Genomic DNA, 122,116 nt, shown 5'->3' on the forward strand with positions numbered 1-122,116 from the left:
ATATATGGAGTAATAGGGGGAGATATAGGGGAGGATATATGGAGTAATAGGAGGAGATATAGGGAGGATATATGGAGTAATAAGAGGAGATATAGGGAGGATATATGGAGTAATAGGAGGAGATATAGGGAGGATATATGGAGTAATAGGAGATATAGGGAGGATATATGGAGTAATAGGAGGAGTTATAGGGGAGGATATATGGAGTAATAGGAGGAGATATAGGGAGGATATATGGAGTAATAGGGAGAGATATAGGGAGGATATATGGAGTAATAGGAGGAGATATAGGGAGGCTATATGGAGTAATAGGAGGAGATATAGGGAGGATATATGGAGTAATAAGAGGAGATATAGGGAGGATATATGAAGTAATAGGGGGAGATATAGGGAGGATATATGGAGTAATAGGGAGAGATATAGGGAGGATATATGGAGTAATAAGAGGAGATATAGGGAGGATATATGGAGTAATAGGGGGAGATATAGGGATGATATATGGAGTAATAGGGGGAGATATAGGGAGGATATATGGAGTAATAGGGAGAGATATAGGGAGGATATATGGAGTAATAAGAGGAGATATAGGGAGGATATATGGAGTAATAGGGGGAGATATAGGGATGATATATGGAGTAATAGGGGGAGATATAGGGAGGATATATGGAGTAATAGGGAGAGATATAGGGAGGATATATGGAGTAATAGGAGGAGATATAGGGAGGATATATGGAGTAATAGGAGGAGATATAGGGAGGATATATGGAGTAATAAGAGGAGATATAGGGAGGATATATGGAGTAATAGGGAGAGATATAGGGAGGATATATGGAGTAATAGGGAGAGATATAGGGAGGATATATGGAGTAATAAGAGGAGATATAGGGAGGCTATATGGAGTAATAGGAGGAGATATAGGGAGGCTATATGGAGTAATAGGAGGAGATATAGGGAGGATATATGGAGTAATAGGAGGAGTTATAGGGGAGGATATATGGAGTAATAGGAGGAGATATAGGGAGGATATATGGAGTAATAGGGAGAGATATAGGGAGGATATATGGAGTAATAGGAGGAGATATAGGGAGGATATATGGAGTAATAGGAGGAGATATAGGGAGGATATATGGAGTAATAAGAGGAGATATAGGGAGGATATATGGAGTAATAGGGGGAGATATAGGGAGGATATATGGAGTAATAGGAGGAGATATAGGGAGGATATATGGAGTAATAAGAGGAGATATAGGGAGGATATATGAAGTAATAGGGGGAGATATAGGGAGGATATATGGAGTAATAGGGGGAGATATAGGGGAGGATATATGGAGTAATAAGAGGAGATATAGGGAGGATATATGGAGTAATAAGAGGAGATATAGGGAGGATATATGGAGTAATAGGAGGAGATATAGGGAGGATATATGGAGTAATAGGAGATATAGGGAGGATATATGGAGTAATAGGAGGAGTTATAGGGGAGGATATATGGAGTAATAGGAGGAGATATAGGGAGGATATATGGAGTAATAGGGAGAGATATAGGGAGGATATATGGAGTAATAGGAGGAGATATAGGGAGGCTATATGGAGTAATAGGAGGAGATATAGGGAGGATATATGGAGTAATAAGAGGAGATATAGGGAGGATATATGAAGTAATAGGGGGAGATATAGGGAGGATATATGGAGTAATAGGGAGAGATATAGGGAGGATATATGGAGTAATAAGAGGAGATATAGGGAGGATATATGGAGTAATAGGGGGAGATATAGGGATGATATATGGAGTAATAGGGGGAGATATAGGGAGGATATATGGAGTAATAGGGAGAGATATAGGGAGGATATATGGAGTAATAAGAGGAGATATAGGGAGGATATATGGAGTAATAGGGGGAGATATAGGGATGATATATGGAGTAATAGGGGGAGATATAGGGAGGATATATGGAGTAATAGGGAGAGATATAGGGAGGATATATGGAGTAATAGGAGGAGATATAGGGAGGATATATGGAGTAATAGGAGGAGATATAGGGAGGATATATGGAGTAATAAGAGGAGATATAGGGAGGATATATGGAGTAATAGGGAGAGATATAGGGAGGATATATGGAGTAATAGGGAGAGATATAGGGAGGATATATGGAGTAATAAGAGGAGATATAGGGAGGATATATGGAGTAATAGGAGGAGATATAGGGAGGCTATATGGAGTAATAGGAGGAGATATAGGGAGGATATATGGAGTAATAGGAGGAGTTATAGGGGAGGATATATGGAGTAATAGGAGGAGATATAGGGAGGATATATGGAGTAATAGGGAGAGATATAGGGAGGATATATGGAGTAATAGGAGGAGATATAGGGAGGATATATGGAGTAATAGGAGGAGATATAGGGAGGATATATGGAGTAATAAGAGGAGATATAGGGAGGATATATGGAGTAATAGGGGGAGATATAGGGAGGATATATGGAGTAATAGGAGGAGTTATAGGGGAGGATATATGGAGTAATAGGAGGAGATATAGGGAGGATATATGGAGTAATAGGGAGAGATATAGGGAGGATATATGGAGTAATAGGAGGAGATATAGGGAGGATATATGGAGTAATAGGAGGAGATATAGGGAGGATATATGGAGTAATAAGAGGAGATATAGGGAGGATATATGGAGTAATAGGGGGAGATATAGGGAGGATATATGGAGTAATAGGGAGAGATATAGGGAGGATATATGGAGTAATAAGAGGAGATATAGGGAGGATATATGGAGTAATAGGGGGAGATATAGGGAGGATATATGGAGTAATAGGGGGAGATATAGGGAGGATATATGGAGTAATAGGGGGAGATATAGGGATGATATATGGAGTAATAAGAGGAGATATAGGGAGGATATATGGAGTAATAGGGGGAGATATAGGGAGGATATATGGAGTAATAGGGAGAGATATAGGGAGGATATATGGAGTAATAGGGGGAGATATAGGGAGGATATATGGAGTAATAAGAGGAGATATAGGGAGGATATATGGAGTAATAGGGGGAGATATAGGGAGGATATATGGAGTAATAGGGAGAGATATAGGGAGGATATATGGAGTAATAGGGGGAGATATAGGGAGGATATATGGAGTAATAGGGAGAGATATAGGGAGGATATATGGAGTAATAAGAGGAGATATAGGGAGGATATATGGAGTAATAGGGGGAGATATAGGGATGATATATGGAGTAATAGGGGGAGATATAGGGAGGATGTATGGAGTAATAGGGGGAGATATAGGGAGGATATATGGAGTAATAGGGGGAGATATATTATGGGAATAGTTTATATGGAGCACGTGGACATGGTAGAAATATAGTTATAGGGTTACAGAATAGCTGTTTGTCCCTTATTTCTCTGTAATGACGGTTCCCCGTTGTCACCATGATCTGTGATTGACAGTGACTGGTTATAGGGGATGTAATATTTGGGGGGATGCGCCTGCTGTAGTCCCAGCCTCCAGGAGACCCTCTATGACTATAGGCCTGATGCGCACATCCTAATGTGGAGCAGCCGGGGTTATTTGTGGCAATGAGGGGCGTTGCAGGGACAGGATCTATGGAAGAACAGGGCTTATATGTATGGCTGTTTGTGATCCCCCTTTTCTGGTCTCCCGCCTTCTTCCCACAACCTCATTACATGCACCAGCCGCCCCTCCCTGCCCCCATCATTTATCATACAGTCTGCCCTTAATGTCCTGCTTTTCTTAGAAAAACACATTCAAGGCTGCGGGGCGGGGAATGGGGTATTTAAGGACACAGTCAACATATGGTGACAGCAAACCTTTTACATTGCTGCTAATCCCTCCCAAACTAGGGACAGACAGAGCATTACTCCCTGCAAACACCTACAGAGCATTGCTTCCATCATGTATTAACCCTTTGCGACAGACGGTTCTGCAAATGCTTCTTCCTGAGTGATTACATTCAGGGGGTAGATCACTGATCATCGAACAGAAAATTAGGTAATTTTTTTTTTTCAAACAATGGCGCCACTTACCACAGTTTAACTCATTTCAAGTAAATGGAGATAATAGGGTGAGGCTGCAACACCTGACACGGCCTACGTTCAAGAGTGGCACTGTTTCTTGAAGAAAGAAAAAAAGTAGTCCTTTTTCATTCTTATATAAAAACCCCATCAATCATCTGCAGAATCGCTCTGCATTGACCCTATTGGAAGACAAAAACTACGAGGTCTTACAGTATCGCTCATTAAGAGGACCTGTCACTAGGACAAATGCGGTCAGCTTTCACTTTTATTTTATTCCTGCTGTTTCCGCTGTATTTTATTTTGTTAAAATCTGCCATACGGTTCCAGAGATTTAGGCCTTTTGATTTAGTAATTTTCACAGTCTTTACCAAGGGGGTGTGGCTCACAGCATCCTCAGGGGTGTGTCTTTAGGCTGCTCGGCATTATTACCCTGTGAGCCACACTCCCTTGGTCATAAAAGATCATAAAAAGTAGAGTCTGTGATCTATTAGTATACCCAAGTCTTTTTCACATGTGCTGTTGCTTAGCCCTATTCCTCCCATTCTATATATGCTTTTTTCATTTTTATTGCCCAGATGTAGTACTTTGCATTTCTCCCTGTTAAAAAACATTCTGTTAGTTGCTGCCCACTTCTCCAGTTTATTTATATCTTTTTGAATCCTCTCTCTCTCCTCTCTAGTATTAGCTATCCCTCCTAGCTTTGTGTCATCAGCAAATTTAATCAGTTTACCCTCAATTCCTTCATCTAAATCGTTGATAAAGATGTTGAACAATACAGGGCCCAGGACAGAGCCCTGTGGTACCCCACTTGAGACATTCTTCCAACTGTGTAGAACCATGTGTTCCATTTCCCTACAGCACTCCGGCAGGAAGAATTAAGTATTACATTAAATTCAGTGGGTCCTCCCAAGAAGGAGATGCTCTTTGTAAGCTGCTCTTTACTGTGGCTAATAGATGAAGTCTGGATCATTGGGCAATAGGGTAATACTAGGTCCACTGTCTAACCTATCCTCAAGTATGACAAATGTGAATTGTGTCCTCCTCATCCTCCAAGATCATTCCAAGGCTCTGTATTGCCAACTGTTTAGCAATAAGGTTCGGATATGGCATTAAAGAAGGCACCACTTGGATATGACACAATATTATTATACAATGATTATACTGCTACTTTTAGGGTCTTTGCACAAGAGCGATAAGTTGGGAATTTTCAGCCGCAGAACTGCACATATTACAGTACGCAGAGCATTGCTCCTTCTTAGACTGGCAGATCATCGCTCCATGCTCCTGTGTGGATAGTTTTTTAATGTAATTAGTACTTACAGAAACATAACAAAAAAGTTTTTGCACTACTTTTGGCTGCGAGTTTGAGCTTATTTACAAAGCAGCCGTGTCCCAGATGTGGGTGAACATACAGGGCTGGCGTAGTATTTGGCAGATGTGTTATGTGATGTTTCCATGTGGCCTCTTGGATAGAAGCGTTCTGTCAATAATAATGTTATTCCTCCCTCCCCGTCTCTCTTCTACAATATATTACATCAACAGTACATAGTAAGTTGTAGAGACTAATTATGTGAGCATTGATAGATGAGAATAACATCTGGATAGCTCAGTCGGTAGAGCATCAGACTTTTAATCTGAGGGTCCAGGGTTCAAGTCCCTGCTCGGGCGTAAGCTTTTAATAAAGAGGAAAACAATAAACCCAAGATTTAAAGGATGTAACGAAACAGAGAAACAAATGATGGCAACTATTCAGGAGATTTCTGTTAGTTCGGACAGAACAGGGCAACAAGTGATCACTGGTAATGTTATGTACCATGCATATGGTGTGACGGTACTCAGTCGATATTTGGCACTATTATGAGGTTCTGTTATTGTGATATTCAGAAGATGCATATTTTTGGAGAACAGGAGAAGTGCCAGAAGACTGGAGAAGAGCAAATGTTGTTCCTATCTTCAAAAAGGGGAAGAAGGTGGACCCAGGCAACTATAGGCCGGTGAGTCTGACTTCTATACCAGGAAAGATCTTTGAACAAATTATTAAACAACATGTATGTCAATACCTGGATAAGAATGAAGTGATTAAACAGAGTCAGCATGGGTTTGTAACTAATAAGTCATGTCAGACTAACTTAATTTCCTTCTATGACGGTATCACTGATTGGGTGGATCAAGGAAATGCTGTAGATATAGTATATCTTGACTTCAGCAAAGCATTTGACAAAGTCTCTCATACAATCCTTATTGAAAAAATGACTAAGTATGGAATGGACAAGGCAACTGTTAGGTGGATTCATAACTGGCTTAGTGATCGGACCCAAAGAGTGGTCGTAAATGGCTGCACATCCAGTTGGAAGAATGTCTCAAGTGGGGTACCACAGGGCTCTGTCCTGGGCCCTGTATTGTTCAACATCTTTATCCACGATTTAGATGAAGGAATTGAGGGTAAACTGATTAAATTTGCTGATGACACAAAGCTAGGAGGGATAGCTAATACTAGAGAAGAGAGAGAGAGGATTCAAAAAGATTTAAATAAACTGGAGAAGTGGGCAGCAACTAACAGAATGGTTTTTAACAGGGAGAAATGCAAAGTACTACATCTGGGCAATAAAAATGAAAAAAGCATATATAGAATGGGAGGAATAGGGCTAAGTGACAGCACATGTGAAAAAGACTTGGGTATACTAATAGATCACAGACTGAATATGAGTCAACAGTGTGATGCAGCAGCAAAAAAGGCAAATGCAATTCTAGGATGTATTAACAGAAGCATACAGTCTAGATCACGTGAAGTCATTATTTCCCTCTACTCCTCTTTGGTCAGACCTCATCTGGAATATTGTGTCCAGTTTTGGGCACCACATTTTAAAAAAGACATCAACAAACTGGAGCAAGTTCAGAAAAGAGCGACCAGAATGGTGACCGGTCTGCAAACCCTGTCTTATGAGGAAAGGTTGCAGGATTTGGGAATGTTTAGTTTGCAAAAGAGAAGACTGAGAGGAGACTTAATAGCTGTCTACAAATATCTAAAGGGATGTCACATTGTAGAAGGATCAACTTTATTCTCATTTGCACAAGGAAAGACTAGAAGCAATGGGATGAAACTGAATGGGAAGAGACACAGATTAGATATTAGAAAAAACTTTTTGACAGTTAGAGTGATCAATGAGTGGAACAGGCTGCCACGAGAAGTGGTGAGTTCTCTTTCAATGGAAGTCTTCAAACAGAGGCTGGACAGACATCTGACTGGGATGATTTAGCGAATCCTGCTTTGAGCAGGGGGTTGGACCAGATGGCCCAGGAGGTCCCTTCCAACTCTACGATTCTATGATTCTATGATTCTAACAGTCAGAAGCTGATGGCATACCAGATGGTCGGTTAATGGTCAACTGGATGGTCGGCTGATGGTCAACTGGATGGTCGGCTGATGGTCAAACTGGATGGTCGGCTGATGGTCAAACTGGATGGTCGGCTGATGGTCAAACTGGATGGTCGGCTGATGGTCAACCGGATGGTCGGCTGATGGTCAACCGAATGGTCGGCTGATGGTCATTACTTGATGTAATATTATAGAGTTGTGCATCCGGACAACAGATACATGCCCTACAGCCTGTCTACTCTGCTATAAAACCTGTCATACACCTGATAAAGCTGTTGGCGAAACATTTTCTTTAGCAGTTATTTATCCTGACTCTGCATTCACAAGAACACTTGGCCTGAAAGAGCAATATACCTTTATGAATTCCAATATATCTGGTATGGATAACCAATGTGTCACTTCTCTTTGGCTGCAATCTGGGAACAATGTGTGATAATGCCGTACAAAAAAGTCACTATTTTTGGTGTTGTTCTGCCAGGAAGTTTAACTTTACGCTAGCATAGAGCCATCTGATGAAGTGAGTCCCAGGATAGATCAGTATCAGGAAATAAGCTGGTCATAAAATACTGATTTACCATCACGCTGACATTTCTAGATTTATAACGGTTTTGTAGATACGTGATCACTACATGACCAGGGAAGATCTTAAAAACCATAAGGAATATCTTGGGATCTCCAATACACGGCGGAATACATGGCAGTTGACGGTTGGGGGGGGATGATGGCACATTTCCTGGAAGCCTTCATGACAATGTTCCCCTCATATTGGGAATGTATTTATTCTCAGTGGATTTGGAACTTTTTCCAGCAAAGTTGTACTTTTCTGCGGACAAGTCCAGAACACTGTGACCCAAACTTTACCAGTGGGACGAAGCAAGATAGTACCCTGCCTGTCCAGAGAGGCCACAAGTTATTGTAATCTCTGAAGGCAGTGCCATGGCTTGTAAATTTGTATTCCACCCAAAATAAAGATGAGCTTGTTATTAGCAGGTCAATCCAGCTTTGTACTGCGCCATTCTAGTCCTGAGTGCTCTCTCTGTCCATCTCTGACCACTGAAAGTGAAGCTACAGAGACAACCCAGCGTGGCCGAGATACTCTCTTTCCAAAGTTCCCATTGAAAAGAACAGAAGTTACAGAAACCGCTGAGCAGAGCTGTTCTGGGTTGTTTCTGTAGCTGCACTGATCAGAGCATAGATGGGGTTAATACAGTCTCAGCCATGAAAGACCGATATGGGAATAACCATTTAAACAGGAACCTCTAAGGCTACTTTCATACTAGCGTCGGGCCGACGTACCGACGCACGTTGTGAAAGATTTGCACAACGGGGGCAGCGGATGCAGTTTTTCAACGCATCCGCTGCCCCATTGTAATGTCCAGGGAGGAGGGGGTGGAGTTTCGGCGGCGCATGCGCGGTGGAAAATGGCGGACACGACGCACAAAAAAAGTTACATGTAACGTTTTTGTGTGCGTCGCGGACGCCAAAACACGACGCATCCGTCGCATGATGGATGCGACGTGTGGCCATACGTTGCAATGCGTCGCTAATGCAAATCTATGGAGAGTAAACGCATCCTGCGAGCAACTTTGCAGGATGCGTTTTTTCTCCAAAACGGCGCATTGCGACGTACGTCACACGACGCTAGTGTGAAAGTAGCCTAACAAGGAAATTACAAGAGATACAGAGCAGTCACAGCAGACACAATACATAGGGGAACAGCAGACACAATACATAGGGGCACAGGGGGCACAATACATAGGGGAACAGCAGGCAAATACATAGGGGCACAGGGGGCACAATACATAGGGGCACAGGGGGCACAATACATAGTGGCACAGGGGGCACAATACATAGTGGCACAGGGGGCACAATACATAGGGGAACAGCAGGCACAACACATAGGGGGACAGGGGGCACAATACATAGGGGAACAGCAGGCACAACACATACGGGGACAGGGGGCACAATACATAGGGGCACAGGGGGGCACAATACATAGGGGCACAGGGGGCACAATACATAGGGGAACAGCAGGCACAACACATAGGGGGACAGGGGGCACAATACATAGGGGCACGGGGGGGCACAATACATAGGGGCACAGGGGGCACAATACATAGGGGAACAGCAGGCAAATACATAGGGGCACAGGGGGCACGATACATAGGGGAACAGCAGGCACAATACATAGTGGCACAGGGGGCACAATACATAGGGGAACAGCAGGCACAATACATAGTGGCACAGGGGGCACAATACATAGGGGAACAGCAGGCACAACACATAGGGGGACAGGGGGCACAATACATAGGGGAACAGCAGGCAAATACATAGGGGCACAGGGGGCACAATACATAGGGGAACAGCAGGCACAATACATAGTGGCACAGGGGGCACAATACATAGGGGAACAGCAGGCACAACACATAGGGGGACAGGGGGCACAATACATAGGGGAACAGCAGGCACAACACATACGGGGACAGGGGGCACAATACATAGGGGCACAGGGGGGCACAATACATAGGGGCACAGGGGGCACAATACATAGGGGAACAGCAGGCACAACACATAGGGGGACAGGGGGCACAATACATAGGGGCACGGGGGGCACAATACATAGGGGCACAGGGGGCACAATACATAGGGGAACAGCAGGCAAATACATAGGGGCACAGGGGGCACGATACATAGGGGAACAGCAGGCACAATACATAGTGGCACAGGGGGCACAATACATAGGGGAACAGCAGGCACAATACATAGTGGCACAGGGGGCACAATACATAGGGGAACAGCAGGCACAACACATAGGGGGACAGGGGGCACAATACATAGGGGAACAGCAGGCACAACACATAGGGGGACAGGGGGCACAATACATAGGGGCACAGGGGGGCACAATACATAGGGGCACAATACATAGGGGCACAGGGGGGCACAATACATAGGGGCACAGGGAGCACAATACATAGGGGAACAGCAGGCAAATACATAGGGGCACAGGGGGCACGATACATAGGGGAACAGCAGGCACAATACATAGTGGCACAGGGGGCACAATACATAGGGGAACAGCAGGCACAACACATAGGGGGACAGGGGGCACAATACATAGGGAAACAGCAGGCAAAATACACGGGAGCACAGCAGGCACACTACATAGGGGCACAGGGGGCACAATACATAGGAGAACAGCAGGCACAATATATGGGGGTACAGCAGGTACACGATACACTGGGGCATAGAGGGCACAATACACGGTGGCACAGCAGGCATAGTACACTGGGGAACAGCAGGCACAATATTTAGGGGTACAGCAGGTACAACACACTGGGGCACAGAGGGCACAATACACGTGGGCACAGCAGGCATAATACACGAGGGCACAGCAGGCACAATACACGGGAGCACAGTAGACAATATATGGGGCAAAGTACAAGGGGGCACAGACAGCAAGTACAATACATGGGGACACAGCAGGCACAATACATGGGGGCCCAGACAGCAAGTACAATACATGGGGACACAGCAGGAACAATACATGGGGGCACAGATAGCAAGTACAATAAATGGGGACACAGCAGACACAATACACAGGGCACAGTACATGGGGCAAAACAGTAAGGACAATACATGGGGGTACAATACGCACAATCTCTGGGGGTAAAATAAGCAAACACATGGCGGTTCAGTAAGCACAATGCATGTGGGCAAAGTAGGTCAAATCTTTGAGGGGCACGATAGGCACAATACATAAGGACACAGCCAGTACAGGGCAAAGGGGCTGCCAAATCTGACTGTATGTAGCCCCTTATTGACGAGCCACAATACATTAGATAAACTTTATTCATTGTAAGATGCAAAGTTATATTTACAATGCACAACACTCCATGAACCATAAAAGTGTTCACCTTTCATTCAGAGCGCGGCTATGATGCCACAGTATTAATCATATGCAGGGAAAGTCGCAGACACATAAGTCATTCTCTCAATATACCTGCCATAAATTATCACTTCCAGTGTGACACAGACAATGCCGCTTGTGACACATCACTCCTTGTGAAAGTGTGTCACCGTCACCAACGATCGCCTGTACCGGAGCACCCTGTGTAGTCAGGAGGATGAAATGGAGAACATTAATAAATCACATTTAACATTTGGTGTCACTCCTGGGCCTGGGTCCCTACAATAACACTGCCTGTCACTGTGGTCTGGCAGCTCAGTGGCATGAATACAACACTTCATTGTGCCAGAGACCAAGAGAGCATTACATAAAGTCCATACAAATCCCCCAAAAATGGGTCACAGACCCACAGCCCCAGCCTTAAGATCAGACTGCTCCAGTTACAGAAGTGATTCACCTAATACAAGTGATGACATAACATCCCAAAATCTTACCTCTGTGCACTAATACTACAGACTGTCTGGTCGGATAGTGCATGACCCCAGATTAGAAAACAGATTTTACAATAATCTGGGCTTTGAAAAGCAGCTGGTGAGTCTGGAGGTGATGTCTGGGATTAAGCAGCAGCAAATGAAGCATTTTCATGCATGCAAACATCTACAGTATCTATCATCTATTATCTATCCATCTATTATCCATATATCTATCTATCTTCTCAACATCTAATTTTGGAGTGCTGCCCCATTTTTGGGGGATTTGAATACTAGTATTGGTGATAAACTTGGAGGCTTTGTATCCATAATTGAATGAAAAACGCAGACTATTTCCCCATTTCTATCCACAGTGGGTATAAAAACTCTGCACACCTCTAATGTTGCCCATAGTCTGTACAAGGTTAAATAAGTGTTCACACCCTCTTACAACTCGGGATGTGGTTGTTAAATAGTGGTCAGTGCTCGGCTGCCATCATTTACAGTATTCTGATTATGGGTCGCCCTCCCAGGGCTGTGGGGTACTCGGTACCGGGCCGGTATCTCAGAGGGAGGTGTCACAGCAGCGGTGACCCGGTCCGTGGCCCTGGGCACCCAAGAAAAAGGGAGTTGAGAGATGGGAATAAAGTTTGTGAGTGGATGATTCGTGACGCCACCTGTGGTGTTCGGCAAGGAAGGTGATAAGCCGACGCTGCAAACAGATCCTCTGGGACAGATGATATGGTGCAGCAATGATGTTGTAGCCCTCCACAGGCAGGGCTGTAGTCCCAGGGCAGTGAGGATAGGTGTTTAGGAAGAGGGTGCAGTGTCTGGCACAGAGATGTAGCAGTACTGAAGATGTTGCAGGAAGGAGGCAAGGACACAACAGGGTGCAGTTTCATTACCTTTACTTTGCTTGGTAAATGCAGTCCAGGGTCAAGATTACAGATGGCACAGGAGCACGTTGGGCCGCAATTGGCCGGTGGAAGGCAGGTAACTATTTCTTCAAGTGCCTCAGAGTCTTCTCCTGCATCTGGCAGATTGGGCATTCTGGACAGCGCATCAGCATTGGCATTCTTGTGCCCCGCTCGGTACTTGATAGTAAATTCATAGTTAGACAGCTGGGCCATCCATCGCTGCTCCAGTGCAGCTAGCTTGGCAGTTTCCAAGTGAGTCAACGGGTTGTTGTCTGTGAAGATGGTAAACTTGGCTGAAGCTAGGTAATGCTTGAATCGTATGGCGAGGAACTCCAGCTTGAAGGAACTGTAGTTGTCAGGGTTCCTTTCAGTGGGACGAAGCTTCTTGCTGGCGTAGGAGATCACTCTTTCCTTGCCATTCTGTACCTGTGACAGTACTGCTCCAAGTCCCACGTTGCTGGCATCAGTATACAACACAAAGAGTTGGTCATAATCTGGGTAGGCCAGAACTTCATCTCCTGTGAGAGCCATCTTCAGTCGAGTGAAGGACCTCTCCAGCTCCTCATTCCATTCGAATGTAGGACTCTGCTTTCTGGCCTTCTTGGGCTGACCCACCAGAAGATTTTGCATAGGAGTGGCTATCTAAGTGAAGCCTTTGATGAACCTTCGGTAGTAGCCTACCAACCCGAGGAATTGACGTACTTTATGGAGGTTGCTGGGCTTCTGCCAGTCCCGGATGACTGTGACTTTGTCAGGATCCGGTGCCACACCTTCTGCACTCACTACATGACCGAGGTACTGAACCTTGGGCTTCAGGAGGTGGCATTTGGAAGGCTTCACCTTTAGGCCAAAGTTGGACAATGCTTCAAACACCTCAGCCAGGTGCTCCAGATGGTCTTCATAAGTCATGGAGAAAACAATGACATCATCAAGGTACAACAGGACTGTCTCGAAGTTCTTGTGCCCAAGACAGCATTCCATTAGCCGTTGGAATGTCCCTGGAAAGGTGCAGAGCCCGAATGGCATGTAGTTGAACTCACAGAGACCCATTGGGGTGGTAAACGCTGCTTTCTCCTTGTCTGCCTCTGCCACAGGAACCTGCCAATACCCACTAGTGAGATCTAAGGTGGAAAAATAGTTAGCAGTTTTAAGTGCAGCTAATGACTCTTCAATTCTGGGTAATGGGTAGGCATCCTTGTTAAGAATGGGTCGCCGAGGAGGAAATAAAAAACAACACAAGCTAAGTCTCAGAAAACCAAAGAGGTTGGTAACTATGCAGACTGCAGACCCCTGATCCTAACACGCAACTAGCAGCAGTCGTGGACCGTTCCTACGGTGGTCCTAGACGCCTCGTCACAACCGGAGAGCTAAATAAGCCTAAAGCAGGAAAAGAGGAAAACTAACTGCCCCAGAGCAGACCCCAAAGGAAAGACAGCCCCCCGCACGTATTGACGTTGAAACAAGATGAAAACACAAACAAAGGCAGGAAAATAGGCTGAGCAAATGATGGGGCCAAACTAACTAGAAAGGACAGGAAAGGAAAGCCACTGTCTGCAATCTGCCAAAAACCCTACCAAAAATAATGTCCAACACAACTGATAGGAAAATTAACCCTGAAGTCACTAGACTTCTCCCACTATATTAGCACTCTGAAATATTCTGAGACAGAGCAAAAAGAGGCCAATCTAATAAGGGGCAAAAAAAGACAAATTGGCAAATACAGATAAATAAGAGTGGAAATTCAGCACAGCCCAGCCAGGCTGGCTGACCACACAAAAAACTGAATTGACCAACAAGAGCAAGTGTGAACATTAGCAAAAACAAACTTAACTTGAGAAGACTGGAACAGAGCTGAGTCCAAGACCTGAGAAGCAGACTGAATCACCAGCACCAGGATAGGGCGTCGGCTGTCTTATATCCAGTCTGATACTCCAGAGATCCAATCGTTATCTTCCTCACCAGGTGGCAGATCACTACCAATTAAACCAACCTCACTACCTCCTGTCACCACCAGAGGGAGAACGGAAGGAGAACTCTCAACTGGTGGAGCAGAAAATGAGCTCATAACACATCCTTATGTGTAATGCTGTTAATTTTTCTGTAGTCAACACACATTCTCATGGTACCATCTTTCTTTTTCACAAAGACTATTGGAGCTGCCCAGGGGCTACAACTGTCTCTGAGCACCCCAGCCTCCATCATTTCCCGCAACATACTTTTGGCACATTGATATTGTGTTGGGGGTATAGGCCGGTACCTTTCTTTAATGGGTGGATGATCTCCAGTGGGGATATGGTGTTGAACCCCTTTTGCCTTCCCAAAGTCTAGAGGGTGTTTACTGAATACCCGCTCATATTCCTGAGTCACTATGTAAACCCCACTCTTTTGGTATGAAGGGGTAGAGTCAGTTCCCACCTGCAGTTGCTGGCACCACTCCTCCAGCTGCTTTACAGAGCCATTGTCCTCCACCTGGTGGGATGAGACCAAGGGCTCTGCTGCCTGCATTGCATTATTACTGACAGTAAACAGCTTAGCAACGGTGGCATACCGAGGTATTGTGGCCTCCTCACCCCACAATTCAAGAGGCGTACAGGTACCCTCCCTTTACGGACATCAACTACCCCTCTGCCTGTCAGGACAGTGGGCCTGCTATCAGAGTATACTGGCTCTACCAATGCCTGGTAATCTTTTCCTCTGAGGCCTATGGCTGCCCGACACCAAATCAACATTTCACATCTGGGGGGTATTGCAATGGGGAAAGAATCACTCACTCTGACGCTGCCAATTTCTCCGCCAGACAGTTCTACCTGCTGTCTTTGCATCAGGGCTCTGATCTCCTTCTGCAGGACTCGTTGTTCACTGGAACCAGCAGTCTCAGCCACCTGTTGCAACAAGACAACCTCAGAAAGACAATTTTCAATTACATTTGTACCAAGAGTCATCATGGGATTACATTCACGTCGATCAATATCCACAACTATCAGACCTTGAGATTTTAACTCTACCCGACCCACTTTAACAGTAATTTCTTTACATCCCACTTGTGGTAAAGACTGACCATTACTGGCAACTACTGTGAGTTCATCACTTGGGCCGCAAGTAAGTTCAGAATCAGCCCAATACCGCTTGTAAAGGATATAGGGCATTGTTGTGACCTGGGAGCCAGTGTCCAGCAAAGCGTTCATGGGGATACCGTCAATCACTACTGGGAGGACTGGTCTCCCTCCAACATACTTGGCTCGCCAGTTCTTTGGGCCTTGTGGTCCTACTCCTGGGGGTTGGCCCTCTGCCCCAGGGGTTGCTCGTTTAAATGACAGAATCTTGCTATGTGGCCTGCCTTGTGGCAGTGACGACAGATGGGACGTCTGTCCTGGTCATAGCGACCGTTGTTCCTTCCTCAGAGTGGCGGGATCCTCTTCTTCTTTAGCCACAGGACATCCTCTGGACTGGAGGCGAGCTGGATCTTCTCCTTGGAGGATACCTGCAGGGACTGCACGGTTTTAGCAGGTGCAGCCATACCCTTGGTCAACTCCTGGACCTGAAGACACAGTTGTGCAGATGGATCTTTGTCCTGAGTCTGTGCATCAGCCTCCACAGGGATGGAAGGGAAAGATGTTGCTTCCTGGTGGTATGTAATCGCTGGGAGCCTAGGGGACGCTGGGCGGCTGACATTTGGTTCGTGCAGCACCCGAATAGCCCGGTATTTGAAGTCTGCGAAGTCCAGATCAGGGTTCTGTAGGGCTATGATGTGCAGCTGTGTTCTGTGGGTGCTGGATAAGAGTCCTTCAATAAACTGTTCCTTTAACAGTCCGTCTCCATCTTTCACACTGTCTGGGTCAATCTGCTTGACGGCTCGCAGCGCCTCTTGCAGGTTAAGAGCATAGTCCCGTATACTGTCTTGCACTTTCTGCTTACACCCAAAGAATCTCATCTTGATTTCAGCGGCAGTGCGGGTGTCAAAGGTGCTTCTCAGCTTGGCCAGGATCTTTATAACAGTCTCTTTATCAGTGTCCTGCCAGGCTTTTACTTCTCTCTGTGCTGCACCTGTTAGCTGTCCAATCAGGATGTTCACCTTCTGGCTTTCAGACAGAGGCTACACTTCAAACAAACTGCACAGTCTCTCTTTGAAGTCACTCAGGGTATGTGACTCCCCTGAATACTGCGGTAGCCATGCTGCTCCCGGTATGTAAGGCATAGACAGCGGCATTATGGGGTCCGCTATGGTGGGTGGTAGTGGAGCCGCAGCCGTGTTGGGCCCTGCATCTTGCGGAGCTGAGGGGTTGGCGGGGGCATCCGCCGTTGCATCGGCGCGTGCTTCCGACATTCTCTTCCCCCCTAGTTAACGTTAGCCAGGCCCCGGGGTTGAGCAGGCTTACCGGCTGCAGCTTTGCAGGCTGGATGATCGGGGCTGCAGGCCTCTTCTCCTCCCACCTCTCGCGCGCTGGCCTCTTCCTGCGTGGCACTTCACTTCTTCGCGCTCTTCGACTGGCTCCACCCACGAGGCCCGCCTCTTTGGGTTCCCGCACACGCCAAACAGCGGGATAATGGTGGCACTTTCACAAAGTCTATACCACACAACACAGTCTCTGGCACACAGGACCCGGGGACACCGGGCTCCGTAAATCCTGTTCCTGACGCCAAAATGGGTCGCTCTCCCAGGACTGTGGGGTACTCGGTACCGGGCCGCTCTCTCAGAGGGAGGTGTCACAGCAGCGGTGACCCGGTCCGTGGCCCTGGGCGCCCATGTAAAAGGGAGTTGAGAGATGGGAATAAAGTTTGTGAGTGGATGATTCGTGACGCCACCTGTGGTGTTCGGCAAGGAAGGTGTTAAGCCGACGCTGCAAACAGATCCTCTGGGACAGATGATGTGGTGCAGCAATGATGTTGTAGCCCTCCACAGGCAGGGCTGTAGTCCCAGGGCAGTGAGGATAGGTGTTTAGGAAGAAGGTGCAGTGTCTGGCACAGAGATGTAGCAGTGCTGAAGATGTTGCAGGAAGGAGGCAAGGACACAACAGGGTGCAGTTTCTTTAACTTTACTTTGCTTGGTAAATGCAGTCCAGGGTCAATATTACGGATGGCACAGGAGATGATTAGCCTGGAAGCAACTCAGGAATCTCTGTGCAGATGGGTTGTGTAGTCTCCTTCCTAGCGCTTACTTGAGGGACATGCAGTACTGTGTTACACTGAAGCTCCTCCTTCTTGTTTCCTTTTAGATCTACCTCATATGACAGACAGCTGTAGCCTTCTCTCTCTTCTTTTGGCTCACCCGTTGCTGCTGTGCCTCCGAGTCTTAGGTGGGAATAGAGCATTTACAGCTTCCTATTCCTCTGGTTTCTGTTGCAGTATCCATACAACCGTGGAGACCAGGCTCCAGATCATGCGCTCCAGCTGGGAACGAGCTCTCAACCCCACTCAGTCTCCCAGCTTCTCTCTCCACGTCTACACACTTCGGCCCCCTCACACTAACTAACTTCTCCTCCTGGCCCCCAGAGAGAACTCCTCCCCCAATTCTGGTTCAGAGCTCCCTCTGCTGGCCCGGAGTGGGAACTGTGTTGCATGTTATGGTTAACTGCTAGAGAGACCCTTCATTGCTTCCAAGCCTGACATCACCCTCCCTGGAAGAAGGCAATGCCACTGTGGGGACCATACTCCTGGGGGCGCCACAATTACCCCATATAAAGTTTCCCTGTTCTACAAGTATTTTTCTAATATTTAATTAGTTGCATTTAACTATAATAGCCACAGTCCATAAACAGCTGACAACACAGCAAAGGGATCTCATTGTTAAATATATCTATTATAATACTGCCCGCTATGCACAAGAATATATTGTGGTAGATCTGCTCACTTGGCGAGACACAGAAGTAGAAATGGAACACTGTCTCTTCAAGAACATGCTTGGTTTATAGCATGTAGCATAAAGCGAGCTGGATAAAAACTAAGCACAGCCCTCTGGACATCACAAAAACAAAACACAGTCCTTCTCCAAGCAGGGATCAACCCGCTCAGGGTCAATGTCCACGGTTCAGGTCCTTTAACACAGACACAAACAATTCCCTGGAGTGCTTCCCCTACAGACACTGACCCCTGCTGCCTGTGGAGGCCAGCTATTTAGGCCCCAGACCACACCCTGGGGTGGAGATAAGGTGGACATCCTCCCCTATGGATGTCCACATAAAAACCAGTACATTATAGTAATGACTTAACCCCTCACAACATTTAGTGTGCTGGAAGGAAAATACTCTGGGTTTTAAATCACTGACATTAGGCATAGTGAAACATATCTCCCCTCCAGTACTTTACCAGTGATTTTTCTCATATCCCCCTCCTCTGCCCAAAGCCAGGGGCTTTGGCACCTTCACTCGCTAAGCAAGGGACTCTCGATCTGTGTTCCCATGCAACTTTTCTGGCCTGTGCTCCACATGAAAAGTAAAGTCCTAGAGCATCAGAAACCACCTAGTTACCAGGGCAAGTCTTCACCTTCTTTTTCCTCATTCTTATGGCTTTATCTTGCCCCTTCCAACGACGTAGCTCAAGTACTGTGCCTCTTCTTTTCTGAGAGCCCACTTCTTTGGGTTTATGATAAACCCTATCTTCCTCAGTGCATCCAGTACCGCCTGGACCTTCTGCAGGTAACTTCTCAAATCCGGGCAGAAAATCACGATGTTGTCCAAGTAAGTAGCGGCATACTTCTTGCGAGGGACTAGGACCCGGTACATAGCCCTCTGGAAGGTATCTGGGGCTTCTTGTAGTCTGAACGGCATCTGGGTATACTGGAAGCAGCTTGTAGACAGGAGAATTTGCCAGTATTCTTTTGTTAGATCCAGGGTGGTGATATATCTGGCTGTCCCTAGCCTCTCAATAAGCTCATTAACCAGGGCATCGGATATGCGTCGTACTTGGACACTTCACTGAGCTTCTTGTAATCGTTACCAAAGCGCCACTCTCCATCCGTCTTCGGCTCAAGGACAATAGGGCTGGACAAGCCGCTCTTTGACTCCCCGATGACGCCCAGGCTCAACGTTCTCTTCACCTCTTTAGAGATCACTTCGCGGCGGGCTTCAGGAATCCGATACGACCTTTGGTTCACCCTCACATGCGGTTCAGTCAGGACTTCGTGCTCCACCACCTGCGTCCATCCTTGTAACTCTGAAAACAGGTCTCGGTACCACTGAAGCAGCTCATGGCACTATAGTTTCTGGGACGGTGTCTCTGCCACTGTGACATCCTCGACCCTCTGCTTCAGTATGTGCCCCCAGGCACGTTGCTCCTACCGGATCCCTGTCTCGCAACGGTTTCATCAGGCTAAGGTGATACACCTGGTATGGTCGTCTTCTCCCTGGTTGGTGGACCTTGTATTTGACATCACTCAACATTTCGACCATCTCGTATGGCCCTTGCCACTTGGCCAAGAACTTAATTTCAATGGTGGGGATCAACACCAACACCCAGTGTCCAGTAGTAAACTGTCTCAGTCTTGCTGACCGACTGTAGGCACTTGCCTGGGCCTCTTGTGCTTGGAGGAGGCTTTCCCTCACAATCAGCATCACACTTGCTCTATCCTGTCCTGCATCTGAGCCACATGCTCGATAACGCTTTGGTAGGGTATTACCTCCACTTCCCAGGTCTCCTTTGCAATGTCCGGAAGACCTCAAGCGTGACGTCCATACAAGGGCTTGAACGGCGGGAACCCTGTAGAAGCCTGTGGGACTTCTCTAATGGAGACCAGTAGGAAAGGAAGCAAGCAATCCCAATCTCGACCTTCCTTCTCCACAACCTTCTTCAACATAGATTTCAGGGTCTTGTTGAACCTCTCCACCAGGCCGTCTGTCTGCAGATGGCACACTGACGTTTTAAGTTGAGTAATATGGAGGGCCTTACACAGCTGACTAATTACTTTGGACATGAACATTGTCCTTTGGTCTGTCAGGATGTCCTTTGACAGGCCTTCTGGGAGAAAATAGGAACTAGCTCTCGTGCTATCCTCCTGGCGGAGGAGTTTCTCAGTGGTACTGACTCTGGGTACCACGTAGCATAGTCCATTACCACCAAGATGTATTGATGACCCCTGGTGGACTTAACTAAGGGCCCGACCAGGTCCATAGCAATCCGGTCAAATGGAACTTCAATTATGGGTAACAGAACTAGGGTACTGCAGAAGTGGGATACAGGAGCAGATAGCCGACAGGTAGCGCAGGATCAGCAGAAATTAACAATGTTCGTGACACCCAGGCCAGTAAAACCTCTGAAGGACTCGCTCTTGGGTTTTATCTACATCTAGATGCCCCACCAAGACATGAGCATAGGCCAGATCTAGTATCCAAGGGTCCTGGGCCTAACAGCTGCTCTAATACTTCCCCTCACTGTTTAGTGACCCAATATAGCAACTCCTCATTGACTGCAAAGTAAGGGAACCTGGTGTCGGGCCCGGCTCTTGGGCAACCCCATTTATCACAGCTACATGTTCAAGTACATTTTTTAATGTTAGATCCTGCATTTGGCAGGCCCAAAATTGCCCCCTGAAATCCCCAGTTCAGGAATTTTCGCCTCAGTGGTCACCATCTTGTCCTCGTCAGCAACCAGGACACAAGGGGAACTCATCCACCTTCGACTGTGATGGGGTTTCCTCACAGTTGAGCGAACTCCTGTCTGCGTCCCTTGGTATCCCCGCCTTTCCCCACAAGTACCAGAAAAGACTGAAGTCCTGCCCGATTATCATGGGATGTAGCAGACCTTTGATCGACTCTCTGGTGGCAGGATAGTCTTGGCGTTCCCATGGATACAGGATGCCCACGTGTTTCCCTGGGATCAACTGGGGGAGTGTGACTGTTATCAGGGTCACCAGTTCACCACGCTACCTGAGTCTAAGAGTCCTGACATCAGCACCCCATATGCAGGTGGGGTATGCATAGTAGGAGCAGCGCCTCCCTAGGCTGCAGTCCATCTCTTTGGAGGACATGGGGCAACTGGCGGCTATATGTCCAGGACCGCGACATCTCCAGCAAAGCAAGTCTTTACTCGTGGGCTTTGACAATTGCTCAGCGACCCCTTGGGATCTAGGACTCCCCCCAATGGTGGTTCTACTACCCCTCTTCTGAGGCTCAGGTTCTTGCACCACCCCTTAAGGCCCCGTCTCACTAAGCAATCTCGGTAGCGAGATCGCTGCTGAGTCACAACTTTTGTGACGTAACAGTGATCTCACCAGCGAGATTGCTGTGTGTGACAGCGATCGGCGAGCGGCCCCCCTGCCGGTATCGCTGATCGCTGCAAAAAATCTCTGGACATTTCTTTGGTCGCTGGTCTCCCGCTGGCCAGCACGCATCGCTGTGTGTGACAGCGGGAGACTAGCGATCAGGTGTAAAAAATAATAAAAAAAATAAAAAATATAGTTATTCTCACCTTCCGACGTCCCGTTCAGCCATCCTGCCTCTCTCCACGCTCCGGTCCCAGTGATCCTTTGCACGAATGACCGCGAGACTTTGTTATCCCGCGAGACCGTGACATCTCGCGGTCATTCGTGCAAAGGATCACTGGGACCGGAGCGTGGAGAGAGGCCGGAAGACTGCGCGGGACATCGGATGGTGAGAATAACTATATTTTTTATTTTGATTCTATTTTTTACAGGATGGCCAGCGATGCCGGGCGCTCGGCATCGCTGTGCTGATCGCTGGTGAAGCTGTCTGTGTGACAGCTCACCAGCGATCACATAGCGACTTACTAGCGATCCTGACACCTTGATATCGGTGTCGGGATCGCTGGTAAGTCGCTTAGTGAGACGGGGCCTTTAGCTTTCTTCGGGACCTCTCGACCACCTGATACCGTTCCACTAGGCCCACCAGTTTGTCCGCATTCTGGGGATCTCCCTGTAAAACCTAGGTCTGAACCTGTCTAGGAAGGGAGTGCACGAATCTGTACATGACAATGCGCTCGACCATCTGTGCTGGAGTGGAGGATTCCAGCTGCAACCATTTTTGCACAAGATGCAGTAGATCAAACATTTGGGATCGTGGCGGTTTGTCCCCATACTATGCCCAGTGGTGAACCTTTTGTGCTCCGACTGTCACTCCTGCATGTGCCAAAATTTCAGTATTTAATTTGGCATATAACTGCACATCTTGTAATGCCAAATCATAATAGGCCTTCTAGGCCTCACCAGTTACAGGGCCAGCACCTCTGCCTCTGCTCTGGCGGTAGCGTCTCACGCTCCGCCACCCGCTCGAACACAGTCAAAACTGCCTCTACATCATCACCCAGGGTTATTTTTTGCACGGCTCGTCTCATCACCTTCCGGACGTATGTGTTGTCACATGGACATTGGGGAGGGGATGCCGCCATACAGCTCTGGCAAAAATTAAGAGACCACTGCAAAATTTTCAGTTTGTCTGATTACTTTCTTTATAGATATATTTTTGAGTAAAATGTAAATTGCTCTTTTATTCTATAAACTACTGACAATGTCTTTGAATTTCCAAGCAATACATTTTGTATTTATTTTCAGAACATGAGAAATGGTCGAAATAACAAAAAAATGCAGAGTGCTCGCAGACCTCAAATAATGCAAAGAAAACAAGTTCATAATTATTTAGAAACAACAATACTGTTTTAACTCAGGAAGAGTTCAGAGCTTTCATGTGTCTTGACACTCTTGCCACCAGTCTGTCACACTGCTTTTGGGTGACCTTATGCCACTCCTGGTTCAAAAATTTAAGCAGCTCTTTGATGGCTTGTGACTATCCATCTTGCTCTTGATTACATTCCAAAGGTTTTCAATGGGGTTCAGGTCTAGAGATTGGGCTGGCAATGATAGGGATTTGATGAGTTGGTCCTTCATCCACACATTGATTGACCTAGCTGTGTGGCATGGCACATTGTCCTGCTGGAAAAACCTGTCCTCAGAGTTGGGGAACATTGCCTGAGCAGAAGGAATCAACTGTTTTTCCAGGATAACCTTGTATGCAGCTTGACTCGTACGTCCTTTGCAAAGATTAACCTGCCCAATTCCAGCCTTGCTGAAGTGTAATAACCTGCAGGAATGCGGGATGCAGTCACGCACGTGGAGGCAGAGCAAGGGTTAAACAGGTTTATTTACAGGGGGATGTGCTCCACGCAGGGAGTGAGGGATTGTAGGGTGACGGCAAGGAATGGGGCAGAACTGGAAAGTTGGCAGGGTAGGTGAGGGACGAACGAGAGTTCAGTAATAAAGAGGTTAAACTTATCGGACTGCAGCCTTTTGTCATTTTGGAGTACAGGTGTAGGATAGGTGAGAGAGTAACCAACAGGGGGGTGACCCGCTTCTTGCCGCCGACAGACACGAGACTGAGACAGAGGTTGTATTCAACAGGTCCGTTTTTATTGGCCGCCTTTCTGATGACCACCGCAGTTCACCACAGGGATTTCACACTTCTCTTGTACACAGACTCGGGTACCTTCACTTCTTTATTATTATCGTCTTGGCGTCCTTCGTGGCTTTTCTCACTGCGGCTGCCCTAGGCCCATCCACCACAGCGCTTTACCAATCTAAGTACGCCGTCCATTTGGTACCCCCAGACAGTCTTCGTCTGCGGCTGTCCTCTGGGCCACCCCCCGTGACCGCCTCAACTGTCAGTCCTCTCTGGAGCCTTTCTACCGGCTCTATCTCCGCAGCAGAACCTCCTTTCTAGTGTGCTCCCCTCGCTGACTGGACCTTCCAGAACCTTCCCTCAGCCTTATACTCCCAGTCCTGGTAGCTCCGCCCACTATCACCTGACAGTTTCTTTGACCAATGGCAGTTATACAGTCCCACTCTTACACTCTCCACTGCCCTCTAATGGTCAAACTATAGTACGGCACCCTTTCTCTTTATCTCAGCGCTTTCATACCTACACTGCGCTACCCCTCTGCCTCTCACTACAGGCAGATCTGTCCGTCAGTTCAACTTCCCTACACTGGGTTCCAACAAAGGCACCGGCAACAGCGGTCTCTAACAGGCGGGAGTCCAACGGTGGCACCGACAACAGCGGCACATGCAGTCTCTAAAGTCTCTGTCCACGATAAAGAAACAGCCTCCGGGGAAAACAGGATGCTGGGCGGTGAGCGGGGGTCCTGCTCTCATCACTCTTAGTCACAAGTCCACACTCAGAAAACGTCAACGCAGGGACTCCTTGGTCAGTCAGCTACTACTCTCAGGGGCTCAGGTCTGTCACTGCGCATGCCGGGCCTGCACACACTAGCGACTCTCTCAGGCTTGTCAAGGGAGTCTCCTCTGCTCACGGAGGCTGGCGGGTACAGGTTTACACAGAGGGCGCTCACCGCGTACTGTCTCAGTCCACAGCAGGAGGTCTCTTTTGTGTATACGGTCACTCTTGGGCAGAGCTGCTGTGGTATTCACTGTCTCCTAGTGTACGGCACCTGGCTTAGCTCCGCACGCTCCGTTCTGCTGGCACGGCTAATTCCCCCCAGCACCACAGCTCCTATTCCGGGCAGCAGCAGCACGGCCTGTCACAGAGCCAGCACTCTCTGAAGGGGGAAGCAGAGCACGCTCTCCTCTGCGCGCTGCACTTATTTGGCGCCAACTCCTGCTGCAGCGCATGCTTTTCCTTCTTATACCCCTGTGTCAGTGTGCACTCTCTGGGCTGTCCCCGCCCCCTTCTGTCAGCAGGAAACTCAGTCTCTTCTCTCCTTCCCTCCTGCAGCAGGGGAAGGTCCGCCTCCCTCAGGCTTCCCCCGAGAAACAGAGGATGCAGCCCCTTCAGTTCTGGACCAGGCATGCAGGTACTCACGATCCGGTCCACCTCCTTAAATTAGCATCCCCAGATCATCACCGATCCTCCACCAAATATCACAGTGGGTGCAAGACACTGTGGCTTGTACGCCTCTCCAGGTCTCCGTTTAACCATTAGAAGACCAGGTGTTGGGCATAGCTGAAAATTATACTCATCGGAGATTACCTTACTACAGTCCTCTATAGTCCAATCCTTATGGTCTTTGGCAAACTTCAGCCTGGCTCTCCTTTGCTTCTCATTGATGAAAGGCTTTTTTCTAGCTTGACATGACTTGAGCCCTGCCTTTAGGAGCCTGTTACGAACTGTTCTTGCCGTGCACTTCACCCCAGCTGCCATTTGCCATTCCTTTTGTAGGTCACTTGATGTCATCCTGTGGTTGCGGAGTGACATTCGATTAAGATGATGGTCATCCGGGTCAGTGGAGAGTCGTATTCGCCCTCTGACGGTCTGTAGCTTTGTTGTCCCCAATGCCTGCTGCTTGACCTTGTAGTAATGGACTGCCATCTTAGAAATGTTATGGATGGAGGCAACATGACGCTCACTGTATCCCTCTGCTAGTAAAGCCAGAACGGAGCCTCTCTTTTCCTCACTCAAGACTTTTCTTTTCAACTCCTTTGGCATGGTTAAAAGTTATTATTTCATTCCTATTACTTTTGGGATATTACTAGCACTTGTTTTGCCATCCAGCTTGTCCTATTGCAAGAGGATTGTGAACACCACAGCAGGGTTTTTTTATACTTTCCTTCGTTAAATAAGATTTGGTTCAGGTGATCACCTAATCAGAAGCACATTAAGTAGAATGAGGTGCACTCTGGTTGGAATTCAACTGACACTGGAATGGAATGGCTGCCAGACATGTAGAGATGATGATTTTTATAAAATTGTGCAGTGGGCTCTTAATTTTTGCCAGAGCTGTATATGCAAGACTACAATTACTATAATACTGCCCCCTATGTACAAGAATATAACTACTATAATACTGCCCCCTATGTACAAGAATATAACTACTATAATACTGCCCCCTATGTACAAGAATATAACTACTATAATACTGCCCCTATGTACAAGAATATAACTACTATAATACTGCCCCTATGTACAAGAATATAACTACTATAATACTGCTCCTATGTACAAGAATATAACTACTATAATACTGCTCCTATATGCAAGAATATAACTACTATAATACTGCCCCTATGTACAAGAATATAACTACTATAGTGCTGCCCTCTATGTACAAGAATATAACTACTATAATACTGCCCCTATGTACAAGAATATAACTACTATAATACTGCCCCCTATGTACAAGAATATAACTACTATAGTGCTGCCCTCTATGTAGAATATGAACCAGCAGTGAAATGAGGACACGTGTTCTTTTAAGGCTCTGGTGATCATAGAGCAGCGTGTTCTCCTCTCACTACAGTACGGGAATGATTGAGAGCTACATTTTTGGCAGCTGAAAGCTAGTATCATTCCGAGCGTCTGTGTACCGCCATTCTTGGTGCGCATCATACCACAAATGATTGGTCGCGCCAAGATCAGCTGACATACTGTACAACACAGTGATCCCAGAGCTTCCCGATTCCTGCCCTCATCCGAATGAAGACCGCTCCGGGAGACCCCGGGTGGGGTCTGGTAGCGCAATATTCAGCACACGGAGCTCAGACACAATGTTAATGGAAACGGAATGTTCAATCTTTCTCCGTCCCTCGAGCACAGGACGCGTCTTCCATTCACACAGTGCAACGCTTGTGCGGTGACGGGTACGTGGGCGGTTGGATCGATGTAAACAACTGGCAGATATAGTAATGGCCAAGAGACTATAGGAGGGGACGAGCGGTGCCACCTCCTTATACTTCCTTGTCCTCAAACGCCCGTCTGGACAGAGGCCCAGAGCTTGTTAATGTAAAACTGACAGTCTGCACGTAGCTGTCTGCAGACACACAAACACACAGCCACTGATCAACCAGGACATCACAACTTGTACAGTGCTGAACCCAAGCAGCTTAACCCCGCGGATACCGATAGCCACCCTCCTCTGCTGCTAACGACATGTCCGTACATAATGAAGACGCGTGCAGTATGGAAAAGACACCAGAAGCCGCTGAGGAATAATGAACATTAATTAATTTAGGCAAAGACGTCATTCACTATGAAGCACGCCATGCGTCAGATTATAATCTGTCATATATACGTGTCCATAAATCCACTTAAATTGCAAGTTAAATCTCAGCCGATGTCAACAAGAATAATCAGTCCCGAGTTACATGGTACATGCAAATTATCAAATATCTGAACGTTCCATCCTTGTATCACGATGTAATATATATATATATACTGTACCCTATGTACAAGAATATTACTATAATACTGCCCCCTATGTACAAGAATATAACTACTATAATACTGCCCCTATGTATAAGAATATAACTACTATAATACTGCCCCCTATGTACAAGAATATAACTACTATAATACTGCCCCCCTATGTACAAGAATATAACTACTATAATACTGCCCCTATGTACAAGAATATAACTACTATAATACAGCCCCTATGTACAAGAATATAACTACTATAATACTGCTCCTATGTACAAGAATATAACTACAATAATACTGCTCCCCATGTACAAGAATATAACTACTATAATACTGCCCCCTATGTACAAGAATAGAACTACTATAATGCTGCCCCCTATGTACAAGAATATAACTACTATAATACTGCCCCCTATGTACAAGAATATAACTACAATAATACTGCTCCCTATGTACAAGAATATAACTACAATAATACTGCTCCCCATGTACAAGAATACAACTACTATAATACTGCCCCTATGTACAAGAATATAACTACTATAATACTGCTCCCTATGTACAAGAATATAACTACTATAATACTGCCCTTATGTACAAGAATATAACTACTATAATACTGCTCCCTATGTACAAGAATATAACTACTATAATACTGCTCCCTATGTACAAGAATATAACTACTATAATACTGCCCCCTATGTACAAGAATAGAACTACTATAATGCTGCCCTTATGTACAAGAATATAACTACTATAATACTGCCCCCTATGTACAAGAATATAACTACAATAATACTGCTCCCTATGTACAAGAATATAACTACAATAATACTGCTCCCCATGTACAAGAATACAACTACTATAATACTGCCCCTATGTACAAGAATATAACTACTATAATACTGCTCCCCATGTACAAGAATATAACTACTATAATACTGCTCCCTATGTACAAGAATACAACTACTATAATACTGCTCCTATGTACAAGAATACAACTACTATAATACTGCCCTTATGTACAAGAATATAACTACTATAATACTGCTCCCTATGTACAAGAATATAACTACTATAATACTGCTACTATGTACAAGAATATAACTACTATAATACTGCCCCTATGTACAAGAATATAACTACTATAATACTGCCCCCTATGTACAAGAATAGAACTACTATAATGCTGCCCCCTATGTACAAGAATATAACTACTATAATACTGCCCCCTATGTACAAGAATATAACTACAATAATACTGCTCCCTATGTACAAGAATATAACTACAATAATACTGCTCCCCATGTACAAGAATACAACTACTATAATACTGCCCCTATGTACAAGAATATAACTACTATAATACTGCTCCCTATGTACAAGAATATAACTACTATAATACTGCCCTTATGTACAAGAATATAACTACTATAATACTGCTCCCTATGTACAAGAATATAACTACTATAATACTGCTCCCTATGTACAAGAATATAACTACTATAATACTGCCCCCTATGTACAAGAATAGAACTACTATAATGCTGCCCTTATGTACAAGAATATAACTACTATAATACTGCCCCCTATGTACAAGAATATAACTACAATAATACTGCTCCCTATGTACAAGAATATAACTACAATAATACTGCTCCCCATGTACAAGAATACAACTACTATAATACTGCCCCTATGTACAAGAATATAACTACTATAATACTGCTCCCCATGTACAAGAATATAACTACTATAATACTGCTCCCTATGTACAAGAATACAACTACTATAATACTGCTCCTATGTACAAGAATACAACTACTATAATACTGCCCTTATGTACAAGAATATAACTACTATAATACTGCTCCCTATGTACAAGAATATAACTACTATAATACTGCTACTATGTACAAGAATATAACTACTATAATACTGCTCCCTATGTACAAGAATACAACTACTATAATACTGCTCCTATGTACAAGAATACAACTACTATAATACTGCCCTTATGTACAAGAATATAACTACTATAATACTGCTCCCTATGTACAAGAATATAACTACTATAATACTGCCCCTATGTACAAGAATATAACTACTATAATACTGCCCCTATGTACAAGAATATAACTACTATAATACTGCCCCCTATGTACAAGAATAGAACTACTATAATGCTGCCCCCTATGTACAAGAATATAACTACTATAATACTGCCCCCTATGTACAAGAATATAACTACAATAATACTGCTCCCTATGTACAAGAATATAACTACAATAATACTGCTCCCCATGTACAAGAATACAACTACTATAATACTGCCCCTATGTACAAGAATATAACTACTATAATACTGCTCCCTATGTACAAGAATATAACTACTATAATACTGCCCTTATGTACAAGAATATAACTACTATAATACTGCTCCCTATGTACAAGAATATAACTACTATAATACTGCTCCCTATGTACAAGAATATAACTACTATAATACTGCCCCCTATGTACAAGAATAGAACTACTATAATGCTGCCCTTATGTACAAGAATATAACTACTATAATACTGCCCCCTATGTACAAGAATATAACTACAATAATACTGCTCCCTATGTACAAGAATATAACTACAATAATACTGCTCCCCATGTACAAGAATACAACTACTATAATACTGCCCCTATGTACAAGAATATAACTACTATAATACTGCTCCCCATGTACAAGAATATAACTACTATAATACTGCTCCCTATGTACAAGAATACAACTACTATAATACTGCTCCTATGTACAAGAATACAACTACTATAATACTGCCCTTATGTACAAGAATATAACTACTATAATACTGCTCCCTATGTACAAGAATATAACTACTATAATACTGCTACTATGTACAAGAATATAACTACTATAATACTGCCCCTATGTACAAGAATATAACTACTATAATACTGCCCCCTATGTACAAGAATAGAACTACTATAATGCTGCCCCCTATGTACAAGAATATAACTACTATAATACTGCCCCCTATGTACAAGAATATAACTACAATAATACTGCTCCCTATGTACAAGAATATAACTACAATAATACTGCTCCCCATGTACAAGAATACAACTACTATAATACTGCCCCTATGTACAAGAATATAACTACTATAATACTGCTCCCTATGTACAAGAATATAACTACTATAATACTGCCCTTATGTACAAGAATATAACTACTATAATACTGCTCCCTATGTACAAGAATATAACTACTATAATACTGCTCCATATGTACAAGAATATAACTACTATAATACTGCCCCCTATGTACAAGAATAGAACTACTATAATGCTGCCCTTATGTACAAGAATATAACTACTATAATACTGCCCCCTATGTACAAGAATATAACTACAATAATACTGCTCCCTATGTACAAGAATATAACTACAATAATACTGCTCCCCATGTACAAGAATACAACTACTATAATACTGCCCCTATGTACAAGAATATAACTACTATAATACTGCTCCCCATGTACAAGAATATAACTACTATAATACTGCTCCCTATGTACAAGAATACAACTACTATAATACTGCTCCTATGTACAAGAATACAACTACTATAATACTGCCCTTATGTACAAGAATATAACTACTATAATACTGCTCCCTATGTACAAGAATATAACTACTATAATACTGCTACTATGTACAAGAATATAACTACTATAATACTGCCCCTATGTACAAGAATATAACTACTATAATACTGCCCCCTATGTACAAGAATAGAACTACTATAATGCTGCCCCCTATGTACAAGAATATAACTACTATAATACTGCCCCCTATGTACAAGAATATAACTACAATAATACTGCTCCCTATGTACAAGAATATAACTACAATAATACTGCTCCCCATGTACAAGAATACAACTACTATAATACTGCCCCTATGTACAAGAATATAACTACTATAATACTGCTCCCCATGTACAAGAATATAACTACTATAATACTGCCCCCTATGTACAAGAATAGAACTACTATAATGCTGCCCCCTATGTACAAGAATATAACTTCTATAATACTGCCCCCTATGTACAAGAATATAACTACAATAATACTGCTCCCTATGTACAAGAATATAACTACAATAATACTGCTCCCCATGTACAAGAATACAACTACTATAATACTGTCCCTATGTACAAGAATATAACTACTATAATACTGCCCCTATGTACAAGAATAGAACTACTATAATACTGTTCCCTATGTACAAGAATATAACTACTATAATACTGCCCCTATGTACAAGAATATAACTACTATAATACTGCTCCCTATGTACAAGAATATAACTACTATAATACTGCCCTTATGTACAAGAATATAACTACTATAATACTGCTCCCCATGTACAAGAATATAACTACTATAATACTGCCCCTATGTATAAGAATATAACTACTATAATACTGCGAGTATGTAAAGAACTAGGACAATGTAAGCCTTAGACCAGGGTCACACTTGGGATTGCAATGCAAGTCTCTTGCCTCAATACCCGGCACTGCCCCTGGCACTTGGGACCGGAGTGTGCGGCTGCATGTCTTTCTGTGCAGCTGAACGCTCTGGTCCGAACCGCCGCCGGCAGTGCCGGGTACTGAGGCGAGAGACTCGTATTGCACTCCCAAGTGTGACCCTGGCCTTAGTCAGTGATAGAACAATCAGTGAAATGAGGATGTGTATAATAAGAGAACATTGCCACTACAGCACATGGTGGGTCCATGCCAGGTGGGTAATTTGCCTGGTAAATACTTGGGTGACTGTTTCCTTCCGGTGACAAGTAAGCGGAAGCTGCAGCATAATCAGGTTTGGGAACAGGATAATTTCTGAAGAATGGCGGCGAGGAGGAACGATCTGGCGGATGAGCTCGCCTTCCTCTTAGGGGGGATTCTCTTATGATTTCACAGGAGGGGATTCCAATGAAATAGGTAAAAAATGACTATATGACTGGAGGACCAGGTGCAGAGAAGGGGAAAAAAAACTGGCAAAAATTGTAGGTGAATGTGAAAGCCACGCTCTGTTACTATAACACAACAGTGGGATTACGGGTTTGCTCACACGGAGTCTTTTTGCTGAGTTTTTGGTGCGGAAACTCCATTTTTTTTTTAAAGAACTTTGAGTTTTTAAGGAGGATTTTGGAGCGTTTCTGCCCTAAAAACTAAAAAAAAAAAAAAAAAAAAAAAAAGTATGGGAGAAGGAAAGCAGGAAGGAAGAATATATGAGGAGGAGGAGGTGAAAAAGGCAAATTGGAAGGATTATGTGAATGCATTGAGATTCCTCGATAACTATTACGACGTTTGATATATTTTTGTATACTAAAACTTATCCTTTTTATTCTACAATTTGTAGATTTTATGTAAGAAAATCAATAAAAAGTTGGTTTATAAAAAAAAAAAAAACAACTCAGCAAAAAGTCTCAATGTGAACACACCCAGAAGACCACGTGCTCACAACAAGCCTCAAGAATGACAAGACGACCACCGGTGAAGCTGCCCCCAGAGTTTTCCTGAAGCAGCTTCACCTGGGCAAATAGCTGCGCTGGCGTCTGACGCTGTGTGAACACAGCCTAAAAGAGAGTTGGATTTTAGTGCAGATTCTGCTCCAAAATCCACACGAAAAATAGCTTTAAATTCCCTTTTAAGCAGCGTTCCCCTGATGAGCTGTTGGGGAATTTTCTGCAGTCATTAAGCAAAATAGTTTACTCGCATGTTTTTCGAAAATACGTAGTGTAAAGAAAGTACTAAAAACTCAAAGAGGAAACATAGCCTAAATCAGCTTCCTAGGGTCCACAATGAGGTTTTTTTTTTTATAGAAGTCTCCAGCTCTCCAATTGAAAACTTAAGGTTTTCGAAGAGTTTCTACTTCAAAAACAAAAACCTCAGCATGAACACACCCCAATATTGCTTCTTTTTCCATATGGTAGAAAAATAGGACCATGTACACACTGAAACACATCGCTTTCAAGTGGATTCTGCCCAGAAAAGTCTCATGCATAAAAATCGTTTCCAAAGAGAAAAAAATCTGCATTGAAAAATCGCTGTATAAATCATCCTCAAAAAAATACTTAAAAAATGGGTGTTTTTTTTCCGCCAAAAACAGCACCTCTCTTCTCCACAGGCCATACCTGGTACTGCAGCGCAACACCATCATTACTCTTCATAACACACTAGCGTCTCCAAGTACTGGACAACCCCTTTAAAGAGGACCTGTCATCGTATCAAAAGAGTCCAGTTTTTGCTCTTATTTTAATCCCACTGCTCCTGAGTTCTTCTTAATTCCACCGTACGGTTCCAGGGATGTGAAGCCGGTTTCACATTAGCGCATTTTCAGCGCGCGCACGGCCGGGGGTAGCTCCGCCCCCGAGCCGGCTCTCTGCCCGGCGTGCCCGCCCCTTCCTTGTAGCGCCGCCTCCTAGCGGACAGCGGCGCCTGCGATCGAACTTTTCGGATTTTGGCGCGCACGGCGCACCGTCATAAGTGCGCAGCGCAGGTCAAAGCGCAACTAGCGCACGACCTGCGCACGATCGGCGCACCCTATGCTAAAGATAGGGTGCGCCGATCGCAGGCGCCGCCGTCCGCTAGGAGGCGGCGCTACAGGCAAGGGGCGGGCACGCCGGGCAGAGAGCCGGATCGGGGGCGGAGCTACCCCCGGCCGTGCGTGCGCATAAAATGCGCTAATGTGAAACCGGCCTGAGCCTTTTAATTTATTGCAAAATTTATGGTCCTTACAAGAGGCCGTGGCTCACAAGGCATAAAGACACGCCCCTGAGGATGTTGTAAGCCACGTCCCAGAGGATCCTGTAAGCCACGCCCCTTCCGTAAAAACTAGCACCAAATAAAAAGGCCTGCAGCTTTGGAACCGTATGGCGTATTTTTAAAAAAAAAAAAAAAAAAAAAAAAAAAATGGTATTCTACACGACCAGGAGAAATATCTGATTGTCTAAACTCCAAATTCTTATGTACAAGTTTACTTACCTGCAGTCACCACTAGAGGGAGCATGCTGAAGACATAACTCCCATTGAAGTTAACAATAATTCTTTATGCAGTGAGCTCCCTCTAGTGGTGACACGCAAAATGAGATAAGGGAACTCATTTTATCATCGTTGCAACAAAGATCTAGAAGGTGTTCATAATGTCCACACAGACAATATATTACAGCAATTTATTACTTACTAATTTTTCACCTATCCCCTGAATTACAATGCCCCATTGTGTGCCCTGGCAACCTCACAAGTCTCTAGTGTTATACCACTTACAGGATAAATCCAGTAAATTCTGGCAGAGTAGACGCAGTGTCACGCATGTTGACATCTCCTGCAGGAATTTTCCACTATTCTTTGTGTGAGCGGCTTATGGCACATATTCTGGATTTCCCTATAGAAAACAATGAGAATTAATACAATCATGGGCGTCAAAGTCACGTGACTTGGTGGCAGACCCTAAATGTCACAGTATACAGTCCATGCTATAAAGGCAAGGCAAGTTTCTGGTACTAATAATGGTTAAAGCCCATAAATGGCATTTAAAGGAGTTGCACTCTGAAGCGAGCAAAGACCGTAGACGAAACCGATACGTAATCTAAAGTGTCTCTAGGTAAGTCTGCTGCTCTTCTGAGCAATGGTTGTAATGAACCACAGCAGAACGCACCTGCTTATGCAGCCCTGCAAGCGAAACACAGGCAGACAGTGATAGGATGGCGCCCTCTAGTGGTTCCTACAGGTATTATTTCTATAGATCAAGTATTTGCTATGATGCTTATTTGTGTTTTCAGCCTAGGACACTTTTGATGCTTTAGCAGCAGCTGCCTGACATTGGTTGCTGAAATAAGAAATGTCAAGTTACCAGTTTCACTTTTTTTTTTTTAATAAAAAAAAGGCAAAAATCCAAATTGTATTCATTGATTAAACATCACAGAAGAAGTAAATCACCAGTAGAAAATAATAACACAAGCTTAAAAATGGTATCTGTGAAGGACATGGGAGCACATTCATCAATTACCTCACTGGGCGTCAGCACCCTCAGGCATCAGTAGTTATAGCCTAGTGTGGCAGCGCTCACCGACGCCATCACCAGGTCAGGAATCCGGCAGGGGACACAGAAGTATAGATTTAAAAAAAAAAAAAAATTGTATAGGACCCCCAACAATCATCAAGTTATTACCTACTCAATGGAAAGGGCATAACTTGATTTTTGGGAACAACACATTTTTACACACACAGTGGTGACATCACAGAACTCAGCAGTGTCATGATGTCATCAGATGACATCACTTTCATACTTTGTCACATTTGCTGTAATTAAATACTAAGACTTTAAAAGATTTCCAGATCATGGGGTCTGAGGTGCACAACGTTCCCCCTCCTCTCTGCATTTCCTCATGATCCCGATTCATATCGCCAATGCAGGCCCATCCCGGGGTGTCGGACCAGGTCACACACCACTTGGAGTGGTCAATATGAGACGAGTAACTGATGGAGGAGCCGAAGGAGATATCCTGAACGTCGTATGTGTGATACGATAAAGAGCAATTGGATGGGAGAATGCCGCGGGAATTCAGCCAGAACTGCACACACAGGTCCGACTTCAGCACCGTAGACACCCAACCAGAATACAGATCTGTGGAGGTAATAAAGGGAGAACATGATACCCCTGTAACCTCTTATTACAGTAACCCGGCTCCTGATCCCCTTATTACCCCTGTAACCTCTTATTACAGTAACCCGGCTCCTGATCCTCTTATTACCCTGTAACCTCTTATTACAGTAACCCGGCTCCTGATCCTCTTATTACCCTTTAACCTCTTATTACAGTAACCCGGCTCCTGATCCTCTTATTACCCTTTAACCTCTTATTACAGTAACCCGGCTCCTGATCCTCTTATTACCCCTGTAACCTCTTATTACAGTAACCCGGCTCCTGAGCCTCTTATTACCCCTGTAACCTCTTATTACAGTAACCCGGCTCCTGATCCTCTTATTATCCCTGTAACCTCTTATTACAGTAACCCGGCTCCTGATCCTCTTATTACCCCTGTAACCTCTTATTACAGTAACCCGGCTCCTGAGCCTCTTATTACCCCTGTAACCTCTTATTACAGTAACCCGGCTCCTGATCCTCTTATTACCCTGTAACCGCTTATTACAGTAACCCGGCTCCTGATCCTCTTATTACCCCTGTAACCTCTTATTACAGTAACCCGGCTCCTGATCCTCTTATTACCCCTGTAACCTCTTATTACAGTAACCCGGCTCCTGATCCTCTTATTACCCTGTAACCTCTTATTACAGTAACCCGGCTCCTGATCCTCTTATTACCCTTTAACCTCTTATTACAGTAACCCGGCTCCTGATCCTCTTATTACCCTTTAACCTCTTATTACAGTAACCCGGCTCCTGATCCTCTTATTACCCCTGTAACCTCTTATTACAGTAACCCGGCTCCTGATCCTCCTATTACCCTGTAACCTCTTATTACAGTAACCCGGCTCCTGATCCTCTTATTATCCCTGTAACCTCTTATTACAGTAACCCGGCTCCTGATCCTCCTATTACCCTGTAACCTCTTATTACAGTAACCCGGCTCCTGATCCTCTTATTATCCCTGTAACCTCTTATTACAGTAACCCGGCTCCTGATCCTCTTATTACCCTGTAACCTCTTATTACAGTAACCCGGCTCCTGATCCTCTTATTACCCCTGTAATCTCTTATTACAGTAACCCGGCTCCTGATCCTCTTATTACCCCTGTAACCTCTTATTACAGTAACCCGGCTCCTGATCCTCTTATTACCCCTGTAACCTCTTATTACAGTAACCCGGCTCCTGATCCTCTTATTACTCCTGTAACCGCTTATTACAGTAACCCGGCTCCTGATCCTCTTATTACCCTGTAACCTCTTATTACAGTAACCCGGCTCCTGATCCTCTTATTACTCCTGTAACCGCTTATTACAGTAACCCGGCTCCTGATCCTCTTATTACCCTGTAACCTCTTATTACAGTAACCCGGCTCCTGATCCTCTTATTATCCCTGTAACCGCTTATTACAGTAACCTGGCTCCTGATCCTCTTATTACTCCTGTAACCGCTTATTACAGTAACCCGGCTCCTGATCCTCTTATTACCCCTGTAATCTCTTATTACAGTAACCCGGCTCCTGATCCTCTTATTACCCCTGTAACCGCTTATTACAGTAACCCGGCTCCTGATCCTCTTATTACCCCTGTAACCTCTTATTACAGTAACCCGGCTCCTGATCCTCTTATTACTCCTGTAACCGCTTATTACAGTAACCCGGCTCCTGATCCTCTTATTACCCTGTAACCTCTTATTACAGTAACCCGGCTCCTGATCCTCTTATTATCCCTGTAACCGCTTATTACAGTAACACGGTTCCTGTTACCTCTATAACAAACCAGTACAAAAACCATCTTACCATCTCCAAATCTTGCATGTTTGGCAAAACTAGTGAATAGTTTTCCGCCAACTGAAGTAAGGGTGATTTGCCGGTTCCATGGTGGTTTGGTTACTTGCTTCTTCTTTGCTGCAGACTGCAGGTCAGGTAAGTCGCTACTGAAGGGATTGGGAATTGAAGAATCATAAGGGGTGATGGTGTTGTACATGAGCTGGGTGCCTACGACACAGAAAATATCTGACGGTCAGTCGTTCTCCCCCGAGATCAATCAGTTTGATTACGGCTTTGCCCGCTCCTTACCAATGTCTCCGAACTGTGTGTATGGGTATGTGACGCAGATGAAGGACTGACCGTTGTGAAAGGCATTGGAAGGATAGTCGTACTTTTGGGAACTAGATGGCGGGAAGTGAGGAGTGCTGTGTATCAGCCAGAAGCCCTGATTTTGGTCGAGGAGAACTACACCTGAAAACAGGGGATGATGAGAGTTCTCAGCTGTCATAGACTTCATAACCAGACACAGAAAGACACAGCAAGCAATAGATTTGAATTGAAAAATTCCTGAAGTGGCTCCTGATGGTGGAAAACGCTGCGAAACCAAAAGCTGCAAATAAACACTTCAGAGAAAAAAAAAAAAAAACTTTCACAAAAACGTTTCTGCAGAAATCCTTGGACGGTGTTGACACCGAATTTTTGACGCACTGAAAAATGAAGAATTTTTCAAGCATAAACCAATTTTTTTGGGGGGAATTTTTTTCTTTTCCTAAAGAGGTTTTTGAAGTTTTTTTTTTCCTTTCTGAGGTCGTTCTTTGCAGCCTTTGGATTGGGCAGAACCTATTCTGGAGCAGATTTGATCAGGATCTCCTTTAGAGAAGTGACACTTTAATTTTTTCTTTAACCACCAGGTCTTTTTCAAAACTTACAGGGTAAAGATAAAAAAAATAAATAAAAAAGCTCAAAAAAGTCATTTGACTAGAAAAGCGGATTTCCCCTTTGAAATGAATGGAAATAGTTTTCCAAGGTTTTTTTTTTTTTTTAATGTTTATTGAGGAGGATTCGTTTAAAAAAAAAAAAACAACAAACCAAAACTGTATATGAACACAGCCTTGGGATATGTGCACATGACATCTTTATTTAATGTCATGGTTTTCCTAGGCTCCGCTGGTGGTTTTGTCATTGTTTTTACTGTTTATTTTTTTGCAGCGCTTTTTCAGCAGTATTACTGACATAGGAGATGAGCGTTGGTGCTCTTAATATTCTATGGAGGGGGAGGAGCTAGAGGCCGACACAAACATTCCGCTGCACGTTCTCATCAAACTACAGTTACAATTCTCCATAGAACATAATACGTACCAACTGTTATCTCCTGTCTCACTAATAGGAAAATCTGTATTCACTGAAGACAAATTTTACCTTCTTAATTGAGAATTTTGAGAATGAAAGAGCAGTCCGGGAGGAAAAAGAAGGACCATGGTGGAAAATTGTAACGTCAGTCCTTGGTCTTTCTGGTACTTCAGAACATGTGCAAGAGTAGTGTAATTTAGGGAAATAAGTAAAACCTGCACAAAAGTAGATAACTTTAAAGGGGAGGTTCTCACAAACCATCAGACTGTGGTAATTTAGAGAAGGAATGCATAGATTCTTAAAGGGAAAAATCAACTAAAACTGTTGCATTAGTGGAAGTCATAAACCACGGATTTTTTCTTTGCCGCTGTCTTGGTACCGCAGGGTCGCTGGCGGCCACGTGATCATCACTCGCCATGCGACAGCTTCAATTTCAGTAAAGTGCATCCTGTAAAGAAGTGGAGTTAGTGACTCAGGCACCTTTGGTGTGGCCGCGGACGGCATTAGACCCTTTCACAGGGGGCTGATCGTTGTACAGCACATAAGCCACGTCCTAGAAGACAAAAGAAAAAACATTTAGAGACGGTGTGAACTGCAGCCACAGGCCGGGGATCCCTGACACATAGTAACGGAATTATTCTGGCGTCAGTCTCACTCCCTGAGTGCGAGCAATGCAATCTGTGTGTGAAGAGTGGAGCCAGGGCCATGTGGGGCCCTTAGGTGGCCGAGTCCCATTGGACCCCTCTTCACTTTCGATTTTTTTTCCTCCATGACTTTCAAGAGCTATATAAGAGGGCAGTGTGGGGGCATTATTCCTGTATAAGAGGGCAGGGTGGGGGCATTATTCCTGTATAAGAGGGCAGGGTGGGGGCATTATTCCTGTATAAGAGGGCAGTGTGGGGGCATTATTCCTATATAAGAGGGCAGTGTGGGGGCATTATTCCTGTGTAAGAGGGCAGGGTGGGGGCATTATTCCTGTATAAGAGGGCAGGGTGGGGGCATTATTCCTGTATAAGAGGGCAGGGTGGGGGCATTATTCCTGTATAAGAGGGCAGGGTGGGGGCATTATTCCTGTATAAGGCCTGTTTCACACTTCCGTTTTTGTGTCCGCCAAACGGATCCGTTTCCGTTTTTTTGACGGAAACTGATGCAAACGGATCCGTTTTTTTAAAAACGGATCCGTTTTTTTGACGGATCCGCGGTAACCGTAATGGAAGTCTATGGGACAAAAAAAACGGATCCTGCAAAAAATGGCGGATCCGTTTTTTTACGGAAAACAACGGATTTTGACGGATTTGAAAAAACGGAAGTGTGAAACAGGCCTAAGAGGGCAGGGTGGGGGCATTATTCATGTATAAGAGGGCAGGGTGGGGGCATTATTCCTGTATAAGAGGGCACTATGGGGGCATTATTGCTATATAAGAGGGCAGAGTAGGGGGCATTATTCCTGTATAAGAGGGCACTATGGGGGCATTATTGCTATCTAAAAGGGCAGAGTAGGGGGCATTATTACTGTATAACAGGGCACTGTGGGGGGCATTATTACTGTATGAGGGCAGTGTGGGGGCATTATTACTGTATGATGGCAGTGTGGGGGCATTATTCCTATATAAGAGGGCAGTGTGGGGGCATTATTCCTGTATAAGAGGGCAGGGTGGGGGCATTATTCCTGTATAAGAGGGCAGGGTGGGGGCATTATTCATGTATAAGAGGGCAGGGTGGGGGCATTATTCCTGTGTAAGAGGGCAGGGTGGGGGCATTATTCCTGTGTAAGAGGGCAGGGTGGGGGCATTATTCCTGTATAAGAGGGCACTATGGGGGCATTATTGCTATATAAGAGGGCAGAGTAGGGGGCATTATTCCTGTATAAGAGGGCACTATGGGGGCATTATTGCTATCTAAAAGGGCAGAGTAGGGGGCATTATTACTGTATAACAGGGCACTGTGGGGGGCATTATTACTGTATGAGGGCAGTGTGGGGGCATTATTACTGTATGAGGGCAGTGTGGGGGCATTATTCCTGTATAAGAGGGCAGGGTGGGGGCATTATTTCTGTATAAGAGGGCAGTGTGGGGGCATTATTCCTGTATAAGAGGGCAGTGTGGGGGCATTATTCCTGTATAAGAGGGCACTATGGGGGCATTATTGCTATATAAGAGGGCAGAGTAGGGGGCATTATTACTGTATAACAGGGCAATGTGGGGGGCATTATTACTGTATAAGAGGGCAGTGTGGGGGCATTATTGCTATAAAAGAGGGCACGGTGGGGGCATTATTACTGTATAAGAGGGCACTGTGGGGCCACTATTACTGTATAAGAGGGCACTGTGGGGGCATTATTACTTTACAAGAGGGCACAGTGGGGGCATTATTGCTATATAAGAGGGCACCGTGGGGGCATTATTCCTGTATAAGAGGGCACTGTGGGGGGCATTATTACTGTATAAGAGGGCACTGTGGGGGGCATTATTACTGTATAAGAGGGCACTGTGGGGGCATTATTACTGTATAGGAGGGCACTGTGGCGGCATTATTACTGTATAAGAGGGCACTGTGGAGGCAATACTTCATAAGAGGGCACCGAGACGGTATTATTCATGTATAAGAGGGCACTGTGGGGGCATTATTGCTATATAAGAGGGCACTGTGGGGGCCATTACTACTGTATAAGAGGTCACTGTGGGGGCCATTACTACTGTATAAGAGGGCACTGTGGGGGCCATTACTACTGTATAAGAGGGCACTGTGGGGGCCATTACTACTGTATAAGAGGGCACTGTGGGGGCCATTACTACTGTATAAGAGGGCACTGTGGGGGCCATTACTACTGTATAAGAGGGCACTGTGGGGGCCATTACTACTGTATAAGAGGGCACTGTGGGGGCCATTACTACTGTATAAGAGGGCACTGTGGGGGCCATTACTACTGTATAAAAGGGCACTGTGGGAGCATTATCACTTTATAAGGGGGATACTCCTGGGCCCTGTATCGTTCAACATCTTTATCAACGATTTAGATGAAGGAATTGAGGGTAAACTGATTAAATTTGCTGATGACACAAAGCTAGGAGGGATAGCTACCGTTGTGGCCAAAAGAATTGACACTCCTGCAATTCTGTCAGATAATACTCAGTTTCTTCCTGAAAATTATTGCAAACACAAATTCTTTGTTATTATTATCTTCATTTAATTTGTCTTAAATGAAAAAACACAAAAAGAATTGTCCTAAAGCCAAATTGGATATAATTCCACACCAAACATAAAAAAGAGGGTGGACAAAAGTATTGGCACTGTTCGAAAAATCATGTGATGCTTCTCTAATTTGTGTAATTAACAGCACCTGTAACTTACCTGTGGCACCTAACAGGTGTTGGCAATAACTAAATCACACTTTCAGCCAGTTGACATGAATTAAAGTTGACTCAACCTCTGTCCTGTGTCCTTGTGTGTACCACATTGAGCATGGAGAAAAGAAAGAAGCCCAAAGAACTGTCTGAGGACTTGAGAAACAAATTGTGAGGAAGCATGAGCAATCTCAAGGCTACAAGTCCATCTCCAAAGACCTGAATGTTCCTGTGTCTACCGTGCACAGTGTCATCAAGAAGTGTAAAGCCCATGGCACTGTGGCTAACCTCCCTAGATGTGGACGGAAAAGAAAAACTGACAAGAGATTTCAACGCAAGATTGTGCGGATGTTGGATAAAGAACCTCGACTAACATCCAAACAAGTTCAAGCTGCCCTGCAGTCCGAGGGTACAACAGTGTCAACCCGTACTATCCGTCGGCGTCTGAATGAAAAGGGACTGTATGGTAGGAGACCCAGGAAGACCCCACTTCTTACCCCGAGACATAAAAAAGCCAGGCTGGAGTTTGCCAAAACTTACCTGAAAAAGCCTAAAACGTTTTGGAAGAATGTTCTCTGGTCAGATGAGACAAAAGTAAAGCTTTTTGGGCAAAGGCATCAACAGAGTTTGCAGGAGAAAAAAAAGAGGCATTCAAAGAAAAGAACACGGTCCCTACAGTCAAACATGGCGGAGGTTCCCTGATGTTTTGGGGTTGCTTTGCTGCCTCTGGCACTGGACTGCTTGACCGTGTGCATGGCATTCTGAAGTCTGAAGACTACCAACAAATTTTGCAGCATAATGTAGGGCCCAGTGTGAGAAAGCTGGGTCTCCCTCAGAGGTCATGGGTCTTCCAGCAGGACAATGACCCAAAACACACTTCAAAAAGCACTAGAAAATGGTTTGAGAGAAAGCACTGGAGACTTCTAAGGTGGCCAGCAATGAGTCCAGACCTGAATCCCATAGAACACCTGTGGAGAGATCTAAAAATGGCAGTTTGGAGAAGGCACCCTTCAAATATCAGGGACCTGGAGCAGTTTGCCAAAGAAGAATGGTCTAAAATTCCAGCAGAGCATTGTAAGAAACTCATTGATGGCTACCGGAAGCGGTTGGTCGCAGTTATTTTGGCTAAAGGTTGTGCAACCAAGTATTAGGCTGAGGGTGCCAATACTTTTGTCTGGCCCATTTTTGGAGTTTTGTGTGAAATGATCAATGTTTTGTTCTTTGCTTCATTCTCTTTTGTGTTTTTCACTTAAGACAAATTAAATGAAGATAATACCAAAGAATTTGTGTTTGCAATCATTTTCAGGAAGAAACTGAGTATTATCTGACAGAATTGCAGGGGTGTCAATACTTTTGGCAACAACTGTAATACTAGAGAAGACAGAGAGAAGATTCAAAAATATATAAATAAGCTGGACCAGTGGGCAGCAACTAACAGAATGGTTTTTAAGGCTGTGTTCACACACAGCTTTTTTTTCGCGTTCTTCCCACGGATTTACCAAAAAATCTGCTCAAAAGACGCCTAAAATAAGCTTCCCATTCATTTTAATGCATTTTGCACTTTTTGTGCATATTTATGCATTTTTTTACCGCGAAAAAATGCTTCGCAGTAAAAAAACGCAGCATGCTAATTAATTTTGCGGTAAATTCCGCATTTCTGGCTATTTTCTATGTGTCTTGGGACGCTCTGGAAAAAAATCGCGGCAAAAATCACGGTAAAATCGCGGCAAAAATGCACGTTTTCTGGGAAGGAGTCCGGTTTTCATGCAGAAATTTTCTGCATACGTGTGCACATAGCCTAACAGGGAAACATGCAAAGTACTACAGCTGGGCAATAAAAATGAAAAAAGCATATACAGAATGGGAGGAATAGGGCTAAGCAACAGCACATGTGAAAAATACTTGGGTATACTAATAGGAATAGATCACAGACTGAATAAGAGTCAACAGTGTGATACAGCAGCAAAAAAGGGAAATGCAATTTTAGGATGTATTAACAGAAGCATACAGTCTAGATCACGTGAAGTCATTATTGCCCTCTACTCCTCTTTGGTCAGACCTCATCTGGAATACTGTGTCCAGTTTTGGGCGCCACATTTTAAAAAAGACATCAACAAACTGGAGCAAGTTCTGAAAAGAGCGACCAGAATGGTGACTGGTCTGCAAACCCTGTCTTACGAGGAAAGGTTGCAGGATTTGGGAATGTTTAGCCTGCAAAAGAGAAGACTGAGATGAGACTTAATAGCTGTCTACAAATATCTCAAGGGCTGTCACATTGCAGAATTATCATCTTTATTCTCATTTGCACAAGGAAAGACTAGAAGCAATGGGATGAAACTGAATGGGAGGAGACACAGATTAGATATTAGAAAAAACTTTTTGACAGTTAGAGAGATCAATGAGTGGAACAGGCTGCCACGAGAGGTGGTGAGTTCTCCTTCAATACAAGTCTTCAAACAGAGGCTGGACAGATATCTGTCTGGGATGATTTAGCAAATCCTGCTTTGAGCAGGGGTTGGACCAGATGGCCCAGGAGGTCCCTTCCAACTCTACGATTCTATGATACTCTGGGCATTACTACATCAATAGTGGCGCACTTGGTGCATTATTAATTTACAGGGGGCACTCTGCAATTATAACTTTCAAAAGGGGCTGTCACGGATGCCTTCTCCGATACCACACAATCAACAGAGCGAGGGAAGTGAGAACAATCCCAAGACCTTTATTACAGGCAAAATTAGAAGGTCCATAAACAATCCACCACACTGAGGATACAATAGTCCAGAACAAGAATGTGGTCCAGTAACAGGATAAAATGTCCAGGGAGAGGAGAGTGCAAAACTCTAGTACCAGAGGATAAAATGGGTCCTTCTCTCTGAGGTGCAGTCTTTACACGATCCTCTCCACACAGGAACTGACCTGTCCAGCCCCTGTCCTCCCCACCCCCTTCCTTGTGTCCAGGGGTAGTCAAACAGGTTGGGGTGGTTTGCAGGCCTCCCAGAGGAGAACAAAGGAGCCTTGGGGATTAAGAAACTACAGGGGGTCATCAAGAGACAGATACAGTCAGGCTATAGACATACAAGGCAACAAGAAAAACACTATGAAAATAAGTGAAATAGAAATATACACAAAATGATATCCACATAGGCTATCACACCATCACAGGGGCATTCTGGGGGCGTCTAAGAATTCTTCGCATAGAATGAGGCTCCCGACCATCTTTCAGAGCTGAATGTGGCTCTCTAGGTAAGAAAGATTGGGGCCCCTAGCCTTGAAGGTGCATGTAGGGGATACAATAGAGTATAACATGGCATTACCTTGGAATCAGAAGATTCATAGAGCTGACTGAGTGTTCTTCCCACCGCACTTTCTGTGTCATTCATTAATGAGGCGCCTTGCACCCATCCTTGGCTGTTACCGTCCTGGTACATGTATTTTATGCCCGCTTCAGGAGTGTGATCTAACCGAGGCAATTTGTACACAATGAACCTGATGATAAGGAGGAAAAAAAAAAGCAGGAAGGATTCTTTACTGTAGGAGCATTTTGGACCTCTGAACAAATTCATCCACATCTGGTAACAAAAATTGCTGTAGTATTTGCCGCATGCGCATGGCCTCTGCATAGCTCACTGTCGTATGACATAGCCCAGTATCGGTCCTCACCAGTCCACAGGTTGTCCATGGTCATCATAACAGGAGATAGCCGCAGAGCAGAGACCGGGCAGGATGAGGCTGATCAAGAACTGAAGAGACATCTTATAAGCAGAGAAGGCTGGACGGAAGAAAAGGAGAAGTTCGAGCAACCTGAAAAGCCAAAGTCAGAGTCACAACATGGTTATTGTCGTTTCACCAAACTTTGCATAAAACAATAGCATGAGGGAATATAGGAAAGTCTGTAATATATCTTATCAGAGAAATCTACTTCTTTCTCCACTTATAAGCCACTTCTTCACCTCCCCCATCTTAAAAACCCAACGTCCACTGTGAAAAGCTGCCAAAATCCATCCTGGTCAAATCAAAGCAGATGGCCAGCTCACTGACCGGTCAGATTACAGCTGCCTATAAAAGTCTAAGGGGAGAGGAGGAAAGAGCAGAGTTAGAAACATACAGATCATACAACAGCTCACTCCAGAGCTGGATTCACTGCTATACTGCTCAGTACTGCTGTATAACGTCATTCATATTGCAGATTTCTATTATTTTCTCACTCAGACTTGCATTCATAGAATCATAGAATGGTAGAGTTGGAAGGGACCTCCTGGGCTATCTGGTCCAACCCCCTGCTCAAAGCAGGATTCGCTAAATCATCCCAGTCAGATGTCTGTCCAGCCTCTGTTTGAAGACTTCCATTGAAGGAGAACTCACCACTTCTCGTGGCAGCCTGTTCCACTCATTGATCACTCTAACTGTCAAAAAGTTTTTTCTAATATCTAATCTGTGTCTCCTCCCATTCAGTTTCATCCCATTGCTTCTAGTCTTTCCTTGTGCAAATGAGAATAAAGTTGATCCTTCTACAATGTGACAGCCCTTTAGATATTTGTAGACAGCTATTAAGTCTCCTCTCAGTCTTCTCTTTTGCAAACTAAACATTCCCAAATCCTGCAACCTTTCCTCATAAGACAGGGTTTGCAGACCGGTCACCATTCTGGTCGCTCTTTTCTGAACTTGCTCCAGTTTGTTGATGTCTTTTTTAAAATGTGGTGCCCAAAACTGGACACAATATTCCAGATGAGGTCTGACCAAAGAGGAGGAGAGGGAAATGACTTCACGTGATCTAGACTGTATGCTTCTGTTAATACATCCTAGAATTGCATTTGCCTTTTTTGCTGCTGCATCACACTGTTGACTCATATTCAGTCTGTGATCTATTAGTATACCCAAGTCTTTTTCACATGTGCTGTCACTTAGCCCTATTCCTCCCATTCTATATATGCTTTTTTCATTTTTATTGCCCAGATGTAGTACTTTGCATTTCAACCTGTTAAAAACCATTCTGTTAGTTGCTGCCCACTTCTCCAGTTTATTTATATCTTTTTGAATCCTCTCTCTTTCTTCTCTAGTATTAGCTATCCCTCCTAGCTTTGTGTCATCAGCAAATTTAATCAGTTTACCCTCAATTCCTTCATCTAAATCGTTGATAAAGATGTTGAACAATACAGGGCCCAGGACAGAGCCCTGTGGTACCCCTCTTGAGACATTCTTCCAACTGGATGTGCAGCCATTTACGACCACTCTTTGGGTCCGATCACTAAGGCCGGTTTCACATTAGCGCTTTTTAAGCGCACGCACGGCCGGGGGTAGCTCCGCCCCCGAGCCGGCTCTCTCCCCGGCGTGCCCGCCCCTTGCTTGTAGCGCCGCCTACTAGTGGACAGCGGCGCCTGCGATCGGCGCACCCTATCTTTAGCATAGGGTGCGCAGATCGTGCGCAGGCCGTGCGCTAGTTGCGCTTTGACCTGCGCTGCGCACTTTTGACGGTGCGCCGTGCGCGCCAAAATCAAACTTTTCGGATTTTGGCGCGCACGGCACACCGTCAAAAGTGCGCAGCGCAGGTCAAAGCGCAACTAGCGCACGGCCTGCGCACGATCTGCGCACCCTATGCTAAAGATAGGGTGCGCCGATCGCAGGCGCCGCTGTCCGCTAGTAGGCGGCGCTACAAGCAAGGGGCGGGCACGCCGGGCAGAGAGCCGGCTCGGGGGCGGAGCTACCCCCGGCCGTGCGTGCGCTTAAAAAGCGCTAATGTGAAACCGGCCTTAGCCAGTTATGAATCCACCTAACAGTTGCCTTGTCCATTCCATACTTAGTCATTTTTTCAATAAGGATTGTATGAGAGACTTTGTCAAATGCTTTGCTGAAGTCAAGATATACTATATCTACAGCATTTCCTTTATCCACCCAATCAGTGATACCGTCATAGAAGGAAATTAAGTTAGTCTGACATGACTTATTAGTTACAAACCCTTGCTGACTCTGTTTAATCACTTCATTCTTATCCAGGTACTGACATACATGTTGTTTAATAATTTGTTCAAAGATCTTTCCTGGTATAGAAGTCAGACTCACCGGCCTATAGTTGCCTGGGTCCACCTTCTTCCCCTTTTTGAAGATAGGAACAACATTTGCTCTTCTCCAGTCTTCTGGCACTTCTCCTGTTCTCCAAGAATTTTCAAAGATTATGGAGAGGGGTTCAAAAACTTCTTCTGCTATCTCCTTCAGTACTCTGGGGTGTAATTCATCTGGACCTGGAGACTTGAATTCATTTAGGTTAGCTAAGTGTTTCCTCACTATCTTTCTGTTTATAGATATCGTGGATTCTTCTACTCCCTTAATAGGACAGTGAATAACAGTTGATGTTACATTTCCTTTCTGAGAGAAAACAGATGCAAAATAGGAATTTAAAAGTTCAGCCTTCTCAACATCCTGTCTTACCATTTCATCATTTTCATCCTGTAAAAATCCTATAGCATCTTTGACTTTTCTTTTACTTTTGACATATCCCCAAAATCCTTTATTATTGCTTTTGACATCTCTTGCAAGCCTCAATTCATTTTCAGCTTTAGCTAATCTGATTTGTGCCCTGCAGGTTCTGCAGACAGCATTATGTTCTTCTTTAGATATGCCTCCCTCTTTCCATTTTATAAACATTTTTTTTCTTCCTTTTTAGCATGTGCTTAAGTTCTGTGTTCATCCATCCTGGTTTCCTTAAATGCTTCCTATTCTTCCCTCTTTTCGGAATTGTTAACAACTGTGCTTTGAGAATTTCATTTTTCAAGATTTCCCATCCTTCCTGGACATTTTTGTCTTTAAGGATATCCAGCCATTGGATCCCTCAAATTCTCTTTCTGAATTCCTTAAAGTCTGCCTTTCTGAAATCTAACCTTGACGTCTGAGTCTTCACAGGTCTTCCGCCTCTAGTTATCCAAAATTCTAAAATAGCATGGTCGCTACCTCCTAGGGTCCCAGCCACTTTTACCTCTTCAACCATTTCCTCCCTGTTTATAAGGATTAGATCCAAGGTAGCAGTTCCCCTTGTTTTCTCCCTTACCTTTTGGAAGATAAAGTTGTCAGCAAGAGAGGATAAGAATTTCCTTGACCTGTTAGTTTTGCCTGAGAGAGATTCCCAACAAATGTCTGGATAGTTGAAATCTCCCATGACAACTATGTCATATTTTTGGAGAACTTGGCCATTTGATGCATAAAGAGTTCATCCATATCTTCAGCTTGCACAGGCGGCCTGTAGTAAATGCCTACAATGGTGTCCTTTCCATTGTTCTGTCCTTGTATTCTTACCCAAACAGTTTCCACAGAACTCCCAGTCTCTGAAGCTTCAATCTCTGCATATATACTTGTTTCTAACATACAATGCGACACCCCCTCCTCGTTTATCAAGTCTGTTTCTTGCAAATAAGTTGTATCCTTCTAGTCTTGTATTCCAATCATGTGTATCGTCCCACCAAGTTTCAGTGATTCCAATGACATCATATTTCTGTTCCTGTGTTAGTAGTTCCAATTCTCCTTGTTTGTTGCCCATGATTTGTGCATTAGTATAGAAACATTTTAGTTTGTGATTGGTTTCTCTTTCTCCAATATTTTTATTAATTAGATTCTTTCGTCTTTGTTCTTCCTTTCCACTTCTAATAGCAGAGTTCTCAATAGCATTTGTCAGGTGTATGGCTTTTTCTGGCCTTTTGCTTCCCTTCCCATGTTGTTCTAGTTTAAAGCTCTCCTAACAAGTGTAGCGAGGCGACTTCCAAATACATGCTTTCCAATCTTCGTAAGGTGCACCCCATCTCTAGCAAGTAGTCCATCGTATAAGTAGTTCATTCCGTGATCCAGAAATCCAAATCGTTGCTGACGGCACCATCGACGTAGCCAGTTGTTCACCTGCAGAATCTTATTCCACCTCCTTGTTCCATGGCCATCCACTGGGAGGATGGAAGAGAAGACCACCTGCGCTCCCAGTTCTTTCACTTTCTTGCCTAAGTCTTCAAAGTCTCTGCAGATGGTTTCCAGGTCGTTTCTTGCGGTGTCATTTGTCCCCACATGTAGTAGCAGGAATGGGTAGTCATCTGTAGGTCTGAAGAGTCCTGATATCCTGTCAGACACATCTTTAATTTTTGCACCTGGAAGACGGCACATTTCTCTTGACGTTATATCCGGTCTGCAGATAGCGGCCTCTGTTCCTCTCAACAGGGAATCCCCCATGACCACCACTCTCCGTTTCTTCTTCACAACATTTTTCTTTCTCCATCCAGGAGGACTCTGAAGGCGTACAAGGTTGCTGTTTGTTGGCAAAGTCTTATCCTGATGTATATCTTCATCGTTTTCCTGCGTGAGAGCCTGGTACTGGTTTCTGAGAAGTATGGGTGCTGACTGCCTCCTGATCCTCCTGCTTCTCTGGGTCACATGTCTCCATTCCTCTGTTTCTTCAGGTGTACTTCGAATTTCTTCTCTTTCTGTAACATGGAGATAATTCTGCTCTGTCCAAGAACTCTTCACCTTCCTTAATGATCTTCAACGTAGCTAGTAGATTCCTAGCTACACTGCTCAGTACTGCTATATGTCATCCATATTGCAGCTCTGTAGTGTTTCATCTGACTCAGAGATGAATTCCTAGTTACACTGCTCTAGATAGAATGTCCTCCGTTCTGCAGCTGTTTTCTAGTGTGTTTTTTTTTTTCACCCTAGTGCTGAATTCATAGCTTCACTTCTCAGTACAGCTGTCACAAGGGTGTCATGTCCCCCTGGAAGACCTGGAGTTAGACGGTCACGTTGGGTAATTAATTGTAGGTCTTCTTTAGAAATGGTGTGATTTGTGTCCCATATTAAATGGATTTAGTTTCTTCTGATATTGAAGAGGTTAATGACGCTTTCTATGCCGGTCAGAAACATGCAGCTCCATTTCAGCTGCTTCTGATCTGGTCATTACCTTTTCCTATATAAACTGGTCAGACCTTCTCGTCCCTGCCGGTGAAAGATTTGTCTTCCTGTGCTGTGTGCTAAAGCTAAGGGGCTGGAGTAGAATTGTTGTAGTAGTCATCTGTGGCTTGCTGTAGTACGTGTGTTTATCTCCTGGTCCCTGTTCCCATTTAGTTTATTCCTCCCTGACGCTATCCTCCTCCCTATTGTTAGTTAGTACTTTTGCATGATAGAGGTTTTCTGTTATCCCTGTTTTGTATATGTGTCTTATTTACACTACATTTCTGTCCCAAGCCTCTTGGGGTGGGGAGGGGACAGATCAGGGTTTAACAGGAGCATAGTAAGGTCTGAGACTCGGGCTTCTCCACCTCCAAGAGTACCCCCAGGACAAGGATAGTTAGGGTTCCAGGGACAGCTTGAGTCCCCCCCTTCCTTACTGAATACCGTCACAGTGTGACAGCAGCAGTATAATGGCATTCAAGCTGCTGCCTCTTTCTTGTGTTTTATTTCACCCCAGTGCAGGATTCACAACTACACTGCTTAGTACTGCTAGCATAATTGCCTCCATGCTGTTTTCCAGTGTTTCCGCTCACCCCGAAGCTGGATTCAAATCTGCACTGTTCAGTACTGTTATATAATGTCCTTTATATTGCTACCTCTTCCTTATTTCAATATTCCCTATGCTGGATTCACAACTACACCACTAAGTGCTGCTGTGTAATATCCTCCATGCTGCTTCTGAACATGTGCAACATAGAGACAGGAGAGCAGGAATCCCTCATGTCTGTGGTTCTGGTGTATGAGAGACATCAGGGCACCTAATCAACTGCCAGCTCAGAAACCTCTGAAAAATGGATAAAAGTCACATGATGGCAATTCCTCATTTACACACAAGACTGCATATTAAGAGGGCACCATTTAATCCTTTCTTTGGGGACCCTCATCTCTACATATGCCCCTGCAGAGATGCTTAAAAGGGTGTTTGGGCGCCCCACTTGTCCGTGGATGGTGTCTGGTACTGCAGATCAACTCATACAGTGAATGGGGGTGAGCTGCTTCATCAGACATCCGCGGACGGAAGAGATGTAGGAAACACCACTCCGCCCCAGCCTCGGGAGCGTCGTTGACGGCTCCTTCATTTTGAGGATCTAACATATTTTAAACTTCCCCTTTTATGTTTCACTTGATGCTTATGGCAGAATTTCTACTTTCAACCACAATTTCGATTTACAAGAAAAGCTATAAGTGTTTCATGTCTGTAAGTAATAAGTGTATAATCAACACATGCTAGGGTCCAATCCAGATGGCTAATTAGAGACAAACGGCGCTACATAGGCACCGCTTATCTCCTCCTCCAGAAGCTATCCATCATAGATCACTGCTGAAACATGAGGTTCTTCAGCAGCTGCTGTAGAACAGGCTCCAGCTGCCGCAGAACCTCACAAAGGACACCGCAGCTGCCGCAGAACCTCATAATACACACCGCAGCTGCCGCAGACCCTCATAACACACGCCTCAGCTGCCGCAGACCCTCATAACACACGCCTCAGCTGCCGCAGACCCTCACAACACACGCCTCAGCTGCCGCAGACCCTCACAACACACGCCGCAGCTGCCGCAGACCCTCACAACACACGCCTCAGCTGCCGCAGACCCTCACAACACACGCCTCAGCTGCCGCAGACCCTCACAACACACGCCTCAGCTGCCGCAGACCCTCACAACACACGCCTCAGCTGCCGCAGACCCTCACAACACACGCCTCAGCTGCCGCAGACCCTCACAACACACGCCGCAGCTGCCGCAGACCCTCACAACACACGCCGCAGCTGCCGCAGACCCTCACAACACACGCCGCAGCTGCCGCAGACCCTCACAACACACGCCGCAGCTGCCGCAGACCCTCACAACACACGCCTCAGCTGCCGCAGACCCTCACAACACACGCCTCAGCTGCCGCAGACCCTCATAACACACGCCGCAGCTGCCGCAGACCCTCATAACACACGCCGCAGCTGCCGCAGACCCTCATAACACACGCCGCAGCTGCCGCAGACCCTCATAACACACGCCGCAGCTGCCGCAGACCCTCATAACACACGCCTCAGCTGCCGCAGACCCTCATAACACACGCCTCAGCTGCCGCAGACCCTCATAACACACGCCTCAGCTGCCGCAGACCCTCATAACACACGCCTCAGCTGCCGCAGACCCTCATAACACACGCCTCAGCTGCCGCAGACCCTCATAACACACGCCTCAGCTGCCGCAGACCCTCATAACACACGCCTCAGCTGCCGCAGACCCTCATAACACACGCCTCAGCTGCCGCAGACCCTCATAACACACGCCTCAGCTGCCGCAGACCCTCATAACACACGCCTCAGCTGCCGCAGACCCTCATAACACACGCCTCAGCTGCCGCAGACCCTCATAACACACGCCTCAGCTGCCGCAGACCCTCATAACACACGCCTCAGCTGCCGCAGACCCTCATAACACACGCCTCAGCTGCCGCAGACCCTCATAACACACGCCTCAGCCCCTCATAACACACGCCTCAGCTGCCGCAGACCCTCATAACACACACCTCAGCTGCCGCAGACCCTCATAACACACCTCAGCTGCCGCAGACCCTCATAACACACCTCAGCTGCCGCAGAACCTCATAACACACACCGCAGCTGCCGCAGAACCTCATAACACACACCGCAGCTGCCGCAGAACCTCATAACACACACCGCAGCTGCCGCAGAACCTCATAACACACGCCGCAGCTGCCGCAGACCCTCATAACACACACCGCAGCTGCCGCAGAACCTCATAATAGGCACCTCATCTGCCGAAGAACCTCATAATAGGCACCTCATCTGCCGAAGAACCTCATAACACACACTGCAGCTGCCGCAGAACATCATAACACACACTGCAGCTGCCGCAGAACATCATAACACACACTGCAGCTGCCGCAGAACATCATAACACACACTGCAGCTGCCGCAGAACCTCAATACACCCCAGCTGCCGCAGAACCTCAATACACCTCAGCTGCCGCAGAAGCTCATAATACACCTCAGCTGCCGCAGAACCTCGTAATACACACCCCAAGCTGCCGCAGAACCTCATAATACACACCACAAGCTGCCACAGAACCTCGTAATACACACCCCTGCTGCTGCGGAACCTCATAATACACCTCAGCTTCTGCAAAACCTCATAATATACAGCTGCTTCAGAACCTGTTAATACACTTCTATTATATATGTACCAGACAAATCCCACAGATCACCTGCCGGCAGTGAAAGGAGACCTCAGAGACAGTAATAGACCCCATCACTCACGTGTCATACAGCAGCGGTGCGATACAGAGACGTCGCTCTCACAGCTACATACAGCGCAGACTGAGTGTACGGCGGACCTGACCACCAGTCTCATGACCACTAGTCTCACTTCTCTTTACTAGTATTATGTGTCAGCTTTATCCATCGGAGGAACCACCAGGATCCATGATTCACAGGGATGCAAAAGTCTTCATCCCCCGGCTCATCTGTACATACGGACCCCAGCGTGGTGCTGATACAGACGGCGTCTGAAGACAATATCCCTGTAGTCGTACAGACCAGAACAGGAGCCCCTCACCTCAAGGTGAACCTCGCAAAACAAACCCCCTAAATCACAAAAATTCATCTTCATTTACTGCAGTTGGACATTTTTCCTCCCCCCATTTTATAACTAATCTGAATGGAGTTATTCAAAACTACAACTCATCCGGCAAAAAATAAAAAAGGCATTGTACAGCGTAACAGCCATAACAGCCAAAAAATGTAAAAAAAAATAAAATAAGAAACAGTTCGGCATGTTGTGCAAGCAGGATGATGCCATCAGGCCACCACCACTGCTGCCCAGCAGACACCATTCAGATCCCAGCATAGACATTAGAAAACATTATGGAATTGCTATTCATGCAATTGTCCAGATAGCAGCAACTATACTGTGCGAAAAACTACAAACAAGGCTGAAAAGCAGAAAGCAGCCTGTCCCACTGCCACAGGTGAGCAGTGACCGCACACGATAGCTGCAGCGAGTAAAGGACTAGCGTTTCCAGAAGCAGCAACAACACAGCACCTTCAGGACGAGCCCCGGCCATTGTAACCGCGCATGCGCACTACATCACCGGCGCGTCTGCGTGGTCAAGGATCGCTAAAGTACCGCGCATGCGCTGTGCGCCTCACAAGATTCCCGCCTCTTTTTTTTTTTTTTTTTTTTACCTGACCTGACTGCTCGAGCTGTGCCGCCTATTACATACCTGTGTTATCAGTATGGAGATACGAAGATAAAGCTGGTTGTGGGAAACGTATCACCTATCATGAGGGCTGAAAGCCTTACCGCTAATATGTCACAGATCACCATATACCAGAGTATGACAGCCATACATGCCCCATAATAGTGTGTGACGGCCATACATGCCCCATAATAGTGTGTGCCGGCCGTACATGCCCCATAATAGTGTGTGCCAGCCGTACATGCCCCATAATAGTGTGTGCCGGCCGTACATGCCCCATAATAGTGTGTGCCGGCCATACATGCCCCATAATAGTGTGTGCCGGCCGTACATGCCCCATAATAGTGTGTGCCGGCCATACATGCCCCATAATAGTGTGTGCCGGCCATACATGCCCCATAATAGTGTGTGCCGGCCATACATGCCCCATAATAGTGTGTGCCGGCCATACATGCCCCATAATAGTGTGGGCCGGCCATACATGCCCCATAATAGTGTGTGCCGGCCATACATGCCCCATAATAGTGTGTGCCGGCCATACATGCCCCATAATAGTGTGTGCCGGCCATACATGCCCCATAATAGTGTGTGCCGGCCACACATGCCCCATAATAGTGTGTGCCGGCCGTACATGCCCCATAATAGTGTGTGCCGGCCGTACATGCCCCATAATAGTGTGTGCCGGCCGTACATGCCCAGTAATAGTGTGTGCCGGCCGTACATGCCCTGTAATAGTGTGCGCCGGCCGTATATGCCCCGTAATAGTGTGCGCCGGCCGTGCATGCCCCGTAATAGTGTGCGCCGGCCGTACATGCCCCGTAATAGTGTGCGCCGGCCGTACATGCCCGGTAATAGTGTGCGCCGGCCGTACATGCCCCGTAATAGTGTGCGCCGGCCGTGCATGCCCCGTAATAGTGTGTGCCGGGCCGTACATGCCCCGTAATAGTGTTCTGCCACCATACATGCCCCGTAATAGTGTGTGCCGGCCATACATGCCCCATAATAGTGTGTGCCGGCCATACATGCCCCATAATAGTGTGTGCCGGCCATACATGCTCCATAATAGTGTGTGCCGGCCATATATGCCCTATAATAGTGTGTGCCGGCCATACATGCCCCATAATAGTGTGTGCCGGCCATACATGCTCCATAATAGTGTGTGCCGGCCGTATATGCCCCATAATAGTGTGTGCCGGCCGTATATGCCCCATAATCGTGTGTGCCGGCCATACATGCCCCATAATAGTGTGTGCCGGCCATACATGCCCCATAATAGTGTGTGCCGGCCATACATGCCCCATAATAGTGTGTGCCGGCCATATATGCCCCATAATAGCGTTCTGCCACCAAATATGCCCCATAATAGTGTGTGCCGGCCATACATGCCCCATAATAGTGTGTGCCGGCCATACATGCCCCATAATAGTGTGTGCCGGCCATACATGCTCCATAATAGTGTGTGCCGGCCGTATATGCCCCATAATAGTGTGTGCCGGCCGTATATGCCCCATAATAGTGTTCTGCCAACATATATGCCCCGTAATAGTGTTCTGCCACCATATATGCCCCATAATAGTGTGTGCCGCCATATATGCCCCATAATAGTGTGTTCCGGATATATATGCCCCATAATAGTGTGTGCCGGCCATATATGCCCCATAATAGTGTGTGAAGGCCATATATGCCCTATAATAGTGTGTGACGGCCATACATGCCCCATAATAGTGTGTGCCGGCCATACATGCTCCATAATAGTGTGTGCCGGCCATATATGCCCCATAATAGTGTGTGCCGGCCATACATGCCCCATAATAGTGTGTGCCGGCCGTATATGCCCCATAATCGTGTGTGCCGGCCATACATGCCCCATAATAGTGTGTGCCGGCCATACATGCCCCATAATAGTGTGTGCCGGCCATACATGCTCCATAATAGTGTGTGCTGGCCATACATGCTCCATAATAGTGTGTGCCGGCCGTATATGCCCCATAATCGTGTGTGCCGGCCATACATGCCCCATAATAGTGTGTGCCGGCCATACATGCCCCATAATAGTGTGTGCCGGCCATACATGCCCCATAATAGTGTGTGCTGGCCATACATGCTCCATAATAGTGTGTGCCGGCCGTATATGCCCCATAATAGTGTGGGCCGGCCATACATGCCCCATAATAGTGTGTGCCGGCCATACATGCCCCATAATAGTGTGTGCTGGCCATACATGCCCCATAATAGTGTGTGCCGGCCATATATGCCCCATAATAGTGTGTGCCGGCCATACATGCTCCATAATAGTGTGTGCCGGCCATACATGCCCCATAATAGTGTGTGCCGGCCATACATGCCCCATAATAGTGTGTGCCGGCCATATATGCCCCATAATAGCGTTCTGCCACCATATATGCCCCATAATAGTGTGTGCCGGCCATACATGCATCATAATAGTGTGTGCCGGCCATATATGCCCCATAATAGTGTTCTGCCACGATATATGCCCCATAATAGTGTGTGCCGGCCATACATGCCCCATAATAGTGTGTGCCGGCCATATATGCCCCATAATAGTGTGTGCCGGCCATACATGCCCCATATTAGTGTGTGCCGGCCAGACATGCCCCATAATAGTGTGTGCCCGGCCATACATGCCCCATAATAGTGTGTGCCGGCCATACATGCCCCATAATGGTGTGTGCCGGCCATACATGCCCGATAATAGTGTGTGCCGGCCATACATGCTCCATAATAGTGTGTGCCGGCCGTATATGCCCCATAATAGTGTGTGCCGGCCATACATGCCCCATAATAGTGTGTGCCGGCCGTATATGCCCCATAATCGTGTGTGCCGGCCATACATGTCCCATAATAGTGTGTGCCGGCCATACATGCCCCATAATAGTGTGTGCCGGCCATACATGCTCCATAATAGTGTGTGCTGGCCATACATGCCCCATAATAGTGTGTGCCGGCCATACATGCTCCATAATAGTGTGTGCTGGCCATACATGCCCCATAATCGTGTGTGCCGGCCATACATGTCCCATAATAGTGTGTGCCGGCCATACATGTCCCATAATAGTGTGTGCCGGCCATACATGCTCCATAATAGTGTGTGCCGGCCATACATGCCCCATAATAGTGTGTGCCGGCCATACATGCCCCATAATAGTGTGTGCCGGCCATACATGCTCCATAATAGTGTGTGCTGGCCATACATGCTCCATAATAGTGTGTGCCGGCCGTATATGCCCCATAATAGTGTGGGCCGGCCATACATGCCCCATAATAGTGTGTGCCGGATATATATGCCCCATAATAGTGTGTGCCGGCCATATATGCCCCATAATAGTGTGTGACGGCCATATATGCCCCATAATAGTGTGTGCCGGCCATATATGCCCCATAATAGTGTGTGACGGCCGTATATGCCCCATAATAGTGTGTGCCGCCATACATGCCCCATAATAGTGTGTCAGCCATATATGTCCCATAATAGTGTGTGCCGCCATATATGCCCCATAATAGTGTGTGCCGTATATATATGCCCCATAATAGTGTGTGCTGGCCATATATGCCCCATAATAGTGTGTGACGGCCATATATGCCCCATAATAGTGTGTGCCGGCCATATATGCCCCATAATAGTGTGTGACGGCCGTATATGCCCCATAATAGTGTGTGCCGCCATACATGCCCCATAATAGTGTGTGTCAGCCATACATGCCCCATAATAGTGTGTGACGGCCATATATGCCCTATAATAGTGTGTGACGGCCATATATGCCCCATAATAGTGTGTGACGGCCGTATATGCCTCATAATAGTGTGTGCCACCATATATGCCCCATAATAGTGTGTGCCGGCCGTATATGCCCCATAATAGTGTTCTGCCAACATATATGCCCCATAATAGTGTGTGCCGGCCATACATGCCCCATAATAGTGTGTGCCGGCCGTATATGCCCCATAATAGTGTTCTGCCAACATATATGCCCCATAATAGTGTTCTGCCACCATATATGCCCCATAATAGTGTGTGCCGCCATATATGCCCCATAATAGTGTGTGCCGGATATATATGCCCCATAATAGTGTGTGCCGGCCATACATGCCCCATAATAGTGTGTGCCGGCAGTATATGCCCCATAATAGTGTGTGCCGGCCATACATGCCCCATAATAGTGTGTGACGGCCATACATGCCCCGTAATAGTGTGCGCCGGCCGTGCATGCCCCGTAATAGTGTGCGCCGGCCGTGCATGCCCCGTAATAGTGTGCGCCGGCCGTGCATGCCCCGTAATAGTGTGCGCCGGCCGTACATGCCCCGTATAGTGTGTGCCGGCCGTACATGCCCCGTAATAGTGTGTGCCGGCCGTACATGCCCCGTAATAGTGTGCGCCGGCCGTACATGCCCCGTAATAGTGTGTGCCGGCCGTACATGCCCCGTAATAGTGTTCTGCCACCATACATGCCCCGTAATAGTGTGTGCCGGCCATACATGCCCCATAATAGTGTGTGCCGGCCATACATGCCCCATAATAGTGTGTGCCGGCCATACATGCTCCATAATAGTGTGTGCCGGCCATACATGCCCCATAATAGTGTTCTGCCACCATATATGCCCCATAATAATGTGTGCCGGCCATACATGCCCCATAATAGTGTGTGCCGGCCATACATGCCCCATAATAGTGTGTGCCGGCCATACATGCCCCATAATAGTGTGTCGGCCATACATGCCCCATAATAGTGTGTGCCGGCCACACATGCCCCATAATAGTGTGTGCCAGCCGTATATGCCCCATAATAGTGTTCTGCCAACATACATGCCCCATAATAGTGTGTGCTGGCCATACATGCTCCATAATAGTGTGTGCCGGCCGTATATGCCCCATAATAGTGTGGGCCGGCCATACATGCCCCATAATAGTGTGTGCCGGCCATACATGCCCCATAATAGTGTGTGCTGGCCATACATGCCCCATAATAGTGTGTGCCGGCCATATATGCCCCATAATAGTGTGTGCCGGCCATACATGCTCCATAATAGTGTGTGCCGGCCATACATGCCCCATAATAGTGTGTGCCGGCCATACATGCCCCATAATAGTGTGTGCCGGCCATATATGCCCCATAATAGCGTTCTGCCACCATATATGCCCCATAATAGTGTGTGCCGGCCATACATGCATCATAATAGTGTGTGCCGGCCATATATGCCCCATAATAGTGTTCTGCCACGATATATGCCCCATAATAGTGTGTGCCGGCCATACATGCCCCATAATAGTGTGTGCCGGCCATATATGCCCCATAATAGTGTGTGCCGGCCATACATGCCCCATATTAGTGTGTGCCGGCCAGACATGCCCCATAATAGTGTGTGCCGGCCATACATGCCCCATAATAGTGTGTGCCGGCCATACATGCTCCATAATAGTGTATGCCGGCCGTATATGCCACATAATAGTGTGTGCCGGCCATACATGCCCCATAATAGTGTGTGCCGGCCGTATATGCCCCATAATAGTGTGTGCCGGCCATACATGCCCCATAATAGTGTGTGCCGGCCGTATATGCCCCATAATCGTGTGTGCCGGCCATACATGCCCCATAATAGTGTGTGCCGGCCATACATGCCCCATAATAGTGTGTGCCGGCCATACATGCTCCATAATAGTGTGTGCTGGCCATACATGCTCCATAATAGTGTGTGCCGGCCGTATATGCCCCATAATAGTGTGGGCCGGCCATACATGCCCCATAATAGTGTGTGCCGGCCATACATGCCCCATAATAGTGTGTGCCGGCCATACATGCCCCATAATAGTGTGTGCTGGCCATACATGCTCCATAATAGTGTGTGCCGGCCGTATATGCCCCATAATAGTGTGGGCCGGCCATACATGCCCCATAATAGTGTGTGCCGGCCATACATGCCCCATAATAGTGTGTGCTGGCCATACATGCCCCATAATAGTGTGTGCCGGCCATATATGCCCCATAATAGTGTGTGCCGGCCATACATGCTCCATAATAGTGTGTGCCGGCCATACATGCCCCATAATAGTGTGTGCCGGCCATACATGCCCCATAATAGTGTGTGCCGGCCATATATGCCCCATAATAGCGTTCTGCCACCATATATGCCCCATAATAGTGTGTGCCGGCCATACATGCATCATAATAGTGTGTGCCGGCCATACATGCCCCATAATAGTGTGTGCCGGCCGTATATGCCCCATAATCGTGTGTGCCGGCCATACATGCCCCATAATAGTGTGTGCCGGCCGTATATGCCCCATAATAGTGTGTGCCGGCCATACATGCCCCATAATAGTGTGTGCCGGCCATACATGCCCCATAATAGTGTGTGCCGGCCATACATGCTCCATAATAGTGTGTGCCGGCCGTATATGCCCCATAATAGTGTGTGCCGGCCGTATATGCCCCATAATAGTGTTCTGCCAACATATATGCCCCGTAATAGTGTTCTGCCACCATATATGCCCCATAATAGTGTGTGCCGCCATATATGCCCCATAATAGTGTGTTCCGGATATATATGCCCCATAATAGTGTGTGCCGGCCGTATATGCCCCATAATCGTGTGTGCCGGCCATACATGCCCCATAATAGTGTGTGCCGGCCATACATGCCCCATAATAGTGTGTGCCGGCCATACATGCCCCATAATAGTGTGTGCTGGCCATACATGCTCCATAATAGTGTGTGCCGGCCGTATATGCCCCATAATAGTGTGGGCCGGCCATACATGCCCCATAATAGTGTGTGCCGGCCATACATGCCCCATAATAGTGTGTGCTGGCCATACATGCCCCATAATAGTGTGTGCCGGCCATATATGCCCCATAATAGTGTGTGCCGGCCATACATGCTCCATAATAGTGTGTGCCGGCCATACATGCCCCATAATAGTGTGTGCCGGCCATACATGCCCCATAATAGTGTGTGCCGGCCATATATGCCCCATAATAGCGTTCTGCCACCATATATGCCCCATAATAGTGTGTGCCGGCCATACATGCATCATAATAGTGTGTGCCGGCCATATATGCCCCATAATAGTGTTCTGCCACGATATATGCCCCATAATAGTGTGTGCCGGCCATACATGCCCCATAATAGTGTGTGCCGGCCATATATGCCCCATAATAGTGTGTGCCGGCCATACATGCCCCATAATAGTGTGTGCCGGCCAGACATGCCCCATAATAGTGTGTGCCCGGCCATACATGCCCCATAATAGTGTGTGCCGGCCATACATGCCCCATAATGGTGTGTGCCGGCCATACATGCCCCATAATAGTGTGTGCCGGCCATACATGCTCCATAATAGTGTGTGCCGGCCGTATATGCCCCATAATAGTGTGTGCCGGCCATATATGCCCCATAATAGTGTGTGCCGGCCGTATATGCCCCATAATCGTGTGTGCCGGCCGTACATGCCCCATAATAGTGTGTGCCGGCCATACATGCCCCATAATAGTGTGTGCCGGCCATACATGCTCCATAATAGTGTGTGCCGGCCGTATATGCCCCATAATAGTGTGTGCCGGCCGTATATGCCCCATAATAGTGTTCTGCCAACATATATGCCCCATAATAGTGTTCTGCCACCATATATGCCCCATAATAGTGTGTGCCGCCATATATGCCCCATTATAGTGTGTTCCGGATATATATGCCCCATAATAGTGTGTGCCGGCCATATATGCCCCATAATAGTGTGTGAAGGCCATATATGCCCTATAATAGTGTGTGACGGCCATACATGCCCCATAATAGTGTGTGCCGGCCATATATGCCCCATAATAGTGTGTGACGGCCGTATATGCCTCATAATAGTGTGTGCCACCATATATGCCCCATAATAGTGTGTGCCAGCCATACATGCCCCATAATAGTGTGTGCCGGCCGTATATGCCCCATAATAGTGTTCTGCCAACATATATGCCCCATAATAGTGTTCTGCCACCATGTATGCCCCATAATAGTGTGTGCCGCCATATATGCCCCATAATAGTGTGTGCCGGATATATATGCCCCATAATAGTGTGTGCCGGCCATATATGCCCCATAATAGTGTGTGACGGCCATATATGCCCCATAATAGTGTGTGCCGGCCATATATGCCCCATAATAGTGTTTGACGTCCGTATATGCCCCATAATAGTGTGTGCCGCCATACATGCCCCATAATAGTGTGTCAGCCATATATGTCCCATAATAGTGTGTGCCGCCATATATGCCCCATAATAGTGTGTGCCGTATATATATGCCCCATAATAGTGTGTGCTGGCCATATATGCCCCATAATAGTGTGTGACGGCCATATATGCCCCATAATAGTGTGTGCCGGCCATATATGCCCCATAATAGTGTGTGACGGCCGTATATGCCCCATAATAGTGTGTGCCGCCATACATGCCCCATAATAGTGTGTGTCAGCCATACATGCCTCATAATAGTGTGTGACGGCCATATATGCCCTATAATAGTGTGTGACGGCCATATATGCCCCATAATAGTGTGTGACGGCCGTATATGCCTCATAATAGTGTGTGCCACCATATATGCCCCATAATAGTGTGTGCCGGCCGTATATGCCCCATAATAGTGTTCTGCCAACATATATGCCCCATAATAGTGTGTGCCGGCCATACATGCCCCATAATAGTGTGTGCCGGCCGTATATGCCCCATAATAGTGTTCTGCCAACATATATGCCCCATAATAGTGTTCTGCCACCATATATGCCCCATAATAGTGTGTGCCGCCATATATGCCCCATAATAGTGTGTGCCGGATATATATGCCCCATAATAGTGTGTGCCGGCCATACATGCCCCATAATAGTGTGTGCCGGCAGTATATGCCCCATAATAGTGTGTGCCGGCCATACATGCCCCATAATAGTGTGTGACGGCCATACATGCCCCGTAATAGTGTGCGCCGGCCATGCATGCCCCGTAATAGTGTGCGCCGGCCGTGCATGCCCCGTAATAGTGTGCGCCGGCCGTGCATGCCCCGTAATAGTGTGCGCCGGCCGTACATGCCCCGTATAGTGTGTGCCGGCCGTACATGCCCCGTAATAGTGTGTGCCGGCCGTACATGCCCCGTAATAGTGTGCGCCGGCCGTGCATGCCCCGTAATAGTGTGCGCCGGCCGTACATGCCCCGTAATAGTGTGTGCCGGCCGTACATGCCCCGTAATAGTGTTCTGCCACCATACATGCCCCGTAATAGTGTGTGCCGGCCATACATGCCCCATAATAGTGTGTGCCGGCCATACATGCCCCATAATAGTGTGTGCCGGCCATACATGCTCCATAATAGTGTGTGCCGGCCATACATGCCCCATAATAGTGTTCTGCCACCATATATGCCCCATAATAATGTGTGCCGGCCATACATGCCCCATAATAGTGTGTGCCGGCCATACATGCCCCTTAATAGTGTGTGCCGGCCATACATGCCCCATAATAGTGTGTCGGCCATACATGCCCCATAATAGTGTGTGCCGGCCACACATGCCCCATAATAGTGTGTGCCAGCCGTATATGCCCCATAATAGTGTTCTGCCAACATACATGCCCCATAATAGTGTGTGCTGGCCATACATGCTCCATAATAGTGTGTGCCGGCCGTATATGCCCCATAATAGTGTGGGCCGGCCATACATGCCCCATAATAGTGTGTGCCGGCCATACATGCCCCATAATAGTGTGTGCTGGCCATACATGCCCCATAATAGTGTGTGCCGGCCATATATGCCCCATAATAGTGTGTGCCGGCCATACATGCTCCATAATAGTGTGTGCCGGCCATACATGCCCCATAATAGTGTGTGCCGGCCATACATGCCCCATAATAGTGTGTGCCGGCCATATATGCCCCATAATAGCGTTCTGCCACCATATATGCCTCATAATAGTGTGTGCCGGCCATACATGCATCATAATAGTGTGTGCCGGCCATATATGCCCCATAATAGTGTTCTGCCACGATATATGCCCCATAATAGTGTGTGCCGGCCATACATGCCCCATAATAGTGTGTGCCGGCCATATATGCCCCATAATAGTGTGTGCCGGCCATACATGCCCCATATTAGTGTGTGCCGGCCAGACATGCCCCATAATAGTGTGTGCCGGCCATACATGCCCCATAATAGTGTGTGCCGGCCATACATGCTCCATAATAGTGTATGCCGGCCGTATATGCCACATAATAGTGTGCGCCGGCCATACATGCCCCATAATAGTGTGTGCCGGCCGTATATGCCCCATAATAGTGTGTGCCGGCCATACATGCCCCATAATAGTGTGTGCCGGCCATACATGCCCCATAATAGTGTGTGCCGGCCATACATGCTCCATAATAGTGTGTGCCGGCCGTATATGCCCCATAATAGTGGGTGCTGGCCGTATATGCCCCATAATAGTGTTCTGCCAACATATATGCCCCATAATAGTGTTCTGCCACCATATATGCCCCATAATAGTGTGTGCCGCCATATATGCCCCATAATAGTGTGTTCCGGATATATATGCCCCATAATAGTGTGTGCCGGCCATATATGCCCCATAATAGTGTGTGAAGGCCATATGTGCCCTATAATAGTGTGTGACGGCCATACATGCCCCATAATAGTGTGTGCCGGCCATATATGCCTCATAATAGTGTGTGCCACCATATATGCCCCATAATAGTGTGTGCCAGCCATACATGCCCCATAATAGTGTGTGCCGGCCGTATATGCCCCATAATAGTGTGTGCCGGCCATACATGCCCCATAATAGTGTGTGCCGGCCATACATGCCCCATAATAGTGTGTGCCGGCCATACATGCTCCATAATAGTGTGTGCCGGCCGTATATGCCCCATAATAGTGTGTGCTGGCCGTATATGCCCAATAATAGTGTTCTGCCAACATATATGCCCCATAATAGTGTTCTGCCACCATATATGCCCCATAATAGTGTGTGCCGCCATATATGCCCCATAATAGTGTGTTCCGGATATATATGCCCCATAATAGTGTGTGCCGGCCATATATGCCCCATAATAGTGTGTGAAGGCCATATATGCCCTATAATAGTGTGTGACGGCCATACATGCCCCATAATAGTGTGTGCCGGCCATATATGCCCCATAGTGTGTGACGGCCGTATATGCCTCATAATAGTGTGTGCCACCATATATGCCCCATAATAGTGTGTGCCAGCCATACATGCCCCATAATAGTGTGTGCCGGCCGTATATGCCCCATAATAGTGTTCTGCCAACATATATGCCCCATAATAGTGTGTGCCGCCACATATGCCCCATAATAGTGTGTGCCGGATATATATGCCCCATAATAGTGTGTACCGGCCATATATGCCCCATAATAGTGTGTGACGGCCATATATGCCCCATAATAGTGTGTGCCGGCCATACATGCCCCATAATAGTGTGTGCCGCCATACATGCCCCATAATAGTGTGTGCCGGCCATACATGTCCCATAATAGTGTGTGACGGCCATATATGCCTCATAATAGTGTGTGCCACCATATATGCCCCATTATAGTGTGTGCCGCCATATATGTCCCATAATAGTGTGTGTCAGCCATATATGTCCCATAATAGTGTGTGCCGGCCATATATGCCCCATAATAGTGTGTGACGGCCGTATATGCCTCATAATAGTGTGTGCCACCATATATGCCCCATAATAGTGTGTGCCAGCCATACATGCCCCATAATAGTGTGTGCCGGCCGTATATGCCCCATAATAGTGTTCTGCCAACATATATGCCCCATAATAGTGTTCTGCCACCATATATGCCCCATAATAGTGTGTGCCGCCACATATGCCCCATAATAGTGTGTGCCGGATATATATGCCCCATAATAGTGTGTGCCGGCCATATATGCCCCATAATAGTGTGTGACGGCCATATATGCCCCATAATAGTGTGTGCCGGCCATATATGCCCCATAATAGTGTGTGACGGCCGTATATGCCCCATAATAGTGTGTGCCGCCATACATGCCCCATAATAGTGTGTGCCGGCCATACATGTCCCATAATAGTGTGTGACGGCCATATATGCCTCATAATAGTGTTCTGCCACCATATATGCCCCATTATAGTGTGTGCCGCCATATATGCCCCATTATAGTGTGTGCCGCCATATATGTCCCATAATAGTGTGTGTCAGCCATATATGCCCCATAATAGTGTGTGCCGGCCATATATGCCCCATAATAGTGTGTGACGGCCGTATATGCCCCATAATAGTGTGTGCCGGCCATACATGTCCCATAATAGTGTGTGACGGCCATATATGCCTCATAATAGTGTTCTGCCACCATATATGCCCCATTATAGTGTGTGCTGCCACATATGCCCCATAATAGTGTGTGCCGGATATATATGCCCCATAATAGTGTGTGCCGGCCATATATGCCCCATAATAGTGTGTGACGGCCATATATGCCCCATAATAGTGTGTGCCGGCCATATATGCCCCATAATAGTGTGTGACGGCCGTATATGCCCCATAATAGTGTGTGACGGCCATATATGCCTCATAATAGTGTTCTGCCACCATATATGCCCCATTATAGTGTGTGCCGCCATATATGTCCCATAATAGTGTGTGTCAGCCATATATGCCCCATAATAGTGTGTGACGGCCGTATATGCCCCATAATAGTGTGTGCCGGCCATACATGTCCCATAATAGTGTGTGACGGCCATATATGCCTCATAATAGTGTTCTGCCACCATATATGCCCCATTATAGTGTGTGCCGCCATATATGCCCCATTATAGTGTGTGCCGCCATATATGCCTCATTATAGTGTTCTGCCACCATATATGCCCCATTATAGTGTGTGCCGCCATATATGCCCCATTATAGTGTGTGCCGCCATATATGCCCCATTATAGTGTGTGCCGCCATATATGTCCCATAATAGTGTGTGTCAGCCATATATGCCCCATAATAGTGTGTGCCGGCCATATATGCCCCATAATAGTGTGTGACGGCCGTATATGCCCCATAATAGTGTGTGCCGGCCATACATGTCCCATAATAGTGTGTGACGGCCATATATGCCTCATAATAGTGTGTGCCGCCATATATGCCCCATTATAGTGTGTGCCGCCATATATGCCCCATTATAGTGTGTGCCGCCATATATGTCCCATAATAGTGTGTGTCAGCCATATATGTCCCATAATAGTGTGTGCCGGCCATACATGCCCCATTATAGTGTGTGCCGCCATATATGTCCCATAATAGTGTGTGCCGGCCATACATGCCCCATTATAGTGTGCACAGTAACTTACAACAATGAGACGGTTACAGTCATTGCAGGATTAGGAAAGTGGTAAAGTACCAGCTGCACCGCCGCCACCTTGAGCTATTGCCCTGTGTTATAGTCGGTGTGATTTTCTTCTTGCTATAGATCCTGAGATTGGTAACATGGAAAACTTTCCCACTGGTGTCCGACTGTCTCACATCTCCGCCTTCCTGAAATATGTCATGGACTTCATAAATTCTGTCATATTTGTAAGTGTGGTCTTATGTATGGTACAGAGAGTTGGGGGGGAATAGTGGGGGTCCATGTTCACAGAACACATGGGAGTACAGGATAATGACACTGACACTTGGGGTACATAATAATGATACATATTTGGGGTACAGTATATTGATGCTTACACTTGGGAGAATGTTAACACTGAGTGTTCAGAATAATGACTAATTCATGGGGTACAGGAAAATGACACTGACACGGCTACTATAAAATGAAGCTAACATTTGGGGTACAGGACAATAACACTTGGAGTACAATATAATGATGCTAACATTTGGGGTACATGATAATGACACGTGGGGTACAGGATAATGACACTGATACGTGGGGTAGAGGATAATGACACTGAAATTTGGGGTTCAGGATAATGACACTTGGGGTACAGGATAATGACACTTGGGGTACAGGATAATGACACTGACACTTGGGGTACAGGATAATGACACTGACACTAGGGGTACAGGCTACTGACACTTGGGGTGGGGTACAGGATAATGACACTGACACTAGGGGTACAGGCTAATGACACTGACACTTGGGGTACAGGATAATGACACTGACACTAGGGGTGCAGGCTACTGACACTTGGGGTGGGGTACTGGATAATGACACTTGGGGTACAGGATAATGACACTGACACTAGGGGTACAGGATAATGGCACTGACACTAGGGGTACAGGCTAAAGGATAATGACACTTAGGGTACAGGATATTGACACTTGGAGTGCAGGATAATGACACTAGCGGTACAGGATAATGACACTGACAATGGGGTACAGGATAATGACAATTGGGGTACAGGATAATGACAATTGGGGTACAGGATAATGATACTGACTCTTGGGGTACAGGATAATGACACTTGGGGTACAGGATAATGATACTTGGGGTACAGGATAATGACACTGACACTTGGGGTATTGGGGTACAGGATAATGACACTTGGGGTACAGGATAATGATACTTGGGGTACAGGATAATGATACTTGGGGTACAGGATAATGACACTGACACTTGGGGTACAGGATAATGATACTGACTCTTGGGGTACAGGATAATGACACTGACACTTGGGGTACAGGATACTGACACTTTGGGTACAGGATAATGGCAATGACCCTTGGGGTGCAGGATTATGACACTTGCTACAGGATAATAACACTTGGGGTACAGACTAATGACACTGACACTTGGGGTACAGGATAATGATACTTGGGGTACAGGATAATGATACTTGGGGTACAGGATAATGACACTGACACTTGGGGTACAGGATAATGATACTGACTCTTGGGGTACAGGATAATGACACTGACACTTGGGGTACAGGATACTGACACTTTGGGTACAGGATAATGGCAATGACCCTTGGGGTGCAGGATTATGACACTTGCTACAGGATAATAACACTTGGGGTACAGACTAATGACACTGACACTTGGTGTACAGGATAATAACACTTGGGGTACAGACTAATGACACTGACACTTGGGGTACAGGATAATGACACTTGAGATACATGATATTGACACCTGGGGTACAGGATAATGACACTAACACGTGGGGTTCAGGATAATGACACCTGGGGTACAATGACACTGACATTTCGGGTACAGGAAATTGATAATCATTTACCGTAGTTCTAGATCTGGCAGCTTTTCTGCCTTGTATATTTTTTATGAAGACACTTTTGCTATACCGTGACTAATTTTGTGGAGATTTGACAGGATTTTCCCACCACAGTCAGTAGTGCCTGAAATGCGCCTACATATTCCAGAAATCCCTTCCAGGCTTACCTATATTGCCACGTCTTCTCCTCAGTTGTATTGGCTCTTTTTACTTTTCTCTTCCACTATTTGATCTTTTTTAGACCTGCGCCTCTGTACAGATAGGACTGGGAGTGTGGATTAAATACGAGAGTGACTCTTTCCTGACGACTCTGGGAAGCCAATCTGCTTAGTTCCTGCACGTCACCTTGTTCTGCATTGCAGCAGGTGTTATTACGATCGTCCTGGGAGTTTTGGGCTGTTACGGAGCCCTCAAGGAGAGTCGTTTCTTTCTTTTAATTGTGAGTTTTCATTGGAAATTAGTACATTTTTATTGGTGCTTCCTATTTTACACATTGGCTTATCAAGAGGGCAAATTTCTGGTGGCATGATTGCTCCTCAGGAAACCCTCACGGTGCCATCGAAGGAATAAAAGAATCCACACTATCTATAAACAGAGAGATGGTGAGGGAACTCTTAGCTAATTTACTTGAATTTAACTCTCCTGGTCCAGATGAATTAGGGTACTGATAGAGTTAGCAGAGGAAATTGCGGAACCACTAGCCAGAATTTTTGAAAAATCCTTGAAAACAGGAGAAGCCCCAGAAAATTGGAGAAGGGCAAATGTCCCTATCTTCAAAAATGGAAAGAAGACGGAGCCAAGAAATTACAAGACAGTGAGTCTGACTTCTATACCAGGAGACATATTTGAACAAATTATTAAACAGCATGTATGTAAGTACTTGAATAAGAATACAGTAATTTACCAGAGCCAGCATGGGTTTGTAGCAAACAAGTCATGTCAGACTAATCTAATTTCCTTCTATGATGGAATCACTGACTGGGTAGATCAAGGAAATGCTGTAGATATAGTATACCTTGACTTCAGCAAAGCATTTGATAAAGTATCTCATACTATCCTTATTGAAAAATTGACCAAGTATGAAATTGACAAGGTTACAGATAGGTGGATTCATAACTGGCTCAGTGATCATACTCACAGAGTGGTAATAAATGGTTGCACATCCAATTGGAAAAGTGTTTCAAGTGGGGTACCACAAGGCTCTGTCCTTGCCCCAGTGTTGATCAACATTTTTAAAAATGATCCAGATAAGGGAACTGAAGGTAAACTGATCAAATTTGCAGATGATGAGACTGAGAAGGATCTAGATAAGCTTGAACAATGGGCAGCAACTAATAGAATGGTATTCAACACAGATAAATTCACGATTCTACATCTGGGCAAGAAAAAAAAATTACATCTATAGAATGGGAAAAATGGAACTAAGCAACAGCACGTGTGAAAAAGACTTGGGTATACTAATAGATCACAGACTGAACATGAGTCAAACACAGTTATGGGATTTATTAAGAGAAGTATAGATCAAGAGCAGTAATTATCCCCTTCTACTCCTCCTTGGTCAGGCCTCATCTGGAATACTGTGTCCAGTTCTGGGCACCACATTTTAAAAAAGACATTGAAAAATGAGCAAGTTCAGAGAAGAGCGACCAGGATGGTAAATGCACTGCAAACCATGTCCTACAAGGAAAGGTTAAAGGATCTGGGAATGGTTGCAAAAAAGAAGGCTAAAGGCCCCGTTACACATAACGATGTCCCAGCGATCCCACCAACGATCCGACATGGATGGGATCGCTGGGACATCGTTAGGCTGATCGCTGGTGAGCTGTCACATAGACAGACCCACCAGCGATCAGGACCAGCGAGCAAGCTGGTTTCCAATGTAAACATAGGGTATCTAAGAGCCGCGCGTCGCTGATCGCTGGTCTCTCGCTGATACACGCAGCGATGCGTGCTGGCCAGTGGGAGACCAGCGATCAAAAAAACGGCCCAGGACGATAGTGCTCGATCAGCGATACCCGGCGTGGGGGGGGGGAGGCCGGTCGCTGATCCCCATCACACTTACTGGCGATCGCTGGTGAGATCGCTGTGGCGTCACAAAATCAGCGATCTCGCTAGCGAGATCGCTGTGTGTGATGGGGCCTTTAAAAGGAGACATAGTAGTGTGGCGCCCCCAGGAGTATGGTCGCCACACTGGCATTGCCTTCCTCCAGGGAGGGTGATGTCAGGCTTGGAAATAATGAAGGGTCTCTCTGACAGTTAATCTCTACATACAACACAGTTCCCACTCCAGGCCAGCAGAGGGAGCTCTGAACCCAAATTGGGGGAGGAGTGCTCTCTGAGGGCCAGGAAGGGAAATTAGTCAATTAGTGTGAGGAGGGCAAAGAGTGTAGACGTGTGGAGAGAAGCTGGAGGTTGAGCTGAGGATAGAGAGCTCCCTCCCAGTGATAGCGCATGATCTGGAGTCTAGTCTCCACGGTTGTAAGGATACTGAAGGTCCTGCAACAGAAACCAAAGGAATAGGAAGCTGTAAATGCTCTATTCCCAACTAAGACTTGGAGGCACAACAGCGACCGGTGAGCCAAGAGAGATAGAAGGCTACAGCTGTCTGCCATACGAGATAGATCCAAAAGGGAAGAAGAAGGAGGAACTTCAGTGTAACACTGTACTGCATGTACCTCAAGTAAGCACCAGAGAGGAGACTACAACCCATCTGACAGAGAGATTCCTAAGTTGCTTACAGGCTAATCATCTCCTGTGCCATCTGTAATCTGGACTGCATTTACAAGTAAAGGTAAAGAAACTACATTACGCTGTGTCCTTGCCTTCTTCCTGCAACTTCCTCAGCACTGCTACATCTCTGTGCCAGACACTGCACCCTCTTCCCCAACACCTATCTACACTGCCCTGAGACCAACAGCCCTGCCTGTGGAGGGCTACACCATCATTGCTGCACTACACCATCTGTCCCAGAGGATCTGCTTGCAGCGTCGGCTTAACACCTTCATTGCCGAACACCACAGGTGGCGTCACGAATCACTCATAAACTTTATTTCACCACTCAATCCCCTTTTTACATGGGCGCCCAGGGCCACGGACCGGGTCACCGCTGCTGTGACATTCCCCTCTGAAGGACCGGCCCGGTACCGAGTACCCCACAGCCCTGGGAGGGCGACCCAGTAGCTGTCTACAAATATCTGAAGGGCTGTCACAGTGTAGAGGGATCATCATTATTCTCATTTGCACATGGAAACACGAGAAGCAATGGAATGAAACTGAAAGGGAGAACATACAGATTAGATATTAGATAAAACTTTTTGACAGTGAGTGTGATCAATGAGTGGAACAGGCTGCCATGAGAGGTGGTGAGTTCTCCTTCAATGGAAGTCTTCACACAGAGGCTGGACAGAAATCTGTCTGAGATGATTTAGTGAGTCCTGCACTGAACAGGGGATTGGACACGATGACCCTTGATATTCCTTCCAATTCTATCTAACATGCTATGATTCTACTTGGACATTCGGAGTCCTGACCCTAATTCTGTAAGCCAACAAGGCAGAGACTACAAATATAAATAGACAACAGATCTCGTCGTTGGGCGGACAAAGGCCGCAGGGGCCCGTTCTTGGGATAATGGGCTTCTTATGAATCTGATTCCACTGCAGATTTGGACACAAATCCAGAACTGAATCCATGTGTGTAACTTGTGGATTTCGCTGTGAAATTCAGCCTCCCCCTTGCACTGGATAGGATGAAAAAAAAATTCTGCAAGGCTTGAACGGAATTAGAATATAGGATAACTTCTCAATCGTTGGGACCCCAACCAATGCTGAGAACAGTGCTCCTCTTACAAGTCCTGTCTGTAGAGCAAAGGCCAAGCATGTGCACTTCTGTTCCACTCATTGTCAGTGAGAGCACTGGAGATAGCCGAATGCTGCACTCGGCTGGTCGTCCGCAATCCATGGCTGGTTGTGACTAAAGCCCTACACATTAGAGAAAATTTGACTAAATCTCCGATTTCTCCTCTCAACCCAACAGATGAAGTCAGGGAGTGAAGGCATCGGACATGCTGAAATACACGGTCCCATCCCTTTTCTCCTCCAGGAGCTAAGTTGCATCCAGAGGTGTTTGTCAGCTGTTTATTCACCCTCCATATTTATAACACATCCAAGCTTCAGCTTGGGAGAAATAGCTGACTGCTTTCTAAGGTGTATGGGTACATTTTGGGGCTCCAAACAAAGGTAGAGGCACGTCAAGGCACTATGGTTGGAACTACAAAGCCACAAGGTACCTAGATCAGTGGTACCAATTCACAAGTCTCCAAGTTAGGACCATCAAACCATGAGGAACCAAGGTTAAGGGCACAAAGTGACATGCACCATCCATACGGAAATATGGTTCTAGTGATTCACCAAGAAGTCATCATCAAACCATTAGACACAGGTCCCCAACCACTTCTTTTCCTGAGTTCACCACCTCGCCGCTTCTCTGCATAACACACGTCGGTCTGATCACTAGATGTAGCTCTTGGAAAGGTAACTGGACTACTGGGAAATCACATAACATGATAATGCTTCCTCCAAAAAAAAAAAAATTCAATGGTTAGATTGTCTTCCATCACAGTACATTACTCATCCGAACAATGCCAAGAGCGAACGGATTTCCTGCCTGGCATAATACAAGTGTTCACATGTTTGATTGTGTTCTTTCTTTGTGTCAATATATTTGAGATTCATTTCCTTCTGTTTGGTGTCACTTTGTAAATGAGTCTTATTGTTACTGTGCAGTTTTTGCTGATGATGCTTGGCCTGTTTATCTGTGAGATAGCAGCAGCTGTTCTGATGCTGGCTTTCGCTAATGGGGTGAGTTGATGTATTTTTTTCATTGTCCGCACCAAGGGTGAAAGTATTGTAGGACTGAAGCTGTTACCTGTCCCATATGGTGTACACTGCTTCATAGGGCTCATACTCACTTGCGAGAGACTCGCACGACTCTGGTGCGAGTCTCACGCATGAAAACCTGGCACTGCGCCGGCACTCGGACCGGAGCGTGCGGTTATATGTATTTCTATGCAGCCGCACGCTCCGATCCGAGTGCCGTATGAGCCCATATGGTATAGAAAGGGTTGTTCAGGATTCAGGCACACCTACTTTCTTCCAATAACATCATCACACCTGTTATGTGTGGTATCACAGCTCAGCTCCATTTAGACTCCCTGCAATAGCAGACTGCGCTGCGCTGTTTCTGGTGGAGAATAGCCCGAATGTTGTGTTGCTTTTTGTATTGGTTTTTGTTTGTTTGTTTTTTAAAATCCTGGACAACCCTTTTAACCTTCATTTTGCATTCCCATGCTAATTCTTTGCACTGCTAAATATATCTCTATACATTAGGTTCTAAATTGCAATATATGTTATATTTTATTTACTGATAATTTCAGCTTGAAAAAAAATCACTACAACTTGGTGTCTCCGACCTGTGTAATATGCTATTCTCTCTTCCTGTTATCAAGTGTAATCAATCACTAGTAGCAGAAACGCCAAGAAGGATTACAGGAAGTGGGGTCCGATCTTTGTATACAGAAAGTTTTTATCTATCACCAGGAAGTGGGTAGGTTTTTGTATTTCTACAGGACATGGTGGTATGTCCGTGTCTCTACAGGAGGTGGGAGCAGATTTTTGTCTATTCTACAAGTAGTGGGGCGGGTCTTTGTCTCCTCTACAGGTAGTGGGGCGGGTCTTTGTCTCTTCTACAGGTAGTGGGGCGGGTCTTTGTCTCTTCTACAGATAATGGGGTGGGTCTTTGTCTCTTCTACAGGTAGTGGGGCGGGTCTTTGTCTCTTCTACAGGTAGTGGGGCGGGTCTTTGTCTCTTCTACAGGTAGTGGGGCGGGTCTTTGTCTCTTCTACAGGTAGTGGGGCGGATCTTTGTCTCTTCTACAGGTAGTGGGGCGGGTCTTTGTCTCTTCTACAGGTAGTGGGGCAGGTCTTTGTCTCTTCTACAGGTAGTGGGGCGGGTCTTTGTCTCTTCTACAGATAATGGGGTGGGTCTTTGTCTCCTCTACAGGTAGTGGGGCGGGTCTTTGTCTCTTCTACAGGTAGTGGGGCGGGTCTTTGTCTCTTCTACAGGTAGTGGGACGGGTCTTTGTCTCTTCTACAGATAATGGGGTGGGTCTTTGTCTCTTCTACAGGTAGTGGGGCGGGTCTTTGTCTCTTCTACAGGTAGTAGGGCGGGTCTTTGTCTCTTCTACAGGTAGTGGGGCGGGTCTTTGTCTCTTCTACAGGTAGTGGGGCGGGTGTTTGTCTCTTCTACAGGAAGTGGGGCGGGTCTTTGTCTCTTCTACAGGTAGTGGGGCGGGTCTTTGTCTCTTCTACAGGTAGTGGGGCGGGTCTTTGTCTCTTCTACAGGTAGTGGGGCGGGTCTTTGTCTCTTCTACAGGTAGTGGGGCGGGTCTTTGTCTCTTCTACAGGTAGTGGGGCAGGTCTTTGTCTCTTCTACAGGTAGTGGGGCGGGTCTTTGTCTCTTCTACAGGTAGTGGGGCGGGTCTTTGTCTCTTCTACAGGAAGTGGGTGCGGCTCTTTGTCTTTCTACAGGTAGTGGGTGTGGTTATTTGTCTCTTCTACAGCAAGTGGAAGCGGTACTTTGTCTCGTCTACAGGAAGTGGGTGCGGGTCTTTGTCTCTTCTACAGGTAGTGGGGACAGGCTTTTATCTATTCTACAAGTAGTGGGGGCGGGTCTTTGTCTCTTCTACAGGTAGTGGGGTAGGTCTTTGTCTCTTCTACAGGTAGTGGAGCTGGTCTTTGTCTCTTCTACAGGTAGTGGGTCGGGTCTTTGTCTCTTCTACAGGAAGTGGGTGCGGATCTTTGTCTTTCTACAGGTAGTGGGTGTGGTTATTTGTCTCTTCTACAGCAAGTGGAAGCGGTACTTTGTCTCGTCTACAGGAAGTGGGTGCGGGTCTTTGTCTCTTCTACAGGAAATAGGTGCAGTTCTTTGTCTCTCTACAAGAAGTGTGTGCAGTTATTTTTCTCTTGTACAGGAAGCGGGTAAAGGTCTTTGTCTCTTCTTCAGGTAGTGGTGTGGTTCTTTGTCTTCAGGTAGTGGGGCGGCTCTTTGTCTCTTCTACAAGAAGTGGGAGCGGTACTTTGTCTCTTCTACAGGAAGTGGGAGCGGTACTTTGTCTCTTCTACAGGAAGTGGGAGCGGTACTTTGTCTCTTCTACAGGAAGTGGGGGGAGGCTTTGTCTCTACAGGAAATGGAGCAGGTCTTTGTCTCTACAGGAAGTGGGGCGAGTCTTTGCCTCTCTAAAATAAGTAGGGGCGAGTCTTTGTCTCTACAGGAAATTGGCCGTGTCTTTGTTTAAAGGATGTGGGGGGAGGTTTTGTCTCTACAGGAAATTGGCCATGTCTTTGTTCTACAGGAAGTGGTGGTAGGCTTTGTTTCTACAGGAAATGAGGTGTGTCTTTGTTTTTACAGGAAGTAAGGGGAGGCTTTGTCTCTACAGGAAGTGGGTGTGTTTTTACCTCCTCAGGAAGTGGGTGGGTCTTTATCTCTACAGGAAGTGGGTGGGTTTTTAACTCTACAGGAAGTGGGTGGGTCTTTACCTCTACAGGAAGTGGGTGGGTCTTTACCTCTACAGGAAGTGGGTGGGTCTTTACCTCTACAGGAAGTGGATGGGTCTTTACCTTGACAGGAAGTGGTTGGGTCTTTACCTTGACAGGAAGTGGGTGGGTCTTTGCCTCTCTACAGTAGCTAGAGACATGTCTTTGTCTCTGCTTTTTCTAGCCTGTGTTTCAGACTCCATAAAGGTATAACAGAAAGGCGAGCTTTTAGTTCAATGCATAGAAGTCATTGGATAGTAGAGTAGGAATACATGCTAGAAAGTGCTGGACAAAGAAGTTCTAGTGCCTATAATGCTGGCAGAATGCTAATGAATAAGAAATGTCTATTGAAAAAGAGTGCATGGTAAGTTACATAGCATGGAAATCAGGACAGTTCCTGGACATATATGGACACACATGTCTGGTATTTCCACCAAAAACAGTTTAACCTTGTGAAGAATGATGTCAGCAGTGTGTCTGTCCGTTTACTTTGTGTGAGCGGACAGACACACTTCAAATAAAACTTTATTTACATTTTAAAACAATTTAGCCTTGAAATTATATTGGAATAGCACCCAGGATATTATGGCACGGCTGCCCACTCTACACCTCCGTGCCAGGAGAGAAGAAGAGCTCTGTTTTTTTTATTTTTGTCAGGTTGTGTGAACATGGAATATTTTCTTCCTATATTTCATTCAGATGTGCTCCTCATTATGTGAGCAGTGGTCTAATGTTCCCATTCATCATCCCAGATCCCTCTTTCCCCCAAATCTGAATTTACAGAATTGTCAGTAAAGTCTCAAATATTCTAGATGGTTGTAGGATCCGCCAGAACATTCATCCAATAGTAATGGCCAATGTAAGGAAAACCCTATGCCATTTTAGGTAAAATTCACATGTGGCAGGAATTTCTGCAACATGTTTGCCATGGGTTAAAATCTCCTCAGATGAGCTCTATATATGGGGCCTAGTTAAGTGATCCCTTCACAGACCAAACATGGTCTATAGTAAGCAGCGGCCTACATAAAAACCATGGGGTCCCATAGAAAAAGTCCTAATTTCCTCCAAATAAAAGATATTTGACAGAATTGGTGGAGTCACGGCACATAGCCGCAGTCTTAGAAGGGACGTACCTCCAAACTTTTAAAGACAGTGAGAGGGCACAGAAATAGTGCCCTTACTGAAGTCCCTTAGTGTTCCTACCCTATACCCTGTTTATGGCCCCCTTACAGCATGATAACCCCCAAAATGCACCCCCTGTACGCAGTATGATACTCGCAAAATGATTTCTCCCTCACAATCTGCCCCCAAAACCCTCCACATGCATGGGATGCTGCTGTCACTGTGCCGACCAACATAGTATGATATCTCCACAGTCCCTGCACACAGTATGATTCCCCCACAGCATGATGTTCCCATGCAATAGGATGCCCCCACAATCTCTCCCCCACAGTATGATGCTTCCACAATCCCCCCAACACATTATGATGTCCCAAAAGTCTCCACACACAGTATGATGCCTCCACAACCCCACAGAGGATGATGCCTCCAAAGCTCCCCAAACACAGTATGATGCCCCCAATCAACCTCTCACAGTATATTGCCCCCACAGTGACGGCTACACATAATGCATACATAATATGATGACCCCTGCACTTTCTCCCAACACAATATGATGACCCCATAGCCCCCCACTCTGATTGCAAAAATTAAACCCCTTAAATTCCATTGTGAATTGCGACAATGGTATTTAATAAGTTAGGAACAGGGTAAAGTTTTGATTCCGACACCCATCTTTTCTCCTGCCACGCGATTGCCAGGTACTGATGGGTTGGCAAACTGAATACCCTCTTCTCTTCCACGTCAGTCTGTGGCCGGGCTTCATAGGAGAATGTCAAACCTACAACAAACTGCATTAGTTCAGTATTAATTCAATTAATTCGATCCCAATGATAAGGGGTCAAATGACGAAGAGATCCATAACGTTAAAAATATAAATTTTTATTAGATCGTACTGTAAATGCGTACAAAGAATATGAAAAGCGGAGATGCCAAATAGGGGCCGCAAGGCGAAAATAATAATAAGATGGAATACGGTAAGCTAGATGGTACTTCTAGTTTTCAATATTTATATGAAAATTACATATGGCACACAGGAAAAGTACATGGGTAAAAACACAATATGATAAGCAGACTAAGGTAAGTAAAAAAATGTAATAATATATGTTAGGTATGGGCAGTTGAATAGAATTGGTAATGTGCTATAATAAGCATACAACGAACAAAAGTGCATTCTATTAAAACCCATAGGCAAACGTTGTAACTCATTAGTCAGATTAGAACTTTAGCAAGTGCTGATGTAAACTATCTCTTAAAGTGCTTAGCGTAATTTGCTTTACCTTGGGAAACAGTGACCTGATGGATCCCGTGAACTGATCACCTCAACGTCCCCTCACGCCAACACGCATTTTGCTGCCAGCTTCTTCCGGAGATGACCCAGTCAGATTTTTAGGAAAACCCAACAAGGCCTTTTATTTTTAGAGGAATTTGCAGATTTGGTAGTGGGGCGAATTCCTCTCTCCACTCCGGATTTTGGAAGTGGCTCTATGGCCATGATTCCATTGAAATCTGTCAGTTTGGAGTTCGCAAGCTGCAGAGCAGGTGGCTCTGTGCAACCCAGATCTGTGTGGAGCTAACACAGAGCCAGGGACTTCAAGGCGGCTGACGCACCCAAGAGACACGGCGGCGCCATTGTCCACGGCAACGGGTTATGTGCACATACTGTTTATATGGAAACCCGGCTGCAATCCGGAGGATGAGGGTATGTGCACACGCTGCGGATTCTGCTGCGGATCCGCAGCAGTACCATTAAAATCAATGAAAAACAAAAAATGCTGTGCACATGCTGCGGATTTTTCCACGTGGATTTGCTGCGGTTTCTAATCCGCAGCATGTCAATTCTTTGCGGATTCCGCAGCGGTTTTTACACCTGCTCCATTGTACAGGTGTCAAACCGCAGGCTAATCCGCAGATAAACCGCAGGTCTTTTGGCCTGCTGATTTACCTGCGGATTTTGCAAAATCTGCAGCACAATCCGCAACGTGTGCACTTACCCTAACACTCCTGTATGTGAGTCTGCAAATTAAAGACACTGTTTAAGATGAACTTTTCTGTGGTCCCTGCCTGTTTGTCGCACTGCAACAAACCCTCTGCACTACACCATGTACTTTTCCAGAGTGCCATTTATTTATATATTTCTTAGTCTTTAAGGACATAAATATTCAAACCTAGAAGTACCATCTAGCTTACTCTTATTCCATCTTATTATTATTTTCACCTTGCGTCCCCTATTTGGCATCTCTGCTTTTCACATTCTTTTTATGTATTTATGATCTAATAAAAATTAATATTTTAATGTTATGGATCTCTTCGTCATTTGACTCCTTATCATTGGGATCGGATTTGTTGAATTATTATTTTTTAAGTGCCTATATACTGTCAGCGGACATTTTTGTTTAATTATTAGTTCAGCATTATTGCAGCACATTGCACAGTCCATCTAGTAAAGCCCAAGTACGACTCCTGACGGACTCATTAAACATGTAAAAGGAATGCAAATAATATGCCTTCCCTCCTCCTAACAAAAAAAAAATCTAAAAGTATAAATTATATCCCTTTATGCCAAAAAAGTAAATAGCAAAATGTCATAAAAATTAAACATCGTTGAATATGTAATTGTTGGAACTAATAAAATGTTAATATTTATCCCATAAGGGGAATGTTAAAATGGAAAGAAAAAATCTAAATGTCAGAATTGCAAAAAATGGAATAAAAAGGATCAGAAAGTCGGATGTTATGGTGAATAAAACACTAGCTTGTACCAAAAAGAAAAAAAAAAAAGCCCTGATATATCTGCCTCTCAGAATATGGCAACTGAAGGTAAATTATTGTAAAGTGGTGAAACTAGAAAACATACGGTAACTTTGATATCAACATGATCACACTGACCGCTAGACTTTACCAGGACATTTTTCACACAACCCCAAAAAGTTTTTTTTTTTTTTTTTCTTCTTCAGTGTCGTGTTTAATCAGATGCATTCGTTCTTACCTAGAACCATTGCTTCTAATGGAGAATATCTACTGTACATAAAACAGTACCATATAAGACACTACATCATAGGGTGACCATGGCAATGTAAAACGCTGCGTCCATACTGTTCTGGTACAATGAAGAAATACATGTTTCTGTCTGTAGGGCTGTTCTGAGATGATTGAATCTGTAAAAAAGTACAGCAAGGCTATTGGCATCGCAGCCGCTATCGTTGCAGGATGTGAGGTGAGGACATAGATATATTCATGGTGCACAGTCCATTTATCTACAGCTCTGGCAAAAATTAAGAGACCACGGCAGAGTTTTATAAAAATCAGCTTCTGTACATGTCTGATGGCCATTCCATTCCAGTGTCAGTTGAATTCCAGACCGGACATTCAGCGTCTCCCACTCACACACCACCTCCTCACCTCGCCCCCAATCTGTCGGAGTCCCACAAGGTTCAGTCCTAGGACCCCTGCTCTTCTCCATTTACACCTTTGGCCTGGGACAGCTCATAGAATCTCATGGCTTTCAGTATCATCTCTATGCTGATGACACACAGATCTACATCTCTGGACCAGATATCACCTTCCTACTAACCAGAATCCCTCAATGTCTGTCCACTATTTCATCCTTGTTCTCCGCTACATTTCTGAAACTTAACATGGACAAAACAGAATTCATCATCTTTTCCCCATCTCACGTGACCCCCCAACGAACCTATCCATTACAGTAAATGGCTGCCCACTCTCCCCAGTCCCACAAGCTTGCTGCCTCGGAGTAATCCTTGACGCTGATCTCTCCTTCAAACCACATATCCAAGCCCTTTCCACTTCCTGCCGACTTCAACTCAAAAATATTTCACGAATCCGTTCATTCCTCAACCAAAAATCTGCAAAAACCCTAGTCCATGCCCTCATCATCTCTCGCCTTGACTACTGCAACCTCCTGCTCAGTGGCCTCCCCTCGAACACTTTCGCACCCCTCCAATCTATTCTAAATTCTGCTGCCCGACTAATCCACCTGTCCCCCCGCTATTCCCCAGCTTCTCCCCTCTGTCAATCCCTTCACTGGCTCCCCATTGCTCAGAGACTCCAGTACAAAACCCTAACCGTGACGTACAAAGCCATCCACAACCTGTCTCCTCCATACATCTGTGACCTCGTCTCCCGGTACTTTCCTGCACGCAACCTCCGATCCTCACAAGATCTCCTTCTCTACTCCCCTCTTATCTCCTCTTCCCACAATCGCATACAAGATTTCTCTCGCGCATCACCCCTACTCTGGAACCCTCTACCACAACATATCAGACTCTCACCTACCATCGAAACCTTCAAAAAGAGCCTGAAGACCCACCTCTTCCGACAAGCCTATAACCTGCAGTAACCACCGATCGACCATACCGCTGCATGACAAGCTCTACCCTCGCCTACTGTATCCTCACCCATCCCTTGTAGATTGTGAGCCTTCGCGGGCAGGGTCCTCTCTCCTCCTGTACCAGTTATGACTTGTATTGTTTAACATTATTGTACTTGTTTTTATTATGTATACCCCTCCTTACATGTAAAGCGCCATGGAATAAATGGCGCTATAACAATAAATAATAATAATAATTCCACCCAGAGTACACCTCATTCTACTTAATGTGCTTCTGATTAGGTGATCACCTGAACAAAATCTTATTTAATGAAGAGATGTATAATAAACCCTGCTGTGGTGTTCACAATCCTCTTGCAATAGGACAAGCTGGATGGCAAAACAAGTGCTAGTAATATCCCAAAAGTAATAGGAATGAAAAATAACTTTTAACCATGCTAAAGGAGTTGAAGAGAAAAGTCTTGAGTGAGGAAAAGAAGGGCTCAATTCTGGCTTTCCTAGCAGAGGGATACAGTGAGCGTCATGTTGCCTCCATCCTTAAAATTTCTAAGACTTCCGGAAGTCCATTACAACAAGGTCAAGCAGCAGAATTGGGGACAACAAAGCTACAGACCGGCAGAGAGTGAAAACGACTCTCCACTGACCGGGATGACCGCCATCTGATTCGAATGTCACTTAGCAGCCGCAGGCTGACATCAAGTGACCTACAAAAGGAATGGCAAATGGCAGCTGGGGTGAAGTGCACGGCAAGAACAGTTCATAACAGGCTCGTAGAGGCAGGGCTCAAGTCATATAAATGTAGAAAAAAGCCTTTCATCAATAAGAAGCAAAGGAGAGCCAGGCTGAAGTTTGCCAAAGACCATAAGGATTGGACCATAGAGGACTGGAGTAAGGTAATCTTCTCTGATGAGTCTAATTTTCAGGTTTGCCTAACACCTGGTCGTCTAATGGATAGACGGAGACCTGGAGAGGCGTACAAGCCACAGGGTCTTGCACCCACTGTGAAATTTGGTGGAGGATCGGTGATGATCTGGGGATGTTTCAGCAAGGCTGGAATTGGGCAGGTTAATCTTTGCGACGGACGTATGAATCAAGCCGCATACAAGGTTATCCTGGAAAAACAGTTGATTCCTTCTGCTCAGGCAATGTTCCCCAACTCTGAGGATGGGTTTTTCCAGCAGGACAACGCGCCATGCCACACAGCTAGGTCATCAATGTGTGGATGAAGGAACACCACATCAAATCCCTGTCATGGCCAGCCCAATCTCCAGACCTGAACCCCATTAAAAACCTCTGGAATATAATCAAGAGGAAGATGGATAGTCACAAGCCATCAAACAAAGAAGAACTGCTTACATTATTGTACCAGGAGCGGCATAAGGTCACCCAAAAGCAGTGTGACAGACTGGTGGAAAGCAGCCAAGACGCATGAAAGCTGTGATTAACAATCATGGTTATTCCACAAAATATTGATTTCTGAACTCTTCCTGAGGTAAAACATTAGTATTGTTATTTCTAAATGATTATGAACTTGTTTTCTTTGCATTATTTGAGGTCTGCGAGCACTCTGCATTTTTTTGTTATTTTGACCATTTCTCATTTTCTGAAAATAAATACAAAATTTAGTGCTTGGAAATTCGGAGACATGTTGTCAGTAGTTTATAGAATAAAAGAGCAGTTTACATTTTACTCAAAAATATCCCTATAAAGAGAAAAATCAGACAAACTGAACATTTTGCAGTGGTCTCTTAATTTTTGCCAGAGCTTATATAACGCTGAGATATAGCCTGTAATCAGGATTTCATTTAATGTGTACATGACATGTAGAAAAAGAAAAAACCCGAGTCTTCCATTCTTAGGCCAAATTCACATAACCCTGAAATACGTGGCTCGGATTGCAATACCCGGCCTGACCCGAGGCCTATATGAGACAGATAACTCAGGTCAGGGGAGGGATACTGCGATAAACTACGGCCCTGTGAATCCCCTTGGTTCTTATTTTGATTAGTCGGACTGGCACAGCATCATGCTTGACAGTGGGATAGGCTGACTAATCTGAAGAGAAGCCAAAGGGGGTTCTCAGGTCCCTGGTCTGGGCTGGGGTCCTGTAAGTCTTTTAGATCATTTGTACCCACAAGCGGACTTGACCATGTATGAGCTTGGAGTTTACTGCTTGTTGACTAGGATACTGGCCACCTCTGCAGTCTATCAGAGGTGGTTGGACACCTAGGCAAGGATCATGCGCTTACAGGTCTTTGCTATAGAGCTTGTCAGTGCTGCTCTGAAGCCGGTCAGATAGATGGATGCAGCCAGCTTCAGTGTTCCTGCACTCATCTAGAGGGAAAGCTGCACATTTTGGAGCAGCGGCGTGCCGATGCACCTGGTCCGATATGTCAATCATCAAGAGCACACCGCCTCTTAGCAGGAAGGAGGCCGGGAGGTTATCAAGCGGTGCGCTCCTCAAGACAAAAAAAATGTGACAAACGCAGTAAACTTCAGGGATCCGTGTTCTCTGTGATCTCTGTAGTAGGAGCCTGGCTACGTGTATCAGCAGCACCAGCCAGCTCATCATGAAGTATGAATCCATCATGTGGCGCTATGTAACTTGCTGATGATGGATATATAACGAGTAGTGATGAGCGAGGATACTCGTTGCTCGGGTTTCCTCCTAGTATTTTGGCGTGCTCAGAGATTTAGTTTTCGTCTCATCTGCATGATTTGCGAATGCTGGACAGCCTGATTACATGTGTGGAATGCCTGTTTGTTTGGGAATTCCCACATGTATTCAGCCTGTCTACAAGTCGCCAATCATGCAGATGAGATGGCGAAAACTAAATCTCCGAGCACGCCAAAATACTCGGAGGACACCCAAGCATGCTCGGGGAAAACCTGAGCAACGAGTATACTCTCTCATGACTATTAACTAGTTAAATTTACCCATAAAAATTCACCTGACTCCATTACATCCTCCCCCTAAAAATAAAAAAACTGAGCAGCACCTCCTAGCAGAATGCAGGTGTAAGGCTAGTTTCACATTTGCGTCTTTGTGCGCAGCGCATCGTGCGCAAGTAGAAACGCATGCAAAAAAGCACGAGTTTTTGCATGTGTTTGTGTTTTTTATGCGCATGCGTTTTAACCAGTTTCTAGACATGTTTACTCTTAAAACGCATGCGTACACAAACGCAGGCATACACATGTCCATGCGCACGCCTGCGTTCCCATAGTCTTTAATACGTTGTTTTGACGCATTCTGTGTGCAAGCGTACACAGGCTTTTTTTTTACGCCTTCAGGCGGACCCAAAAATGCAACATGTTGCGTCCGGCGTGTCTAGACGCACACCTGAAAAAACGCATGCACACGAAAATGCAGACGAACGCAAGCAAACGCAAGACCATGCGTGCGCCATGTTAAATATAGGTACGCATGACACATGCGCACGATCCGCTGTGCACAAAAACGCTAACGAGAAACCAGCCTAAGACGGCAGTAAACACAGAGAGTTTTTTCTATCATGTACCCGGTCTGATCTGATTTTCATGTTTGGAAAAAGGCAATATGATTGTATGCTGACTGTAAAAGAACCACTGAGAAATATAGCAGAAAGTGACACAAATCCTACCTCGTACTGATGACCCCGTGCTTCAGAGCTGTCACCTCTGCTGACGGTTCGGCCCTGAGAGCATCCTAGCAGAGGAAGAAGCGGAGATACAGAATGTAAATCTCTGACCTCAGCTCACTGATCCCGGCCACCTTTTTTTTTTTACCTGTCCTCCATTGGTAATCCCTATATTTCCCCACTAGCCATGTGACCGCTGCAGCTAATCACTGGTTGTGTACTAGATGCCACGTGATCAGGTGAGGGGATGTTCAGGAAATATAAATTATTGGGGACCCCACTGGAAACCTGGACGTGCCCCTTGGGGAGAGATGATGGGGTGTACGCTCAGGCCTAGGCTTCTGTACTGTGCACGCTCATTCACTGGTTTGCAGCTGGCATCCATCCTGGTCGGGCTCAAATTATTCCTCAGACTGGGGTAACGCCTGATGCCCGCGGGGGAGCCATCATCTATCCGCCCTAAGCAGCGAGTGCCCCAGTGAGTAGTCCGCAATGCTGCCACGCCGCACAATGCTCTCGCTCGCAGGATCCTTTCTTCATTTAATAAGCCCACTTTCGTGTTTTCCCTTTTGTTCCGTTTTATTAACTTTTATTAAATATTGTATTTGCATTGTTAGGATGGAAAAGAGTTTTTGTGTATCGCGTCTCTGAAGGACGCCCGGGCCTGGAGAATGGCAATTAAATGCGATAGAAAAAAAACCTTCAAATGCCGCTAATGCTCGTAGCTCGGCCCGTGATTTCTAATTCATCCCTGCGCGGACTATAATGTGGCGCTCCATGTATTATTTCCTCACACCGAGCTTTTCTCTCCGGTTTGCTTCCGGCTAATGAGTCTCCCTCCAGCCTTTTCTTACATTGTAGAGGACACAATAGCTGGCGGTGCCTGATCGGAGGAGGAACAATGCCCAGAACTCAGGCAATTTGGGGAGGGGATTTTTTTTTTTTCAAAGCGCATGCAAATAGAAAATAGTCATAAACCAATCGAGCTTAGAACATAATTGGTTGTTATGGGCAGCTGCAAATATTCCCCCTACGTATCCTCACAATAAAGCTCCGTTCACATTTTGCAGGCAGGTCAGAGGTAAATGCAGAGAACGTACCTCCAAGGTTAACACCCATCTGCCCGCAGGCCTCAAATTCACCAAGCACTTGACAAAATAATGTGCTCGCACTGAATTAATAAGGCATAATGCGCATTATTACACAAAGCATCACAGTAATAACAGTATATACTGAGCAGCGAGTCCTATGTATGGGACTGTATGTACTGTGGCGGTATACATCAGAGCAGAGGCGTAGCTAGGGGTTCAGCTCGGGGGGGGGGGAAATCTGAGTGGGCCCCTAACCAGTTACCATGATTACAACTCAGGTGGCGAACCCAGTGGCAGTAGCTCTGGGTGGGCCCCCTCAGAACAAGGGGCCCTGGGCGACCGCACCCTCTGCCCCCCTGGTAGCTACGCTACTGCATCAGAGGCAATACTTCCTCTAACGAGCCTAAAAATGGGATATGAAACTTAACAATTATTACACAGCATTACTGCAGCTGCCTGTTTTTCTATTATATGAACACTAGAGGGTGCTATCAGTCCTAAGAACATGTAGCGGGTCCTCACAATACTAAATCTATGCGGGCATTACTATAAGCACATGAAATACACTCCTTTATATACTTTACATGCACTATTAGATGAAAGCACGCCAAGCAGTCAGTATACCATGAAATATATAGATATATTTTTCCTCTGATCACATTTACTTACTATTCTAGAAGAGTCAGATGGCAGTATAGCTTGGACGGGGATGGCAACACAATGCTCGGACTGGCCATCAGCTCTCCCGACCTGAGCTTGACAGCTGCGTAGAAATACATGCTGTCACGCTCCTGTGAGGAGAGCCGAAGGACAGTCCGAGCACTGCGTTGCGATCCCCGTCCAAGTTATTCAGCCGTCTAGCTCTTCCCTTTAGAAGATTTTCTTCTGATCAGTAGTACCAAGTATTCCAGTGGAGCCACTGACTGAAGAAGAGGTTTAATTGCGATACTTGGACTGTGTCTATGGATGCAATTACATTTTTTTTCTGGTAAAATTAGACACCATAACAGTTCAGTAGGTTCACTCTAAAAGCAACATAATCAGGGCAGAAACCCTGATTCCAGCGATGTTTCACTTACTAGGCTTTGTGTTGCTGTTTTAATAAAATCAGGGTTTTATCAGCAGGACTAGGTGCCTCCTGCCTACTAGTCAACTGCTCTATCTAACCCCGCCCCCACCACTGATTGGCAGATTTTGGTCAATGTACACAGGAAGCAGCCAATTAGTGGTGTGGGCGGGGCAGGTATGATAGAGCTGTAACAGCAGAGAATACTGTGATTGTATCAAAACAACAGCAAGTAGCCCAGTAAGTGACACATCGCTGGAATCAGGGTCTCAGCACCTACATTATGCTGCTCTCAGATTATGTCACAAAAACCAGCTGACTGAGTAGGGGGCGTATTCACGACTCACTGCAGCTCAGCTCCTATGCAAGTGAATGTGATCTGAGGCCCACAGTAAGGCTGGGGTCAGACTTGCGAGAAAATGAATGAGGGGGATACTGATTGAGTATCGTCTTCCTATTAATCCCCTTAGAGTATGTGCACGTGGGGTCTTATAGACGCACTCGCTGAGTTTTGCCAGAAGAAGACGCTCCAGGAACCCGCCGGCGGTGATATTCCTGAGGCCTCTATGGGCCAAACAGTCACATGAGGCGACTGACCGGGGGCATGGAAGTGTAGTTTGGTAAATGGACATCAGAGACGTGTTTGTCACACGCGTTATTTCCATAAGGCGTGATCCTACATCACAGAGAAGAGACGGGGCGCTAGGGAGGAAGCATGTACGTTTCTTATTTCTGAGCTTTACTCACATTTTTTTCCACATTTGTGCCCTCAGTCTGTCAGGCGGAACTGGCAGCGAACGTGTCAGCATTGTGTTAGTTAAGTGGGTTTACACTCATGTACAAGAACACACAGTCATAGATCTGCAGCCTATTTACCTTCCTGCGCCTCAGAGAAGCCGAACAAAAGGGATCCACGGACTTCCTGGAACAGTCACAGGAGAACTATGTCATGTAGGATGGGCGTGAGACGGCCGCCTGCTCGCACACTCAACACGTTAGCCTCCGTCTACAGGAGGACCGGAGGCTGCACCACCGAAGCGTAATACACCGCAAGCTTCACCGTAGACCCCAGAGCTAAAATACTGGCATCTGCTTGTGTGGCAAGGGGGACGTGGACCACCTATTACACGGGTCCGGGGATGTCCGGTGAAAACAAGTGGTGACCTATCTGTAGGATAAATACTAATCAGTGGGGGTCCGACCGGCACCGATCGGAAAAATGGGTAATTATGATCCCCGACAGGGCACCTTTAACCCCGTTATAGAATGAGGCGGTAGAATGCTGGATCACCGATCTATTCATTCTCCACGAGCTGTCAGGAAAATGAATGAAGCTGAGTATAGGCCCCAATCTCAGGGCTCACTCTCATCTGCGTAAAAAAAAAAAAAAAAAGTGCCGATGTTGATCCAGAAAAGTAGGACGAGTGTCATCCGAGTACAATGCGATTTTTCTCAACTAGCATCCATATGCAATGCGTTTTTAACATCAGCTTTTAGATACTGTAATTATCTCACTTAAAGATGGTTTACAAACTAATAAAGCAATGTTATACAGAGACTAGATGGTGGCCCGATTCTACCGCATCGGGTATTCTAGAATATGGCCAGCGGGAGACCAACGTTCAAAAGATGGTCCAGGACGATCCACCACAGCGGGGGCCTGGTCGCTGCTGCGTGTCACACTGAGGCTAAGTACTCACTTTGCAGAAATGCTGCGGAAATTTGTCAAAGCTGACATGTCCCGGGAAAGATGTGGGTTCACCGCCGGAGCCCACATCAAACAGAGGGAGTCCGACATCTGCGTTAGGCTATGTATCCACGTATGCAGAAAATTCCTGAATAAAAACCAGACTCCTTCCCAGGAAAAGCGGGTTTTTTCCCCGCGCGTTTTTTATGCGTTGTTTTCCGGAGGATCCCCAGTGTCTTAGAATATAGTTGAAAATGCGTTCTTTACCGCAAAATTAATGAACATGCTACGTTTTTTAGCGCAATGTGTTTTTTATGCAGAAAAAAGCACATCATGTGCACAAAAATTGCAAATTGGGATGATTTATGTATGCTTTTTTACAGTGTTTTTGCATGGAAAAAAATGCTTAAAAAAACTCTTATGTGGGCACACAGCCTAAAAGTACGCCCGATGTCAGAAAGGGGTTAATATAGGGGACTCTTAAAAAAAAAATAACATAAGGTCCCCCTATAATTAATAACCAGCAAAGGCTATGCAGACAGCTGCGGGCTGATATTAATAGCCTAGGAAGGGGCCATGGATACTGCCCCGCCGTCCCCCTGACTTAAATCATCAGCTCTCAGCCGCCTCAGAAAAGGCGCATCTATAAGATGCGCCAATTCTGGCACTTAGGCCGAGGTCACACTTGCGAGTGTGATGCGAGAAACTCGCATCAATACCCGGTACTGCCACCGGCACTCAGGACCGGAGTGTGCGGCTGCATAGAAATACCAAATATTTGTAAAATACTAAAAATGAATTGAATGCAGCTTAAAAAGCTAATAGACATTTATTACAATGATGCCGGGGCTTCTGGGGAGAGAATAACTCCATATTACCACACCCAGGGTTAGCCTTCATACTGTAAGAACCTGACAGAAGAAACCTACGGCCTGCGTGTGATCTCACAGTAATACGGCTCTGTGGATGAGGGATTACATTATTGCAGGGGGCAATTTTGGAAATTAGTGACAGGATCTCTCTGATCTCCAGGCCCGGGTACGGCGTTTAAGATCTGTAGTTGTAAATATGTAGCCACTTAATTGGATGCACAATTAGTTCTATGGGTATAGCCCCGTGCATCGTTCACACCCGCACTTGTCTTTCACAATGGGTAGAATTGTGTGAATTCAGCCGCAATAGTTTTCCATTAGCCGTATGTGGTCGGGAATAATCCTGCCGGCGTTCTGGACTTAGGGCTCATACACACAGCAGCGTCAGGGCCACAGACCAGCTGCGCACAAAGGCCTTGATTCATTTGGGCTATGTTCAGACATTGCGTTTTTGTAGCATTTTTTTTTTAATGCATATTTTAAGCACAGTACCAGCAAAATCTATGTCATTTCAGAAATCTCATGCGCATACCTTGTTTTTTTTTTCTTCCAAAGATTAATTTTTCTTCTATAGTTACAATATAGCAAGAGAGTATTTTATAACCCGATAACTGGACTTTTTGTGAGACATTGTATCGATATCATAGAATCCTAGAATGGTAGAGTAGGAAGGGACCTCCTGGGTCATCATGTCCAACCCCCTGCTCAAAGCAGGATTCACTAAACCAACCCAGTCAGATGTCTGTCCAGCCTCTGTTTGAAGACTTCCATTGAAGGAGAACTCACCACTTCTTGTGGCAGCCTTTTCCACTCGTGCACCTGTGTCGGAGGGATGGTCCGTGCAGGGGATTGCAAGTGTTAATAGGCGAGTCGCTGCTTTTTTTACTTTCCATTATTTATCCTGGCTATGCGGTATGACTCACCCAGAAGATTTATACGCCGCTCGTGCTACGTTATTATACCGTGTGTAAGTACACATACCGCTTATTGCACAGAGAAACTATGTCGCCTCACATAATGAAGGGTAATCGTCCAAGAGAAGAAAAAGTTTCACCGTTTGTTTTTTTTTTCATTGTAATCGCAGTCAATTGCCAAATGAATCAGGTTTACAAGATAAATTATGTAAAATGATTTGGAAATGTTCGGAAGGTCTGGCTAATCGGTGAGGCACTCTGGATATTTCATATTGGCACGTGCTCCTCATCAGCAGGGCTGGCTCCAGGTTTTCGTGGGCCCCGAGCGAAAGAGTGCCAAATCAATGGGGTTACATACAACATCCTGCGGGAACCCAAGTCTATAAATTCATGCCACCTACACAATAAAATGGTAGTTATGGAATTGTGGCGATTGCCTATTATTATGGACACCCAGAAAGAAACCTTCTGATAGTAACTACAACGCCCAGCAAGGTGTTTGCTGTGACTGGTAACAGTAATATAGATACCACATAGTCCTCCATACAGTATTATAGATACCACATAGTCCTCCATACAGTATTATAGATACCACATAGTCCTCCATACAGTATTATAGATACCACATAGTCCTCCATACAGTATTATAGATACCACATAGTCCTCCAAACAGTATTATAGATACCACATAGTCCTCCATACAGTATTATAGATACCACATAGTCCTCCATACAGTATTATAGATACCACATAGTCCTCCATACAGTATTATAGATACTACAAAGTCCTCCATATGGTATTCTGGGCACCACATAGTCCTCCATACAGTATTATAGATACCACATAGTCCTCCAAACAGTATTATAGATACCACATAGTCCTCCATACAGTATTATAGATACCACATAGTCCTCCATACAGTATTATAGATACCACATAGTCCTCCATACAGTATTATAGATACCACATAGTCCTCCATACAGTATTATAGATACCACATAGTCCTCCATACAGTATTATAGATACTACAAAGTCCTCCATATGGTATTCTGGGCACCACATAGTCCTCCATACAGTATTATAGATACCACATAGTCCTCCAAACAGTATTATAGATACCACATAGTCCTCCATACAGTATTATAGATACCACATAGTCCTCCATACAGTATTATAGATACTACAAAGTCCTCCATATGGTATTCTGGGCACCACATAGTCCTCCATACAGTATTATAGATACCACATAGTCCTCCATACAGTATTATAGATACCACATAGTCCTCCATACAGTATTATAGATACCACATAGTCCTCCATACAGTATTATAGATACCACATAGTCCTCCATACAGTATTATAGATACCACATAGTCCTCCATACAGTATTATAGATACCACATAGTCCTCCATACAGTATTATAGATACCACATAGTCCTCCATACAGTATTATAGATACCACATAGTCCTCCAAACAGTATTATAGATACCACATAGTCCTCCATACAGTATTATAGATACCACATAGTCCTCCATACAGTATTATAGATACTACAAAGTCCTCCATATGGTATTCTGGGCACCACATAGTCCTCCATACAGTATTATAGATACCACATAGTCCTCCATACAGTATTATAGATACCACATAGTCCTCCATACAGTATTATAGATACTACATAGTCCTCCATACAGTATTATAGATACCACATAGTCCTCCATACAGTATTATAGATACCACATAGTCCTCCATACAGTATTATAGATACCACATAGTCCTCCATACAGTATTATAGATACTACATAGTCCTCCATATGGTATTATGGGCACCACATAGTCCTCCATAGAGTATTATAGATACCACCTAGTCCTCCATACAGTATTATAGATACTACATAGTCCTCTATACAGTATTATAGATACCACATAGTCCTCCATACAGTATTATAGATACCACATAGTCCTCCATACAGTATTATAGATACCACATAGTCCTCCATACAGTATTATAGATACCACATAGTCCTCCATACAGTATTATAGATACCACATAGTCCTCCATACAGTATTATAGATACCACATAGTCCTCCATACAGTATTATAGATACTACATAGTCCTCCATATGGTATTATGGGCACCACATAGTCCTCCATAGAGTATTATAGATACCACATAGTCCTCCATACAGTATTATAGATACTACATAGTCCTCCATACAGTATTATAGATACCACATAGTCCTCCATACAGTATTATAGATACTACATAGTCCTCCATACAGTATTATAGATACCACATAGTCCTCCATACAGTATTATAGATACCACATAGTCCTCCATACAGTATTATAGATACCACATAGTCCTCCATACAGTATTATAGATGCCACATAGTCCTCCATACAGTATTATAGATACTACATAGTCCTCCATATGGTATTATGGGCACCACATAGTCCTCCATATGGTATTATGGGCACCACATAGTCCTCCATACAGTATTATAGATACCACATAGTCCTCCATACAGTATTATAGATACCACATAGTCCTCCATACAGTATTATAGATACCACATAGTCCTCCATATGGTATTATGGGAACCACATAGTCCTCCATACAGTATTATAGGTACCACATAGTCCTCCATACAGTATTATAGATACTACATAGTCCTCCATATGGTATTATGGGCACCACATAGTCCTCCATATGGTATTATGGGCACCACATAGTCCTCCATACAGTATTATAGATACCACATAGTCCTCCATACAGTATTATAGATACTACATAGTCCTCCATACAGTATTATAGATACCACATAGTCCTCCATACAGTATTATAGATACCACATAGTCCTCCATACAGTATTATAGATACCACATAGTCCTCCATATGGTATTATGGGCACCACATAGTCCTCCATACAGTATTATAGGTACCACATAGTCCTCCATACAGTATTATAGATACTACCTAGTCCTCCATATGGTATTATAGATACCACATAGTCCTCCATACAGTATTATAGATACCACATAGTCCTCCATATGGTATTATGGGCACCACATAGTCCTCCATACAGTATTATAGATACCACATAGTCCTCCATACAGTATTATAGATACTACATAGTCCTCCATACAGTATTATAGATACCACATAGTCCTCCATATGGTATTATGGGTACCACATAGTCCTCCATACTGTATTATAGATACCACATAGTCCTCCATACGGTATTATAGATACCACATAGTCCTCCATATGGTATTATAGATACTACATAGTCCTCCATACAGTATTATAGATACTACATAGTCCTCCATACAGTATTATAGATACCACATAGTCCTCCATATGGTATTATGGGCACCACATAGTCCTCCATACAGTATTATAGGTACCACATAGTCCTCCATACAGTATTATAGATACCACATAGTCCTCCATACAGTATTATAGATACTACATAGTCCTCCATACAGTATTATAGATACCACATAGTCCTCCATATGGTATTATAGATACTACATAGTCCTCCATACAGTATTATAGATACCACATAGTCCTCCATATGGTATTATGGGCACCACATAGTCCTCCATACAGTATTATAGGTACCACATAGTCCTCCATACAGTATTATAGATACCACATAGTCCTCCATACAGTATTATAGATACCACATAGTCCTCCATACAGTATTATAGATACCACATAGTCCTCCATACAGTATTATAGATACTACATAGTCCTCTATACAGTATTATAGATACTACATAGTCCTCCATACAGTATTATAGATACCACATAGTCCTCCATATGGTATTATGGGCACCACATAGTCCTCCATACAGTATTATAGGTACCACATAGTCCTCCATACAGTATTATAGATACCACATAGTCCTCCATACAGTATTATAGATACCACATAGTCCTCCATACAGTATTATAGATACCACATAGTCCTCCATACTGTATTATAGATACCACATAGTCCTCCATACGGTATTATAGATACCACATAGTCCTCCATACAGTATTATAGATACCACATAGTCCTCCATACAGTATTATAGGTACCACATAGTCCTCCATACAGTATTATAGATACCACATAGTCCTCCATACAGTATTATAGATACCACATAGTCCTCCATACTGTATTATAGATACCACATAGTCCTCCATACAGTATTATAGATACCACATAGTCCTCCATACAGTATTATAGATACCACATAGTCCTCCATACAGTATTATAGGTACCACATAGTCCTCCATACAGTATTATAGATACCACATAGTCCTCCATACAGTATTATAGATACCACATAGTCCTCCATACTGTATTATAGATACCACATAGTCCTCCATACTGTATTATAGATACCACATAGTCCTCCATACTGTATTATAGATACCACATAGTCCTCCATACTGTATTATAGATACCACATAGTCCTCCATATGGTATTATAGATACCACATAGTCCTCCATACTGTATTATAAATACCACATAGTCCTCCATATGGTATTATAGATACCACATAGTCCTCCATACTGTATTATAGATAGCATATAGTCCTCCATACTGTATTATAGATACCACATAGTCCTCCATATGGTATTATAGATACCACATAGTCCTCCATATGGTATTATAGATACCACATAGTCCTCCATACAGTATTATAGATACCACATAGTCCTCCATACAGTATTATAGATATCACATAGTACTCCATATGGTATTATAGATACCACATAGTCCTCCATACAGTATTATAGATACCACATAGTCCTCCATATGGTATTATAGATACCACATAGTCCTCCATACAGTATTATAGATACCACATAGTCCTCCATATGGTATTATAGATACCACATAGTCCTCCATACAGTATTATAGATACCACATAGTCCTCCATACAGTATTATAGATACCACATAGTCCTCCATATGGTATTATGGGTACCACATAGTCCTCCATACAGTATTATAGATACCACATAGTCCTCCATACGGTATTATAGGTATGACATAGTCCTCCATTCGGTATTATAGGTATGACATAGTCCTCCCATACAGTATTATAGATACCACATAGTCCTCCATACTGTATTATAGATACCACATAGTCCTCCATACAGTATTATAGATACCACATAGTCCTCCATATGGTATTATGGGTACCACATAGTCCTCCATACAGTATTATAGATACCTCATAGTCCTCCATACGGTATTATAGGTATGACATAGTCCTCCATACAGTATTATAGATACCACATAGTCCTCCATACTGTATTATAGATACCACATAGTCCTCCATACAGTATTATAGATACCACATAGTCATCCATATGGTATTATGGGTACCACATAGTCCTCCATACAGTATTATAGTTACCACATAGTCCTCCATACAGTATTATAGATACCACATAGTCCTCCATATGGTATTATGGGTACCACATAGTCCTCCATACAGTATTATAGATACTACATAGTCCTCCATACAGTATTATAGATACCACATAGTCCTCCATATGGTATTATGGGTACCAAATAGTCCTCCATACAGTATTATAGATACTACATAGTCCTCCATACAGTATTATAGATACCACATAGTCCTCCATATGGTATCATGGGTACCACATAGTCCTCCATACAGTATTATAGATACTACATAGTCCTCCATACAGTATTATAGATAACACATAGTCCTCCATATGGTATTATGGGTACCACATAGTCCTCCATACAGTATTATAGATACTACATAGTCCTCCATACAGTATTATAGATACCACATAGTGCTCCATACAGTATTATAGATACCACATACTCCTCCATACAGTATTATAGATACCACATAGTCCTCCATATGGTATTATGGGTACCACATAGTCCTCCATACAGTATTATACAGATACTACATAGTTCTCCATACAGTATTATAGATACCACATAGTCCTCCATACTGTATTAACAGATACCACATAGTCCTCCATACTGTATTATAGATACCACATAGTCCTCCATACAGTATTATAGATACCACATAGTCCTCCATATGGTATTATGGGCACCACATAGTCCTCCATACAGTATTATAGATACTACATAGTCCTCCATACAGTATTATAGATACCACATAGTCCTCCATACAGTATTATAGATACCACATAGTCCTTCATATGGTATTATGGGCACCACATAGTCCTCCATACAGTATTATAGATACCACATAGTCCTCCATATGGTATTATGGGCACCACATAGTCCTCCATAGAGTATTATAGATACCACATAGTCCTCCATACAGTATTATAGATACCACATAGTCCTCCATATGGTATTATGGATACCACATAGTCCTCCATACAGTATTATAGATACCACATAGTCCTCCATATGGTATTATGGGTACCACATAGTCCTCCATACAGTATTATAGATACCACATAGTCCTCCATACGGTATTATAGGTATGACATAGTCCTCTATACAGTATTATAGATACCACATAGTCCTCCATACTGTATTATAGATACCACATAGTCCTCCATATGGTATTATGGGTACCACATAGTCCTCCATACAGTATTATAGATACCACATAGTCCTCCATATGGTATTATGGGTACCACATAGTCCTCCATACAGTATTATAGATACTACATAGTCCTCCATACAGTATTATAGATACCACATAGTCCTCCATATGGTATTATGGGTACCAAATAGTCCTCCATACAGTATTATAGATACTACATAGTCCTCCATACAGTATTATAGATACCACATAGTCCTCCATATGGTATCATGGGTACCACATAGTCCTCCATACAGTATTATAGATACTACATAGTCCTCCATACAGTATTATAGATAACACATAGTCCTCCATATGGTATTATGGGTACCACATAGTCCTCCATACAGTATTATAGATACTACATAGTCCTCCATACAGTATTATAGATACCACATAGTGCTCCATACAGTATTATAGATACCACATACTCCTCCATACAGTATTATAGATACCACATAGTCCTCCATATGGTATTATGGGTACCACATAGTCCTCCATACAGTATTATACAGATACTACATAGTTCTCCATACAGTATTATAGATACCACATAGTCCTCCATACTGTATTAACAGATACCACATAGTCCTCCATACTGTATTATAGATACCACATAGTCCTCCATACAGTATTATAGATACCACATAGTCCTCCATATGGTATTATGGGCACCACATAGTCCTCCATACAGTATTATAGATACTACATAGTCCTCCATACAGTATTATAGATACCACATAGTCCTCCATACAGTATTATAGATACCACATAGTCCTTCATATGGTATTATGGGCACCACATAGTCCTCCATACAGTATTATAGATACCACATAGTCCTCCATATGGTATTATGGGCACCACATAGTCCTCCATAGAGTATTATAGATACCACATAGTCCTCCATACAGTATTATAGATACCACATAGTCCTCCATATGGTATTATGGATACCACATAGTCCTCCATACAGTATTATAGATACCACATAGTCCTCCATATGGTATTATGGGTACCACATAGTCCTCCATACAGTATTATAGATACCACATAGTCCTCCATACGGTATTATAGGTATGACATAGTCCTCTATACAGTATTATAGATACCACATAGTCCTCCATACTGTATTATAGATACCACATAGTCCTCCATATGGTATTATGGGTACCACATAGTCCTCCATACAGTATTATAGATACCACATAGTCCTCCATACAGTATTATAGATACCACATAGTCCTCCATATGGTATTATGGGTACCACATAGTCCTCCATACAGTATTATAGATACCACATAGTCCTCCATATGGTATTATGGGTACCACATAGTCCTCCATACTGTATTATAGATACCACATAGTCCTCCATATGGTATTATGGGTACCACATAGTCCTCCATACAGTATTATAGATACCACATAGTCCTCCATACAGTATTATAGATACCACATAGTCCTCCATATGGTATTATGGGTACCACATAGTCCTCCATACAGTATTATAGATACCACATAGTCCTCCATACGGTATTATAGGTATGACATAGTCCTCCATACAGTATTATACATACCACATAGTCCTCCATACAGTAATATAGATACCACATAGTCCTCCATACGGTATTATAGATACCACATAGTCCTCCATATGTTATTATGGGCACCACATAGTCCTCCATACAGTATTATAGATACCACATAGTCCTCCATACAGTATTATAGATACCACATAGTCCTCCATACAGTATTATAGACAGCATATAGTCCTCCATACGGTATTATAGGTATGACATAGTCCTCCATACAGTATTATAGATACCACATAGTCCTCCATACTGTATTATAGATACCACATAGTCCTCCATACAGTATTATAGATACTACTTAGTCCTCCATACAATATTATAGATACCACATAGTCCTCCATACTGTATTATAGATACCACATAGTCCTCCATACAGTATTATAGATACCACATAGTCCTCCATACAGTATTATAGATACCACATAGTCCTCCATACAGTATTATAGATACCACATAGTCCTCCATACAGTATTATAGACAGCATATAGTCCTCCATACGGTATTATAGGTATGACATAGTCCTCCATACAGTATTATAGATACTACATAGTCCTCCATACAGTATTATAGATACCACATAGTCCTCCATACTGTATTATAGATACCACATAGTCCTCCATACAGTATTATAGATACCACATAGTCCTCCATATGGCATTATGGGTACCACATAGTCCTCCATATGGTATTATGGGCACTACATAGCCCTCCATACAGTATTATAGATACCACATAGTCCTCCATACAGTATTATAGATACCACATAGTCCTCCATATGGTATTATGGGTACCACATAGTCCTCCATACAGTATTATAGATACTACATAGTCCTCCATACGGTATTATAGGTATGACATAGTCCTCTATACAGTATTATAGATACCACACAGTCCTCCATACTGTATTATAGATACCACATAGTCCTCCATACTGTATTATGGGTACCACATAGTCCTCCATATGGTATTATGGGTACCACATAGTCCTCCATACGGTATTATAGATACCACATAGTCCTCCATATGGTATTATGGGTACCACATAGTCCTCCATACAGTATTATAGATACCACATAGTCCTCCATACGGTATTATAGGTATGACATAGTCCTCCATACAGTATTATAGATACCACATAGTCCTCCATACAGTAATATAGATACCACATAGTCCTCCATACGGTATTATAGATACCACATAGTCCTCCATATGGTATTATGGGTACCACATAGTCCTCCATATGGTATTATGGGTACCACATAGTCCTCCATACGGTATTATGGGTACCACATAGTCCTCCATACAGTATTATAGATACCACATAGTCCTCCATACAGTATTATAGATACCACATAGTCCTCCATACTGTATTATAGATACCACATAGTCCTCCATACAGTATTATAGATATCACATAGTCCACCATACTGTATTATAGATACCACATAGTCCTCCATACAGTATTATAGATACGACATAGTCCTCCATATGGTATTATAGGTATGACATAGTCCTCCATACTGTATTATAGATACCACATCGTCCTCCATACAGTATTATGGGCACCACATAGTCCTCAATATGGTATTATAGGTATGACATAGTCCTCCATACTGTATTATAGATACCACATCGTCCTCCATACAGTATTATGGGCACCACATAGTCCTCTATATGGTATTATAGGTATGACATAGTCCTCCATACAGTATTATAGATACCACATAGTCCTCCATACAGTATTATGGGTACCACATAGTGCTCTGTACTGTATTATGGGCTCCATATGGTGCTCTATACAGTATAAAGAACCCAATGTAGTCCTACATACAGTATAATGAGCCCCATATAGTCCTCCATACAGTATTATGGGTACTTTTGTGAATTCTCTTTCTGGGCTCCCTTTGGTGGTTAATGAAGGTAGTGGAGCTGATATGATTGACAGAGGCTTACCACCTGATAATGAGGACAACGATTGGAGATCTGAGGCTTCAGAATGGGATTTAAGACAGCCGACTCCCTCTATCCCTGCTGGTGATTTTTGCTGCCTTGCCTCCTGAGGTCTGATGTATCCAGCTCTTTCCCTGCATTGTCCAGCTAAGTGATTCATTTGCTATTCTGTTTGCATTTGTTCAGGTTCTGTCTATTCCTGCTTTGTGCCGGTCGGCCAGCTCCGGCTGGGGCTGTGCTGCATCACCGCCATATGTTGCTGCTTGTGCCAGTTTGTTTTTCCCTCCTGGTGTATTGGTCTCTGTTGCTTTGCTTTCAGAATCTACCAGAGTATTGATATAGTGGTAGGCGAAGTCGTGTGACTTGAGGGTTTTTGTGCATCAGTCGTGTTGGACAATTTTCTGCAGGGTTTTTTTTGTGCGTGATTGCAGACAGTGTCTTTCCTGTCCTGTCTAGTCAGTGTGGGCCCCATCATTTGCTCAGCCTATTTTCCTACCTGCGTTTGTGTTTTCATCTTGTCTCACCGACAATACATGTTGGGGGCTGTCTATTCCTTTGGGGTCTGCTCTGGGGCAGTTTAGCTTTCCCCTTTCTTGCTTTAGGCATAGTTAGCTCTCCGGCTGTGCCGTGGCGTCTAGGATCATCGTAGGTACGCTCCACGGCTACTGCTGGTTGTGTGGATAGGATCAAGGGTCTGCAATCCGCTTAGTTACCAACCTCTCTGGTGTTCTGTGGCTCAGCTCGGGCCTGCTCTCCTCCTCAGTGACCCATTCATAACAGGGTACAACATAGTGCTCCATACAGTATTATGGGGTCCATACGGTGCTCCATACAGTTTAATTGGCCCCATATAGTCTTCCATACAGCATTTTGTGCTCCACATAGTCTTCCATACAGTATCATGGGCCCAATAGATAGTTCTCCATACAGTTTAATTGGCCCCATAAAGTCCTCTATACAGTATTATGGGCACCACATAGTCTTCCATACAGTATTATGGGCACTACATAGTTTTTCATACAGTATTATGGGCACCATATAGTCCGCCATACAGTATTATGGGCACCACCTAGTGTTCTATACAGAATTATGTGCACCACATAATCCTCCATACAGTATTATAGGTGTACATAGTCCTCCATATGGTATTATGGGCACCACATCATCTTCCATACAGTAGTAAGGGCACAACATAGTCCTCCATACAGTATTATATGCACCACATAATCCTACATAAAGTATTATGGGCACCACATAGTCCTCCATTCAGTATAATGGTCCCCCATAATGCTTCATACAATAGTTTTGGTCCCCATATATTACTTCATATAGTATAATGGACCGATATAGTAGTCCTCCATACAGTATTATGGGCACCACATAGTCTTTCATAAAGTATAATGTGCCACATATATTGCTCCATTCCATATAATGAGCCCCATATATTGCTCCATTCAGTATGATGGGCCCCATATATTGCTCCATACCGTATTATGGGCCCCACATTAAAAATAAACAAATACCTCTCCCTGTTCCCCACTGCTCTGGTCTCTGCACTGCTCAGCATAGAAGGAGCTCTGTAGTGAGGTCATCGTGCCCTTTGCGCTGGGACGTCACAGAGCTCAGACACAGAGGGTAATGATGAAAAGAGATCATCAGGTGATGGCTCCCTCTCCCATCATTGTTTTCAACTGTATTGGCATCCAGAATGCTACAACAGTTGAAAATATTATGCGGGGGGATCGGTGCCAGTGCTGGCACAGGTCCCCCCGACTCACGGGCCCCTTAGCAGCCGCACGGTCTGCTTCCATTGGCAGTACCCCACTAAGTGAGCCACCCCCCATTTGTCGATGGCACCAGCACTTTTGAGGATGCGCCAGGTGGTGACCTGGCCCTGATCAAAGGGGTTAAGTTTTACCTAGAGAAATCATGGATTTTTACTAATCTTGCAGTAACTACATTCTCTAGCAGATAAAACATTTTCAATTGCGTATTCAAAAATTCAGATGAATTTTATTGGTTTCAACACATCTGAATTTGTAATCACTAATTAGTGTGGTTACTTTAGATCACTTCCTGTTTTAGATCAGATGCTATGACTAAAAGTGTGAAATGCTCAAAACATACAGGCAAAGCTGTGATTGTTGCTTCAGAGTGCGGCACAATGCATTTTATTCTACAGATATGTTAAAGCAAGATAACTTTTTATGCCCAAATGTCCGATTGTTCTATGAAACAATTAAGTTGTGAATTGCATGTTTCCCATTCAAAACAATAAAGAGCAAGCGATGATCTTTATACTCACTCTTCACTCTTAAGACATGAAAATCCTAAACACAGGATCCCCTCTATTAGCTGAAAATTCACAAAAAGTGAGTATGAAAAAAAAACATTAAACCCAGTTTACTGTCAAAAAGTGAGGGGTGGTTTCTGACTGTGTTATAAGGCTCCATTGATTGCCCCTTTTATAAGAAAAGACAGATTAGGGGCTGCTGTTAGTAATCAACTGAGCTGACTCCTCGCTAAACAAAGATATATATTAACTTTTCCCAGAATAGTTAGTATTATGCCAACTTGCCATTGTTATATGTCCGGACAGGTGTCCATATTCCCATCTATCAATTACTGTAACTTGGCATGAATTTCGTTCCCATTGCAGTCCCCCATTGTTAAAGAGCATGTAGAAATTCTAGCTGCAATTGAGATAAGATCATTTTTCTTATCCTGTAGTATGCCTGATTTGTTAATGAGACAGAGAGACAATGCCTATAATTATGGGATGGTGACATTTTAATACCTTTAACTTAATGGGCTGGCTATATAACACCTACGCCTGACCTTCCATAGCAAAATCCTTTCACGTATTACAGTAAGCAACTGGGTTAATGTCTTAAGACCTGTCAAATCTCAGTTAGGATGTGGTAATTCTCACGAGAGGACTAGAACAAATAAGCTGATGAGGAGTGTGACTAAACTGGGTGGACACAAGGAGTGTATTTTACTTATTATGCAACTATGAATTCTGCTATCTGCGACCATGTATGAAATGTATTACATTTATGTGCAGAACTCCTATATTCATAAAATGCGTAAATGTACAAACATTCCAGGAAGCCCACGGAGATTGTTAGAAATCACGAGCTGTCTTCTGACAGCTGTGAAATGTGCTGTCTTCCAGGTGCAAAAATTAAAGATGTGTCTGACAGGATATCAGGACTCTTCAGACCTACAGATGACTACCCATTCCTGCTACTACATGTGGGGACAAATGACACCGCAAGAAACGACCTGGAAACCATCTGCAGAGACTTTGAAGACTTAGGCAAGAAAGTGAAAGAACTGGGAGCGCAGGTGGTCTTCTCTTCCATCCTTCCAGTGGATGGCCATGGAACAAGGAGGTGGAATAAGATTCTGCAGGTGAACAACTGGCTACGTCAATGGTGCCGTCAGCAAAGATTTGGATTTCTGGATCACGGAGTGAATTACTTATACGATGGACTACTTGCTAGAGATGGGGTGCACCTTACGAAGACTGGAAAGCATGTATTTGGAAGTCGCCTTGCTACACTTGTAAGGAGAGCTTTAAACTAGAACAACATGGGAAGGGAAGCAAAAGACTAGAAAAAGCCATACACCTGACAAATGCTATTGAGAACTCTGCTATTAGAAGTGGAAAGGAAGAACAAAGACGAAAGAATCTAATTAATAAAAATATTGGAGAAAGAGAAACCAATCACAAACTAAAATGTTTCTATACTAATGCACAAAGCATGGGCAACAAACAAGGAGAATTGGAACTACTAACACAGGAAAAGAAATATGATGTCATTGGAATCACTGAAACTTGGTGGGACAATACACATGATTGGAATACAAGACTAGAAGGATACAACTTATTTGCAAGAAACAGACTTGATAAACGAGGAGGTGTCGCATTGTATGTTAGAAACGCGTATATCTGCACAGAGATTGAAGCTTCAGAGACTGGGAGTTCTGTGGAAACTGTTTGGGTAAGAATACAAGGACAGAACAATGGAAAGGACACCATTGTAGGCATTTACTACAGGCCGCCTGTGCAAGCTGAAGATATGGATGAACTCTTTATGCATCAAATGGCCAAGTTCTCCAAAAAATATGACATAGTTGTCATGGGAGATTTCAACTATCCAGACATTTGTTGGGAATCTCTCTCAGGCAAAACTAACAGGTCAAGGAAATTCTTATCCTCTCTTGCTGACAACTTTATCTTCCAAAAGGTAAGGGAGAAAACAAGGGGAACTGCTACCTTGGATCTAATCCTTATAAACAGGGAGGAAATGGTTGAGGAGGTAAAAGTGGCTGGGACCCTAGGAGGTAGCGACCATGCTATTTTAGAATTTTGGATAACTAGAGGCGGAAGACCTGTGAAGACTCAGACGTCAAGGTTAGATTTCAGAAAGGCAGATTTTAAGGGATTCAGAAAGAGAATTGGAGGGATCCAATGGCTGGATATCCTTAAAGACAAAAATGTCCAGGAAGGATGGGAAATCTTGAAAAATGAAATTCTCAAAGCACAGTTGTTAACAATTCCGAAAAGAGGGAAGAATAGGAAGCATGTAAAGAAACCAGGATGGATGAACACAGAACTTAAGCACATGCTAAAAAGAAAGAAAAAAATGTTTATAAAATGGAAAGAGGGAGGCATATCTAAAGAAGAATATAATGCTGTCTGCAGAACCTGCAGGGCACAAATCAGATTATCTAAAGCTGAAAATGAATTGAGGCTTGCAAGAGATGTCAAAAGCAATAATAAAGGATTTTGGGGATATGTCAAAAGTAAAAGAAAAGTCAAAGATGCTATAGGATTTTTACAGGATGAAAATGATGAAATGGTAAGACAGGATGTTGAGAAGGCTGAACTTTTAAATTCCTATTTTGCATCTGTTTTCTCTCAGAAAGGAAATGTAACATCAACTGTTATTCACTGTCCTATTAAGGGAATAGAAGAATCCAGGATATCTATAAACAGAAAGATAGTGAGGAAACACTTAGCTAACCTAAATGAATTCAAGTCTCCAGGTCCAGATGAATTACACCCCAGAGTACTGAAGGAGATAGCAGAAGAAATTTTTGAACCCCTCTCCATAATCTTTGAAAATTCTTGGAGAACAGGAGAAGACTTGGGTATACTAATAGAACAGGAGAAGACTTGGGTATACTAATAGATCACAGACTGAATATGAGTCAACAGTGTGATGCAGCAGCAAAAAAGGCAAATGCAATTCTAGGATGTATTAACAGAAGCATACAGTCTAGATCACGTGAAGTCATTATTTCCCTCTACTCCTCTTTGGTCAGACCTCATCTGGAATATTGTGTCCAGTTTTGGGCACCACATTTTAAAAAAGACATCAACAAACTGGAGCAAGTTCAGAAAAGAGCGACCAGAATGGTGACCGGTCTGCAAACCCTGTCTTATGAGGAAAGGTTGCAGGATTTGGGAATGTTTAGTTTGCAAAAGAGAAGACTGAGAGGAGACTTAATAGCTGTCTACAAATATCTAAAGGGCTGTCACATTGTAGAAGGATCAACTTTATTCTCATTTGCACAAGGAAAGACTAGAAGCAATGGGATGAAACTGAATGGGAAGAGACACAGATTAGATATTAGAAAAAACTTTTTGACAGTTAGAGTGATCAATGAGTGGAACAGGCTGCCACGAGAAGTGGTGAGTTCTCCTTCAATGGAAGTATTCAAACAGAGGCTGGACAGACATCTGACTGGGATGATTTAGCGAATCCTGCTTTGAGCAGGGGGTTGGACCAGATGGCCCAGGAGGTCCCTTCCAACTCTACGATTCTATGATTCTATGATTCTATGATTCTAAGTGCCAGAAGACTGGAGAAGAGCAAATGTTGTTCCTATCTTCAAAAAGGGGAAGAAGGTGGACCCAGGCAACTATAGGCTGGTGAGTCTGACTTCTATACCAGGAAAGATCTTTGAACAAATTATTAAACAACATGTATGTCAATACCTGGATAAGAATGAAGTGATTAAACAGTGTCAGCATGGGTTTGTAACTAATAAGTCATGTCAGACTAACTTAATTTCCTTCTTTGACGGTATCACTGATTGGGTGGATCAAGGACATGCTGTAGATATAGTATATCTTGACTTCAGCAAAGCATTTGACAAAGTCTCTCATACAATCCTTATTGAAAAAATGACTAAGTATGGAATGGACAAGGCAACTGTTAGGTGGATTCATAACTGGCTTAGTGATCGGACCCAAAGAGTGGTCGTAAATGGCTGCACATCCAGTTGGAAGAATGTCTCAAGTGGGGTACCACAGGGCTCTGTCCTGGGCCCTGTATTGTTCAACATCTTTATCAACGATTTAGATGAAGGAACTGAGGGTAAACTGATTAAATTTGCTGATGACACAAAGCTAGGAGGGATAGCTAATACTAGAGAAGAGAGAGAGAGGATTCAAAAAGATTTAAATAAACTGGAGAAGTGGGCAGCAACTAACAGAATGGTTTTTAACAGGGAGAAATGCAAAGTACTACATCTGGGCAATAAAAATGGAAAAAGCATATATAGAATGGGAGGAATAGGGCTAAGTGACAGCACATGTGAAAAAGACTTGGGTATGCTAATAGATCACAGACTGAATATGAGTCAACAGTGTGATGCAGCAGCAAAAAAGGCAAATGCAATTCTAGGATGTATTAACAGAAGCATACAGTCTAGAACACGTGAAGTCATTATTTCCCTCTCCTCCTCTTTGGTCAGACCTCATCTGGAATATTGTGTCCAGTTTTGGGCACCACATTTTAAAAAAGACATCAACAAACTGGAGCAAGTTCAGAAAAGAGCAACCAGAATGGTGACCGGTCTGCAAACCCTGTCTTATGAGGAAAGGTTGCAGGATTTGGGAATGTTTAGTTTGCAAAAGAGAAGACTGAGAGGAGACTTAATAGCTGTCTACAAATATTTAAAGGGCTGTCACATTGTAGAAGGATCAACTTTATTCTCATTTGCACAAGGAAAGAATAGAAGCAATGGGATGAAACTGAATGGGAGGAGACACAGATTAGATATTAGAAAAAACTTTTTGACAGAGTGATCAATGAGTGGAACAGGCTGCCACGAGAAGTGGTGAGTTCTCCTTCAATGGAAGTCTTCAAACAGAGGCTGGACAGACATCTGACTGGGATGATTTAGCGAATCCTGCTTTGAGCAGGGGGTTGGACCAGATGGCCCAGGAGGTCCCTTCCAACTCTATGATTCTATGATTCTAGTGTATTTTTTCTATTCTATCCAGCCATAATCTGAAATGAATTGAATTTGAAGGCCACTCTAACACATGGAAGGGCTTTCTGACCTGGCTAATAGAGAGGGTGCAAGAGTTTGAGACCCTCCATTACATCTACATAGAGCATATGGAAAGTGCAGACAACCCATTTAAAGGAAACATTACAGGTTCTGAGAGGAGTATAGAGTAGTGACAGACAAGCCTTTATATCATCGGAGTCCTTGCTGCAGCGCCGGCCGCTAGACACACATTCGACATGTATGTTCTCCAAAACTGGTGACAGACAGCTTATATCAGCGTGTCTGTCACCACACAGTGCTGCCCTAAGGGAGGGCATTAGGAGCCTGACAAGGTCCTTTTAAGGTTACCTTTTAAAATATATCAGTGTCCTGCTTAAGTGATGGCACATTAGCAGCACGCACTTCCACATTCAGAGGGCACACCCCTACTGTAGGCCTTTTGCTTAGAAAGGGTCATTTTGTTTGAAGGTCTGGGCTGTAATACACAGTGCACACCTTAATTTACTATTTTTGTCACTTGTGTGACCACTTTTTCACTGTATGTCCATCACAAAGAACTGCTCGGGAGTGTCTAGGAGTGTGTGTGGCCATCAGGTTCCTTAGCCCCTGAATCTCCTCTTCCAGTAGAACTACGCTGGGTCCAGGGTGGGTAATATCCCTGGCAGACGCTGGTAAAAAGGCTGGCTGTCTCCACGCTTCGGTAACAGGAGGCCACCGATATCAATCTCTCGCTGCAGCCATCTGGTCTGAAGGGATGGAAAGGTTTGTTGGGGGAGGCCGCATCCTCGTGCTCTTTTGTTGTATGGCGGCGCGCCTCACATTTTTATGCCCTATGAATGGAGAGCACAACCTCTGGCTCGTTGATAAAAAAAAGCCATATCTAGCTTGAGCTCGGGCAGGCTGAAAGAAAGCCTTCATGGACTCCCAGCTGTCACTTGGGTCTATGTGACTATCTATTTTGGGGTCTGTGAGTCTGATTCTACCATTCATGGGTTAGGCGCTTGTTTTTTTAATTTTATCCTCCCCCAAAAAAAGTGATGGAGGTTTCCAAAGTTTCTTCTTGCAAATTGGACAATACATGGATGACATTCTTTTTTTTCATGGACCCGTTACCTTGAATAAGTGACTGACCAAAGTAGGATGTCTCCATTTTTCTTTCTTCCTTAATGCGGAGAATGTGTGACTACCTCCCAGTGTGTAACATGTTCATGTGCTGTGAAAAACAGATGTGCGATTAAAACCCGCTGTCTCTCCAGCAGTCATATCAATAGTAATAATCACTTGAGAAGACATCTAATATATTTCCATGTTGCTGCCTTTGTTGTTGTGTCTGCGAGGTGGTCTGGAGCGAAACGGGGGCACTACCTGGCAGCATGGCTGTTGTTGGACACCTCCCTCTTTGGGTGCTGTTTTATGGAGGCGGGGGGGTCGAATATATTTCTGATACACAGAATATCCAGAAACTAGAGATTGTGCTAATCAATTCTCAGGACCCGGGCTAACGACCACGGCAATAGTCTGTGGCCGTCTGATGGGCGCCCTGAGAACCTGGTTCTTAACTGACAGCATCCCCGGCTCCTCTTTTGATTAGCTGGCCTGCCCTCCAGAAATGGCAAATACTACCGAAAATTTTGCTATATAAGCTAACAGCAGCTTCTTGTAGAGGCAGAGACCCTGATTCCAGCCATGTGTCACTTAGTTTACTGGGGGGGTCGCAGTTGTGATAGAATCACAGTTTTCTCTGCTGCAGATCTAGCATACTGCTGAGCCCTGTATAACCCCGCACACACCACTGACTGGCCGCTGGGGCGTGGTTGGACTAGGAGGCACGAGACACCTAGTCCTATAGTGATAATCTCCTGCCGATAAAACACTGGTTGTATTGAAACAGCAACACGCAGCTCAGTAAGTGACATACAGTGGGGAAAAAAAGTATTTAGTCTGTCAGCAGGTTTTTTGTTATTTAATGTGAGAGCAGCATGATATTCCAGCTATACAGTGGGGAAAAAAAGTATTTAGTCAGTCAGCAATAGTGCAAGTTCCACCACTTAAAAAGATGAGAGGCGTCTGTAATTTACATCATAGGTAGACCTCAACTATGGGAGACAAACTGAGAAAAAAAAATCCAGAAAATCACATTGTCTGTTTTTTTTTTCATTTTATTTGCATATTATGGTGGAAAATAAGTATTTAGTCAGAAACAAAAATCATCTCAATACTTTGTGATATATCCTTTGTTGGCAATGACAGAGGTCAAACGTTTTCTGTAAGTCTTCACAAGGTTGCCACACACTGTTGTTGGTATGTTGGCCCATTCCTCCATGCAGATCTCCTCTAGAGCAGTGATGTTTTTGGCTTTTCGCTTGGCAACACGGACTTTCAACTCCCTCCAAAGGTTTTCTATAGGGTTGAGATCTGGAGACTGGCTAGGCCACTCCAGGACCTTGAAATGCTTCTTACGAAGCCACTCCTTCGTTGCCCTGGCGGTGTGCTTTGGATCATTGTCATGTTGAAAGACCCAGCCACGTTTCATCTTCAATGCCCTTGCTGATGGAAGGAGGTTTGCACTCAAAATCTCACGATACATGGCCCCATTCATTCTTTCATGTACCCGGATCAGTCGTCCTGGCCCCTTTGCAGAGAAACAGCCCCAAAGCATGATGTTTCCACCACCATGCTTTACAGTAGGTATGGTGTTTGATGGATGCAACTCAGTATTCTTTTTCCTCCAAACATGACAAGTTGTGTTTCTACCAAACAGTTCCAGTTTGGTTTCATCAGACCATAGGACATTCTCCCAAAACTCCTCTGGATCATCCAAATGCTCTCTAGCAAACTTCAGACGGGCCCGGACATGTACAGGCTTAAGCAGTGGGACACGTCTGGCACTGCAGGATCTGAGTCCATGGTGGCGTAGTGTGTTACTTATGGTAGGCCTTGTTACATTGGTCCCAGCTCTCTGCAGTTCATTCACTAGGTCCCCCCGCGTGGTTCTGGGATTTTTGCTCACCGTTCTTGTGATCATTCTGACCCCACGGGGTGGGATTTTGCGTGGAGCACCAGATCGAGGAAGATTATCAGTGGTCTTGTATGTCTTCCATTTTCTAATTATTGCTCCCACAGTTGATTTCTTCACTCCAAGCTGGTTGGCTATTGCAGATTCAGTCTTCCCAGCCTGGTGCAGGGCTACAATTTTGTTTCTGGTGTCCTTTGACAGCTCTTTGGTCTTCACCATAGTGGAGTTTGGAGTCAGACTGTTTGAGGGTGTGCACAGGTGTCTTTTTATACTGATAACAAGTTTAAACAGGTGCCATTACTACAGGTAATGAGTGGAGGAAAGAGGAGACTCTTAAAGAAGAAGTTACAGGTCTGTGAGAGCCAGAAATCTTGATTGCTTGTTTCTGACCAAATACTTATTTTCCACCATAATATGCAAATAAAATGAAAAAAAACAGACAATGTGATTTTCTGGATTTTTTTTTCTCAGTTTGTCTCCCATAGTTGAGGTCTACCTATGATGTAAATTACAGACGCCTCTCATCTTTTTAAGTGGTGGAACTTGCACTATTGCTGACTGACTAAATACTTTTTTTCCCCACTGTATAGCTGGAATATCATGCTGCTCTCACATTAAATAACAAAAAACCTGCTGACAGATTCCATTTAATTGTAATTCCCTACATATCAGATGATCCGTTGATTTGGAAATTAGCTGAAGGTCCCTAGATATTCCACGGATCCAGCACAAACCCACTAGTGAGATATCGATGGCATATAATGAATATGATATATTTTATATATCTAGTGTGTAACTAATATCTTACGCTGCCTCGGCAAAGAAAACAGTGGCTGTCCCGATATCCCTTCTCATATCATTGCGCGGTTTCCTTTGCACAGCGCAGATTTCTGGACTTTCCGGTCCGGCCGCATACCTGGCTCCAGATAAAAGCTGAATCTGGTAAAATCACTTGACATGAGCGCAATAAAGACACCTATACAAAATACATGTACATAAGGGGACACCATTCCTGCACACCACCGCCCTGACCTGCTTCTCCTGAAAAACCTGTCGCCGGCTGTCACCTCTGGCCCTCCTGAAAGGGACGTGGCAGGAGAATAATGGAGCAGAAGCCTCTGGCGCGGAGACCAGATTTACAGCTACGTGTATTTACCCCGGAGCAGCAGATACCTGATCATATTCCTATTCTATAAACCTTCCTGCGAGAGGTTCAGGGGAGAAATTGCGCCTTGTAGTGGTCTGTTGCATACTGTATTTCTTCTTTATGCCTGGGCTATATGGCGACATTGGCTGTCAGCTCCTGACTCCCCCATACACCTACTCGGCTCAGCATTTGTGTGTTTTCTATGGGGCGAGAGGAGAAAGCCTCTGTCTGGGGGTCCCATTGCACATTTTTGGAGTGACTAAATCCTGACCCTACCCTATTCGGCGCATCTCCGACTAACCCCATAGTGCCCACTTTTTAGCGAGGGGTTTCAATAAATCTTGGCCCTGGAGTCTGGGACAATCGGTGAGTATACATTAGATGGTCAACTGTCATCCAACGTGTATGGGGGTCTTTAAAGGGACCCCTTCCCCATCCTTTAGGCAAGTATCACACATCCAGCATTCACGGTCTGAGTACAGACTGCGATGTTCGGACTAGACAGTGGCATAACTAGACTCTGATGGGCCCCGGTCCATAGCCTACAAGTGCACTGGTGGGACTATCGGTGCACTTGCAGTCTTTGGCTTCTCCATGCTGGCACCACCCCTGCATCGACTGACGGCAAAGACGGATTATCTGCCACATAACGTCATCTCTGCTGTCAATCAAGAAGCGGCAATGGCGCAGTGTGGAGGAGCCATAGACTGCAAGTGCACTGCTGGGCATATCAGTGCCCTTGCAGTCTATGGCTTTTCCATGCTGGTGTCACCCGTGTCTTGACTGACAGCAGAGACGGAGGCTCCACTACATGACGTCATCTCTGCCCTCTGTCAATCAAGAAGTGGTGAGGGCGCTGTGAGGAGCAGCCATAGATTATAAGTGCACAGCTGGGCATATTGGTGCACTTGCAGTCTATGACTTCTCTATGCTGGCAGCGCCCCTGCATCTTGCTTGACAGCAGAGACAGAGGCTCTGCTACATAACATCATCTCGGTTCTCTGCTGTCAATCAAGAAGCGGCAATGGCGCAGTGTGGAGCCATAGACTGCAAGTGCACTACTGAGCATATCAGTGCACTTGCAGTCTATGGCTTTTACATGCTGGTGTCACCCCTGCGTCTTGACTGACAGCAGAGACGGAGGCTCCACTACATGACGTCATCTCTGCCCTCTGTCAATCAAGAAGTGGTGACGGCGCTGTGAGGAACAGCCATAGATTATAAATGCACAGCTGGGCATATTGGTGCACTTGCAGTCTATGGCTTCTCTATGCTGGCAGCGCCCCTGCATCTTGCTTGACAGCAGAGACAGAGGCTCTGCTACATAACATCATCTCTGTTCTCTGCTGTCAATCAAGAAGCGATGATGGCGCTGTGAGGAGGAGCCATAGACTGCAAGTGCACTTCTGGACATATCGGTGCACTTGCAGTCTACAGCTCCTCTCTTAATCCACAGCAGAGATGACGATGTGCAGCAGAGTCTCTGTCACCGATGCAAAAGGCCAAATTTCAGCACAGCAGATGGCGCTGTGATAGGCGTCTTTCATCATGTTTTACCCTGCCCTATCCTGCACTACCTCTGCTTGCACAGGGGTTGTGTTAAGGACAGGTTCCCTTTAACAATTCCTAGTCAAGAGAGGGAAGGGCTGCACTCGCTTACACGATGCAGGTTTCTAATATACTTCATGTTCCAAATCCTCACTATGTGCAAAACACAAGAGCTGCTTTCTGCCAATACACGAGACCCGCTCCTGACGAAGTCCGACATTAAGTGGGTGCAGAACGACGGTCCTTTTACTGTCGAGATCCCTCTGCTGTACGTACGACCCTGATCACCGCGGCGGGCGCTGCGCCATCTCCTCCTGACGCCAGCACATCCATTACCAGCTTTGTCACACCCGGGTGGATTATCTGCAGTGCGGAGGGCCGCTGCACAGTCCGGCTGCAGACGGTGGGGATCCCAGTGTCCACCCTAATGTACGCCGCCTGCAAACACTGACGTGGAAGTCGCAGCAGAAGGGAAAAAAAAACTAACAAAAATAAACAAAATTTTTTTTCTTTTGTATTTTCAAAAGGAAAATTGGAGCCGTGTGTTCTGTAAGGTAAATATTTAATGTAATGCACACGAGGCCGATCTGTAAACAGCAACGTACAGATCCGGAATTCTGCAAATATTCCTGCACCTGGGTACGAGTACAGAGCTCGCCCCTCTCTATCAAAGAGATTCCCTGAGATAAAGGCAAAACCAGCAAAAAGAAAACAGAGCATCACTTCTGATACACCGACGTCACCTCCGAGCATCCTGCATTACTGACTGCCATGAGAAAACACACCAGTAACAAAGTAAGGGGACGTGGCTGGATCATACAGTGATGGCCGGGTCACGCCATGGACGCTATGTCCCTGCATATACGATTAATATGCTTCGAAAAATGTCCCAGTTTATAAAAAAAAAAAAAAAAGATCCCAGTCTGCATATATTATTACATAAATCTGTTTGGCCTGATGTTGCTGGTATACTCACTTCTATAATCCTGTATACGTGATCTGTGACTGTATAATCCTGATTAAAAAAAAAATAAGGATTTTCTAAGTGCAGCTGGATTGGAATGTTTAGAAAAGAATTACACAGCCAAGGTAAAGGATTTTCAAAGTAATTATGACAGCCTCTTCAGGTACAAGAGATCTATTTTATAATACGTTCAGTTCATATTGTAAAATCTGACAGATCTGCTTAAAGTTGCTAATAGCAATGATGCTCTTTAAGGGGTGAAAGATAATTGAAAGTTCTCATTGGTTGGTACTTTTTACGATGCGTATAGGATCTTCCAATAAGCTAATATCCCAATAAAATGGAGACATCAGACCTCTCCTCCTCCTAATACACAGACATCAGGACACACAGACCTCTCCTCCTCCTAATACACAGACATCAGGACACACAGACCTCTCCTCCTCCTAATACACAGACACCAGGACACACAGACCTCTCCTCCTAATACACAGACATCAGGACACACAGACCTCTCCTCCTCCTAATACACAGACACCAGGTCACACAGACCTCTCCTCCTAATACACAGACATCAGGACACACAGACCTCTCCTCCTAATACACAGACATCAGGACACACAGACCTCTCCTCCTCCTAATACACAGACATCAGGACACACAGACCTCTCCTCCTCCTAATACACAGACATCAGGACACACAGACCTCTCCTCCTCCTAATACACAGACATCAGGTCACACAGACCTCTCCTCCTAATACACAGACATCAGGACACACAGACCTCTCCTCCTCCTAATACACAGACATCAGGACACACAGACCTCTCCTCCTCCTAATACACAGACACCAGGACACACAGACCTCTCCTCCTAATACACAGACATCAGGACACACAGACCTCTCCTCCTCCTAATACACAGACATCAGGTCACACAGACCTCTCCTCCTAATACACAGACATCAGGACACACAGACCTCTCCTCCTAATACACAGACATCAGGACACACAGACCTCTCCTCCTCCTAATACACAGACATCAGGACACACAGACCTCTCCTCCTCCTAATACAGACATCAGGACACACAGACCTCTCCTCCTCCTAATACACAGACCTCTCCTCCTCCTAATACACAGACATCAGGACACACAGACCTCTCCTCCTCCTAATACACAGACATCAGGACACACAGACCTCTCCTCCTCCTAATACACAGACATCAGGACACACAGACCTCTCCTCCTCCTAATACACAGACATCAGGACACACAGACCTCTCCTCCTCCTAATACACAGACACCAGGACACACAGACCTCTCCTCCTCCTAATACACAGACATCAGGACACACAGACCTCTCCTCCTCCTAATACACAGACATCAGGACACACAGACCTCTCCTCCTCCTAATACACAGACATCAGGACACACAGACCTCTCCTTCTCCTAATACACAGACATCAGGACACACAGACCTCTCCACCTCCTAATACACAGACATCAGGACACACAGACCTCTCCACCTCCTAATACACAGACATCAGGACACACAGACCTCTCCTCCTAATACCCAGTCATCAGGACACACAGACCTCTCCTCCTCCTCATACACAGACACCAGGACACACAGACCTCTCCTCCTCCTAATACACAGACATCAGGACACACAGACCTCTCCTCCTCCTCCTTATACACAGACATCAGGACACACAGACCTCTCCTCCTCTAATACACAGACAGTAGGACACAAAGACCTCTCCTCCTCCTAATACACAGACATCAGGACACACAGACCTCTCCTCCTCCTAATACACAGACATCAGGACACACAGACCTCTCCTCCTCCTAATACACAGACATCAGGACACACAGACCTCTCCTCCTCCTAATACACAGACATCAGGACACACAGACCTCTCCTCCTCCTAATACACAGACATCAGGACACACAGACCTCTCCTCCTCCTAATACACAGACATCAGGACACACAGACCTCTCCTCCTCCTAATACACAGACACCAGGACACACAGACCTCTCCTCCTCCTAATACACAGACATCAGGACACACAGACCTCTCCTCCTCCTAATACACAGACATCAGGACACACAGACCTCTCCTCCTCCTAATACACAGACATCAGGACACACAGACCTCTCCTTCTCCTAATACACAGACATCAGGACACACAGACCTCTCCTCCTCCACAGACATCAGGACACACAGACCTCTCCTCCTCCTAATACACAGACATCAGGACACACAGACCTCTCCTCCTCCTCCTTATACACAGACATCAGGACACACAGACCTCTCCTCCTCCTAATACACAGACATCAGGACACACAGACCTCTCCTCCTCCTAATACACAGACATCAGGACACACAGACCTCTCCTCCTCCTAATACACAGACATCAGGACACACAGACCTCTCCTCCTCCTAATACACAGACATCAGGACACACAGACCTCTCCTCCTCCTAATACACAGACATCAGGACACACAGACCTCTCCTCCTCCTAATACACAGACACCAGGACACACAGACCTCTCCTCCTCCTAATACACAGACATCAGGACACACAGACCTCTCCTCCTCCTAATACACAGACATCAGGACACACAGACCTCTCCTCCTCCTAATACACAGACATCAGGACACACAGACCTCTCCTTCTCCTAATACACAGACATCAGGACACACAGACCTCTCCTCCTCCACAGACATCAGGACACACAGACCTCTCCTCCTCCTAATACACAGACATCAGGACACACAGACCTCTCCTCCTCCTCCTTATACACAGACATCAGGACACACAGACCTCTCCTCCTCCTAATACACAGACATCAGGACACACAGACCTCTCCTCCTCCTAATACACAGACATCAGGACACACAGACCTCTCCTCCTCCTCCTTATACACAGACATCAGGACACAAAGACCTCTCCTCCTCCTAATACACAGACATCAGGACACACAGACCTCTCCTCCTCCTAATACACAGACATCAGGACACACAGACCTCTCCTCCTCCTAATACACAGACATCAGGACACACAGACCTCTCCTCCTCCTAATACACAGACATCAGGACACACAGACCTCTCCTCCTCCTAATACACAGACACCAGGACACACAGACCTCTCCTCCTCCTAATACACAGACATCAGGACACACAGACCTCTCCTCCTCCTAATACACAGACATCAGGACACACAGACCTCTCCTCCTCCTAATACACAGACATCAGGACACACAGACCTCTCCACCTCCTAATACACAGACATCAGGACACACAGACCTCTCCTCCTAATACCCAGTCATCAGGACACACAGACCTCTCCTCCTCCTCATACACAGACACCAGGACACACAGACCTCTCCTCCTCCTAATACACAGACATCAGTACACACAGACCTCTCCTCCTCCTCCTTATACACAGACATCAGGACACACAGACCTCTCCTCCTCCTCATACACAGACACCAGGACACACAGACCTCTCCTCCTCCTAATACACAGACATCAGGACACACAGACCTCTCCTCCTCCTAATACACAGACATCAGGACACACAGACCTCTCCTCCTCCTTATACACAGACACCAGGACACACAGACCTCTCCTCCTCCTAATACACAGACATCAGGACACACAGACCTCTCCTCCTCCTCATACACAGACATCAGGACACACAGACCTCTCCTCCTCCTCATACACAGACATCAGGACACACAGACCTCTCCTCCTCCACAGACATCAGGACACACAGACCTCTCCTCCTCCTTATACACAGACATCAGGACACACAGACCTCTCCTCCTCCTAATATACAGACATCAGGACACACAGACCTCTCCTCCTCCTAATAAACAGACATCAGGACACACAGACCTCTCCTCCTCCTTATGCACAGACATCAGGACACACAGACCTCTCCTCCTCCTAATACACAGACATCAGGTCACACAGACCTCTCCTCCTCCTAATACACAGACATCAGGACACACAGACCTCTCCTCCTCCTAATACACAGACATCAGGACACACAGACCTCTCCTCCTCCTAATACACAGACATCAGGACACACAGACCTCTCCTCCTGCTAATATACAGACACCAGGACACACAGACCTCTCCTCCTCCTAATAAACAGACATCAGGACACACAGACCTCTCCTCCTCCTAATACACAGACATCAGGACACA

At 45.0% G+C, this 122,116-nt stretch overlaps 1 protein-coding gene and 1 non-coding gene across 4 annotated transcripts; one reads left to right on the forward strand and one right to left on the reverse strand.

Annotated features, from left to right (window-relative positions):
- The first annotated feature begins 5,641 nt into the window (after nt 1–5,641).
- Nucleotides 5,642–5,714, forward strand: TRNAK-UUU (transfer RNA lysine (anticodon UUU)). The gene has a single exon. It is a non-coding gene; the product is annotated as a tRNA-Lys (tRNA).
- Nucleotides 5,715–35,738: 30,024 nt separating this feature from the next.
- DNASE2 (deoxyribonuclease 2, lysosomal) lies at nt 35,739–91,270 on the reverse strand. 3 transcript variants are annotated; one of them, XM_073587433.1, is made up of 8 exons: nt 91,148–91,270; nt 88,118–88,182; nt 46,662–46,802; nt 46,316–46,487; nt 40,135–40,207; nt 38,614–38,775; nt 38,335–38,532; nt 35,739–36,516 (listed from the first exon to the last, which is right to left on the reverse strand). In XM_073587433.1, the coding sequence occupies exons 3-8, from the start codon at nt 46,751–46,753 to the stop codon at nt 36,173–36,175; spliced, it is 1,041 nt and encodes a 346-aa protein (XP_073443534.1). In that variant the 5' UTR covers nt 46,754–46,802; nt 88,118–88,182; nt 91,148–91,270; the 3' UTR covers nt 35,739–36,172. The 3 variants fall into 3 exon arrangements, with proteins under 3 accessions (XP_073443534.1, XP_073443533.1, XP_073443535.1); XM_073587432.1 differs by lacking the exons at nt 88,118–88,182; nt 91,148–91,270 and adding an exon at nt 56,040–56,173; XM_073587434.1 differs by lacking the exons at nt 88,118–88,182; nt 91,148–91,270 and adding an exon at nt 55,256–55,408.
- Nucleotides 91,271–122,116: the final 30,846 nt, after the last annotated feature.

This window comes from Dendrobates tinctorius, unplaced genomic scaffold (assembly GCF_039654945.1).
Source record: "Dendrobates tinctorius isolate UK_male_01 unplaced genomic scaffold, ASM3965494v1 ptg000099l, whole genome shotgun sequence".
NCBI lineage: Eukaryota > Metazoa > Chordata > Amphibia > Anura > Dendrobatidae > Dendrobates > Dendrobates tinctorius.

Bases quoted from the DNA above. Each gene is read 5' to 3' on its own strand.
- DNASE2 (XM_073587433.1), bottom strand. From the start codon at position 46,753: ATGTCTCTTCAGTTCTTGATCAGCCTCATCCTGCCCGGTCTCTGCTCT. The intron at 46,488-46,661 runs GTGAGGACCGAT...CCTTATCATCAG, and splicing joins CATGGACAACCTGTGGACTG to GTTCATTGTGTACAAATTGC. The intron at 38,776-40,134 runs GTGCCTGAGTCA...CCCTGTTTTCAG, and splicing joins CGTCCGCGGCCACACCAAAG to GTGTAGTTCTCCTCGACCAA.